The 138,774-nt window shown below is 49.5% G+C and overlaps 1 protein-coding gene, 1 non-coding gene and 1 pseudogene across 14 annotated transcripts; 1 reads left to right on the top strand and 2 right to left on the bottom strand.

Moving 5' to 3' along the window:
- Positions 1 to 10,717: 10,717 nt before the first annotated feature.
- On the top strand, positions 10,718 to 11,011 carry LOC102531405 (protein S100-A10 pseudogene; annotated as a pseudogene).
- Positions 11,012 to 76,014: 65,003 nt separating this feature from the next.
- Positions 76,015 to 127,907, bottom strand: BIN1 (bridging integrator 1). 13 transcript variants are annotated; one of them, XM_031678688.2, is made up of 19 exons: positions 127,460 to 127,904; positions 101,625 to 101,705; positions 96,534 to 96,588; positions 96,225 to 96,319; positions 95,663 to 95,758; positions 94,522 to 94,629; positions 93,690 to 93,782; positions 90,034 to 90,119; positions 89,840 to 89,915; positions 88,431 to 88,513; positions 85,625 to 85,772; positions 84,255 to 84,383; positions 81,416 to 81,523; positions 80,856 to 80,879; positions 79,793 to 79,900; positions 78,965 to 79,054; positions 78,639 to 78,749; positions 78,245 to 78,346; positions 76,015 to 76,662 (listed from the first exon to the last, which is right to left on the bottom strand). In XM_031678688.2, the coding sequence occupies exons 1-19, from the start codon at positions 127,541 to 127,543 to the stop codon at positions 76,555 to 76,557; spliced, it is 1,785 nt and encodes a 594-aa protein (XP_031534548.2). In that variant the 5' UTR covers positions 127,544 to 127,904; the 3' UTR covers positions 76,015 to 76,554. The 13 variants fall into 13 exon arrangements, with proteins under 13 accessions (XP_031534548.2, XP_031534550.2, XP_031534554.2 ...); XM_031678690.2 differs by lacking the exon at positions 93,690 to 93,782 and having other exon boundaries at positions 127,460 to 127,902; XM_031678694.2 differs by lacking the exons at positions 79,793 to 79,900; positions 80,856 to 80,879; positions 81,416 to 81,523 and having other exon boundaries at positions 127,460 to 127,902.
- A 7,071-nt stretch (positions 127,908 to 134,978) lies between these two features.
- TRNAD-GUC (transfer RNA aspartic acid (anticodon GUC)) lies at positions 134,979 to 135,051 on the bottom strand. The gene has a single exon. It is a non-coding gene; the product is annotated as a tRNA-Asp (tRNA).
- Positions 135,052 to 138,774: the final 3,723 nt, after the last annotated feature.

Here is a 138,774-nt window from a genome sequence, read left to right as displayed (position 1 = left end):
GTCTGCTTGCTGGTAAGACAGAGGTGTCACAGGGACGAGTATAAGGGATAATGAGGCCTGAACCCTGTAATCTTCTTTATGGGTTTTATGCCTTGAAAGGCTTTTTTACTTATAAGGTATCAATTAAGCCTGCGAACAGGTTTTAAGGGGCCTATTTGAATCTTGATAGGAGGTTGGCTGTGATTTTGTCAATATCAGTTGGAGATTTAGCCCATAAAGAAAGTAGTAGTTGATTCAATAGGGACAAATGATTGGTGTTTCCAGAATCAGTTCTAGTGCCACCAGAGACAGAGGAAATGAAAGTTGTCACAGGTTCATTCAATTCACCTGGCTGGTTGTTTTGATAACTGCTGTTAATGTCTAGAATTACTGCCCCCTTTGGGGAGAAAGAAATTCCAGCATGGCTGCTCTAGGAAGTCTCCATCTAACAGACAGACAGGGGCAGAGGGACTGAGGAGAAAAGGGTGTCTATCTCCTAACGGGACTAAGCAAAAGGGAGTAGGTTCAGAGACTGAAACCTCTTGGGGCTTATTAAAGACTCCCACTATTTGTACTATTTTGTATATATATTCCATTTTTTATATATATTTTGTATATACTTACACACATCTCTTTTATCCAGCCATCTGACAATGGACATTTAGGTTGTTTCCATGTCTTGGCTATTGTAAATAGTGCTGCTGTGAACATTGGGGTGCAGGTGTCTTTTCAACCTGTATCTTCCTCCAGATATGTGCCCAGGAGTGGAATTGCTGGATCATTTGGTAAGTCTATTTTTAGCTTTTTGAGGAATCTCCATACTGTCCTTCATATCGGCTGCACCAATTGGCATTTCCATCACAACCTCTCCAGCGTTTACCATTTGTGGACTTTTTAATGATGGCCATTCTGACTGGTGTGAGGTTATATTTCATTTTGGTTTTGATTTGCATTTCAGGAATGCAGTTTTTAAGCATAAAACCACCCAGAGTCCTTGCTCAGGGGAGAAAGGAGCTCAAATATTTAGGTAACTGGGATCCCGTTTCTCAGAGGTTTTCCTCTAGAGTAAAATTATAGTTTTCAAACAGCTCTACTCAAACAGCTTGAACCTCAAACAGCTTACAGCTCAAACAGCCTGCAATCTAATACCAGCCACCTCTAAGGAAACAGCTTGGTCTCAGAGGAACTAGGCCAAAGGCTTCTCAGCCAGTTTCCGTAAAACAGCTCCTATTCCAAAGAAATGGGCCAAAGGCTGAAAAACCAGCACAGTTTCAGTGAAGCAACCCTTGTTTCCAAAGGAATGGACTGAAGGCATCTCAGCCAGCTTCAGTTGAAACAGTGTGATCTCAAAATCAGACTGAAGTGCCAAATGAGTACAAAACAAAGCCTTATCCAGAAAGAGCAAAACCTTAAAATAGATTCCCAATAAAGCCTGGAGAGATTCAAATGTAAAGAGGGCATGAGCTCAGATCCAGGAGAAAGAAGCACATTCGAAATCCAAGGTCGGGGAGAAAAGTTACCCTAAAGGGCTAAAACGTGGTCACAGTACCTCTTTTCTCTCCAGCTCCAGAGGTATTAGGGTTTACTCTAGTACTTTTACAGACCATCAAAACGTTAACCTGAAGCAAATAGATGGTCACTTATTTCTCCAGCAAAGATGGATTTATTTGGGGTCAGCAGAGAATTGAAATTCGGGCTCTGTAAACATGATGAGCCACACACAAGTCCCTGCATAGCAAGGGCAGGAGAATGCTTTTATAGAGAGGAAAAGGAAGTTAAGAGAGCTGTCATTAACAAAGAGTCCATGGCTTTATAATTGGCTGAGTCCTTACCAAGAAAGAAGAGGAGTCTTCCTCCTGTTGGGCTCTGCTATTGTTGCAGGATGTGAGAGTTCTCCCTTCTAGTTCCCCAATTCTATTTAGTTCAGGTTTCTGTTTAATTTTTTTACAGATCTAATAAAACATAAAATATCGGGTTGTAGGGAAATTTAAATATAAATACCCCCATGTGTTCCTGACTTGTAGTAGGTGCTCAATTAATGCTACTTAGTTATCTCCCCTTCAGCACTTCAAGCTCAAAATTTTCACAAATAAATGATACAGGATGAAGAAGGAAGATAATTTTATTTCCCTTCTTCCTCAGGATGGGTTGGGTTCAGGACTTTTACAGTTTGCCTCAGTTTGGTTTCACACATCTATGTTCACAAGGGACGCTTTATTTACCTGGATGTAGAATTGAATAGGTGTGAATTCCAAGGTAACAACTTTGTAGAGTTGATATTTGCATTTCAAAAAAAAGCCGTCAAATGGCTGATGGAAAGTGTTTTCACACACTGCCTAATCTATTTTCACACAACTTTGCTCCAGGCAGGACGTGTTTTATCAGTTTTATCACCTGTAGAAGGAATTGAATAGTTGTGAGTTCCAAAACCAAGAAGCTTACATCGTATTTTAGCATTTCAAAGAGAAATCAAAGGAGCCTTAGAAAGCACTTTCGTATTTTTCAATGTTATACCTGATTTTTTTTCAGGCTTCTAAGAAGTTTTTATTTCAGTCCGAAAAGAGCTCAACTGAGAAGTATTGACAAACTACAGTTTCACAGCTGGGAGGGACCTCAGAGTCCAGCTGAGCCCCTTCTGCCACATGCTGATGTGATGGTATCTCAGCCTCTGTTTCATTCCTTGGGTGATGGGGAACTCATTCTTCAGCAGGCAGCTGCTCCACTGTTGGACCACTCTGTAAGGATTTTCTTTCATGTTAGCTAACATCTGCTTCCCTAAACATCTGCCTAGTCATCCTAGTGATACGCTTTACAGTAAGATGGAATGAGCTAAGCTCCCTGTTATGGGATGTCTGACAACCCTTCAGATATCTCGGGGCAGCTGTCACAAATTCCCTTCATCCTCACTTCAACCTACCCAGCAGTGTCGTTTCTTTCTTCTGTTCCTGACATATCTTGATTGGACTCTCCCCCATCCTTCCTCTTCTTCTCATGGATTTTCACATGTCACAGCTCGTCACAATAGGTGACACCCATAGCAGACTACACAATGCCAGTCACAACCTCTGCTACAGATCTGGACACTAAAATGATGCACATGACCTCCACCAGTTCCTCTCAACCCTGAAGTTGTGCCTCTGGTTTCTAGAACCCAAATGGCACACCTTTTAACTCATTACTATTGATTTTTTTTTGAAGTCATCATTCCATATAGTTTGAAATCTTGATTCTGTAGGGAAGGAAAAATAATTTTCCCTCCTACCTTTCTGAGGTCTTGGCTGAGACCTTCTGTAATAAAATGTAGATTAACAAGGGGAAAACAGGAAGTCTTTTAATATGTAAAACAGGTATACATGGGAGATGCCCAGGAAAACTGACTGACTCCTTGAGATGGCCCAAGCCACCACTTTAAAGTACCATCTTCAGCTAAAGACCAAAGAAGGATGTTGGGGAGCAGGGAAAGCCAGTAATGGGAGGTGTGGTGCCAATTGGTGCCTGCCAAGGCCCTGTGACCCCCAAACTTCCAGCCCTTAGGCATCTACCTGTTCATTCTTTCCTGACATGGGTTTGCCCTAGTAGAATGAACAGCTCTGAGAAATGGCTAACCTCACCATAACTCAGGATGACTTTTCTCAGCCCACGTCTCCTCCTTTTTGGAGCCATAAATCCCACTACCCTGCCTGTCTCACCTATGTCTCCATTTTACTGGAGTTGTAGATCCCACTATCTTCCCATATACCATAGCCCTCTACCTCACTTACAGCCAATCAAAAAATCTGTTCCTCTATCCCTTTGTGTGCACAACCCCTTCATCAACAAAAGACCCTGCACGTTCACCCTCGGTGCTCACACAGACACCTCTCGTCTGTGTGGCCCGCTGTTGCCTACAGCAGCGTATCTCTTGAACTTTCCGTTGTCTCTTAAACATTCTTTGTCTCTGGTAAATTCTTTTACCACCTGCAACATGAGCCCAGCATGTCCCCTAACAGGAGGGAACCAGGAAAAGCATGTAAACAAGGGTAAGGTTTGTTATACAGATTTAAGTCAGTGCCTTCCACTTGATGAGTTTCTTGTGATTTACAGTCATCCCTCCATTCCCAAGTATGGAGAGGGAGATATTATTACAAATGGGGGTTTGTAAGCATTAACTTACAAGCACGCAGTAACTACTCCACCCAGATTTTGGTCTTTCCTGCATTGAATCGGTACCCTTTACGTGTTGAGAGTCAAAACATTCCCACAGCCCACTGTCCACATTAACACGCATTTACTATTCCATCTCTTCATCACCATAGCTTTACTATTCCAGAAAACTCTTGCCCAGGAAGATAAAAGTTGCAAATTACTTTTTTGTTCATTCCAGAAACTTCCTAAAAGACCATCAATTCTTCAATAGGAATATCAATGGCAAATCACACCCTGACAGACTTTGAAGCAGTGCCCACCAATTCTAAATTATCGTATCGTGACCCTTACCCAAACCTAACCAAGTCCCTGACTTAAGACACTCCTTAAAGCAGACTTCAAACCACAGTAAGTATTCCAACATTACCCTTTCTCCTTTGGGACACTGAGACTCAACTGTCAAGGTAGGATTTTCCCTTGCCACAATAATCAGGCCATTTGTCTTACAAACAGATAGCACTGGTGCCATTTTAGGGAGCCATTATTCAAGAGTAGAATGGGGAAAGTGCTGCTCATCTCAAAGGACTATTGGGAGGATCAATTTTTTTAAAAAGAGAGAGAATTTTAAGTGCTTTATTTGTGCTACAGGCTCAATAAATGCAGTATTTGCCACACAGTAGGTACCTGGAATATAATTAATTGATAAAACTGATTAATAAAAGCAAGGTATTAAGACTTTCCCTTCCTTGAGCATCAGATTTGAGAAGAAAAAGGAGGAAGTTGGAGGAGCAGGTGCACGGAGAGAGAGATGAAGGGAGAAAGTGAGAAACAGAGTTTTCACACCTTTCAGCAATGTGACACTGTGTAAATGTTCTAACACCACCAGAAGACATGGGTGTCTGAGGCAGTGAAAAGCAGCTGACCCTCAAAGGTTCATGCCCCCCCTTTTATAGATTCTGAGATATGGCTGGAGAGAATCCCTGAGCCAGCACTGCATAACTCAGACTTATGCATCCGGATGGGGCATGTGTCTCCTTCCCACTGTGGGGGTGGAAACACAATTTTCCCACTACCCTCCTAAGTACCCTGTAAGAAAGGATTAATGAAAGAAAAACAAAAAGCAGTTTATTGACATTTATACGTCATATATGTGGGGTCAACTGATATCCTTCCAAGTCCAACAACCCCCACTTCTGCCTGTGATCCCTCAGCAGACAAAGTACATTCTTTACCGGGTGTGTTTACTCTAACAAACTAATAGCCCGTAGGTAATGCCTAATCTCACAATAGCTCAGGCTGGTTCACTTCAGCACACCTTATCAGAGTCCTATACCCTACAGCCCTTCACAGACCCTAAACCTCTTACCTCACCTACAACCAATCAGAGCCTTGTGCACAAGCCAATCAGGCACCTCGTAACCCTACCTTATAAAAGACCCCAACAACCAACCTCAGGGCTCACACAGAGGCCTCTCATCTCTGTGGCCCACTGTTGTGGATGGCAGCATAACCTCTTAAACTCCTTTCCCATTTTCGTCCTTTGCCTTTGGTAAATTCTTTTACCAACCCACATCACCAGCCCATCACTGGCCTGGCCTGTGTCCCACTATAACATATACATGGAAGATACTCAGCAGGAAATGAGTAGCTTTCATAAAGGTAGCTTAGAATTCAGGATTAAATACCATCTTCTAAATCAAAGGTGTTGTGGTTGGTGGGCAAGTTATGGGAAAGAGAACAAGAAAAGCAGGATTAAAAAGGGTAATGTTTGTTTTGCAGATTCAAGTCATTGCCTTCTCTGTGGGTAAGATTCTCTTGTGATTTAGAGTCAAACTTGTCTTCATACAGAGAGGGAGACACCCTTAGAAATTGAGATTTCCTTTATAAATGTAAATTTCCCTTACAAAAGGGTAACTTCTATTCACTTTCCAGAACTTCACCTGTGCCTGCAGTTTCTTAATATAATCAGCTCAAAAGAACCCTTAGGCCCCAGGAGTATATTTTGGGGTGGCACATTCTGGTCTCCTACACTGCCAATGGAAAGGGACAGGCATTAATATGGGTCACATCCAAGACAAACTGTTTAAAAGAATGTCTTCCTTCTTTACTTTTTCTTTCTCCTCCTGCCAGATAAACGCTGGTGAGCATGATGAATTGATCTCACTCCACCCAAGACAGCAGTGTCTCTGATTCCCAGAATTACACATTCCTGATGGTTAGGATGCACACAGCCCCTCTCCCCAGGGCCTGCGTGAACTGCATCAGTCTGAGCGCTCTTCTGCTCTCCTGTACGATCACCCTCTACTGGCTGATGATCTCCCAGGTGGGCTTGGAGCAGACTCTGCTGTCTCCCACACCAGTATATCCCATGGTTGTATGTCCTACAGGCACACCCAAGCCTCAGTCGCCACCTTTCCTGCTGTTGCAACCCCCACCTCAGGGAAGGGCATGATCATCTACACTGGCCCAGAAGCCAGAAACACTGGGAGTCTCCTCTGCCTCATCACTGGAACTCAGTTCTGTCATGTTAACTACTCTGCCCAGATCTGGGTCATTCTGTTACCAAAGCTGGGGCCCCAGAATCATCAAGGGGCCCTTCCCCTCCCTTGAATGGAAACCAATTGCTCTTATCTAAGTCTCAGGAGGCAGCTGCAAAGAGAAAAACAAGAACTGGTTAGAAACAAAAGAGCATTAAAAATAACTACAGCCACTACAATTTGGAAATGAATTCCCAGCATAAAAAGATAATTTGTGACATCAAAAATATAAAAGAGGAGGAGTAGAGGGATGGAACCTGTATAGGCAAATACAGAGTCATCTACAGAGTCAAAGCAATCCTCATCAAAACACCAGAAGAGACAATCCTAAAATTTATGTGGAACCACAAAAGACTCTGAGTAGCCCAAGCAATCCTGAAATGAACAAAGCTGAAGGGATGCTTCTGAACCTAGACTAAAAAGCCATAGAAACAGAAGGAGCATGGCACTGGCACAAAAATAGACACATCAACCAATGGAATAGAATAGAGAGCCCAGGACTGCATCCTAACATATGCGGTCGACTACTGTTTGACAAGGGAGCCAAGAACATCCAATGGAGAAAGGATAGTCTCAAGAAATGGTGGTGGGAAAGCTGGAGAGACACCTGCAGGACAGTGAAATTGAACCTCTACCTCACATCACTCACAAAAATTAACCTGAAACGGATCGCAGACTTAAACATAAGACCTGGTATCATAAAACTGCTAGAAGGAAATGTAGGAAAGAAGCTCCTTAATATTGGTCTCGGTGGTAACGTGTGTGTGTGTGTGTGTGAAATCAAGAGCACAAACAACAAAGCAAAAATCAACCAGTGGAACTACATCAAATTCAAAAGCTTCTGCACAGCAAGATAAAAAACTAATGAAAAGACAACCAACAGAATGGGGAAATAATTGCAAACCATATGCTGGATAAGGGATTCAAATGCAAAATATATAAGGAATTTATACAATTTCATAACAAAAAAAACAAACAATCCAATTTTTAAATGAACAGAAGAACTAAGAAAGTTTTCCAAGAATTCATCAATATGGCCAGCAGGCACAAGAAAAGATGCTCAAACTTGCTAATCACCAGGGAAAGGCAAATCAAAACCACAATGAGGTATCTCTTCACTCTCATTAGAATGACCATTATCAAGAAGACAAGAGACAGCAGGTGCTGGCAAGGACGTGGTGAAAAGGATACACACTGTTAGTGGGAAGGTAAATTGATCCAACCAAAATGGAGAACCTTAAATTTTTGGAGGTACTGGCTTGCCCCCAGGCAAGGCAGAGAAAGTTCTGCCCTAGTGGCTGCCACCTTGCTGCACTCCCCATTTGAGCCAAGCAAACACCCCAGCCACATTCACTCTACACCAATCTTGGCACTGGATCTAGGGTGGCCAGCATCTGGGAAAAGACTCAATCTAGGAACACAAAGGTTACTGGGGGAGCCCAGAGTGTGGTCCAGGTGGGATGGTGGCAGCAATTATTTGCACAACCCAGAAGCAGACCAGACTTCTGGCAGCAGTGTGGCTGCTTGAACTCCCATGACCACCATTCCACACTCCCTAGTCACAGCTAGGTGAACCCTCCAGCCCCACCCACTCCACACCACAACTTAGCACTAGATCTGGGATGACCACAATAGGGAAAAAGACAAGACCTTGGGCTGTGTCTAAGCAGAGCCTCAGATGCTTACATGGGCAGTGCACTGGACCTCTGTAAGCACACAAGCTCCACTTGCTTCATCACCTCCCTTCCTTTGGAGCAAAGGCCCGAGTGTGAGGAGAAGGAAAACACACACACAATTAAAGAAAACAGAGATGGCCCAGGCCGGACCATGAGGGCTTCTGCTCCAGCAACTTGGTAGCAGACCTCGTCCCTAAGAGGGCAGTAATAATCACTGAGCCAAGAAGTCCTGCCTCATACCCTGGGCAGGCTCCAGCTCCTCCATCACCAGCCACACCCCCTACCAAGGTGACAGTAGCCAGCACACCCTGATGAAAAACACAACTGGTGTCCACATCAAATCCAGCCCTTGCGCCAAAGACATTGAACACATGCAGCCTACATAGGGATGCTCTCACCTAAGAACAGTCCCTCAAGATCATAATAGTTTCATCTAAATTCTTAGAGGCAGAGAAATTTAAGTAAAGTGCCAAGGAAAAACTCTAAATTGAAAGAGCAAGAGAAAAACCCTGAAGAAATAAATAATAAAAGAGATAATCAGTCTACCAGACAATGAATCCAAAACGCTGGTAATAAAAATGCTAACTGAATTAGGAAAGAGAATTGATCTAAGCACAGGTGGTTTTTGACAAGGAACTAGCAAATATAAAGAAGACCCAATCAAAAATAGATAATTCAATTCCTGAGATAAAAGGCACTTTAGAAGCAATGAATAGCAGACTAAATGACCCAGAAGAAGCATAAGTGATCTGCAAGATAGAATAATGGGAAAATCACCCATCAAAACAGCAGACAGAAAGACAGATGGAAAAAAATAAAAGCAACACATGAAGTCTATGTGATAACATAAAACTTGCCAAGAATGACATGAAAGGAATTCCAGATAAAGGAGAGAGAGAAAAGGGGATCAAAAATATATCGGAAAAAATTATAGCTGGAAACTTCTTAAATCTAAAGAAAGAAACAGATACCAGGTACAAGAAGCACGGAAGGTCCCAAAGAAAATGAACCCAAACAGACATGCTAAGACGTATCAAAATTAAAATGGCAAAAGATAGAAATAAAGAGAAAATTCTAAAGTTAGCAAGAGAAAGAGTCACATTCAAGGGAATCCCCATAAGGCTATCAGCTGATTTGCTATGGAAAATTTGCAGGCCAGAAAGAAGTGCTATGATATATTCAAAGTCCTGAAAGGGAAAAAGATATAACCTGGGATACTTGATGCAGCAAAATTATCATTTAGAAAAGAGGCAGAAATAAAGAACTTCTCAGACAAGCAAAAACTCAAAGTATTCAGCAATACTAAACCTGTCCTAAAAGAAATGTTGAAGGGTCTTTTCTAAACAGAAAGAAAGTAAGAATCTATAAGAGAAGAAAAATCCCAATAGGAAAGGTAAATGTATAGTAAGGACTGAAAATCACTTAATCTAGTATGTGAATTTAAAAAAAAAATGTAAAAGCAACTGTAACTATAACAAAAAATGAAGGGATAAACATAAAGTGTAAAATATGACATCAAAAACACAAAATATAGGGGAGAGGAGTAAAAGAGTAGATCTTTTTAAATGTGTTTGAACTTAAATGACTATCAATTTAAAGCAAGTAGGTATAATTGAATCAAAATGTATGAACACATACACTGGTAGCCACAAATCAAAAACCTACAATCAAACAAACGGGACCTAATCAAACTTAAAAGCTTTTGCACAGCAAAGGAAACCATAAACCAAATGAAAAGACAACCTACAGAATGGGAGAAAATATTTGCAAAATATAACAAGGGGTTAATTTCCAAAATAAACAAACAACTCATACAACTCAATACAAAAACAAACAACACAATCAAAATATGGGCAGAAGACCTAAATAAACATTTCACCAAAGAAGACATGCTGATGACCAATAGGTACATGAAAAGATGCTCAACATTGCTAATTATTAGAGATATGCATATCAAAACCACAATGAGGTATCATTTCACACTAGTCAGAATGGCTATCATCAAAAAGTCTACAAGTAATAAATGCAGGAGAGGGTATGGAAAAAATGGAACCCTTCTAACTTGGTGGAAATGCAAATTGATGCAGCCACTATGGAAAACAGCATGGAAGTTCCTTAGAAAACTAAAAATTGAACTAGTACATGATACAGCAATTCCACTCCTGATTATATATACAGAAGGAAAAAACACTAATTCAAAAACATACATGCACTCCAATGTTCATAACACCACTATTTACAATAGCCCAGACATGGAAGCTGTCCAAGTGCCCATCAACAGATGATTGGATTAAGAAGATGGTGTGGAAGGTGCCCAGCCCATGATGATCTGCTCACTAGCCACGCGTCCCTGCCAGCCCCACCACGCCTACTGCCTAGGCTTCAACAGACCTCACCAAAATGTCACCTGAAATGGAACATTCCATGGAAACCATGATGTTCACATTTCACAAATTTGCTGGGGATAAAGGCTATTTAACAAAGGATGACCTGAGAATACTAATGGAAAAGGAGTTCCCTGGATTTTTGGAAAATCAAAAAGACCCTCTGGCCATGGGCAAAATAATGAAGGACCTGGACCAGGGACGAGATGGCAAAATGGTTTCCAGTGTTTCTTTTCACTAAATCATTGGGCTCATCACTGCATGCAATGACTCTTTTGTAGTATACATGAAGCCGAAGGGAAAGAGGTAAGTGGCATTGAGCAATTACTCCTGCCCTGATAAAAAAAGTCTCCCAAAGGGTCACTTTAGGAATCTGCCCCACACCTTCCCCCTGTATAAGGATTTCCTGAGCAGATTGGGACCCTTAGAAAATGTACAAATAAAATCCAATGCCCCTTGGAGAAGCAGAGAAAGAAAAGTCAGTTAAAATCAGATAAGCTTTCAATTTTTATATTGCTTACATCCTCCTGCACCCAATAAACAAAATCCTTTTTCAGTTCTGAAAAAAAAGAAGAAGAAGAAGATATGGTGTGTGTGTATGTGTGTATATACACACAATGGAATATTAGTCATAAAAAGTTATGAAATATTGCCATTTGTAGCATTTGGGTGGACCTAGAGAATATTGTGCCACTATCCAAAAAAAGGAGAAAATAACAAGTGTTGGCAAGCATGTAGAGAAATTGGAACCCTCATGCATTGCTGATGGGAATATAGAATGGTGCAGCTTCTGTGACAATTTTTTCCCCAGAAAGTTAAACATAGCATTGCCAATATGATCCAACAATTCTACTTTTAAGTATAGACCCAAAAGTATTGAAAGGAAGCACTCAAACAGGTATATGCACACCATTGTTCACAGCAGTGCTATTCACAATAGCTAAAAGGCAGAAGCAACCTGTGTCCATTGGTTGATGAATGGATCAACAAAAATGTAGTATGGACAGATAAAATACTATTCAGACTTAAAAGGAATGAAATTCTGACACATGCTACAATATGGATGAACCTTGAGGATATTATGCTGTGAAATAAGCCAGACACAAAATGCCAAATATTGTGTGATTTCCCCTTATGTGAGGGACATAACATGGGCAAATTCACGGAGATATAAGTAGTATAGAGGTTACCAGGGGATTAGGGGAGAGAGAGTACAGAACTTCCATCTGGAATAATGGGAAAATTCTGAAAATGGATATTGGTGATGGTTGCACAACAATGTGAATGTGCTTAACACCACTGAACTGTACACCTAAAAGTAATTAAAATAGCAAATGTTATGTTGTATATTTTTACCACAATAAAAAATCACCCCAAAAAAGTACATAAAATTTTTGATATTTTTCCCTTCAAGAAGTGGGGACTGATTCCTTTCCCTTGAGTCAGGCTGGACTTAGTGACTCATTTCTGACATATAGAATAAAGCAGAAGTGACAGTTTACAATTAGGTCCTAAAAGGCATTGTGTGTTCCTCTTTGTTCTCTCACTTGAACTGCCAGCTCTGGGGGAAGTTAGATGTCATAAAGGCATTCCAGTAGCCTACGGAGAGGTCCTTGTGAGGAAGAGGTCTCCTGCCAATTACCATGTGAGTGAGCCATCTTGGAATAGACCCTCCACCCCAGTCAAGCCTTCAGATCATTGCAGTCCCTGCAACATCCTAATTCATTTCATGAGTCATCCTGAGTCGTAACCTCTCAGCTAACCCCCTCCTGAATTCTTTATCTATGGAAGAAGGAGGAGGAGGAGGAGGAGGAGGAGGAGGAGCAGGAGGAGGAGGAGGAGCAGGAAGAGGAGCAGGAAGAGGAGGAGGAGGGGAAGAGGAAGGGGAAGGGGAAGGAGGGGAGGGAAGGAGGGGAAGGAGGAGGAGGGGGAAGGAGAAGAAGAAAAGAAGCTTGTTATTTTAAGCCTTGATGTTTGGGGGTAATTTGTTTTTCAACAGTGGACAACTTGTGCAAGTTTATAGTTCGTTTTTGCTCAATGTGATTATTGATATGGCTGGGTTAACTTCCACCATCTTGCTTTTGTTCCATTTGTTTTTCAGTACTTTGTATCTTTATTCCACATTCTCTGTCTTCTTTTGGACTGTTCAAGTATTTTATATGTTTCATTTTATCTACATTATTGGCTTTTAGCCATAACTCTTTGTAATTTTAAGTGATTGGCACTTACAATAGGCATCTTCAATTTAAAGTAGTCTATCTTGAATTAATATTATTGCATTCATATAAAATACAAGAGGTTTATAACAGCACAATTCCAGTTATCCCCCCATTCTGCCCCTTGCGCTTTTGTTTTCCCAAGTTTTACTTCTACATATAATTTTAATCCCATTGTATATTTTTATTATTATTTTAAACAGTCAATAGTCCTTTAACAAAAAACAAAATGTTCTTTTTATTTACCCACATATTACAATTTCCAGTACTCTTTCTCCTTATTTGTTAATCTGACCTTATATCTTGAATCCTTTATATTTAGTCCCCCAAAAATCACTTTCCTTGGCATTCTGCCAAAGCATAATTCTGATGGTCACAAATGGTCTCAAATTATATTTGTCTCTAAAAGCCTTTCTTTTTTTTTCTTCATTTTTGGAAGAGATACTCACCGGATATAGAATTTTTTATTTTCAGATTATTTTATTTCAGCATGTAGAAGATGTCATTTCATTGTCTTCTGCTTCCATTTTTCCTCATGAGAAGTCAGTCTTCACTCTTCTTGTTGTTTCCCTTAATGTAATATTACACACACCTATCCCAACTGCTTTTAAGATTTTCTCTTTATCTTTGACTTTCAGCAGTTTGATTATGATGTGCACAGATATATTTCCTGTTTGGTGTTTGCTGAGTTTCTGGGATCTGTAGTTTATGTCTTTCAAATTTGGAAATTTTCAGCCATTATCACTTCAAATATTTTTTCCTCTCTCTTCTACTTCTGAAACTTGAATTACCTACACATTAGACTAACTGATGTTGATCACTCTTAGGCACTCTGTTTGATATTAGTCATTTGGTTTTGTTTTTCACTTTCTTTTTTCTTTGTATTCTTCAGTTTGTGTAATTTCTATTGACTTGTCTTTTAATTCAATGATCTTTTCTTCAGCTATGTCCAGCATAGTGTTAAGCCAACTCAGTGGATTCTTAATTTAAAAAACTTTTTCAGTACTAGAATTTCCATTTTTTTAATTTATTTTTTAGGTTTTCATTTCTTTGATTAAACTTTACATATGTTCACTTATTTTGTTCACCTTTTCTATAAATTCTTTGTAATAGCTATTTTATATCCTTGTCTGCTAATTCTAACCTATGAGTGATCTGTGAGTCTACTTCTATCAACTTCATTCTCCTTATGGGTCGTATTTTTCTGCTTCACATTTTTGGTTATTGTATTGTTATATGCTGGACATTTTCAATGACACTTTATAGAGATCTAGGTTATGTTAGCTACCTCCAAATTATGCTATGTTTTGTTCTGTTAGACAGTTAAATTCCTGGCAAGGAGGGTCTATTTCAAGTTTAGTCTTAATCTTAAGAGTATTGCCTTCCATGGGCACAGACTTTTTGCAGTAAATGTGCCCTTTCTAAGGGTTTATACTGAATGTCCAATGTGTTCAACAAGGTCACTCTGCATGGGACAAAACTCCAATGTCTTCCCAGCAACTTGCAGAAAACTGCTCAACTCTAATTCATGTCCTGGTTACTGTCTCTGTTTAACAAATTATCCCCAAAACTTAGCATCATAAAAAAAAACCATTTTATTATGCTCTCTAATTCTGTGGGTAAGGAATTCATACAGGGCTGAGTAACACTGATTTGTCTCTGTTCTACAATATGTCTCAGGCCTCATCTGGGAAGATTCAAGTGATGAATCTGCCTTGACAACTCAGGCTGGTACCATCTGACCTACCTGGGGCCTGGCTTCAGATGACCCAAAGTACCGGACCGCTGACTAGAGTGTCTGTCTACATGTAGCCCCTTGGTATGGCTTGGGGTAGCCAGCATGCTTACATTACCACCCAGGACTCTAAGGACAAGAATTATAGTGAACAAGGTGGAAGATGAATATACGGCTGTTGTTGCCCAGCCTTATAAATCACACATCAGTTCCTGTGCTTTATTGGTTGAAGCAATCACAGCCCATCCAGACTCCAGGGGAAGGAACAAACTCCATCTCTTCATGAGAGCATGCCAAAGTCACATTTCAGAAGAGAATGTGGGATAGGAGATATTGGTGTGGCCCTCGTTACAAAATACAATCTGCCATAGTACCCCAGCAGCTGTGATTGGCTTCTCAGGGTCTTTGGCTCAATATGAGCAAATTGAGATTTGGCCAAGTTCCTAGGGAATCGGGGGTAGGGGTGGGTGGCTTCTACTCCGTGGTTCTTTCCTCTGTGGTGCCCTGCCTCTCAAATCCCAGCCAGCCAGCAGCCTTGAGTTCCAATCTCTATTCCCTCTGCTCAATGAGACTTCTATCTTCTACTTGAGTTCTGTTTTCCTGTTCTATGGCTTGAAAACTGCCCCCAGGCTGAAAGCCAGGGTAAATGCCAAGCTTATCTCTTGTGCTGATTTCTAGGCTCACAGTCCAGTGCTGTCCTCTGTTCAGTGCCTGAAAACAGTTGTTTCAAATATTTGGTTCTACTTTATAGTTGTTTGCTGTCAGGTGGTGGAGCAGAAAGACTCTAACATGGCCACCAATTCTCTCTGCCTCTTGATGTTCACGTCTTTGTACAGTCCCCTCCCCTTGAGTATGGGGAGGCTCTGTAACCTGCTTCTAGACACAGAGAATGTGTCAAAGGTGATGGAATTTATACCTTCATGTGTTCATTACTGTATATGGTTATGTTACATACATTTGTAGTGCCTGTTTTACTGCAGTTTGCAGTATCTCCCTTTCCTTTGCTGGCTTTGAAGACGTAAGCCACCATGTTGTAAGAGATAGATGGAGAGAGCCATGTGGCAGGGAACTGGTGATGGTCTCTGGCCAAAAGCCAGTGCAAAACTAGGGTCTTTAGTTCAACAGCCTGCTAGGAACAGATGCGATCCAGCCATGCCCAACGCCTTGATTGCAGCCTTGCAGCAGTCCCAGCTAAGAGATGCCTAGAATCCTGACCCACAAAAGCCATGAGATAATAAATGTGTGTTGTTTTCAGCTTAAAAGTTTGTGGTAATATCATGATGCAACAAAAGGTAACTAATACAGAGAGTAAGTCTGATACTGCCAACTCCTTTGTGACCAAAAGGAGAAGTGATCCTGTGTTGTGAATCACAGAGAAGAAAGGCACATGATAAGGGACCTGGGAAAGGGCAGGGGATGAGATGCCTTCTACATCAATTCTCAGTCGACTAGAAGAGACCTGCCAGTCCCTGAGCATCCCCTCCTAGCACAGTGCCTGCTCATCCACTCTTTGAGCTTTATTCTTTGAAGTAAACATTCATCCATTCAACCAAGTTGTACTAAGTCTCCTGTGTGATGGTCCCTGTGCTTAACACTGAGGAATCAAGGATGAGTTACACACTGTCCCTGCCTTCAAGAAAGGTACAATGTTATTCACTTGACATTATCTCATTTAACATTCACATTACACCATAAGGTGGGTGCCATTGTTGTCTGCACTTTATAGGTAGGAATTAACACTCAGGGTATTGAATCACTCATCACAGATGAGTGGTGGATCAGAATTCGAACTCTCGATTTTTTTTTTTATTCCAAAGTCTTCCTGCTACATACTCAGTTACTGTCTCATATGAGAGACAAATAAACAGTGTAATTGTAACTTAATGTAATAAATACCCTCCTGGAGGGAGCAAAAAGGGAGCACAGGGAAGGAAGTTTGGGGCCCAGGAAAAGCTTTAACAAGGAGCTGGTTCCTCCTGGTGATCAAAGGTGGTGGCAGTGCTGGAGAGACTCGTGCCAGGATCAGAGAGGGCAGTGAGGTAGCAGAGCCATGCAGCATGGCTAGCATGGAGAGTTAGAATCTGCTCAGTCCTAGCAGTGGAAGTGTGGGAAGAGTGGCCAGCAGGATCAGATTCCCACTTCTAGGACAAGTGCTGGGATGGGAACTACATAGTGAAGCAGGAAGAAAGGCGGGAAGAAGCAAGGCAGAATGATCTGGGCCACTGGAGGCCATGGGACTATGGCCACAAGTGGACACTGAGAGAAGGGGCAGGGGTTCAACATCCCAGTCTCACCGCGACATCAGTGTCAGCCATCCTGCACCAGCCACACCTCAGCTGCCTCCCAATCACGCTCGTTGAGAAGAATGGCTCCAACCACAGCCCCTGCTGAAGGACTAGTCCAATGGATAATTATATCCATTGACCCCATGCCTCTGGCCACAGATAGCCCAGAAGTGAGCAGGTGTCTTTGCTCTCCTCAGGTCATGTAATTAGTATATCACACCAGGGTACAGACTGGCTGGGGGGCAAAGTCATGTAGTTCAGGGCCACTGTGGGCACCAGAGCTGGCCAAAGCCACAGGTGAGCTTAGGTATAGGAGGGTCTAACAAGTCATGGAGGAGACTGGTCTACAGAGGAAAGCAGAAGAATGTGACAGAGACCCAGTAGGAAGCAGAGTTGAGGCCATGAGACCCTAGAGGGAGAGAAGGAAAGATGGAGAGAGGAGCTTCCTTGGGATTCCCTGTTCCTCACAAGGTCTAGCTGTACACCCTTCTCCTCAATTCCAACATATGTCCCTAAGTCCTTGCAATAAAATACCTTTAAATATGAGTGAGTTTGACTAGGCTTCTGATCATTACAACAAATGATCCCAGTACTGGTCAGGACTTTTGATCGCAAGTAACAGAAATCCTGAAGGACCTGGTTCCATCATAGATGGAACGTGCTCACTCACACAACTGAGAGGTGGGGTCAGGTAGCAGACACCCCACACAACTGAATCCAGATGCAGGATGTGTCCTTGATGAGCTCTCTCACCATCTCCTGGCCCTCCTCTCCTCCAAAAAAAATGGGCTTCCTCCATGAGGGAGGAAGATGCTTTTGGCAGCTCAGAGTCACATTCTTCCACTGTGACTCCCAGGTAAGAGACAGTCTTTCCACGTTCAACAGGAGAAAAATCCTGGGGCAAGACTCTAATTGGCCAAGTGAACCACATTAATATTCTTGAACAGATCGCTGAGGCCAGGGATACTGGGATGCTCTCATTGGCCAAGTAAGGGTCACATGCCAACCCCTGGGATCTGGAGGAGACCTGAGGACCAGGTATGGTAACTGAAGTAGGAGGGAAAAGGAGAACTAATATCTGCCACATTCCTAAGTTATGTTGGAACCAAAGGAACAGATACCCTGTTTGCCACAAACTCAAGATACATAAGATCAGGACCTGGTCCATGCAGCCCCAGCAGATGAGCAAAGGGAGAGTGCCTGGGAGTCCAAACCCCAACCCATCAGCCTCCAAACATCAAACTGATGGAGGTGCCTCAATTCTCACATGAAGCAGCTCAGCAGAAAAGAGAATTCAGCTCAGGCATCAGAGACCTGGATTTGGGTCTCAGTTCTACTGTTCACTGGCCGTGGGATCTTAGGCTGCCTATATAAGCTCTTTGAGACTTAAGTTTTCATCAGTAGAATGAAAGAAATATTATCTGCATTACCAGGTAAGTATGAGGATTACATGATGACAAAAAGTCCATAATGTTAAAAAAAAAAAGAAAAAGAGCAATATTATACATCTAAGTAGGCTGCATAAAGTCTGGTGAAAAAGCAAATGATAAATGCTGGAGAAGGTGTGGAGAAAATGGAACCCTCCTATACTATTGGTGGGAAAGCAGTTTGATGCAGCCATTGTGGAAAACAGTATGGAGATTCCACAAAAGACTAAAAGTAGATTTACTATATGACCCAGCAACCTCACTCCTGGGCATATATCCAGAAGGAACCTTCATTCAGAAAGACACTTGCACGTCAAAGTTCACAGCAGCACTATTTACACTATCCAAGACATGGAAGCAACCTAAATGTCCACCAACAGATGATTGGATAAAGAAGTTGTGGTACATTTATACAATGGAATACTATTCAGCCATAAAAACTGACACATAATGCCATTTGTAGCAACATGGATGTCCCTGGAGAATGTCATTCTAAGTGAAGTAAGCCAGAAAGAGAAAGAAAAATACCATATGATATCACTCATATGTGGAATCTAAAAAAAAAAGAAAAGAAAAGAAGAAGACAAATGAACTTAACTATAAAACAGAAACAGACTCACAGACATAGAATACAAACCTGTCATTGCCAGAGGGGAGGGGGTGGGAAGGAACAGATTGGGGGTTCCAGATTTGTAGATACTGACAGGTATATATAGAATAGATAAACAAGTTTATACTACATAGCACAGGGAAATATATTCAAGATGTTGTAGTAGCTCACAGTGAAAAAGAATATGAAAATGAAAATATGTATATTTGTGTATGAATAAATACCTGTGCTGTGCACCACAAATTGACACAACATTGTAAACTGACTATAACTCAATAAAATTCATTCATTCATTCATTCATTCATTTTTTAAAGCCTAGTGAAAAACACCTGCAGGTAGGAAACATCTGGAACCACAAAAATGACAGCAAAGTTGTTTTTTGGCAATACGACTTGGGGAGAAAACGTTTCTGAATTATCACATCCCTCTACTTTCATCTCATACGTGAGAATTCAAATTCTGGGTTCTCCAGTTCTGTTACCACAATGTCTTGTCCCCTTTCTCCAAGTAGTGGTCATACTCACAGTTCAGTTGTCCAAACAGAACAACTTTTGTGTAAAGGACATTACCAAGGATAAATTAGTTTCATTACCACATCAAAATACTGTGCAATATATATGCCCCAATATAATAAAGTCATCTTTTTTTTAACAGCAAGATGAGAAAAACTTTTTCTTCAACGGCTGTCTTAAGATGAACCCAAAGCCATCATGCTGCAAATTCAAGGTTGCCTTCCTCACATCCAGTCCTCCCTGAAGGGAGAGCTGTCAGACACATTTTTCTGAGATGTCTCAGGCATGGCCTCAGCTACAGTCCCCAGCTGAACACTCACTCATAGGTCAGAACTGTCAGAACCCTCACACCATTAAGGTAGACTGAGAGGCCCCCGCCCTTCCCTCAGAGTCCCTGCCACCACTGGGGGCGGGGGGCGTACATCCTCCTTAAACACAGCAGCTCTTCTCAGGCTCAGAGGCTGGGTCTCTGGGCCTGGGCCCATCCTTTCCAGAATGAGGCCCAGCTACACTCAGGTTCCCTTGTCTTTCACACTGGCTCTCTGATTTTCAGTCTTCTCTCCTTCCTCTGGTCTCCCACAGCTGTTCCTTCTGTGTACCCTTCTCAATATCAACACAATAATCCCACCACTGATGCCAGGTCTCCCTGCCCTAGGGTAACCTGAGGTCTCCAAGGGCTCGGGCTGCATCTTAATCATATATGTAAAGCAGGGTCAGACATCACAGAAAATCAGAGGGTGAAAGCAGTCATGAATTCACTCATGGAGGGATGGATGGATGTGTGGATGAATTCATGGAAGGATGGATGGACAGATGAGGAAAGGATGGAGAGCTTTCATCTCCTGTTCCTAGGTTCAATCCCTACAACCCAGAATTTCCTTCAGTTTGTTCCCAGTGTCTTTGTAACATGGAAGAACGAATCTGTCCCCATATTCAATCTGTTCCTTTGGCTCTAACCCTGTGCTCTGTCTCCTGGGCTCAGTCATGCTGGTTCTGCACCTTTTGTAAAAGAATATTGCCTAGAGCCTGAAATAGACAGGACAGCCCATTCTCAAGGCTCTGACCTCTAAGGGTGTAACACTTTCCCATTCATATAGAGATAAAAAGTTGCAGATCAAAGAATAACATTTGTCCTATTGGAGGTTTGTAGGGATACCATGACCTGACCTACATGGACAGATGCAAGAACAAAGGGTTCCAACACCAAAAAGTTTGCAACAACCAACCACACACCCTCCCCTTTTTAGTATAAAAGGAGCCTGAATTCTGACCCAGGGAAGGTGGTTCTCCAGGACATTGGTCTGCCATCTTCTCTGTCTACTGACTTTCTTAATAAAGCCATTGTTCCTTGTCCCAACAGCTCACCTCCGGATTTACTGGCCTGTCATGTAACAAGTAGAAAGAGTTTGGACTTGGTAACCAGGATATTACTCTCTGCCTCCTGGCTCCTGGCTCGACATCCCTCTTCCTCCATTGCCTGGTAGGACCCAGAGCTGCTTCTGGGTTCAGGTTCTCCCTCTGACTCCCCAGAGCTTCTTTCCAGCTGGGGCTGCCCCAGCCAAGACACACTGTCAGCTTGACTCTTTCCCTTCCTGGAGCTTCCTGGATAGCCAGCTCCCTGCTCACCCCCACTCCCTACCATAAATCTCTGAAAGGCCCTTTTTTTGGTTTTGTTTTGGTGTACAACATAATGTTTCAAACATACATATACATATATATATACATGTATTTATTTTCATATTCTTTTTCATTATAGCTTACTACAAGATATTGAATGTAGTTCCCTATGCCCTACAGAAGAAACTTGTTGATTATTTTATATATATATAGTAGTTAGTATTTGCATATCTCGAACTCTCAATTAATCCTGTCCCATCCCTCTTTTCCCTCGGTAATTATAAGCTTGTTTTCTATGTTTGTGAGTCTATTTCTGTTTTGTAAATAAGTTCATTTCTGTCTGGTTTTTTTTTAAGATTTCACATATGAGTAATATCATGTGGTATTTTTATTTCTTTTTCTGGCTTGCTTCACTTAAAATGATGATCTCCAGGTCCATCCATGTTGCAGCAAATGGCATTATTTTATTCTTTTTATGGCTGAGTAATATGCCATTTTATAAATATACCACTTCTTTATCCAGTTGAAAGACCCTTTAGATGTCAGAGTCATCTTTGTCTTCCTGCTCTGAAGATTCCCAAGCTGTAAACAAAGTATAACTTTGCTTCCTTGCAACCAAGTACAGTGGAAGAAGCACAAGCTCTCCAGAGAGAAGCGCCCTTGGGTTCAGAGCCTACCTTTTTGCTTCTTGAGCTTGGCGTATCCTGCCAGTCATTAACAGCATTCAATTTCCTCATCTATAAAATACGGACAATCTTTCCCATCTCACAGGGTTGTCATGAGGATTAGAGGAAATGAAAGTGGAGTCCATGCCCTGGTACATAGTAAGTTTCCAATTATCCTTCCCTGGCAAAAAAAACTCCTCTCTAGCCAACTAGTAGCCCACTGAGCACAACCCCCACCCCTGCTCCCAGCTTGCCCTGCCCTCCTGGCCTCAGCCATGCTTTCAACCTACTCTCTGCTACTGAGACTCCCAAGGGGTTCTAAAGCTTTGCTTAAGTCCCATGAAACAGGTGCTCACTCTTACAGGGATGGGACAGAATACAGTTCCATTTGACAAGGGGAAACTGAGGCCCAGAAACATTGAAGACAGAGTGGATTGAAGATGACCAAGAATTCTTTGTCCGTGTCTTAAATCCAGGCTGGCACTGGGCCTGCTTAATCAGAAGTCAGTGGCAGTATTAGGAAGACAGTATGGAGTTTCCTTAAAAAAATTAAAAACAGACTTACCATATGATCCAGCAATCCCACTCCTGGGTGTATATCTGGAGAAAACTATAATTTGAAAAGACACATGCACCCCAGTGTTCACAGCAGCCCTATATACAATAGCTAAGAAATGGATAAAGAAGATGTGATAGATAGATAGATAGATAGATAGATAGATAGATAGATAGATAGGGATAGAGATAGAGGACACACACACACACACACATACATATACACACTGGAATACTACTCAGCATAAAAAAGAATGAAATAATGCCATTTGGATGGACCTAGAGATTATCATTTTAAGTGAAGTAAGTCAGAAAAAGACAAATATTATATGTCCCTTATATGTGGAATCTTAAAAAAAAAGTATAAATTTTATTTACAAACCAGAAATAAAACTCACAGACATAGAAAACAAACTGTGGTTACTGGGGGGGAAGGGGGAAGATTGGGAATTTTGGATTGATAGGTACACATTACTATATATAAAATAGATAAACAACAACTGTATAGCACAGGTAATTATATTGTTTCTTGTAATGAGCAGTAACGTAAAAGAAACTGAAAAAATCTATACATATGTACGTGTATAACTGAATTGCTTTGCTATACACCTGAAACTAACATGATAAATCAACTACACTTCAACAGAAAATAAGAATTAAAAAAAAATTTAAAGTCAGCGGCAATCACGTGGTGCCTGCCTGGAAGGTGGACCAGAAGAGGAAAATTCCGCTCGGTCCCTCTTGGAAGTCCTTCTCTTAGGATGCCTCTCTGGAAGGCAGCCACCTGGAGGGCCACCTCTGGGCACAGGCTGCAGGTGGCGCCCTCCCAGAGGAGAGCCGACCCCAACTGCCCGCCGAGCCCGGGGAGGACCGCAGCCCCAGCCAACACCCTGAGAGTCAGAACTCACGAACTGTGAGATAATAAAGGGCTGTTTTAAGCCACCGAGTGTCGGGGTGGTTTGTCGCATAGCAAATAGGTATCCAGCACGAGAGCCTTGACAACAAGGCTTGCACACAGCTCGGGTATGGACCCCAGCCCCAGCTGTCCGAGCTGCGTGGGGAGTGGGCGGGGCTCGGGCGGGGCGGCCCGCCCCTCCCCCACACCAAGCCAGAAGCGCTTTGATGCGCAGGTCCTGGTCCAGGGAGCCAAACGCGGGGCTCTGTCTCCCCCTTGCCGAGCCAAGCGGGCACTGCAGAGAGCTCCCTGCCAGGAGCATCCCTGACGCCGTCTGCCTCCCTAGTGCTGGGTGGGCAGCCAGCCCCCGGGCCCGGGCTGCCGGGAACACCTGGCTGCGAGCCCCGGCCCTCCCTGCGGCTTACGAGCCCCGCCGCCAGGGCCAGGATCCGAGCATCCAGCCCTGGTGCTCATCAGGGCTGCCAACGGGATTTGGGAGAAAACCAGGAGGTATCCCCTAATGAATCAGGGGCTTCCAGAGGGGAGAGGGGAGGCAGGGCTGGCAGCGGAGGGGCAGCCCTCGCTCTCAAAGCCGCCTCGAGTACGACCAACAAGGGCGGCCTGACCAAAAGAAAATGGTCTTTCCCTCCTGGGGAGGAGCCCTCCAGGGCCGGACGGAGACAGCCAGGGAACAGGAGTGGGGCTCAGAAGGCCGATGGTGGGTCGGTCAGCCCCTTCCCCTCCACCCACAGCGAATGTCACCCCACGTATAATTCTGTATTTTTTTTATTGTGGTAAAATATACGTAACACAAAATTTTCCATTTTCACCATTTTTAAATGGCGCGCATCAGTAGGTGCAGTCATGATGTTGTGTAACCATCACCACCACCCGTCTCCGTAACTTTCTTCATCTTCCCAAACTGAAACTATGTGCTTATTAAAGAATGGCTCCCCATTTCCCCTCCCTCAGGCCCCGGCAGCCACCTTTCTGCTTTCTGCCTCTATGAATGTGACTCCTCCAGGCACCTCGTGTAAGTGGAATCAGGCGTGTCTGTCCTTTTCTGGCTGCCTTGTTTCACTGAGCAGAACATCTTCAAGGTTCAGCCACATCGTAGGTGTGTTGAAATTTCCCTCCTTTTTAAGGCTGAAGGTTTACGACACTCTGCGTTTATTCGTTTATCCATCCATGGATACAGGGATTGCTTCCAGCTTTGGGTTATTGCAAACAATGGGTGCAGAGTTATCAAAGCCCTTGCTTTCACTTCTATCCGGATGTTTTTAAACATTCTCTTTTCCCTCTGTGAACTATAAAATTTCGAGAGGTAATTATTCCTACCTGTGTACCCCACCGACTTGAGATTAAGAAGCCAGGCACCTATATCTCTTGCCCTGACCCCTCAAGCTCATAATAGTAAATTATGTAATAATAATAGTAAATTTTTAAGTGGGTATCACGTGTCACTGCTGTACAAATACTTTAATTCCTACAACATCTTGTGAGGTGTTATCTTCATGTGTTATAAAGAAAGAAAGAAACTAAGGCTCAGAGAGGGCAGGAGTCTTGCTAAGATCATCAGCTAGTGAGTACAAGAGTCAGGCGCATATGAATCCCAGCTCTCACCCTCACCTTTCTGCTGTTCACTCTACCTCATCCCAGCCCCTAACCCCAAGAAGCCCATCTCTGGCTTCTTGCCTCCCAAATCCAAATCTTTTTTTGTTGTTGTTAATTGAAGTCTAGTTGATTTACAGTGTTGTGTTAGCCTCTGGTGTACAGCATAATGATTCAATTATATATATACATATATTCTTTCTCATATATTCTTTCTCATATTCTTTTTCATTATAGGTTATTTCAAGCTATTGAATATAGTTCCCTATGGTATCATTTACATGTGGAATCTGAAAAAAGTGACACAAATGAACTTATTTACAAAACAGAAACAGACTCTCAAACCCAAATCTTTTTTTTTAGTTGAAGTATAGTCAGTTTACAATGTTGTGTCAATTTCTGGTGTACAGCATCATGTTTCAGTCATACATAGACATACATGTATTCCTTTTCATATTTTTCCATTGTAGATTACTGCAGATATTGAATATAGTTCCCTGTGCTCTACAGAAGAAATCTGTTGTTCATCTATTTTATACATAGTTGTTAATATCTGCAAATTCTGAACTCCCATTTTATCCCTTCTCACCATCTTCCCCTTAGTAACCATGAGTTTGTTTTCTGTGTATGTGAGTCTGTTTCTGTTTTGTAAATAAGTTCATTTATGTCCTTTTTTTAATTTAGATTCCACATATGAGTGATATCATGTGGTATTTTTCTTTCTCTTTCTGGCTTACTTCACTTAGAATGAGGATCTCCAGGTCCATCCATGTTGCTGCAAATGGCATTCTTTTATTCTCTTTTATGGATGAGTAGTATTCCACAATATATATACACCTTATCTTCTTTATCCAGTCATCTGTTGATGGACATTTAGGTTGCTTCCAAGTCTTGGCTACTGTAAATAATGCTGCTATGAACATTGGAGTGTATGCATCTTTTTGAATTAAGAGTTTTCTCTGGATATATGCCCAGGAGTAGGATTGCTGGATCATATTCAAGCCCAAATCTTAATACTGCCTCTCCACCTTCTCTGATCTTTTTCCTTCCCTCCTGGACCAAAACTCAAGCTCTTCTTCCCCCTTGTGAGGGTCTGTGTGGTGCACAGCTGTCCCACCCACCCAGGTGAGCACCTGCCCTCATGCAGCCCATGTTGCCTGCATAGCCACCACCGTGCCCCACACAGCTCTCCCTGGCCTAAGTGCATGACAGAAGTGGAGGTTGTGGTCCCAGCAGTAGCTCCCAGGGTACAGGAAGGGAAAAGGGAAAAAAGTCCTCTCCTGAACAGCTCCTACTTATCCTCATGTCTCCAGCAGAACAGCTTCTCACAAAGGGTTGGTTCTGCCTCTTGGCAGAGGGGAGGGCAGGACAGAGTCACGTGGGTCCCAAGGTCCACTTCAGGGAGTCCAGAGGAAGAGCCATTAACGTCTTCCAGACCAGCTTGGAGCTGAAAGTTCCTGGTGACACAGGTACTTTGCCCTACTTGGCTTGGCTATTCATGTCCAGCTTGTCTTGGCCAGAACACTGGAAGGAAGAGGGTGGGAGATGGAGTGGAGGGTGTAGACAGCGATGTGGTCTGAACTCCCCCAGGGAGGAGAAAATTCACCTGGGAGAATGGTGAAAGCTCGCCCTAGAGGGGAAGACATCTCGTCCCCTTGAGATTGACCCCAGACACCACCCTCAGGTCACCCCACCAGACCCCCCAGGGCAGAACCAGAATCCCCACTCCAAGGAGGGTGTTTATGGCCCCAGTGTGGAGAAGAGGGCTGACTGGCGATGGGAGGAGAATTCCTACAGGGTCCTAAGGAAAAATGGGCCTGGGTGTTCTCTGCTCCGTCCTAAGCATCCACCTCCAGTCTTAGCCTCAGGAGAACCACAGAACCTCAGAGCCATAACCCCGACGACTATGCAGTCCCAGGTTTTTAACTGGATGACTTCAGGGAGTCTGTGAGGTACTGGGGGCACGTTCCTGGGCAGAGTCTGTAGCTGTCTTCGTGGACCACCAAAGTGAGTCATGATGCGGCAAATGTCCAGAGGCAACCGTCTTCCCCAGCACCCACTCCGTTCGGCTGACACAAGAGCTGGGCATTTCCATCTCCAACAGGGTGTGTAGCAAGAGGGAAGGAAGTCACTGCCCTGCTGGAAAGGGCACCCTCAGCTGTGAAAGAGAAAAACTGAAAAATGGGGACGGCTACCCAGTCACAAAGAAAATGGAGTGTTATCCGCAAATGGGAGAGGTGCTGCGGGGTCTCCTGGGAGAGCAGGGGAGGAGGGTGTGACTCCAGCCCGAGGGGAGCAGGAGGAAACCAAGAGGCGTCCAGGGGCAAGAGTGCAGTCTGCCCTTGACCTGAGACCGGCCACAGGGCGGCCCTGGTCCACCTGCGCTCGGAGGAAACAGCCCAGCCACTCTTCAGTGGCACCTTGGTTTCTAAAACTCACGGCTCTCGACAAGCATGTGCAACCCCTCCTGCTGCTGGAAATGGAAAATGTGAGGTGGGATTTTAAAAGGCCGTAAATTGGTTTTGTTGTTGTTGTTGAAGTCCAGTGGGTTTACAATGTTGTGTTAATTTCTGGTGTACAGCATAGTGATTCATTTCTATGAATATATTCATATATATATATATATTCCTGTTCATATTCTTTTTTGTAATAGGCAACTACAAGATACTGAATATACTTCCCTGTGCTTTAGAGTAGCAACTAGACTTCAATCAATCAATCAATTAATATAAATCAATAATAAAGGAAAAAAGAGTAGTCTAGGATTTCCAATTTTAAGAAAAAGCATAATAAAAGAAGTTAAAGACAGCCTATATTACGATATTACCTTTTACTTATAAATTTAAAGAATGTTTATTTAATAATAAAACTTTTTGATTAGTATCCTGAAACATTGCCAGCTATTTTTACTTACAAAGTTAGCTGAACTGTCACCAAATTTTTCTATTTTACAGGAGATTTAGATTCAACTAAGCCTTAGCAACGTGCCTTAAAACAGAAGGTTGAAGAAACATTTGTTAAAAGGAAAAATCAGTTACTGCAAAAAAAAAAGAACTATTTGAACAGAGCTCTATATTTGAATAAAGCTCTATATTCTACTTATTTTGTTCACAAAATAAACCATTTTAAATTTTAACCAAAAAATAAAATAAGTAAAAAACTGTAAATTGTAGAGTCCCATCCCCAGCCTCTCCAGCCATGGTGCCCAGGTCCTCACAACCCAGCCAGCCCTCCAGGACCTGCCCGATGGCTGGGGTCATGGCCCATCCCGGCCCCAGGCCCCTATCGAGGGGGCTTCCCCCTCCCCCCTCCCCTCTGCCTCGACCACATTCACAGCATTGTTTGCTTTAAAGGAGCTTTTGGGGAGACTTGATCAGGGCTCCAACCTTGCTGGCTAAACTTTTGGGGAGAGAACAGGCAGAGAGGGCAGCCCCAGTCCCCCTCCTGGGGGCATGAGCCCCAGCAAGCCCAGATGATCAGAAAGCTGCCAGCTCCCCACACCAGCACCTCTACTGGTTTTCTTCCAACTTCTCCTTTAGCCAGAATGGCTGGTGCAGGGAGCATCCCCAGTTAGTTGGGGGTCCTGACATCAGTAGCCACTTTAATTCTCGTATCCCTGTGTTAGTGGAACACCCACCCCCAGGGCTTTGCTGCGTCCACTTAGCAGGGACACCTGCTCCAGACAGTCCGGAAGGTGGAAAAGGAGGGGTGAGAAGACCGGGACTGGTCAGACGAAGCCTCACATCAGTGAGGGGATTCTGCCCGCTCCCTGCCCTCCCCTGACAGCACCGTGCCACATTGGACTGAAATTTAATTAGAGTGTATTGTAAGCAAGAACAAGCGAGGACTCCTAATTGAAAATTACATTTCCAGCTCCATCCCGGCTCACAGCCCCGATGCACTCAGAGCTTCTAGAAAAGCAGCCAGCACCCCCGCAGAGAGGCTCCCTCATGCCCTCCCCAGCCAGCGCTCCCACCTGTGCTGCAGGGCCGGCCAGCCAGGCCTTGGAGGGGACTTTCCTCTGTAAGGAAAACCGTGATGGAGCCTCTCCAAATCCCCTCTGCCCCTCCAGGGTCACACTGCCTTCATCAGGGCAGTCAGGTCGTGTACCAGAAAAGAACGGAATGTGCCCTGTGGGGAGCCCTCCACCGGCATCTCTAGGTTAATCTTCTCAGATGGTTTCTATTTTTTGATACTCATCTTATAGGTGAGAAAAGTGAGGCTCAGGGAGAGGGTAGAGCTCAGAGGTAGAGTGCATGCTTAGCGTTCCCAAGGTCCTGGTTTCAGTCCCCAGTACCTCCATTAAATAAATAAATAAGTAAACAAACAAACAGACAGACACCTCTACCTCCCCTCAAAAAAAATACTAAAAAAATAGTAATAATAAAAACAAAGAAAAGCGAGGCTCAGAAGCTGGACAACTCTTCTGTCTTCATCATCCAGCTAGTCAGTTGAGAAGTTAGGAATTGAACACCGGAAAAACTAGCTTCGCTGCAGAGGTTTTTCTGACTCTCGGGTGCCACCCCCACTTTGTCTCCTACAGGACACACTCAGGTGTTGGGCAGCGTGTGGGGAGAACACTGCCTGGAACGAAACAGCCCCCCAGCCATGGCAGGTGATACAAGCAGAGTCGTGCATGGCTGTCTCCTGGAGTATGAGTGTTAAAGGTACGATCACAGAGGCTGGGAGTCATTGCTGGAGGTGCCCTGGGTTCCACTGGCAGGTGCCAAAGCCTAGGATTTGGCCCTTGGGTCCTCCCTCTGCTTCTGCAGGATATCCCGTTATCCTTCCAGTGTATTTGGGGGTTTCAGAGGGATTTTGCTTGCTTGCTTACTTCACTTGGATAGAGGTTTCTGCGACTTGTAACCAAAGATCTTTAATATACATTAAACAGCCTTTGGTACTCTAGCTCCATCTGTTGCTCAAAGCCTATTCTTCCCCTTTCCCTAGTACTTACACACTCCAGCCAGGCCACCCTCCTCTCCACTCCAGCTGAGCCCAGTCGGGCCCGTGCCCTGGCCATCCTCCTGCACAAAGCACCCTCCCCACCTCAAACTCCACTTTTCCTCCAACTGAAGAAATTCTACCCATTCTCCAAGATTGCACCAGCTCAGCACACTCAACAACCTCAGTCCTAACAGTCTAGAATAATAAACCCAACATATGTTCCTTTGTTTTGCTCTTTACTTGGTTTATGAAGCCTTTGATCATAGGAGAAGACCTCCTCTTCTCCTGATGATGTACGACAGAAATGGTCCAGCATAGCCTGGAAACACGGCAGAGGCATGGAGGTGCTTGCGAGGATGGCCTGGCAGAGAGGCCACCCCTGGATCCAAAACTGTTTCATTTTCAGCTGCACTGCCCATCCCAGACCCCCGTAGTTAGACACAGCCATATGACTGCATTCTAGCCAATGGAATGAGAGCAGAAATGATGCGTGTGCTTCCAGCCTGAGGCTTTAAGAAGCAGGTGTGCCTACCCACACCCTCCTTCCCCTTCCTTTGGCGACATGCCAAAGTTGTTCTAAATTGTCGTGTGGAGGAAGTCTCCTGCCAACCAAGAACACCTGCTGCAGACAATTACATAAATGAGAAATAAACTTCTGCAGTATTTGAGCCATCATACATTCTGTGGTCCATTTGTTAGAGCAGCTACTGTGACCTACCTATTACAGACAGTGGTTCCAGTGATGCTGGAGGAGGTAATAGTGTTTGTAGTCATGATGGTTGAGATGAGGGCCAGTGGATACAGGGCTGCAGGAATCCTGGGGATGGCAGTGATGGTAACAGTGAGGGTGACAGTGACAATTTTAATGATTATAATGATGGGGCTGGCATTGTTAAGGACTAACTAACTACTGATGCTAACTACAGCAATAATAGTGTAATTGGCTGCTGTAATGGGCTGATAAAGATGTCACCACAGTTAGCAACTAGGACCCAAAGCTGAAGAAAAGTCACTAAGTTCTCCCTATTTCAACAACGCCACCAATATGTGGGCAATAGGCACCCCCTCGGAGACCAGTAGGAGTTAGCAGAACAATCCCTATCTTAATCACCTACCTCCCACCCCTGTCCCCACCACCCATGTCTGTGTAAGCAAAGGTCTGGGAACAAGGACGGCAGGGAATCACACTGCTCTGTCACACAGTGGAGGCTCCATTGGCCAAAATGGTCTCTTAAAAAAATACAAATTGGATCCTGTCATCACTCCCCTCCAAATCAAAATGTTTCTATTCTCTTAGAATACAATCCAGTCCCCCCTGCATGGCCCCCAAAGCCCTGTAAGATCTGGTACCCACCCTCCCTCAAACCTCATCTGGTACCTCGCTCCGCCTTACATGCGACTCTCTGCCTGCAATGACCAGATTCTGCCAGATTCCTACAACATCCAACCCCTGCCATGGTCTCTCTGCCCTCCTCCAGGTTCTGCTCATGCCTGCCTCTTCTTCATCTTACAGAATAAATGGAAGCCCCTCAGACAGGCCCTCCCAGGCCACCAGGTGGAAGTCAGACCCCCACCCAACCACCAAGTTCCTCCCTGTTGTATTACTTTAGGTATTTCTTTCAAGGGTCTTATCACCACCTGTGATCCGTCCTTATTTCTTTCTTTTTTTTTTTAACTGCAATTTCCCTCACTGGAATGTTAGCTTCCTGAGGGCAGGACCCCTATCTAGTGTGTTCACTGTAGAATTCCCTGCACCTACAGAGGCTCAAGGCTCAATAAACATGTATTAAATAACACTTAGTGGGGCAGGATATAGCTCAGGGGTGGAGTGTCTGTTTAGCATGCATGAGGTCCCGGGTTCTATCCCCAGTACCTCCATTATATAAAAAAATAAGCTCAATTACCTTCCCCTCCAAAACAAAAAATAGAAGTAATAATAATAACACTTAGGTTCTAAGACCTCCTTTCTTTTCCAAGAGTAATTCTGTCAACCCATATTCCCCATCATGCCTGAACAATTAAACAGATAATTTGGCCCCAAGAAGACTCCTGAATCCACCTATCCAACCAGCCACTTGGTAGAGCATGCCTGCTCCTGGTCCTTACCCATGAAGGGACCACACAAGGAGAAAGAGAAAAATTGCAGGTGGTTCCTGATATGAAGGCCTGGAAATCACATCACTAAAGAAACGTGGCCCAGTGAATAGTCAGGCTCCTCCCCTGGGTGAGAATGTAAGGGGACAAGGAGAGGGGTCCGCTGTGAAGAGAAGCAGGAGCATCTCTTCCTAAGGCTAGTAGTTTGGGTAGATTAGTGAGCATGAAAACAAAGACCCAAAGTGAAGTGAGGAGGTTTGCCAGCAGCTGCAGAAAGCGATCAACTGTGGTTGTCAGACGACTGGGCTGCTGGTCTCAGCCCCACCTTCACCCCGTGCAATAACAAGGATAAGTTGTTCTCCTCTCTGGGCAGTGGTCTCTTCACCTGTTCAGCAAAAGGGTTGGACCAAGTCACATGCGAGGTCCCTTATGGTTCTGATGGTCCAGAGGGAATAAGGACTTTCTTCATCAGTCTTAAAGTCCATCAAGCTGCTGCATCTCTTTTCACCATGATTATGTGGCTCTTTTTCTAATCAAACTCCTGTTGGGTGCATCTTTGAGTCATCAAATATTGGCAAAAGAGGCTGGAGAGGGTCTTCCTGCTGCTCTAGCAAGCTGGTATCTATGAAGCAGCCAAGAGTGGCTTCTTGTCCTCATCAGATCCTTTTCCATAGGGAAGCAAACACACTGACATTCTGTTCCCTGAGCCACAAGCCAACAAGGAAGAGAGGAATTCCTTGCTCAATAGCCAAGAAATTCCTAACATGTTTAGAGACCTTCAATATCAAGATCCCTGATGAATGATGAGTTAACGTGCATAGCATCCTTTCTGATTCAAGGAAAAACAAAACTCCAAACTATTTATGGAGGTTCCTTACAAAGGTCTATCAGTAGAATAAAAAGAGAGATTTCACCAAGAGTTGGGAGCAAAAAGGACAACAAAATACTGAGTATCTATTTTAAATCTATTGATAGACTAGATGCTACATGATGTCCAGGATGGAATGACAGCTTTAATGTATTATGCTTACATTTCTTAGCTTTCAGGAAATAGGAAGGAGGCCTGAGAGGATGGCGTGGATGTAATTTTCTTTTAGAAATGGGTTATTACAAAACAAATAAATGTCTATAAAAACACAACAGGCACAAGAAGAAGTAGAAAATCTGAATAATTCTACAATGATTAGAGAAACTAAAATACATCCACAAACAGCACTGCAGGACAAGATGGAACTTTACCCTAGAAAAATGTAACAAACACCTAAAGAAATAAAGCCTGTGCTCTGCATATACCTTTCCATAGATATAAAAAGAGGAAACACTGTCCTGGTCATTTACAACACTAGCATAAGCTTAGTTCTAATATCTGACAAGGACGGCAAGAGAAAAGAAAACTACTTATTATTTATAAGTAAGATGATTGATTTCTTGAATATATGTAAGCACATTTGACTATCCTTTATGATTGGATTACTGCATTCTGTTGATTCTTGCTTTGTGGTTGGCTTTGTTCCTTTGATAACTATGTAAGTTTAAAAAGCTAAAGATCTAACCTGTTCTTAGAAATATAATTAATACATATATGTAAACTAAAAAATGTGCAGTATACTGTATATATGTATTTACATGCAATATAATATGTATGTGCAGTCAAACTGTAATAATGCTACCTAATAAAACTGAAAAAGAAGAAAAATAAGTGAGCAAAATAAATCCAGTGATATATAAAAAGGAAAATAAATCCAGCGATATATATCATGAAATACAAGGCTTGTTTAACATTCAGAAATCAATTGCTGTAATTCACCACATTAACAGAAAAAAGAAGGAAAAATCATATTACTTCCAGAGATATTAAAAAAGGTACACATGATAAATCTCAAGGCCTGGTTAGTTTAATAAAACTCTCGGCAAACTGAAAATGAAAGGCAACTTCCTAAAGCTGATAAAGAATGCAACTCACATCACACTTAATGGCGACAGAATGAACTATTTTTCACCCCCAAGGTCAGGAAGAACACAAGGATGGCCACTCTCACCACTTCTAGCCAACATTAGACTGAAGGCCCTAGGCAGGCAAGGAAAAAGAATTAAAAGCCATAAACACTGGAAAGCTAAAAACAAAACTCTCTTTATTCACAGACAGCATGCGTGTATGTGTTGACAATACAAAAGAAAAAAAAACTAATAATTGAATTTTGTAGTAATGCAAGATATGAGGTCAGTATACAAAAATTGGTTGTATTTCTATGCACAAGCAATGAACACTCAGAAGTGAAATTTAAGGGAGAATACGATTTTACATGAAAAGATGCCCAACATCACTAGTCTTATGGAAATGCACCTTAAAACCACAATGAGAGGCCTTTGCTGCAAGATGGCCGAGTAAGAACACCCTGAGTCCACCTCCTCCCACAGGCACACCAAAATTACCAGTGTTTACAGAGCAACCATTGATGGGAAAGACCAGAATCTACCAGGAAAGATCTTCTACAACTAAAAGCATAAAGAAGGAACCACAGCAAGAAGGGTAAGAGGGGTAGAGTTGTGGTACAGTCAAGACCCAAACCTCAGAGTGGGCAACCTACAAATGGGAGAATAATTACGATTACAGAGTTTCTCCCCAAGGAACAATGGGTCTGAGCCCTACAACAGCACCCCCGGCCCAAAGGCCCTGCACCAGAAAGATGAGCCCCAGAACATTTGGCTTTAAAGGTCAGTAGGGTCTTACTTCTGGGAGACCCAGAGGGTTGTGGGGAATAGAGACTCCACTCTTAAAGGGTTTACACAAAAATCTCACATGGCCCAGGACCCAGGGCAGAAGCAGTAATTTGAAAGGAGCCTGGGTCAGACCCACCCACTGATCTTGCAGAGCCTCCTGGAGAGACAGGAGGCAACTTCAGCTCCCTTGGGGACATAAACACTGGCAGCCATTTGGGGAGCTCATTCTATCAGGTGGACACTAGTGTTAGCAAGTGCTATTTTGGAGGCTTCTCTCTAGCTTATTAACATCAGGGCTGGCTCACCCACCAGCCTATTGTCACCAGTGCTGGGAGCAAGCAACTGCTAGGCAGGAACACAGCCTTACCACCAGCAGGCAGACTGCCTTAAGACCTGCTGAGCACACAGCTGCCCCGGGACCTGGCTCTGTCCATCAGATGAGCCAGGACCAAGCCTCACACACCAGTGCACAGGTACCAGTCCCTAAGGCCTTGTAGCCAGACACCCTGAGCCCCAGATCTGCACATTAGTGGGCAGGTACCAGCCCTAGGAACCCATGGGCTCCAGACCCACCCACTAGCAAGCTGTCACTGGCCTCAGAATCAGCATTACCATCAGTGACAGGCACAAGCCCAGGGACTCACTGGGTCTCAGCTCGGCCCACCAGCAGGCCAACTTCATCTTTGGGACACCTTGGGCCCCTCAACCACCTGTCCTGGGGTCTAGTCCCACCCATAAACTTTGGGACACCCTGGACCCCACAGCTGGCTGTGTCAGGAACTGGCCACACCTACCAACAGGCTGATACTAAAATTCAGAACCCCAGCCCTGCAGCCACCCACCCCAGAATGCAACTCTGCCCACCAGTGAGCCAGCACTAGCCCTTGGAACCCCCAGGTTTCTACAGCTTTTGCCTCATGGCCCAGCCCCCTCTACCAGTGACCAGCAGCTTCCACACAAGGCAGGGCATAGCAAGCACAACTGGACCAGAGTCCAGCCACACCTACCAGAACCCCCTCAGTAGTCATCCTGCCACAACAGAAGGATCCATGCAGCCCACCTAGGAGGCACCTCTACAGCATATAGCTCTAGAAACCAGAGGAAAGTGCACTGTTGGGACACATAGGACATTTCCTACAAAAGGTCACTTCTCCAAGGTCAGGAAACATAACCAACCTATCAGACACATAGGAAAAAAATACCCATCAAATCAGTCAAAATGAGGTGACAGAGGAACATTATCCAAACAGAGGAACAAGATAAAACCCCAGAAGAAGGACTAACTGAAGTGGAGATACACAATCTACCTGATAAAAGTTCAGGGTAATGATTGTAAAGATAATCAAAGAAGTCAGGAGAAGAATGAATGAACAGAGTGAGAAGTTAGCCATTTTTAACAAAAAGAAAATATAAAGAACTAAACAGAGATGAAGAATATAATAACTGAAATGAAAAATACACAAGAAAGAATTAAAAGCAGATTAAATGATGCAGAGTTAAAAATCAGCAAGCTGGAAGACAGTAGTGGAAATCACTACACCTGAACAGAAAAAAGAATAAAAAAACTTCTGTAACATCAGGTGTACTAACATTTGCATTATAGGCATCCCAGAAGGAAAAGAGGGAGAGAAAGGGACAGAAAACAGTTTTGAAGAAATAACAGCTGAAAAACTTACCTAACCTGGGAAAGGAAACAGACATCCAGATTCAGGAAGTACAGAGAGTCCCAAAGAGGATCAACCCAAAAAAGTCCGTGCCAAGACACACTGTAATTAAAATGACAAAAACTAAGTGTAAAGAGAGACTATTAAAAGCAGAAAGGGAAAAGCAATAAGTTATGTACAAGGGAACTCCCATAAGGCTCAGAGCTACTTTTCAGCAGAAACTCTGCAGGCCAGAGGGAGTGGCACAATATATTTTAAATAATGAGAAAAGAAAGCCTACAACCAAGAGTACTCTCTCCATCAAGGCTTTTGAGAAATCAAAAGTTTTACAGACAAGCAAAAGCTAGAAAGAGTTCAGCACCACCAAACCAGCTTTACAAGAAATGTTAAAGGGAATTCTCTAAGCAAAAATGAAATCATCATGGCTAGAAACATGTAAATTATGAAAGGAAAAATCTCATTGGTAAAGATAAATATACCCATAAAGCTAGTAAATCAACCATATATAAAGCTAGTAGGAAACCTAAAAGACAACAGTAGTCCAATCATCTATATCCACAATAAGTAGTTAATGTATACACACAAAAAAAAGATATAAAATAAGATGTCAAAAACAGTAAATGAGGGGCTGGGGTAGCAATATTTATGTCAGACAAAATAAACTTTAAAACAAATACTGTAACAAGAGACAAAGAAGGACATTACATAAAGATCAAGGAATCAATCCAAGAAGATATAACAACTGTAAATATTTATGCACCTGACAAAGAAGCATCTAAAAACATAAAGCAAATACTAACAGACATAAAGATAGAAATTGACAGTAATGCAATAATGGTAGGGGACTTAAACACCTCAGTTGCATCAATGGACAGATCATCCAGTAAGAAAACACTGGCCTTAAACAATATGTTAGACTAAATGTGTTAATAGATATGCATAGATATTTCATCCAAAAGCAGCAGAACACACATTCTTTTCAAGTGTACATGGTACTTTCTCCAGGATAGATCACATACTGTGCCACAAAACAAATCTCAGTAAGTTTGTGAATGGTGAAATCATATCAAGCGTGTTTTTGAACCATACACTACCTGAAATCAACTACAAGAAAAAAAAAGCTGCAAAACACATGAACACTTGGAGGCTAAACAGTAGGCTACTAAACAACCAATGGGTCACTGAAGAAACCAAAGAGGAAATCAAAAAGTACCTAGAGACAAATGAAAACAAAAACATAAAGACGCAAAATCTAAAGGATGCAGAAAAAGCAGTTCCAAAAGAGACATTTACAGCAATACAAGCCTACCCCAGGAAATAAGAAAAATCTCAAATCAACAACCTTGCCTTATATGTAAATGTACTTAAAAAAAAGAAGAAGACAAAGAAAAAAAGTTAGTAGAAGAAATGAAATCATAAAAATCAGAGCAGAAATAAATGAAATAGAGACTGAAAAACAGTAGAAAAGATTAGTGAAACTAAAAGCTGGTTCTTTGAAAAGATAAACAAATTTGATAAACCTTAGCCAGAATCATCAAGAAAAAAAGAGAGAAGACCTAAGTCAATAAAGCCAGAAATTAAAAGGGAGAAGGTACAACTGACACCACAGATATACAAAGAATCATAAGAAATTACTATGCCAACAAAATGGGCAACCTAGAGAAATGGATACATTCCTAGAACTATACAATATCCCAAAGTTTAACCAGGAGGAAACAGAAAACCTGAACAGACCAATTACCAGTAGTGAAATTGAAACAGCAATTTTAAAATTCCCAACAAACAAAACTCTGGGACCAGCTGGCTTCACAGCTGAATTCTGCCAAATATTTAGAGAAGAGATAATACTTATCCTTCTCAAACTATTGCAAAAAAATTGCAGATGAAGGGGCAGTTCCAAATTTATTCAATGACACTGGCATCACCCTGAAACCAAAACTAGACAAAGATATCAAATGAATAAAATTATCAATGAATATCAATGAAGAAAATTATAGCTTAATATCATTGATTAACACAGATGCAAAAATCCTCAACCAAATATTAGCAAACTGAATTCAGCAATACATTAAAAGGGTCATACACCATGATTATGTGGGATTTATCCCAAGGATGCAAAGATATTTCAATATCCAAAAATTAATAAGAGTGATACACCACATTAACCAAAGAATAAAAATCATATGACCACCTAAATAGATGCAGAAAAAGTTTTTGACAAAATTCAACATCAATTTATGGTAAGAACTCTCAATAAAGTGAGTATAGAGGGACTATGCCTCAATGTAATAAAAGCCGTATATGACAAGCCCACAGCTAACTTCAACTCAACAGCAAAAAGCTGAAAGCATTTCCTCTAAAACCAGAAACAAGACAAGGATGACCACTCTCCCACTTTTATTCAACATAGCATTGGAAATCCCAGAAAAAGCAATCAGACAAGAAAAATAAATAAGAGGAACCCAATTTGGAAAGGAAGAAGTAAATCTGTCACTCTTTGAAGAAGACATGATACAATATATAGAAAATCCTCAAGACACCACCAAAAAACTACCAAAGCACATCAATAAATTTGGTAAAGTTGCAGGATACAAAATTAATATACAGAAATCCATTGCATATTTATACGCTAATAATGAACTATCAGAAAGAAAAAGTAACAAAGCAACCTCATTTACAATTGCATCAAAAAAGAATAAAATACCTAGGAATAATCAAGGAAGTAAAAGACCTGTACTTGGAAATCTACAAGACGCTGATGAAAGACATTGAAGACAACACAAACAAATGGAAAAATATACCATGTTCATAGATTGGAAGAATTAATATTGTTAAAATAATCATACAAGCCAAGGCAATCTACAGATTCAGTGGAATCCCTATCAAAATATCAATGGCATTCTTCATAGAATTAAAACAGATAATTCTAAAATTATTTGTACATAAACACAAGAGATCCTGAATAGCTAAAACAATCCTGGGAGGAAAGAACAAAGCTGGCGTTATTATGCATCCTGATTTTCAAGTATACTACAAAGCCACAGTCCTCAAAACAGTATGGCACTGGACCAGAAATAGATATAAAGATCAATGGAATAGAAAAGAGACCTCAGAAATAAACCCACACTTATATGGGCAATCACTCTATGACAAAAAGGTGAGGATATGCAACAGAGAAAAACAGCCTCTTCAACAAATGGTGCTGGGAAAACTGTACAGCTACATGAGAAAAAAAAAAAACCAAACTGGACTACTTTCTCACACCATGCACAAAAATAAATTAAAAATGGATTAAAGACTTAAATGTAAGACCTGAAACCGTAAAACTCTAGAAGAAAACGTAGTCAGTACTCTCTTTGACATTGGCCTTAGTAATATTTTTTAATTTCCCTCAGGCAAAGGAAACAAAAATTAAAATTAAAAAATGGGGCCACTTCAAGCTGAAAAGTGAAGGAAACTATCAACAAAACAAAAGACCACCTACTTAATGGGAGAAGATATTTGCAAACAATATATCTGACAAGGGGTTAATATCCAAAATATGCAAAGAACTCATACAGCTCATGATCAAAATCCAAACAATCCAATTAAGAAACTGGCAGAGTTTATGAATAGATATTTTTTCAAAGAAGTTATAGAAATAGCCAACATACACAAGAAAAGATGGCCCAAATCACTAATCATTGGGGAAATGCAAATCAAAACCACAATGAACTATCACCTCACACCTGTCAGAACGGCTCTTATCAAAAAGACAAATAACAAGTGTTACTGAGAATGTGGAGAAGAGGAAACCCTTGTGCACTGTTGGTGGGAATGTAAATTACAAAACATTGTGGAGGTTCCTCAAAAAATTAAAAATAGAACTGCCATATGATCTGGCAATTCTACATCTGGTTATTTATCCAAAGAAAACAAAACCACTACTTAGAAAAGATGTATGTACCCCATCCTACACTGCAGCATTATCTTTATCTTTATGGCACATCTCACAATAGCCAGGATATGGAAGTAACCCGAGTGCCCATCAATAGATGAACGGATAAAGAAGATGTGGTATGTATATAATGAAAATTTTAATATACATAATAATACATAACAGAATATTACTCATCCATTTGCAATGACATGGATGGATCTAGAGGGCATTATACTAAATGAAATGTCAGACAGAGAAATACAAATAGTGTATGATGTCACTTATATGTGAAATCTAAAAAACAAAACAAATGAACAAACAGCAAAACAAAAACACAGTTATAGATACAAAGAACAATCAGGTTGTTACCAAAGGAAGGGGAGTAGGGGGAGAAAAGACATAGGTGAGGGAGACTAAGAGGTACAAACTTCCATTCTGCAAAATAAATGAGTTACAGGGAGGAAATGCAGTGTGAAAACATAGTTAATAATTAATATCTTTGTACAGTGACATATCGTAACTAGACTTACCATGGTGATCATTTGGAAATGTATAGAAAAAGTCACTATATTATGTAACAGGAACTAACATCGTATTGTAGGTCAATTATACTTCAAAAATAAACAAACAAACACACAAACTCATAGAAAAAGAGATCAGATTTATAGATTCAGAGGTGGTGGGTGGGAGGAGAGGGAAACAGATGAAGGTAGTCAAAAAGTACAAACTTCCAGCTATAAGATAAATAACTACCAGGGATGTAATGTAAAATATGGTAAATCTAATTAACACTGCTGTCCATTATATATGAAAGTTGTTAAGACAGTAAATTTTGAGTTTTCATCACAAGAAAAAATACTTTTTTCTGTTTCTTTAATTTTATATCTACATGAGAAGACGGATGCTCACTAAACTTATTGTAATAGTCATTTCATGATGTATGTAAGTCAAATCATTATGCTGCATACCTTACACTTATGCAGTGCTATATGTCAATTATATTTCAATAAAACTGGAAGAAAAATTAATTTTTAAAAATAAATGACAAAGAGAAAAAATGTGACAATGAATATATATGTTCATGTATAACTGAAAAATTGTGCTCTACACTGAAATTTGACACAACATTGTAAAATGATTATAAATTAATAAAAAATGTTAAAAAAAAAAGAAACTGCTAAAACTAAAAAAATTAAAAATTTTTAAAATGACAAAAAAGTAAAATGATAATTGCAACCTCCTTTTTTTAAACTGAAGTACAGACAACAGTGTGTCAATCTCTGGTGAAGGGCACAATGTCCCAGTCATGTATATATATACATATATTCGTGCAACCTGCTTTTAAATTATTCTTGTGAGTGTGTGTATATGTGTGTGCAAGGCACATCCTAAGGCCATCTATTATTTTATTATAGGAAAAAATGTAATAAAGCTATTTCCATTTTGGAAAAAAATGGGAAAGAAGTTCAGTTTTCCCATAAAATGCAGGGTAAAGACTTCATTTTGGAATAATTATTAATGGAGGCATAAAGGGAAAGGTCAGTATATTTGACTACACTGAAATCAAGAATTTCTTCCATCAAAAGTTATCACAGAATGAGAGGAGATATTCATGAGCATTCACTTTATAATAGTTTATTAGGCTGCATATTTATATATATTATATGCTTCTCTGTATGTTTTTGTATCCACAAAAGCAAATGAAAAGGTTAAAAAAGACATTGGGATATAGAGGACCAGGTGGTTTAGATGCAGACAGTAGTGGCTTGAAGGAGGTTTCCATCATGCTTGTTAAATGGCTCATTTAGCTGCAAGGAGGGGTAGCACTGCTGCCTGTGGTAGTGTTAAAAAAGCAAATAGACAAACAATAAAACTAACAAGCAATCTTCTCCAAAGTGCTGGGGAAGAAGAGCCTGAGGCTGGAAAGAGGCGGGGGCCCTGCCTGAGGAGCTCCACCTGGAAAATATGAAACATCATGAAGCCAATTAATTTTCCCTGATTGGCATGAAAATTAATTTGCCTAGAATTATTCACGCTGAAGGGTTCTAATTATTCACCTCCATCAAGATGCAAATTGAGCTTTGCACAAAGAGAACAAGAAGGGGGCTAGAAGGAAAGGGTGGAGTGAAGGGGGCAGGCCTGGATGGAGGGAGAAGCTGAGACCCAAGTGTTGCTGAAGCCACAGGAATTCTGAGCTACAGCTTTGGGAGGGGAGCCTTGGGGCCAGTTTGCCTCCACTGAAGTTGCTCTCCTCTGGGAGGAGACACTGAGATCTAGGAGAAGCGAACCTGCAGGGCCCATTGTGGTCCTGATGCAGGAGAGACCTAGAGATGCTCTCAGCTAGTCCTGCTGCTGCCAGCAGGGACACAACAAAATGAAACGGATGTGCTCTCTGTGCATCCTCGCCTGTGATGGGTGTTCAATAAATGTTTAATGACTCACTACTGCATTATTAATCTTTTGACAGACTGCTAAAAAAAAGTCACCTTCTGTATGAATAAGAAAATTCATTTAAATTATGCAAGAAATATTTGTTACACAGCTACTCCGGGCCAAGCCTGTGTTAGGTGCAAGGGATGCAAAGGGAAAAAGTCAGCATTTACACCCTCAGGTCACCCCCTTTTCAGTGCTGAGGCTACAACAGACCATTAGAGTGGCTGGGATGTTCTTAGGGAGGAAAGATAAGAAAGACCTCTATCACTGAGAAGCAGAGAGAAATGAAGACCTAAATATAAGGAAAAGCAAAGGACCCAGATTAATGAACACATTTTTTAAAGTGGATTGGTTTGTTCTACGGGCTATCAAAACATTATAAAAAGATGATGCAGTAGTTAGGGATCACCAGACAGAGGAACAGGATGTATATATGGAGACAGATTTACTTTAAGAAATTAGCTCACATGATTAAGGAGGCTTGGTAAATCCAAAATCTGCAGGGTAGACCAGCAGACTGGAAACTGGCGAGAGTTGCTGTTTGAATCCAATGATAGTCTGCTGGCAGAATTCTTCCTTGCTCAGGAAAGTCTAGTCTTTGTTCTAATACAGCCTTTAATTGATTGGATGAGGCCCACCCCCAAGGTGGAGAGCAATCTGCTTTACTGAAAGCAGATTTAAATGATAATCTCATTCAAAAAAACCCTTCACAGAAACATTCAGAATAACATTTGAGCAAATTCTGGGCACTGTGGCACAGCCAAGTTGATACATAAAATTAACCATCACAGATGGAAATTAAGAAACCATGATATAGGCACAAGGGTAGACACACAAGCCAATGGAAAACATTAAAATTTCTAGAAACAAACTCATAAATATGTGATTTATGATAAATGTGATATTCCACAGTCTGGAGAAATGCCAGCTGTGTTTCAAATGGCACTAGAACAACAGATTATCATACAAAAAAGAGTAAATTTGGATCTTTACCTCTCTCCATTCCCAAGAATCAATACTGGCAGATCATAAAGCTTAAAGTGAAAAGCAAAACAACAAATATTTGAGAAGACAATCTAGGAAAATGTCTTTCATGACTTTAAGGTAGAAAAAGATCTCTTAAAAAGGACAGAGTAGGCAGTAGACGGTGAAAAGTATTAGTAAATTTAGCTACATTATAATTAAGGAATTTTGTTTATGCAGCTAATACAACTCAATAACAAAAAAAAAATCAAAAAATGGGCAAAAGACCTAAACAGACATTTCTCCAAAGAAGATGGCCAACAGGAACATGAAAACATGTTCAACATCACTAATTATTAGAGAAATGCAAATCAAAACTACAATGAGGTACCACCTCACACTGGTCAGAATGGCCATCATTAAAAAGTCTGCAAGTGACAAATGCTGGATTGGGTGTGAAGAAAATGGAACCCTACTACACTTCTGATGGAAATGGAGTTTGGTACAGCCACTATGGAGGACAGTATGGATGTCCCTTTAAAAACTAAAAACAGACTTACCATATAATCTAGTAATCCCACTCCTGGGCATATATTCAGGGAAAACTCTAACTTGAAAAGATACATGCACCTCAGTGTTCATAGCAGCATTATTTACAATAGCCAAGACACAGAAACAACCTAAATGTCTATCGACAAATGACTGGAATAAAGAAGATGTATGTGTATGTGTATGTATGCGTGTGTGTGTGTGTGTGTGTGTGTGTGTGTGTGTGTGTGTGTGTGATGGAATATTACCCAGCCATAAAAAAGGATGAAATAATGCCATTTGCAGCAACATGGATGGACCCAGAGATGATTACACTGAGTGAAGTAAATCGGAGAAAGATAAATACCATATGATATCATTTATATGTGGAATCTAAGAAAAAAATGATACAAATTCTATTTACAAACCAGAAACAGACTCGCAGACACAGTAAACAGACTATGGTTACCAAAGGGGAAAGGGCAGGGAGGGATAAGTTAGGGGTTGGAAATTAGCAGACACACATTACTGTATATAAAATAGATAAACAACAAGGACCTACTGTATAGCACAGGAAACTATATTCAGTTTATTGTAATAACATACAATGGAAAAGAACCTAAAAAAAGTGTATGTATATATATAACAGAATCACTTTGCTGTACACCTGAAACTAACATTGTAAACAACTGCACTTCAATAAAAAATTTTTTAAGAAATAGATGTTTAGGGATGCATAACAAACAAAAATAATAAAATTTAAAATAGTACTAAAGAAGTCGAGACTGTGGTCACTGCTCAGGGGAGGGACAAGACTGTGATTGGGAGGGTTATGCAGAGGCTCCAGGGGGCTGGCTGTGCTCTGTCTCCTCACATGGTGCAATTACACAAGTGTTCACCACAATTTGTTAAGCTAATATGTTTGTGTTTTACATATATTTCTGTATGTTTACTATAATTAACAAAAAATTTAAACATTCAAACTTTTATATTGTGTCATAAAAAACACTCAATGGGTGGATTAAACAGTGTATTATATACAAACAGAGAATTGTGATGAAATAAAATTTATATTTTAAAGCAGAACAAGGCAAATTTAAACATAAAATTCTCTCTCTGCATCTACTTGGGCCTCCTCCCTCCCTAATGTGCAGTGTGCATCTCCATTTCCCACTAACCAGAGCACCTCAAAGATGGCAGTGCCTGATCAGCCATAAAGATCAATTTGTTTTCCTTTCTTCTGACACTAGCAATGTCACTTCTTAGAAGATTAGTGTTCTTTCCCAACCCTGTAGGAGGTCATGGTTGACTTGCTGCTCACTTTGAACTTGCTTGCCTGGACTATGTATCCATGGTGAACTTTATGTAAAATATCAGTATATCATTTGGATTTACCATTCTTTGTCTCAAAATGTATACAACTGTGCCTTTGATTCTAACAGATGAAACAGTTCTCAGAGCTTCTGAGAATCTGTCTCTCAGGTTACAATTCTCAGTTTGGCTTGAGTAAAATTCTCCTTTTTCCTTCTTAACTTGATTGTTAATTGAACATCTGTCAATAACTGGTAAAGTGGAAAAGAGATTTGAAGCACAGCCTGAGAGACAAAGAGATGGGAAAATATGAAAGGGAGATTAAGAACGAGATTAGAGTAAAAAGAGCTACTTTACATTTAATTAGGTTTTCAGAGTGAGATTGCAGAGATAAAAATTAAGAAAGGTATTCAAAAAGATAATGGCTTAGAAATTTCCAGAATTAATGAAGGACACACATCCTCAGATACAGAAATCCAATATGTCCAAACAGGATAAATAAGAAGAAATCCAAACCCAGGTATTTCTCTGTCGGTAGCTACAAAGAGAAAATCTTAAAACCAGTCAACAAGGAAAGAGAGACTGGTTACAAACAACAGTTAGATCAACAGTTAACTTCTCGAGAAGAACAAAGAAACTCAGAAAGACTGTAGAATAACATCCTCTTTATGTTTCAAACAAAATAACTGTCAACATAGAATTGTGTACTTAGTGTATGTGTTTCCTAGAGCTGCTGTATTTTTAGCCACTTATGGTTTCCTTGTGTTCTGTTGCTTGAGCAACAGACATTTGTCCAGGTACAAGCACTACAGCAAGAGGTCCCAGGTCCCAGGTGCTAGTCTGTCTCACAGCTTCAACTATCACATAAATCTTCCCAGCAGCAAGATGGAGCAAAGGAAGGAAAGAGATATGGCCTTACTTTTAGACTTCCTGAAAGGACCGCAAAACTTCCTCTTAGATCTCATTACCCAGAATTTACCTGGGTCAGGTAGGCAAGGAATGTTGAGAAATGCAATTTTTAACTGGCACTTCATGCCCCAATTTACTTGGGCTCGGTTACAAAGGAGGAGTAGATTGGATGTTGGAGAAGATGGGCAGCCATGCTTCCACATCTTCTCACCTTTGTCTGATGTGTTCTCATGCCCTTTGCCTTGAATCAGCCCAACAGATGAGGGAGGGAACTACCTCTGACTGCTTTGTCTCATGTTCTCATCCTGCCAGACAGAAGTGAACCTGGGCTGTGTGAAAGTCTGGGACCCACGATCCTCTTCCTGCTCAGGCTGCCACTTATAACCACTTCTGTTTGAACTCTTCAACCTTGCAACACTCCAACCTGCAGGGCACTTGATCAATTTACTTTTGAGGCTGTGGTCAGAGAAGCATTCTCTCAGGACAGCATCTCCACGTCTGCTGGCAGACTGGCTACCTCTAGTCTGAGTTTACTCTTTTTCTAGACATCCCTGAAAGCAGTCATAAAAGCATCACACATTTCACCACCCAGGGCTTGCACCCTAGTGGACAGTCTGACCCAGTGTTCCCACTGCTGAAGAACAAAGGCCATCTGCTCTCCAGCCTGCAACATTTGTGTCCACAACACCGGGAGCCAGACTCCCTTCACCTTTAGGTACTGCTTCTTACAGCACCCCACTTTTAAATTCAATTAAGAGTATATCTGGAAGGTCATTTCCAAAATATTTACTGCAAGAAATAACAACTTTAGGTGGAGCCACTATGGAAAATAGTATGGAGATTCCTTTAAAAACCTAAAAATAGAGTTACTCTATCATGCAGCCATCCCATTCCTGGTCATATATCCAGAGAAAACTCTAACTTAAAAAGATACATTCACCCCAATGTTCATAGCAGTACTATTTACAATAGCCAAGACATGGAAGCAACCTAAATGTCCATTGACAGATGACTGGATAAAGAAGATGGGATATATATGTACAATGGAATAGTACTCAGCCATTAAAAAGAATGAAATAATGCCATTTGCAGCAACATGGATGGACCTCAAGATTGTCATACTAAGTGAAGTAAGACAGATAAAGACAAATATTATATGATATCACTTATAGGTGGAATCTAAAAATATGACACAAGTGAACTTATCTACAAAACAGAAACAGACTCACAGATGTAGAAAATACACTTTTGGTTACCAGGGAGGGAAATGGGTGGGGAAAGATGAATTAGGGGTTTGGGATTTGCAGATACACACTACTATATACAAAATAGATAAACAAGGTCCTACTGTACAGCACAAGGAACTATATTCAATAGTTTGTAATAGCCTATAATGAAAAAGAACATAAAAAAGAAAATGTATGTATAATTGAATCACTGTGCTATACACCAGAAATTAAAACAACATTGTAAATCAACTATATTACAACTATAAAAAAATTTTGAAAAGAAGTAACAGCTTTACTTAATAACATAGCTTTAACTATACAAAGCAAAAGCTGGCAGAATTGTAAGGGAAAATTAAGAGTCATAATCATAATGAGAGATATTAATAGGCCTCTATTGGGAAAAAACAAGTCAAGCCAACGTGGGGAGAAAAAATAAGGATGTAGAATAATTGGACACCATAATAAATGTTTCTGGGGGAAAGGATATAGCTCAGTGGTAGAGTGCATGGTTAGTATTCACGAGGTCCCGGGTTCAGTCCCCAGTACCTGCATTAAAATATGAATAAATAAATAAATAAATAGCCTAATTACCTCCCCCTCTCAAAAAAAAAAAGATACTCATATTTTTTAAATGATTTTGATTTAATGGATATACTCCTATAAATCCCTTTACCCAAAAATTAGCGAGTATGTATTTCCAAAGCCTGATTGTTAATAAGACCAATGAAATAGACAAATTCCTGACAAGAAGAATAAAGGGGAAAAAGAGCAAGTCCAGAATAAGCAACAATTGGTTGGCAAGGGGGGAAGGAACCTAATTACAAATATGAAAGAAAAATTATATTTAAATCGTAAGAGATTGCAAAAAAAATCATGCCAAAAAATTTGAAATTTAGATATAAATGGGCAATTCTCCAGAAAAATTAAAATTGCCAAGCTTGGCTCAAAAAGAAAATTAAAAATCTGAATGGGATCTAACAATTCCACTTCTGGGTATATGGAAATGCAAACAGGATATCAAAGAGATAGCTGCACCCCCATGTTCACTGCAGTGTTATTCACAAGAGCCAAGATAAGCAACCAACCTAAGTGTCCGTCAGTGGATGAATGTATTGCAGATACTAACAAATATACATAAAATAGATAAACAACAAGTTTATACTGTACAGCACAGGGAACCATATTCAGTATCTTGTAGTAACCTACAGTGAAAAAGAATATGAAAATGAATATATGTATGTTCATGTATGACTGAAGCATTGTACTGTACACCAGAAATTGACACAACATTGTAAACTGACTATACTTCAATAACAATATATTTTTAAAAAAGAAAATGTGATATATATATATATAAAGTGGTTTTATTGCCATGAGAAAGAAGGAAATCCTGCCATATGTGACAACATGATGGACCTTGAGGACACATGCTAAGTGAGAAAGGGCAGAAAAAGAAAGATACTGTATATCATTTACGTGTGGAATTTAACAAAGAAAAACTCTCAAAAACAGAGCATAGGATGGTGGTTACAGGGGCCAGTGGGTGAGGGAATAGATGTCATTTAAGGGTACAAACTTGCAATTAGTTGGTAAATAAGTCCTGGCGATCTCACACACAGTAGAGTGAACAGAGACAATATAGCATTGCAATCCTCAGACTCACTAAGAGACTAGATCTTAATTATTTCCACCACAAAATGAAATGATAATTATGCAACATGACAGAGACATTATCACTACAATGGCAATCATATTAGTATATACAAATGTATTAAATCAATATGTTGTGACTTTAATATACACAAAGTTATAGATCAAATATACTTCAACTTAAAAAAACCCAAATTGGTTGTTCGCTATTAAAGACATTGAATTTGTATTTTAAGTTCAATCTACGAAATAAGCCAAGTCCAGACAGTTTTACCAGTGAGATATGTTAGACTCATTTAATAAGACAAGTAATACCTTGAATATAAGACAGAAAAATGACAGTATAAGGAAGGAAAAGTAGCCGGGAGGGTATAGCTCAGTGGTAGAGTGAATGCCTAGCATGTACAAGGTCTTAGGTTCAATTCCCAGTACCTGTTTAAAAATAAATATACAAATAAAGAAACCTAAAATTATCTCCTCCCCTTTAAAAATTTGTTTTAAAAAAGAAAGGAAAGTTATAGTAAATCTTAACCTTTGAATGTGAATACAAAAATGCATAAAACAAAAAGATCCAGAAATAAATATTACAAGCATTCCATTTCAGACATATACACACGTGTATCATACATGATAAAGGAGAAAAACAGTGAAATAATGTCAGTAAATGCAGCAAAATCATCTTACAAAATTCAAAACTCATTTGTGATTTACGATTTAAGGGACAAGATTCTTAGAAAACTAGAAATAAAAAGAAACTTTCTTAAAGTGGTAACGCACAGTGCAAAAGTCTACGGCAGCAAATGTTACTAATACAACAGAAGGAGCATTCTTTTAGAAGCCTGGAACAGCCCAGAGAAGCCTGCTAGGGTGTCTGTGTGCTCAATGCCATCATCACATCTACTTACCACCATCCCAGGGCTGCCATGGCTACCAAAACAATATAAGAAAAACAAGTAACTCGAAGGATTAAAAGTTAAGTTTTTAAAAATCATGATTTGCAGATAGTTCCTTGCAGATATCTGAAAGAGATGTACAGAAGAAAAAAAAAAGAAATACCGAAATAGGTGAGAGCAATCAAGAGGTGGCTGGCACACTTCAACCCAACAGCAACAATCAATCAGAAAATGAAATTCTAAAAACGACAGATTTTACAATAGCGACAAAAACAATCAGGTACCTGGGAATTGCTCTCAGAAAATATGTGCAAGGTAAATTTTTCAAAAAATTTATTAAAAGAAGGTAAATTTTTCAAAAAATTTATTAAAAGAAGATTTAAATAAATGGAAAGATAAAATACCTTCAAGAATGGGAACACAATAGTATAAAAATGGTGGTTCTCCTCTAAATAAATCTGTAGAGTGGGTTCCAGCTAAAACCCCAAATAATCATAAATGCAAAATATTATACTGTTTATTTAATTATTTTGTTCCCCCTCTATTTCTTCTCCATTCTACAAGTTATGAGCTCCTGGCCTGCCTTTCTTTCCCTTCTCTTGCACTACCTGAAGTCCTGGTCTTAGAGGGGTAGGATCTCACACAATGTTGGTGAACAAAATCTCATCAAGATAAAAGGGAGATTTTGCTTCTTTCCCAAAAGGTTTGTAAAAGTATCATTAAGTACCCTTACTTTTTCTTATTTTTTATAAGTGATCTTGAATGGAGGGTATAGCTCAGTGGTAGAGCGCATGCCTAGCATGCATGAGGTTCTGAGTTCAATTCCCAGTACCTCCATCAAAGAAAGAAAGAAAGAAGCCTAGTTATCTCTCCCAAAAAAAAAAAAAAAGGAGATCCTATCCAGTGCAATGGAAGGAAAAATAAATCAATAAAAGCCATAAAGATTAGAAAGACATAAAACTGTTTTTTTCATAGAAGACATAATTGTATACATATGAAGTCTTAAAGAATCTACAAAAAAAAAACTATAAGAACTTAGCAAAGTCATAGGATACAAGATTAATAGAGAAAACTTATTTTTCTCCCTTGTCCCAGAGGATTCATTTTCCTCTTAAAATTTTTATTAAAGCTCTACTAAGGTATAATTAACAGATAATAAGTTGCACATATTTAAATTATATGACTTGGTAAGTTCTGACATTGGTATACACCTGTGAAGTCAAAATCAAAAGCAGGATAATTAAACATATTCATCACCCCCAAAAGTTTCCCCCGAAAATTTCATCATGCCCCTTCAAAATCCCTCTCTCCCTCCCATACCTCCCCTTCCCCATCCTCAGGCAACCACTGGTCTGCATGCTGTCAGTACAGATGTTTGCATTTTTTTAAATCTTATATAACTGGGCTAACATATGTGGTATATCCTTTTTTTGTCTGACTTCTTTCACATAGCATAGTTGTTTTGAGGTACACCATTTTACAGCATGTATCAATAGTCTATCCTTTTATTGCTGAATAGTATTCTGTTGTATGGATATACCAAAGTTGATCTGCTCACCTGTTGATGGACATTTGAGTGGTTTCCAGTTTGAGGCTGTTACAAATAAAACTTCTATGAACATTTTTGTACAAGTCTTTAATCAACATATGCAATTTCATTTCTATACATAAGCAGCAAGTAAATTGGAAAAAGAAATTTAAAGTGTACCATTTATAATAGCTTCCAAAAAGGAATAATTACTTTTATTTCTATTTGAAAAGCATTTTTAAATTTTCATAAAAGTCGTTCTTAATAGTACGAAAAACCAAGTCCTTAAATAACTGGAAGGCTCAGTCGCCCCTAGCTCTCTTGTCTAGAATGTTCCAGATAACTTTTTTTTAACCTGGGCTTTATGGCTGATTTTTTTAATTGAAGCATATTTGATTTACAATATTGTATTAGTTTAAGTTGTACAATATAGTGAGTCAAAATTTTTATAGATTATACTACATTTAAATTTATTACAAAATAATGGCTGAGGAGAGGGTATAGCTCGATGGTAGAGCACATGCTTAGCATGCACAAGGTCCTGGGTTCAATCCCCAGTACCATCATTAAAAAAATTTTTTTTATTAATAAATAAATAAACCCAATTACCTCCCTCCCACAAGGAAAAAAAAATTTAAAGTTATTACAAAATAATGGCTATATTTCCCTATGCTGTACAATATATTCTTGTTGCTTATTTATTTTATATGTAGTAGTTTGTAACTTTTAATCCCCTACCCTCATTTTGCCCCTCCCCTCTCTCCACTGATAACCACTCGTTTGGTCTCTGTTGTGGCATCATTTGCTATAGTAACAGCTGTCAATCAATGGTCATCATTGTCTCATTATAGGTTCCATGTCTATAATTCTCAAGCCAAAAATCAACACTTTTACTGAAAGTAATTATTATCTGACTCATAGGTGTATTATACAAAGTTCCAAGTTAATCATACTTAGTTTCAAATTTTCAAGGAAGAAGAGAGAGGAGGAGGAAGATGACACATAAGGGGAAGAAATGATACAGTACTGAGCACTACCTCTTACTGAAACTGAGACTTATGGACCTGCAGTTACAGAAAGCATAAGGCACATCCTCAAACAGGGTGAATAACAAATCCCAGGGCATCATTCTGATGGCTAAAGCCTATATGGGTTTTTTTTAAAACACTGGTTAAATACACATAAAATTTACCATTTTAACAATTTTTAAGTACACGGTTTGGTGACATTAAGTACATTCTTACTGTTGTGCCACTGTCACCACCAGCCATCCCAAGAACTACATCTTGCAAAAACTGAAGCTCTGCCCCCATTAAACAATAACTCCTTCTCTTCCCCTGTCCCCAGCCTCTGGCAACCACCATTCTACTTTCTGTCTCTATGACTTTAACTACTCTAGGTCCTCATATTAGTAAAATCATACAATATTTGTCTTTTTGTGGCTGGCTTATTTCACTTAGCATTATCCTCAAGTTTCATCTATGCTGTGGCAAGTGTCAAATTTTCCTTCTTTCCTAAGGTTGAATAATATTCCATGGTGTATATGCACCACATTTTCTTTATCCATTCATGTGTCAACGGATACGTGGGTAGATTCCACCTTTTGGCAATTGTGAATAATGCTGCTATGAATATGAGTGTACAACTCTCTTTGAGACACTCCTTTCAATTCTTTTGGGGTATGTAAGTGGAATTGCTGTATCATATGGTAATACTATTTTTAATTTTTTTAGGAACTGCTGTACTGTTTTCCTGCAGCAGTTGCACATTTTACATTCCCACCAACAGTGCACCAGAGTTCCAATCTCTCCACATTCTCTCCAACACTGGTCCTTTTCTGTTTGTTTGTTTTATAGTAGCCATGAGTGTAGGATTCTATCTTCTTGTAGATTTGATTTTTACTTCCCTGATGATTAGGATGTGGAGCATCTTTTCATGTATTTATAGCCAGTTTCATTTCTACCTTAGAAAACAATCTATTTAAGTCCTTTGCCCATTTTATAATTGGGTCATTTGTCTTTTTGTTGTTGAGTTGTAGGAGTTCTTTGAATATTCTGGATACTAACCTCCTATTAACTATATGATTTAAAGTCTTTTCTGCCATTCTGTGGGAATGTGTTTCATAGTGTTCTTTGATGTACAGGTTTTTAATTTTGATAAAAATCAATTTGTCTGTTTTTTGTTTTGTTGCCTGTCATTTGGTGCCATACCAAAGAAATTGTTGCCAAATTCACTGAAGCCTTTGTCCTATGTTTTCTTCTCAAAGTTTTATAGTTTTAGATCTTAGCTTCAGATCTTTGATGTATTTTAAGTTAATTTTTACATAGGTTGTTAGGTAAGGTTCCAACTTCATTATTTTGCATGTGGGCATCCAGTTTTCCCAACATCATTTATTGAAAAGACTTTACCCTATTGAATTGTGTTTACACTTTTGTCAAAAATTATTTGATCATATATGCTAGAGTTTATTTCTGGGCTCTTTATTCCATTGGTCTATTTGTCTGTCTTTCATGCCAATACCACAGTTTTGATTATTGTAACTTTGTAGTAAGTTTTGAAATCAAATAGTGTGAGTACTCCAACTTTGTTCTGCCTTTTAAAGATTGTTTTAGCTATCTGTGTTCCCTTGAGATTCCATATGAATTTTAAGATGGATTTTTCCATTTCTGCAAAAACATCTGTGGGATTTTAATATGTATTGCATTAGGTCTGTAGATTGCTTTGGATATTATTAATACCTTAAGGGTATTAAGTCTTCCAATTCATAACCATAGGATGTTTTTCAATTTATTTGTTTTCTTTAGTTTCTTTCAGCAATGTTTCGTAGTTTCATTGTATAAGTCTTTTGCCTCCTTGGTTAAATTAACCCTCAAGTATTTTATTCTGTTTTAATGTTATTTTAAATAGAATTATTTTTAATATTCTTTTAGAATCATTCATTTTTAGTGTAGAGAAATGCAACTGATTTTTACATGTTGATTCTGTATCCTACTGCTTTGCTGAATTTGTTTATTAGTTCTAATAATTTTCCATTGAATCTTTAGAGTTTGCCACAGTAAGATTATATCATCTGGGAATAGAAATAATTTTACTCCTTCCTTTCCAATTTGGATACCTTTTGTTTATTTTTCTTGTTTAATTGCTTTGGCTAGAACTTCCAGTAGTGTGTTGAATAGAAGTGGTGAAAGTGGGCATCCTTGCCTTGTTCCTGATCTTCAAGGAAAAGCTTTCAGAGTTTCACCATTGAGTATGATGTTAGCTGTGGGGTTTTTGTATGTGGCTTTTATTACATTGAAATGGTCTCTTTCTACTCTTCATTTGTTGAGTGTTTTTATCATGAATGTATGTTGGATTTTGTCAAATGCTTTTTCTGCATCAGTTGAGATATGTGTTTTTCTTCATTCTGTTAATAGGGTATATTACATTGATCTGCTACTTCATATGTTGAAAAATCCTTGCATTCAAGGCACAAATTCCATTTGATCATGGTGTATAATCCTTTTAATATGCTGCTGAACTCAGTTTGCTAGTATTTTCTTGAAGATCTTTGCATCAATTTTCATAGAGGTATTGGTCTTCAGTTATCTTTTCTCATAGTGACTTTTCCAACTTTGGTATCAGGACAGTACTGACCTCATTAGGAAATACTTCCTCTTTTTCAGTTTGTTGGCAAAGTTTAAGAAGGATTGGTATTGAGGGGGAGGGTATAGCTCAGTGGTAGAGCATGTGGTTAGCATGCACAAGGTCCTGGGTTCAATCCCCAGTATCTCCAATCAACCAATAAACAAACATAACTACCTCCTACCTAATTACCTCAAATAAGAAAAAAAAAAAAGTTGGTCCAAACAGTACCTTTTTTTTTTTTAAGTATTGATATTAGTTCTTTAAATCTTTGGTGGAATTCACCAGTAAAGCCATCAGGTCCAGGGTTTTTCTCTGTTTGGGGTTTTTTGATTATTGATTCAATCTCCTTACTAGTTGTAGATCTACTCATTTGTTCTGTTTCTTCATGAGTCAGTCTTGGTAAGTTCTGTGGTTTCTAGGAATTTGTCCACTTCATCTAAGTTATCCAATTTTTTGGCAGGCCATTGTTCACAGTACTCTCATAACCCTTTTTATTTCTGTGGAATTGGTAGTAATGATCTCACTTTCATTTCTGATTTGAGTAATTTTAGTCTCCTCTCTTTTTTTCTTAGTCAATCTTGTAAGATTATTTTTAAAGTGTGAATTTTCCTAAACTAGCTCCATTATGGGGTAAGTGACTGAATGAATGTTATCATATAACTCCCCTATTAATGTCCCAATGCCTCCCACCCACCATGCATGGTCACTGGGGGTAAAAAACAGGGCTCAGAAAAGAATAAAATCCTAAGTCAGTCTTCCTTAAAGACTCATTCAGAGTGTTTTACAGCAACATTCAGGACTCAGTCCATTCTCTGCCTTATCCTTTTCTTTCTAGTTCTTTGAAAAGTTGTCAAGAGTTCTGAGCCAGTTTTTCCTGGATAGAAGGAAAGTCAGCGCTTCCATCCAGTTCAGCACAGATGGGACGGCTGACTTGGGAAGACAGTAACTTGCCTCAGCATTCCTGCCCTCCCTGCCCTGGGCTGACTCCTGCCTCAGTGTGGCCAGGTCCCTTGTCTTCCACCCCAGTGCAGTGTCATGCTAGTCTTCTTCTCTCCTCCAAACATGAGTTTCTGTGTCCCAAGCTGGGACACCACTCAGGGACTGACTAACCCAATGAAGTTATCCAGGCTAAGACTCTAATGAGCCATATAGCTTAATGGACTCTGCCTTCCATAAAACACTTGAACTTTAATTCAGTCTGAGAGCATTAAGCCAAAGGAGGAAATAACTGTGTTTTGTGTGCAGTGGCAGGTTGGTGGAAAAAGAGATTTGGAGATGTGGGAAAGACCTTCTGAGTAATGACCCCCACTTTGAGTGACCACTAAGAAGCTGGAAGCAGTGGAGAATCCAAGAAACATCAGTGGCCAGCAGGGGTCAGGGCTGGGGAGTGGGAGGAAAGAGAAATGCTGGAGCAAATGTTTGGAGCAGCCTAGGACCCATCACAAAGTATTTGCAAAACTGCCTCACCCACTTTTCACTCTCATTCCAAGGATTTCCAAAGAGAGTCTCCACACACATCATACTGGAGCTTTGGTCCCCCTGGGAGTTGGTGAAATTATTTCAAACTTGATGGATGACCAAGGCTTCCCTTGCCTGGGAGGTTTTTAATTTTAGCACTGAAAGTCTCATTTCTTAGGAAACCATTCAGTTTCAGACAAATTCAGGTGGTTAGATCTAAGAGACACCTCTGGGATGCTCCCACAGTTCCGGAGGTCCACCGGTCTCCCCCTCCGCCCCTGTCCTCTTAGGTGGCTCTCTAGTACAGGTTTTCACACCACCTAGTGGACTGATTATACCAAATATGCCACCTGACACAGGCTGGGCCAATCAGAGTCTGATTTCCAGAAACTGACATTGGAATTCAGAGACAGCAACCATCGTGGCAAAAAGATGACAATTTGTTAACATTATTCGAGTACTTAACCACATGATAGGTTCTGTTCTAAATGCTCTGCCAGTAGTGCCTTATTTAATCCTCACACTAACCCTGTGATGTAAGTCCTACTGTCCTCATGACTTGTTGAAGAAGTTAGGGAACATGTCCAAGGTTGTACAGCCAGTAAATGGCCCTGGGGTTGGAATCCAGGCAGTGTGTTTCCAGAATTTTCTCACTCTAAAACATTGGTCTGCCCAGCTTGAGCCCCCCACCCATTTCTACTAGGGGCAGGCAGTCTAGGGAATGGTCAAATCTGGGCTGGATAGGGATGTTCCTCCGTGTGGCTGGAGGGGCCGAGAAGGTCAGTGAACAGAAGAGAGACTGAGGACAGGGGCTGACCACATCCAGGCGTGGTTCCACACACTCCTGGGTGTGGGCACACGTCCTGCCCCTCGGCTCTGTGAAATACCCCTGAACCCTTCAGTTAGTGTGGAAACCAGCTGGACTAGGTTTCTGGTTCTGCAAACCAAGCAGCCCCAGTCTAGTCAGCTAAGAGTTGGTAAGGCAGGGTGATTAAGAGGAGACTGAAAATGAAACTGGCTGAGCTCAAATCCCGGCTCTCCATTGCCCAGCTGAGCGTCCCTGGACAAGTTTTGTGACTACTTGGAGCTTGAGTTTGCCCCTCTGTAAGCAGGACCACGATTCCACTCTCATACTGGTCCTGGAAAGACAGATATTCATCTCTTTGTGAGGCTGCGGCAGGGTCCCCTTCCCCCCACTCCCCACCACAGGGCTTCCCTGCAGCATCTCTGAGTCTCTGGATCTGGGATTCTTCTGGTGTTGATCATCAGCTCTGTCTGACATCCCTGAGGGAGAGCAGGTGCCTCAATGGTGGGATTGGACCAAGAGTTCCTAACCTGAAGCCAGCCGGTCGGGAAAAGCTGGATTCTTTGACCCAAGAGGAAATGCTAGCAGAGGACCAGAGGCAGGCATAGCAGGAGGCAAAGCTGAGAGAACAAGCCACTTAAACTCCCGCCCCTCCACACACCCCCATGCTATCTCTGAGCACGCCCCTGTCCTGAAAGCTCCACGTGTTCACAACCCAGACTCTCTCTAAACCCTGTCCTTCTGGGGTTTTAGCAGAGGCTTCACTACATACACATGGATGATTAAATTATTGACCACTGGTGATTGGTTCAGCCTCCAGCCCCTCTCCCTCTGCCCCGGAGGTCGGGGGACATGGGACTTAAGGTTCCAATTCACTCATCACGTGGTTGGTTCCGCTGGCCACCAGCTCCCATCCTCAGATGCTTTCCAAAAGCCACCTCATTAACATAACAAAGACAGGTCCCAAGGGAGTTTTGTGCCAGAAAAGGAGACAGAAACCTAGTACATATGTCTTATTATAAATCACAGCCTCACTCTCTCCTGGCCCTCCTCCCCGACTACTGTTTCGCCCTGTCTCTTCATCCGGTTCCTCCGCTGAATCCTCCTCTCCCCGACTCTTCCTGGTGGGGACACCGGCTTCGGTCCAACGGCTCTTCTCTCTCTGCACCCACCCCATAGTGTCATTCAGGCCGTGGCTCCAAGGACCACCCAATTGCCGCCCTCTCTCGAATTCAGGTCTCTAGCGCTCGCCTCTTCCCCGCACCCCGGGCCCACCTGGACACCCGCCTCTTCCCCATTTCCGCCAGATGCTTGATGGGCAAATCCTCCCTAGCGGGTCCCACCTGAGCACTCCCCCAGCAAAAACCCTGAGTCAGGCTGCACGGTGTCCGCCTCCCACGCCCCGCATCTGAGCCTTCCGGAAATGCTGCTGGCACTGACTTCACGGTCTGTCCAGAGCCCGACCACGCCCACTACCTCTAGTGCTGTCACCCCGGCCCAAGCCTCGAGGACCATCAGAGCCTCTTAACTGGCCCCCTGTTGCCAAGTTATATTGTGTCACCCTCCGCTCAGAACCCTGCGACGACCCCCGTCTCTTTCAAAGGCAAAGTCCTTACAACAGCCACCGCCCGGCCCCATCACCCCTACCGGCATCTCTTATGACTTCCCCTCTCCAACCTCCGCTGCAGCCACAGCGCCCCCGTCCGGCTCCAGGAGCAACCGCAGGCAGATGCTCACCTCCACGTCTCCGCAGCAGCGACTCTTGGTCTGGTCTTGGAACATTCTTCCTCCAGAAAACTTCTCCCTGAGGCCTGCCCTGACTACCCTGCGGAATCCTGCGCCCTGTCTCCCCCTTTACAATCCTATTCTCATCACCTGTTACACCTGCGGGTTAGACTGTCTACAGCTACTGTCGTCTACCTCCCCCTGCTGGAGCTCCTGGGCAAGGCATCTCCACCTGTTTGCTGGTCTAATTCCAGCATCTAGAACAGTATAATGCAGGCAGTAGGCACCCAATAAGTGTTTTTTGGATGAATGCATGAAATGGGTTCTTCTCTTTCCCTTTTGTGAGGCACAGACAGGAAGGCTGAAACGTAGGCTCCCAGCCTGGCAGAAGGCAGAACCAAGAGAAGGATGCAGGATGCAGCTCTGAGCCTGATGCCTGGACCAGTTGCTCCCCTGCGCTGGGGAAGCTGCTTAAGCTGGAAGTTCTGCAATTAGCAGCTAAAACCCTCCTGTGACTGGTGTGAGCAGGTGTCTATGAAGACTTCAAGAAATCACTCCATAGTGGTACAGAATTAACACAGCGAATGACAGCGGCGGGGTGGGGGGTCAGAATTGCCCACCATCTCAGCCTATGGAGCCCCCAAAGGCTGACTTTATTCCTGCCGACTTCTCCTGTCGGCCACACTGCGGGCTCCCACGCAGGATTTATTCTAATGTCATCTGATGTAAACCACAGCCCTCATTAGCATACATCCCAGTTAACAACTGGACAGGTGGCTGAAAGTTACCACCACACCTGCAGTTTGGGAAGTACCAGCTCGGAAAACACAGCTCCCTCGTGGACCAGGGCGCAGGCAGGCAGGCCATCAGGGACGTGCGCGTGTGCAAGGAGGCAGGTGATAGCATCAGGGTCTTTGGAGAAGTCCTCTCCGAGGTTTCTCTCCTCCTCATCCTGTTTCCCCACTTGGTGTCCCTTGAACATGCCTCTTCCCCTCTGAGCCTGCACACTGCCCCTGCACACTGCCTCTGCCCCGTCCCCAGCAGAAGCCTCCTTGGCAGTCTCTGGTCACACACCAGCAGCCCGCCTCAAGGTGGTCCCCCCACTGCCCTCCCATCCAGAGGCAGCTCACACAGTGGTTAAAGGCACAGCTCTTCTCTCAGAAGGTCTGATCCCCACTTCTGGCTCCTTCCTCTCCCTCTGGGTGACCTGGGGTAAGCACTTCTCTGAACCTCAGTTTCTCCATCCCAAAACGGGCTGAACTGAGATCATGTCTGCAGTCTGTTGGCCTCTGGTCCGAGCGCAGCAGCCCAAGAACAGCTGGACTGTTTCATCACTCTTCTGGGTCCTCCATCGCCTGTGCCTCCCATCTGAGCTCCTCTGCCAGCCTTTGGGCCACCCCTGACCTGGCCCTCCCTGCTATCCATGCCGGTCACCCCTATGTTCCCCTAGTGCCCACACACCACCTCCCCTTGATGGGGGCTGGCCCCTCCCAGAATGCTCATCCCCTACTTTCTTCCTACCCAAACTCCAACCACCTTTCCCCTCTCAGGGTTCTCCTTGTGCTCTGCTTCCTCCAGGAAGCCCTCTCTGATCATCAGCTCAGCCTGAGCTCTCCTTTCTCTCCATCCCTGTGGGGCTCGGGTCCAATCCCTGGACTTAGATCACTATGGATGATAGAATAAACCCTCCACTTATGTGGACAGGTCTCATGCCTGCGGCTTGCAGAAGTTTGCCAGTGAGGCAGAGCAGTGATGTGATGAGAACTAACAAGAGCATTTAAAAAATACAAACACCCTTCACCCTAGAGGCTCCAGTGGAACAGACCAACCACCAGTTTGTAGGAAAACACAGCAGACAGAAAAGTGAAAGAAGCCCTCTTAGCGGCAATCGGCCAGACCCAGGATGCAGAACATTTTAGAGATCGGACCAAGTTTCTCCAATGAACCAGAGACTTTTTTTATAATAATACAATAATAATAATTATGCAAAAAGCACAAAAGATATTTAAGATACACCCAAATACAACATAGGGGTCTTGTTTGGAAACTGATTTAGACAAATCCATTGCAGAATTCTCCCTTTTCGGGGAGAATTTGATCATGAACAGTACCCTAGGTGATATTAAGGAATGATGGTTTAATTTTAATAGGTGTAATAATGTATGCTGTTTGTGTTTTTTAAATGTTAGAGATGCATCGAGATGTATTTATAGGTAAAATTACATGCTGTCTGAGGTTTGCTTTAAGGGATTTCAGTTTTTTTTCAAACAGTGTAGGAGAAGGAGTAGCTCAAATAAAGACGGCAAAATATTGATAAGTATTGAAGTTACATAAGAATTACATAAGGGTACATATGAATTCCTCATTACATATCCTCTTTTGTGCATGTTGAAAATTTCCCAGTTGAAAAGTCTTTTACTGTTCAGTTACAAACAATGGGTCAAGGACATAAAAAGGCAATTTACCAAATTACAAGCGGCTAATAAACTCACAAAATTAGATAAAGTCACTAATTATTAAAGGAATCCAATTAAAAGAGTGATGAAATATTATTTTAAAATACGTTTTAAATCATTGTGGCCTGATGAGAACTAGACACACATACAGTATCAGCTGGATTACAAATCGTATAAATTTTCTGGCAGATAATTAAGCAATATGTATCAAAGTCCCTTAAAATTGTATGCCCTGGGCTCCTTGGAGAGATTGCTACTTCCAAGACTGAATCAGGAACTATTCAAGGTCAGCCTAGAGCAGCTTGTACTGCCAGACACTTAAGGAAGTGTCAGGGAAAAAAAACCCACAATGATGGGACACAGGAGTCATTGAAAGAGCTCCCAGTGATCAAAGCTAGAACAATTTGAGTAACAAAATCAAGCGACACTGAATGATAATTCAAAGTATAAAACCAATAGCCACAAGTCCATTCTGATATAAATGAACAACTGAATAAGTGAATGAATGAATGGAGGAGAATAGATAAACCTCCCAAAAAATTTGTATAACGCTCCTCCCTCAAGGAGGCGGGGCATAACTAGCCATGGGTTCTTATGTGTTTTTTTTAAAAGGAGGTACAGAGGATTGAACCCAGGCCCTCCTGCATGCTGAGCGTGCGCCCTGTCACTGAGCTGTACCCACCCCCTTAAATAGCCATCTTTTAAGTGTGAATTGTACATAGTGACTGTCTTCCAAAGACTATGACAAGAAGACTCTAACTACAGCCCAGGAATCTGACAAACCCTACCCCTGTCAGGTGGTTGAGATCAACACCAAGGGTGAAAAGTCATATTGAGAGTGTGTACCCTTGACATGATGCAATAAAAAAGACACTTTACCTCTGTGGTCTTCAAACCCAAAAACACATAACCTCAGTCTAATCATGAGAAAAACAGTAGACAAATTCCAACTGAGGAACGTTCTACAAAACACCTGGTCCCTCGACACCGTCCAGGTCATCAAAACCAACTCCTCTGCCTCCACCTTCTCCCGCTCCTGGACCCCCTTTCCCCCACCAGCACTTTCGATCTCTTTCCCCAGGAAGAAAGTCAACTCTGAGGAGCCAGGGCAGAGCCAAGTCTGTACATCCTGGGGCCAGAGCGCCTTCCTGCCTGAAAATATCTGTAAGCACCGGGTGACTGCTGACCACTGGACTCACCAGTGGTCACCGTTCAGCTGGCCTCTCTTCTGTGACAGGTATCCTTCCTGCATCTTTCTATCTGGAAAAAGACTTTGGAATGGGAAAAAAAAGTTTCCAGGATACGCTTTCAATGATTCCGGTCAACGGCTCGCAGAACCTTAGTGAACTGTCTGATTCTCTGAGGGTGTGCACCTTGGACTGACTTTAAGTGGACTATTTGACAACTCTGAAGAGACAGGCATTAACTTGCTGGTGCTGTAAATATTTCCTGTCCTAAGAACATAAAAGATGTTTACAAGCAATGCAGGTGGGTTTTATCCAATGGAGAATAGAAATCTCTGTAAATCCAATTATCATTGGAACTGGCTGTCTTGTTCATTTGTAGTTAAATAAAATCTTTGATGTGTGCTCATTTTATATTTGTAAGAGAGTCACGATTTTACCTCTTTGAAAATTATCCTTTAGCAGTTTCAGAGGTCCCGCTGAGGTACCCAGGTGGTTCACTGAGCGGAGCCAGGTAAACCAGGTGCAGGAGAGAGTCACTTCCTGGACTGCTGAGCTAGGACGTAGCTCTCTAGGCTCCCAGAGTGGGTCCCAATCAGCAAGAGAACTTTGACTTTATTCACTCTCTGTTTCTCTGTTATTTTCATCTTTACTGAGTTTGGGTTTGTGTTTTTGTTTCTTATTCAGGAGGGACTGATAAGTCATTCTGCATTCTTGGCAACCGTGGCTGGGTATTTGGTTTTATGGTCTGAGCATTTGATGATCTCTGTGGATGGATGATTGAGATCTAGAACTTTCTGGATGAGAGACAAGAGAAAATCCACCTCATTAGTCCTTGTTTGTTTGTTTGTTTGTCTATTTTGAGCTCAAGTCAATTAAGAATTTGGTGCCCATTGTGGGGAGGGTACAGCTCAGTGGTAGAGTGCATGCCTAGCATGAGTGAGGTCCTGGGTTCAATTCTCCATACTCCCAATGAAAATAATAATAAATAAACCTAATTACCTCCCCACTAAAAAATAAATAAAATAAATAAAACACAAAGCAAGATACATGGTAGATGATCAGTAAATTTTTTTTTAAAGGAAGAATTTGGCGCCCATTGGGAAAAATAGCTCTTTGAGATCTAGGATTGGTCCAACTTCGTGTTTACTTTTAGCCTGTGACTGGGGTTGTAGCACTAAAGCCAAATCTCTCTGTGTATCTGTGTGTCCATGTGTCTGTGAGTCTATTGTGGAGAAAGACGTTGAGTTCTTGGCGTGTGAGTGTGAAAGATGTTAATAGAATAGATTGGTATGTCACTTAAGTTAAAGGAGCTCTGTTCTGATTTGTTTATAGAAAAAAAATAAGGACATATATAAATCTAATATTCCTTTATTCCACTGCATTTGGTTAAAAAAAACTATCCTTCATAACGCTAGTTTAGAAACATTTTATAAATCCAAATTCACATAAATAAGGTAAGTCAGATTAGCGTAAAAATTTTGTTTAAAAAAAAATACATCTTCCTTGATTTATCAATGTTAAGTATAACGCGAGTGCACCTTTTATTTGGTTTGATTTCTCATGAAAACAATAGTTAATCTGAACTTCTTAAATAGCTTGCTGACTGAAACACTGAACAGTACCCTTATATATTACAATGATGAAAACTATAAATTGGTGGTACTCAAAATTGAGTCATGAATCAGACAAACTTACATATTTCGTAGTGTATCAGATTAAGTAAAGTTCCAAGATCTTCAGAAAACATAAAACCTTAAACTAACATTGAATGGAGCTAATTAATGGATAATCATAGGTAATTTCTAAGTAAGCCACAATACCAAAACATAATTACTAAGCACAATTTTAAATTTACACACTTTTGCTTCTTATTTTTATACACTACAGAAAGGCTCTGTATTTGGGTCATGTTAATGAACATATTCCTGTTTGCCACTTGAAGATGGAATGAGGGAGGTGTGTGTCTGTGGGTCCGTGTGCTCTGCTAGTCTGTTAACAGGCTTGTGCGGGCAAGCTCTCAATTTTCCACCCACCTCCCCTGTGTTTTCTGTTAAGACGGAAGTTGGTTACTTTGGATAAAAGTTATCATCAATATGGGTGGTTGATGCTATGCCCAAAGCAGGAGGAAGGTGTAGCTCAGTGGCAGAGTGTGTGCTTAGTATGCACGAGGTCTTGGGTTCCATCCCCAGTGCCTCCCTCAAAATAAATAAATAAATAAATAAATAAATAAATAAATAAATAAATAAATAAATAGTAAGCCTAGTTATCTCCCCTCAAAAAAAAATTTTAAAGCAATAGTAACAAAGAAACACAACAGTCTACGTGCTTTTGTTTTGTGAGGGACTGAAGAGTGGTTTTGTTCTGAAAAAGTAAATTTTATTTGCCTGGGTTTAGAATACCTGAGTCGGAAAAGAAATCATGAAACATGCAAAAACTTTGGCAAGGCTCCCTCACTGTTGACAGGTTGCTGCTTGGGTTGACTGACAAGTGCCTTTATTTGCAATATGAAACGTACTTCCTCACCCAGGAGTTACCGTAAACACCGCTGTGCTTTCTGTTGACTTGATGACGTCCTTGATTATGAAAAAGCAAAACACACACAAAACCTCACTCAGAAAAGAGATGCGGACCTTCAAAATCCTATCACCTCTTAGATTTGCTTTACAATCTTTGATTATTCCGAAATAGGCAAGCAAAAATGGTTTCTCAGCCCCCAGAGTACTCTTTGTTTTTGTTTTAATGGAGGTACCGGGGATTGAACCCAGGACCTTTCTGCATGCTAAGCACACGCTCCACCACTGAGCTGTCCCCTCCCCGCTTCTCCGTGGTACTCTCTTAATCACGGGGCTGAGGTCTTCTCTGTCAGCTCTTTTGATTTCTCCTTCCCAAGATCAGATCCTAAATACAGAGACAGTAAAATAAAACTTTCAGATATCTTTAATGACAACATTCTGTGAAACATCTCAGAGGGGCCCCGGAAACTCACAAAGATTTGTTTTCACCTTGTGAAAAAAGAGAGCAAAATGCTAGAAGGAATTGTTTGTTTAATGGGCTCACTATCCTTCATCAGTGCTGCATATCACATCAGAGCTGACCCTCAGCCTTCCCTAGGTTAAGTTCGTATCGGTAACTGCCATCAGTATAAATATTCTAGGTGTGGCACGATTTACCAGAAGGCCTGAAGGTTTGTCATTGCCCTTGCTGTTCATAATTTATTTTACCCTCAGGATAACACTGCTCTAAACTCTTAGGCAATAGATGCTTCCAAATATAGAGAATTTTGACTCTCCTCCATTTTTGCATTACTGGTTGCGGTCGTGAATTAACCCCCGTTTTTGTCATCTAGACAGAGTCTTGAGTTTATCCTGCTGTTTGTCTGGAAGCTATATTAGCTGCTGGCCGGACCCTGTGTCTTCAGCAGAGAAGAGCAGCCCGAGGGCGTTATGAAAGGACTGAGCTGGCTTCTCTGCCCTCTGATGCCTCAATGAGTCACGTCCTGGGGACAGTCTGGTGAGCTGACCTCCCATCAGACACACCGACCCACAGGTCAGGGTTTCTAGGACTCTATGTCTGTAGCAGATCCTTCTGAAAAGCAGACTATTGACGCAGGATCCAGGGACCGAGAATGAATGGCTTAGCAGGGAGGGCGTAGCTCAGTGGTAGAGCACATGCTTAGCATGCGCAAGGTCCTGGGTTCCATCCCCAGTACCTCCTCTAAAAGAAATGCATAAATAACCTAATTAATTACCCTGAAATAAATTAATTTTAAAAAAAAGAATGAATGACTTAGTATTGAATGCGGCCATTTCATGGCTACTTTTAGGAAGATTGTGGGGCTTTGCTTTGATCTTCTTTCATTTCTGGATCAGTGAGGAAGCCCTCTCTCTTCCTTCTTAACCCTACAGTTTAGTACACTTTGCTTTTATAAATTGAAAAGAAGCATTTTTTTTTCCAGAAATGACTTAATTCCCCGGGTACCCCGTTCATCATGTTCATCCCTCCTCAGAGGTATTCATCTGAATTTGATATATTTTATTCCCAAGCAATTTTTTATTGGGTTATATACTTCCATGTATTTTTAAACACTTTGCTTTATAGGAATATTCATTAGTGATATATGGCATGAGGGTTTTTTGGGGCTTGTTTTGTTTTGTTTTATTTTGTTCGCAAGCTTTCAAGAATCTCCCTAAAATTGGAACCATTGCTCTCCTTCTGCAGTTTTCTTTTGAGGGCAGAGTGAGGTGGGCATCGTTTTTGAGATGGGTCCGAATCAGTCTCCATCATGCTTGCCTGTTCATTTCCCCCTGCGTAAGCCATCACGTGACTACCCTTCATCCATTCTCTGCCAGTGGGCATGTGGAGTGTTGCCATTTTTTATCCATATGCAATGAACTACATATTTTGTGCAGGTCTGAGGTCCTACGTGTTGAGTGAAACAGCCTCGAATGGAAAGCTGGCGTTGTTTTTAACGGCTGAACAGTTCACAGCTGGGCAGGAAAGGAAACCTTTCATCTGAGTTTCACTGACCCTCCTCCCCCCACCCCCGGAAATCAGAGGCTCTTCCTTAGTTCCCTCAAGTTTTCACGGAAATGGAGTTATTGTCATCGTTTCCGTGAGAAGCTGTCCTCTTCTTTCCCGGGATATGACTGGACTGTGCACTTGGGATGTCAGACTTGAGGACAATTCTTATTTAATCAAGTCCGACCAGCCACCTCAGAGACAGAGTCAAGACCACGGAGCCCTCCCAGCAGAACGTGCCGTCCCAGCTCCCAGGTGGTGAGAAGGGTCCCTTCCTGCAAGCCAGGAGTGCCCCCCGATCCAAGAAGCTTTGAGAAGAAACTATCCAATCCAGTGGTAACAGTTCCTTGGGTTCAGTTTCCCAGCAAATAAGAGCAGCTTTTAAAATTCCAGGCTGAGGAGGGAGGGTATAGCTCAGTGGTAGAGCACATGCTTAGCATGCATGAGGTCCTGGGTTCAATCCCCAGTGCCTCCACTAAAAAAAAAAAAAAAAAATCCAGGCTGTGACTCATTATGAAAACTCCCCACAGAAACCCACCTACACTGTTGGTGGGAATGTAGTTTGGTACAGCCACTACAGAAAACTGTATGGAGATTCCTTAAAAAACTAAACTGAATATATAACTGAATTACTATGCTTGTACACCAGAAACTAACACAATATTGTAAATCAAATATACTTCATTTTAAAAAAAAAAAAGAAGAAGAAGAATAGAATTCCCCAAAGAAGCTGATTCCAGAGCCTTGGTGATGCCTCACTGGTGCACCGCAAACTCAAGGAGGACTGTAAGCCAGTGAACCTTCTGGCGGCACCCACATAAATAATCAGGCCAAACCTAACGAGCCCCGGAATTCTGCGATCAAGAATAATTTGGGGTGATCATCGTGGCCCTGGAGGATAGAGAGGAAGACTTTTTTTCTTTACTGAAAAATTGCCACAGGCTTTACTGAGCTCCCCCCAAAAAATTACTGAGTGTCCCTTTGATGGAATGCTGGGTGTCACCTAGGGGGTGTCTGATTGTAAGAGGTGCCTGCCTGTGACCTGTGACCATCTGGGGTTGCAGCCCTGTGGACGCTGAGGTCGCTCGTGCAAGGCTGGCAGATAGACATTCGACTCCCACGCACGGGTGCACATGAATCTGGTTCGGGAAAGACTGAATCTCTGTGACCCTGCTTCCCAGTTAAACTGCCTGTCAGCATCTCAGTGGTCCCTCACAGACTGACTAAATAAAACATGTTGCTTTTTCCTTTGTGTGATGCGTATGCACATATGTATGTATGATTATACCTTTTTAAAAAATACCCTGTAGTGGGGAAGGGGAGGGTAGATCTCAGTGGCAAAGCGTGTGCTTAGAAGGCACGAGGTCCCGGGTTCAATCCCCAGCACCTCCATGAAACAAATAAACAAACAAACAAACAAACCTAATTACCTCCCCTGCCAATAAATAAATAAATCTTTAAAAATATATTCTGTAGTGCTTCTTAGTTCAGGCAACAATGCTGTGAGTGTTGTCACTGCTATTTGACAGGAGACAATCTGAGGCTCAAGGTAACACCCCACCATGGAGGCCAGATGCCTGGAGCCTGGAGTCGGGCTGTGAACAGCCACCACCTTCCAGGGGCCTGAATGCAACCCGAAATCTGCCCCGTCATTGCCCCGGGCCCCTGCCCCTTCTGGAATCACCCTTTCCTTTGCTCCCAAGTACAATGGCCCTCTGTCCCTTCCTACTTATTTTGAACAGTTCAGACCCTGCCCTGTCTCCTAGGGCCTCTGCAGGGCCAAGGGCTGGGCGGGGAGCGGCCCTTTTCTCCACATCCTGCTCTCTGTGTCTCCTCCTACTTGGTTTCCTCAATGCAAATTTGACATCCAGAAGATTTAGGATCAGAGGTGGGATTTTCAGCCCAGCCCAGAATTAAACACAAATTGAATATTAGTCTTCAATGTTGCCATCCTCCGGGTCCCACCTCTCCAGACTCCTCCCCACTCATTCTCCATCCTCCCCGTTTGAGGTCCTCACACCCTCCTTCCTCCTCCTCCATAGACAGAGGGAAAGTCCCTTCTCCTGCAGAACAATTCGCCTCTGTGGCTTCTTCCATCCAGGCTGGGAGAAGGGAAGAGGAATCACCATTAGAACCCAACATGATCTATTTTTTTTTTAATTGAAGAATAGTCAGTTACAATGTGTCAGTTTCTGGTGTACAGCATGATGTTTCAGTCATACATATACATACATATATTCATTTTCATATTCTTTTTCATTATAGGTTACTACAAGATATTGAATATAATTCCCTGTGCTCTACAGTAGAAATTTTTTTCCTATTTTGTATACAGTAGTTAGTATCTGCAAATCTCGAACTCCCAATTTATCCCTTCCCACCCCCTCTCCCCACTCCTCCTGTAACCATAAGTTTGTTTACTATGTCTGTAAGTCTGTTTCTGTTTTGTAGATGAGTTCATTAGTGCCTTCTAAGTGAAGTGAGCCAGAAAGAGAAAGAAAAAGACCATATGATATCTCTCATATGTGGAATCCAACATGATCTTTAAGGTATTTTTTTTTTCCCAGCAAATGATCTTTTTTCTCATTTAGCAGAACTTTTTTGCCTCTTCCCAGAATGGATTAAACCATTCTGAATTTAAGCTGTAGCCCAACTTTTCAAACAGAAATGGCTTACTTCTTATCACACAAAAAATCGAATTCCCTAACAAAAGATGATAAACTTCAAGCACAGTTCACTTCCAAGGTGGCAGGAAGATACTCTGAGAGAGGAAATCCTAGAATGTGCCAAGCAGCAGCAGTCTTTTGTTGGAAGGAGGAACAAATGTGAGAAACGCAGTATTTTGAAAGATAAATGTTCACTTGGATGAACAGTTGGCTCAAAAAAGGATGGACACACATTTTAAAATGTAACTCTTGCCTTAGAATCTCACAGTCTCTCCAGAAATTCTTGTGAACAATAATAGAGAAAGATTGGCCGCAGGACAATAAGGGGGGAGGGGTCAGACTGGGAACACCAGCATCCGGAGGAGAGCATCTGCAGAGCGTGAGTCTATGCCATGCACCTCAGGGCTCTGAGGGTGGCTGGTTGTGTGGAGTTCCGCAATTTTATCATCATCCACCCCTGACTTAACTGTGAAGAAGCTGGGTTCCAGGCTTCTAAGGGGACTGAGGGAGGTGCCCCCTTGGGAAGTGCTCCTGCCCCTCCATTTGTCCGCCGCCCTGGGCACCAGGCATCGCCCATGTTAGGACCCAGGCTGAGATGAACAGAAGTCATCGAAGGCTAACCCGTCTCGGCCATGGTGACAAACGCTACCAGGGAAAACATGGCCAAGAGAATCGTCAGCCTGCCCTCGAGTTTTGAAAACCACAGCCCAAAACAGGCAAACACGAAACACGTTCCCTGGCTGGGGTGATGGGAGTGTGACTCATTTATGCCAATTTTAGTGAACAGTGCCCTTTGGCCTCTGCAACAGCAGTGGTGGCCCTGTGACAGGGACCAAGCAGAGCCTGGGGGCACCTGGATCCCAAGCTGGAGCCTGGAGCCAGGCGTGGAGGGTCACACAGGGTGGGTGGCATAGAGAGGGGGTCGGGAGCCAGATCCTGACGGGTCTGGACAAGGGATTTGGGTTGGAGACTCCTGGGGGTTTTAAATGTGAGAGCAGTTTGGTCAGAGATGAGTGTCTGAAAACTTGCCCTGGCGTCTCTGGTCCATCCACTCCAGGTCTGGACCAGAGAGAGATGCCACAGAGGCAGCCGGATGGGCTGGGACACTCACTTTCACATTCCTGCAGGAGGAGGCGACAGGCCCGAACTAGGAAGAGGCAGGGGGCCGATTCAGACCTTTAAGAGGCCAGAGGAACTGGTGACAGACACAAGAGCACAGAGCAACCAGGATGGCTTCCAGGAACAGACACCCTCACAGATGGACGGGCTTGCTCCTTTCCAGGCTGGGAAGGAGGCAAGGACCTTTCTCTTAAGAAGGCTTTGACATTTTTGGAAAGTATGCCCTCTCTCATCTCAAGTCAAGAGGCCACCCAGAGCTGCAAGGAAGGCTGAGTGACTCCAGTGGTGCTCACTGGTGCCATGAACAAGTCAGAGCTGAGTTAGGGCAGAGGAGTGTCAGGTGAGAAGGACCAGGCAGCTCTGAGGGGAGGCCCCAGGTTTGACAAGCCCAGCTTAGAGGGGCCAGGGGCCTCAGGGAAGTTGGGAAGTTAGAGGCCCCTCCTTGGGTGAGGACACTAGCCTGAAGATGCAAATTCAGGGCTGCCAGCTCATGATGAAGGACGACCTTCCAAAAATTTCCCAGCCCATCCTGTGACTCTGCCTGTTAGACTCACCAAATTAAGAATGGGGTGTCAACAGATGACTGGATAGAGAAGTAGTGGTATATGTATACAGTGGAATACTACTCGGCCATAAAAAATGAAATAATACCATTTGCAGCAACATGGGTGGACCTGGAGATTATCATATTAGGTGCAGTAAAAAAATTTTCCTTTAGACAAAGAAAAATATCATATGATATCACTTATTTGTGGAATCTAAAAAAAAAGACACAAATGAACTTATTTACAAAACAGAAAAAGACTCACAGACATAGAAAACAAACTTATGGTTACTTAAAGGGGAAAGGGGAGGAGGGATAAACTGGGAGTTTGAGATTTGCAGATACTAAATACTGTACATAAAATAGGTAAACAACATGTTTCTACTGTGTAGCACAGGGAACTATATTCAATATCTTGCAGTAACCTATAATGAGAAAGAATATGAAAACAAATATATGTATGACTGAACTATTATGCTGTATACCAGAAACTGGCACAACATTGTAAAATAGCTCTACTTCAATTTAAAAAAAAGGGAAACCCCCCCAAAAAAGAAGGGTGTCTCATCAGGCTTGCAAAGAAGGACCCCCACGGCCTTAGCTCTGGGCTGGTCTCTGCTTGTGAACCTTGGCCCACCCACCATACACAGAACCTCTGCCCACCCTGGGATTCCGAGACTGGACGTCCATCTCTGCCACGGGGCGGTGGCCTTGGCTGGTGGGGAGGGGGCTGTCTCTACTCTGCATCTGTAATCCAGGGCTGTCAGGAAAGCAGTTTCCTTGCTCATTCATCGTTAATCACCCTTTTTCACTACACTGAGATGGGCCTTCCCAGCGATTGGCTCGTCCTCACCACCAGAGCTGGACCTAGGATGCCATTGGCAGCGGCCAGCCCGTGTCCCCTGGTGACTCACAGCGGCCCCTCCCCTCTGGGAACCAAGAGAAGACCAGGCAGGGCTGTCCTCTGGATCCAGTCCAGCCTTACTGGTCACAGACAGCTTCTTGTCTTCTTCCCTCTTCCTGATGCTGGCGGTCAGGGGTCCCCCCGGCCCCTCTCCCTCCTCAGACACAAGCTCTCCAGGTGCCCTCATATCTTCCCTGGCCAGTCTCCACCCCCCTGCCCCTCAGCCTCAGCCTGTCCCCTGAGCTCCCCGCAGGCTTCTCCAAGCCCATGACCTCTCCCCCAGACTCTCTGACTCTCCCACCTGCAGACTCTGCCTGACATGGGCCTCCAGCGCCTCTAAAGGCTGGGCGGAGACGCCCCCTCCCATGTAAAGCCGGGTGGCAGCCGCTGCTTACCTCCAGAGCTTTGGACTCACCACCGGGACAGCACCTGCTCTGGTCCTAAGTGTTCCTGTCTGCTTTTCCCCAAACTGTGAGCACATCGGGGCAGGAGCCACATGGGACTCATCTCCGTAATCTCGGGGCCTGTGTGAGGAACATGAGCGCGTGGGTGAGTGGATGAATGAACGGGGTGGATGCCCCGGACACTGGATCTAGGCAGATGCAGCTGCACTCCCAGCCACACAAGTCTCCGGGAGACTCGGGATGTCACAGTCTGCCCTGTCGCCAGTGGTGGGACGGGCTCTGGGACCTGGGGGGAGGGGTGGGGGCTGTCAGGTGAACATTACTCCTGGAGCACGGAGGAACAGACACTGACCTTGAGATCAGCCCTGATAGATTGGACGGCGTGACTAAAACCAGGGTCTCCCAAGTGTCACACACTCACACACACACACACCCCTCCATCCAGCCGCATACCCTGTTCTCATTCATGGCCCTTTGTGGAAGCCACCATGGAGTGCACATTCTCTGGCTTGAAAAACTAGGATCATCGCTCTTCTTAGAAGCTGTACCCAAATAATTGTTTTAATTGATGTATAGTTGATTTACAATTTGTGTTAGTTTCCAGTGCACAGCAAAGCAATCAGTTATGCATATATATTCTTTGTCATTATAAGCTATTACAAGATATTGAATATAGTTCCCTGTGCTCTGCAGTAGGACCTTGTTGTTTATTTTGGATATAGTACTGCATGTCTGCTAATCCCAGACTTCTAATTCAACCCTCCTCTGCTCCTTTCCCCACTGGTAACCATAAGTTTGTTTTCTAGGTTCTGTAAATAAGTTCATTTGTGTCCTTTTTTTAGATTCCACATACAGGTGATTATTATATAATATTTGTCTTTCTCTGTCTGACTTCACTTAGTATGATCATCCCTAGGTCCATCCATCCAGGTTCTGAATTCTCTTGGACAGACACAAATGCTACAAATGGCATTTCTTTCCTTTTTATGGCTGAGTAGTATTCCATTGTATATATACATCACATCTTTATCCAGTCATCTGTTGATATTTAGGTTGCTTACATGTGTTGGCTACTGTAAATAGTGCTGCTATTAACACTAGGGTGCATGTAGCTTTTTGAATTAGTGTTCCCTCTGGAATATCCAATTTTTTTTCAGGTGTCTACTCCCCACCAACCCCTAGCCCAGCCCCACCTCCATTTCTAGGCTTTGTAAGTTTGGGGTCAACCCAGAGGCCCCAGCCCTGGTCACCTCAGACATTGAAGATGCCCAACCAAGCTTGCCAAGCCAATGAATCCAATGTTTGATCACGATGTCCCTGCACAGAGCATGGTTTTTGGGGTGGCTGAGGTGACAGGTGTGAATACTTAAATTCCTAGAGGCAGAGATGAGTGTCTCCAGGCCAGTGGAACCAAGAGGAGTCAGGCCAGTGTGGTCCCAAAATCCAACCAAGGTGGAAGAGCGGGAGGCCAGCCAGCAGGCTGGACAGTGTCCGAGTCACCGTGGAAGACCTTGAGAGCTGGCAGGAGGGAGGGGAGACTTGGGGGAGGTTCCTTGGGATGAGCTGGGACAGCTGTGGCCTTGGGTATGGAGGGGGCACCATGAGCACTAACGAGGTGTGAGCTGCCAGGTTCTGAATTCTCTTGGACAGACACAGACCTGGTAGTGCCCCAGCTCCCAGACACTCAGGGCAACTCCAGACACTCGAGCCAGCTGCTCATCTACGTGGTGGGGGGTAATGCTCCTGGGTCCTCCTGCTGGGAGCTGTCTCTGTAGGGCCAGTTCCTCCCAACTCCCACAAGGAGCTCCTGGCAAGTCCCACCCCTGGCATACAGAGCAGGGCTTTTCCTGCCAAATTACCCCCGCTGCAGGCGGCAGGACCCCCTTCAGGGTCAGGGGCTGAAGTTCACAACCACCAGCTGGTCCATCTTTGAATCTCATATTGTAAGAAATCTAATGCAAATGCTTTCTCCTGAATCACGTCTTTAAGTTTCCTTAACAAAATAGAACTAAAGACTCTCCTGTTGGCCCCATGGCTCCACCCCACAACCCTAGGGACCCCAGGGCACCCACACTCCACGTTTGGAAGTTCAGTGGAGCTGGCCGGGTCTGGGCTTCAAGCTGGGCTCCACCAGCCATGAGCTATGTGGCCTTGGGCAAGAGAATTAACCTGTCAACATGGAACTAAGGAAGGGAGGGAGGAAGGACTGTCCTGTTCTTTGCTCAGAAATTTTGGTTGGCAGAGCCAGCACTCAGCCACAGGACAAGGCCGCCGCAGTGACAATCCTGCCCCCGAAGCAAAGCTTGGGGGTTTTCTTCTCAAATAAACCTGAGAATCTGACCTTCATCCCCTTCGCAGACTTTTACTGTAGGTCAGACTTATGCAGAGATGGACTCCTTCCACCTGGAAGTCCGGGCTGGCCCCACATGGGAAGGACCCAGGCCACCTGCCACGCAGACAGCACTGAAGACCAGGCTGTGTGGCGGAGGGTGGGGGGAGGGGGGCCTTCACGCTGGAGAGGGAGGCCGACGGGGAGTAGGGGGAGCTGCCCCCCCAGGCCAGCAGCCCAGGTCCAGCCCCTGCTCCTGTCCCACCACTCACCAGCAAGCCACCAAAACTCCCTGGGCCTCAAGTTCCTCATCAGCGAGAGGCAGCCCTGGGACTGCCCCCGCCCCGAGTTCTCACCGTATTCTAATAATGTCACTGAGGCGCACCCAGCGGATGGCGGGGCACAGGGCTGGGTCTCCCAAGCAGCCGCCCGTGAAAATGTCAGAGGCGGGGGCCTAAGCCGGGTTGGGTCTGGGCCCAGGAAAACTCAGAAGGCAGCGGCGGTCACTCACCGGCCAGGGAGGCCGAGACTGGAGCCTCGTGCCCCCAGCACCCGCCCAGGGCAGAGGGCCTGCAGGGGACTGTCTGGACAAAAGCACAGATCATCTGGCTCCACCGCAGAGCAGACAGACGTGGAGAGAGAAAAACACACACACATGTTTCCTGAGAGCTTTCATTGGGTATTTTTGTTTGTTTGTTTCATGTTGTTGTGAACACTAAGATTTATTTTTCAAACAGCACACAGACGGTCTGCGGGGTGGGGCCAGGCCAGGCTGGTCTCTGGGGAGACAGGACCCCACCCTCAGCAGCTGCCAGGAACAGAGGACCCCGGCCCGGGGCGCGGCCCAAGCTCAGGCAAGCGCGGTGGCCCCCAGGCCCCGCCGGTGGCCGGGCACTTTTGCGGCGACGGCAACACCCACGGGCACGGGCAGGGAGGCGGCCAGGAACTCAACTAGGGAACACAGCAGCTTATGGAACACTGGTGATGCTGCCAGGCTCGCCAGAACCAGGCTCTTTGGAAAAACCACTTCGTCTTTGGGAGAAGAACCTCTCGGCTCAGGTCTCCCCCTCCATTTCCCTTTGCTTTTCAAACGTTTAAAAACAAAAACGAGGGGGAAGAAAAACAAAAACAAACAAAAAAAAAGAAACACACATTTTTCCGGAAAAGGTGTTGCTCTGCACGCGCCCCCGCGGGCCTCACTGCACGCGCTCGGTGAAGTTCTCAGGGAAGACGCCCCGGCATTTCTCCAGCTCCCGGTGCTGGTTCCAGTCGCTCTCCTTCACACCCATGAGCCAGCCTTCATCCTGCGGGAGCACGGGACGGGGATGGGGAGGGAGAGGGGTGCTCCCGCCCATCGGCAGTGTTCTGTCCCACCCCCCTTAAAGGACGCCTCCTCCAGGCAGCACTCCTGTTGTTCACCTGAGACCAAACCAGCCCACCGGGGAGCCATCCCACCCTTCAGCAGGTGGATTTAATAACTCTGTGTCGTTTGGTAAGTCCTCCTCACTGTAGAACGTGGCCTGACTGCGGCCCTGGTCTGAACATATTAAAACAACCCCTCCATTGCCCTGGCAAGGAGCTCCCCATGTCTGGTGCCCACAGAGGACGCATCACTGAGGACAGCAGCTGTCCTTCCGGCCTTCCGCAAACAATGACAGAAAGCTCTGCGGGGCACTGGCCACGTGAAAGTTTCTGGAGTGACCCACCAAGCCCTCCGAGTCAAATGGGCCTTTTGCTTTAATACCGACCCCGCACAGGGGTCATCTCCCCAGGCCCCGATGCCCTCCCTGGCCCCTACCCTGACCCCTGGGCCTGCAGTGACCATACACCCGGTCTGGAGCTGCGGCCATCACCGCCTGGGCAGCTGGGACCCACCTGGGTCTTTACTCCATTCTGCACCTGCCTAGTCCCAGACCCCATTGTGTCCTATCTGAGCGGCTTCTACCCACTCCAGGTGACTCCCACTGCGTGCTGGGGGCCAGGATTCTGCTGAAAACCCCACCCAGCCTGAGGCTGGTCCACTGGGGTGATCAGTGGGGCTTTGGGAGAATCGGCGGATTCAGGACCAGGCCCAGGAAGCCCTAGTCATACAAACCTCCCACCCACTGTGGCCTCAGTAAGTACCCAGGACGCCGCACCCAGGCTGGCCTGGTCCCAAACCCAGCCCTCCTCCCACCCTCAGCCACTCTGACAATTACGTCACGGGAACCTGTAGACGATTAGACAGATCAGAGTCCCAGCAGGCCCCTGGGCCCTGCGGCTGCCACCTGCATATTGCGTGGGCACCCCCACTACACCAGCTGCACCCCACAAAGAAGAGCTCCTGCTGAGGGGCCTCCGTGACCGGAATGAAGCAGTCCAGACTGAGGGAGCAGTCCTGTCCCGGCTCTGCACTGGCCCCAGGCTCAGCGGAGTCCACTCTGAGGACACCCACTAACAAGGAGAGGCCCCAGCAGGAGGAGGGTCTGGAGGACCAGCTGGGGACAGGGCTAGGGGCTTAGGGGTCCCGGAGCCCATGGTCCTTGTGGACTGAGCAGGGCTGGCCTTGGGGCGGCATGCGGGACCCACGTGGGGCCAACAGGAGCCCAACAGGAGGGGGAGGCTGCAGGGTGGGGGCTCAGGGAGCAATGAGCCTGGGTTCATGTCCTGGGAGGAGGGCCCTGGGGGGCAGGGAAGGGAGAAGGGGGTACAGAAAGTTTAGAGAGGCAGGCAGAGCCTGAGGGGGGCGGCAGAGACCCAGAGGGGATGGCAAAGTGGGAGCCAGAGCCAGGCAAAGGGAAGGGAGGGAGAGAGGCAGGAGGGGGAGATGACCGGGGGGTCATGGATGGAGGGGAGGGGTGGAGCGCCGCTGCTGGCCGCGCCACCCGGCCCCAGGCCCGGCCTCACCTGCTCCTCTGGGTTCTGAAAGGGGATCACCAGCACCACGTCCCCAGCCTTGAGCTGCAGCTCGTCCGTGTCGGTGGCTGTGTAGTCATGCTGGGCCTGCACCTGCAGAGGGTGGGAAGAGCTCAGCACCCCTCCCTCTGCGCCCTCGAATCCACATGCAGCCCCGCCCAGGGCACCAGGCCCGACGTGGCAACGCGGTGGCCCAGGAGCAGGTGAGAGCAGCAGACCCAGAGTGGGGCTCAGACATCGCCTTGCCCACTGGGCAGCAGGGGTGGACGGGGTGGACTCTGTGGGCCGACCACCTAGCCTCAGGCCAGGGTCCTCATCTATAGAGGGGGCCCCCATCTGGTGATGGAGGTGGTCAGAGGCTGGGGGTCAGCAAGCCCCAGCTCACCTTGAACATGAACCCTGGGGGCAGGTCCAAGCGCCCGGCCCCACTGCCGCCCTCCACGGCGCCGTTCACAGTGCCTGAGAAGGTCTCCACCACCACTGCCGGGAGCGAGCTCTGTGGGTGGGACAATGGGTCAGCGAGGGCGGGAAGGGGTCCTGGAGAGCGGGGGCCGCGCGGGCAGAGACGGGGGTGTCTGTGCCTGAGGCCAGACCAGCCTGCCTCCAGGTTCCTCGACAGGAACCGTGACCTGGACCAGCACAGAGCAGGACACGGGGCGGGGAGCCGCGGGCGGCGGGAGGGAAAGACAGGGCCGAGTCCTGCCGTCTTACGGAGGCTGCTTCACTGGCTGCCGTCTCCCCGGGCTCCTGGGCTCCAGCCGCAGGGCGGGTCCCCCCCGCCACCTCCGAGGCCTCTGCTGGCTGCAACACAAATGCCGGTGGGGGGTCAACATGGGCCAGGGCACTGGGGCCAGGACCCAGGACGAGGAGAGGTGCCCAGAGCTGTCCAGGGCCTCTGCTCAGCACGGGGAGCCCCTCCAAAGACCCTGGCACAGGGAGCAGCTGGAGAAGTGCTGGCAGCAGGGGATGTGCTGCTGAGAACCCAGCTCAGGGCCTGGCTGCCACCCCTGCATCCCCCTTGCAGCCCCTGCCCTCTGAGCCTAGACCCTGACCAAGCCTCAGCTCCCCGCCACCCGCCTGGCTGGCCGGCCCCTCACAGGCTGCTCCTGTGGGGAGGGCCCAGGCAAGGCAAAGGTGGGCTGCCCCGGGCCAGCACTGGAACTCAGCCACTCCCAAGGTCTGGGAGCAGTCACTCCGCCCTCCTGGCCCCTACTTCCTCATCTGGAAAAGGAGGAAGAGTCTAGGTGAGGCCGAAGATTGAAAGAGAATTCTGGGAAGTACCCACCATAAGCAGGAGGTGCTCTAACTGCTCCTCCTGCCCACGTGGGAGGCCAGAGCTGGGAGGCCGGGGTGGGGCTGGCGAGTGGGCGAGGGGCTGACCTGACCTGAGCCGCCCCCCGGGGCCTCCAGGCTCAGGGCCCTCGCCTCACCCTCAGTCCCACGGTGCTCCTGTCCATCCTGTGCCCCCTCCTCGGGGCTTCTCCTCCATGCTACACCCCCAGAGACAGGGGCAGGTGAGGGGCTGGTGGGGGCACTTACTTGGGCAGGCCCCGGCTCGGCCGTCTGGCTGGGCCAGGCCACAGCAAAGGTGCCCTCGGCAGCGCTGGGCTCCCTGGAAGGCAGGCTGCCAGCTGGACTCTCTGTGGGCTAGGGATGGGCCACCAGGGAGAACAGGGCAAGAGGGGTGGGGGCCGGGGGGGGGGTGTTGGGTGGGGGCACGAGACAGGAGAAGACAGTTGTGAGCGGCCCAGGTTGGCAGAGGGGAGCATCTGGGGGCCTGCGGCCGGCAGTCTGGCCAGAGCCCCAAAGAGGACAGATGAAGACCCCCTGGAGGGACACATACCCCCACCTCCTCGCTTCTACCACTGCCAAGGGGACAGGAGGTGCACACCTGTCGCGTGCAGCCCAGCAGTTCAGCACCAGCCAAAATCTGCTCATGAAAACAGATCTGCCTGCCTGGCCCCAGTGACACCTCCTGGAGCTGAGAGCCCCGCGGCCTGGACTGCTGGCCCTATCACGCCAGCCCCTCCTGTTCCTGCAGGGGCTGTGTCACCAGTTACAGGGCAAGTCCTCCATCCTCCTTGAGCCTCCAGGTGACAATGACAGTCCTCTGGCAGGCACCTGGCCTTGCTCTGCCTCTCTGCTTCTAGAACCATGCCGCCCTCCCTTATGTCCCAGCAGCTCCCAGAGGCCACTGCCTGGTGGGGTCTCCACCCCTAGAAAGCTGCTCAAGGACACGGACCCTCCACCCCGAGGCTGCCTGCCCACAGGCCTCGGCCTGGCAGGGGGACACCCTATCCAGCCTGAGGGATCAGCTGGTCACCATCTAGGGCCATAACAAGCCCTGACCCTGGGCCATAACACGGAGGACTCTTCTCATGTTAAAACGAGCCCCTGCCCCATGGGGCCTGGCTGCAGGCACAGGGTCTCCCGGGGGAAGCAACGGAGCAGCTGGAGACGCGGGCGCCCGGGCCAGCTCCCTGTGTGCGTGGGCACAGCCGTGCGCGCACAGTGGTCTGGCTAGTGCGGGACCCAGCCGGGTGGGCCCGGGACACACAGTGGGGCAGCTGTGAGGGGTGAGCACAGAGCAAACACAGCTTACCTCCCAGAGGTCCCACGGAATTGACTGAGCGCAGCAGAAGGGAGAAGGGCAGAGTTAGCACAGAGGTTAGAGACGGGGACAGGCAAGCAGCCCCAGGGGCCCCATCCCACACTGCCCCAGGTCCTAGAGCCCAGCAGGGACAGGGCAGAGCAGAGCTGGGCTCTGTGGTCTCCAGAGGGCCAAGTCCCGGACACCTTCCAGGGGGCTGAGACCCCATGGCAGGCAGTGCACACACCCGGGGCTGCCACCAGGACGGGACAGAATCCTGAGACAGACTGAAAGCTGCCAGGTGAGTGTTCGGCTGACCTCCTCCTGAGGGTCCTCTGGCTGACCTGTGTCTGCCCTCTCCCCTTCCCCGTGGGCAGGACCAGAGGAGGTGACAAGAGCTGTGGGCCCGGGCTCCGGGAGAGGACAGAGAGTGAGAAGAGAACCTGGTGACACCAGGACCTCCAAAGACACCAGACCCCCTTTAGGCCCACACGGCCGGTGGGCGGACATGAACCCTGGCCCCGGTGCCCAGAGGCAGGCGGGCCCGTGGGCAGTGGTGGGCTCAGACCAACCTGACCAGAGGGCGTGGGCGCCTTCACAGGGCTCGCCACAGGCGGGAGGGGGTCAAAGTCCAGGTCCAGCAGACTGGCCTGCTCCGAGAAAGGCCCCGGGGCCTCAAACTTGGCAGCAGCAGCAGAAGAGGAAGGCAGTTAGCAACAGGCCGGGAGCACTCCCGAGGGCGCGCACAGCGGGCCCGCGCCCCCAGACACACCCACTGAGCACGAGGGCCCGGCCCACGTCACACACCCTGGCACGAGCTCCACCCACACAAGGACATACTTGGGGCCTGCCTCATACGTGGGTCCAGGCAGCCTCTCGCTTGACCAATGCCAAGCCCCCAGCTCTCTCTTCTCCACCTGTGCACACGAGCGCCCCCGACCTCGGCCTCCCTCCAGCAGCAGCCCGGCCACAGCCTGGGCTGGACATGACCACACTCATTCTCCTGGTCCAGAGGGCCTCCAGACAGGCATAGGCCTCCCCTTGCTGCCCCAGATAGACAGGTCACCCTGTGGTGACACCTGCCCCCAGCCAGCTCAGGGCTGAGCCAGCACACAATCTTAAACGTGAGCTCCCCAACACCTGAGCACCATGTTCACGCAAGGGGTCCTCCCCCAGCCACCCCCAAGGATCCCATTCAGCTGGGCAGAGTGCAGCCCAGGGAGGCGCGGCGGCCGGCAGGGCGTGGGGGGCCTGTCCACACTGTGAGAAGCCAGCCCTACAGGAAGCTGAGTCTTTCCCAGAGCCGCCCTTGAGGACAAGCCGCGTAGCACCGGCACCAGAGGACATGCTGCCTTCCTAGGAGGAGGGCTGGCTCAACCCATCTCCTGTGAGGGGTTCCCCCGGGGCTCAGGCAGGGCTGTGCCCAGGTCTGAGAGAGCCCCAAGGCCCTCCACCTAGAAGGACCCGAGACCTGGGAGCGGGGGCAGGGACTCCCCAGAGGAGCCTTCCCAGCTGAGCTGCGACTTGTCAGGGAGACCCAAGACCCGCGGTCCTGAGAACTCTCAGTGCCCACTGACCCCCAGCTCAGAGGCCCCGGCATCCTCGCTGGGCCAAGGCACCGAGCTCAGAGCCCAGGCCAAGTAGACTCGCCCCCTGCCCAAGTTCACCCCCAGCGACTGACTCTCCTCTAGGTCTAGCCCTGTTCAGTGAGACAGGGAGGGGGGTCACTGCCGTCTCTAAGGACACGGTGGCGCGTGGCCTCTGGGCGCCCTCCCCCGAGCCGCACGCAGCACTGCTCTCTCCCATGTGGCCCTAACACCCGTCCCCTCTCAGAAGTCAGCCAAGCCCAGGCAGCCGCCTCCTCGTGCTCCAATGGGACAGGGTCACATCCCCCCTGCCCACCTCCCAGCAGGCCAGCCTCCCACCGTGCTGGACCAGAACCGTCCTCGGGGCGGGGACGCAGGCTACTCACCACAGCCCAGCAGAGCAGCCCTGACAGCATGTCGTGGACGGATGAGCCCACCCAGCCCCGGGCAACAGCGCCCACAGCGTGCGCTCCCCAGCCCCGCCGGGCAGAGACCGGACCCCAGGAGTGGACGCAGGGGCGCAGGGAGGCATGCGGGAGCCCAGGGAGGGCCACTTGACCCGGAGGCCTGGCTGCAGGTGAGGCCCACAGGTTCCTCACCTGTCAAATGGGGACCTACCCCTCCCAGAGGGGACCGACAACCAAACAAGGCCAGGTGGGTCAGCCGCTGGCTCCAGCCCCTGCGCAGCGTCTCCTAGCCCTGGTGTCACCCCGTGTCCCTCCTGTGCACCCTGAGGCAGAGGCAGGTTCAGGGCCTGGAGCATCCCAGCCGCCAGCTGCCCTGGAGGTCGTGGTTTCCCCACAGCGCCGGGAGCACCCCAGCATCACCCTTCTTCCCCCACTGCCCTGTACTGAAAGTTCCTAGTTCTAACCTGAAGTCCCCCCATGGAGGCTTGAAGCCCGCTCACCCCTAAGCCCATCTTAGCAGAGGGCACTGTCCTCTGCCCCCAACTGCCTCCCCCTCCACAGTCAACCCTCTGTCCCTTCCCCTCCCCTCCAGGCCTCTGAGCTTGTGCCAAGGAGCCCATTGGAGGCAGAGCCCAGAGACACCTAGGCTGCAACTCGGGCCCGCCACAGCCTGGGACGAGTTAGCCTGCACAAAAGGGGAGGCCTGGCATGGACAGGGCCCTGACCGTGGGGCCTGGAAGCCAGGCTTGTAGTGGCCTGGGCACCACAGCCTCTGTGAGCTGATCCAACCACATGCAGCCCACGGCTCTGCTCCCACAGTGACCTGCCTGCTCCGCCCTCCCCTTGACCACCTTGAATGGGCATCAGACGCCTCCTGCGGGCATGTACAGTAGCAGCCCTGCTCTGTGGCCCAGACACCGCCCCACCTCCAAGTGGCTGTCAGCAGCCCTGGGAGCCACCGTCTCAGTGCCTTGCTGGGCTTTCCCAGCTGTGTGTCTGTCACCTCCTGTGCTCTCCGGACACACTGTACTCCCCGGAGGTCCTGAGCCTGGCTCTCACCCCTCCTTGCTCACAAGCTGCTGCCTCTGGCTAAAGCACTACGGCAAACGTCACCTGCTCCAAGAAGCCTTCCCTGATCGGCCCAGGTCGTTCATGCTCCCCACCCCCTCTGGCCAAAGCACCAGTGGAATCGAGAGGCCATTGCTGTGCTGACCGTCTCTACTAGGACGGTTCACCGGGTCCCTGCATCTGGGGCACATGCTCAGAGATGAGGGATGGATGGATGAATAGAGGGATGGATGGATGAGAGAGGGAGGCTCAGGGCCAACCTCTGCAGGGGTGGGATGGAGGCGAGGCCATGCACACCCCGAGAGCGCGACAGAGGGGCAGAGAGCTGGGCCGCGGTGGCCGCGGCTGACCTGGGAGGGGGTGGTCACGCTGATCTCAGGGACAAACGTGTCGTCAAACAGGCTGAGGATCTGCTCCTGCTTGACCTCCTTGGACGGGGTGTGTTTGGGAGGCGGAGGGACTGGTGGGCCTTTCCGGAGCTGTGGGTCAGCAGCGGGTTGGGGGGCCGCAGGGGAGGCACAGCGGAGCACGGGGGTGGGGGAGACAGACAAACAGAGACAAAGCCACGGTTAGTCACGCCCCAGCCCCGGCCCTCTGGCAACTGAGGAAGAGGCACTGCTCCCCAAGACACAGACACCAAGACCACCCAGGATGGGGTACGAGGCCGGAGGTCAGAACACTGCAGAGAGAGGAGCAGGGAGGAAGACAAGGGAGTGAGAAGGAACAGGAGAGAACAGAACAGGACAGAGAGGGAAAGGAGGGCCTGCCCCAGAGGCCAAGGCCGCCATTGCGTGGTCTGGGCTCCCACTGACCAGGGGGAGGCTGGAGAGAGAAACGGGAGCTGAGGAAGGGCCAGCGCCCAGCCTCCCGCCCCTCCCACCCGCTCCGCTCCTGCCCAGCCAGGGCCCCCAGCACACCTCCCTGAGGAGCCGCAGCCCAGCCTCCCCCAGCACCACGGAGGCCTGCATGGAGGGCCGGGAAGATGGTCACACACCCACGTGGGGGACCTCGGGCAAGTCACACCCCACTCCACGCCTGGGTTTCCTTATTTGTCAAGTTGGGGTGATAACAGCCTCTGCCTCGCAGGGGGCGGTGAGGACAACGAATGAAATTATCGAGAGCGCTGGCACCTTCAGGCCAAGAGCACGTCAGAGTAAGTGCCCGACAAGTGCGGGCTCTCAGCACCGCTCTCCGAATCAGCTGGCAACGGGATGGGGCCGACAGCCAAGGGAGCTGCGGCTGGGGGCCGAACGGCCAGGGAAAGCCTAGCTGGGCTCAGGCCGGGCTGCACAGTGGACCCCTGCCTCCTTTTTCCCATTCCAGCTCCCAGGGACACTAAGACACCTGGAGAAACCCCGTGGGGATGGGGGTGGGGGCCAGGCTTCTCCCCATCCCCTCGCTGAGCCCTCCTTCCTGCCGTCCCTTTCAGGGTCCTACAAGGGCCCCTGCAAGAAAGAAGTCGAGGAAGAGAGAGAAGCAGTCGCCTCCGGAGTTCTGGCTGCTCTCAGGGTGGGGGGCCCGGAGCCTGCATCTCAGGAGCAAAGGAAGACGAGAAAGTCAAGCAGCCCAGAGGCTGGCGAAGAGGAAAGAAGGGGCCACGGCTCTGGATCCAAAGCTGCCCAGGCCCGGGGCAGGGACAGAGGACTGGGAAGCGGGGCTGACGGCAGCACAGGAGGGAGGAAGGGGTAGGACAGGACAGGCCACCAAGACACGTGCCTACCTGAGACGGGGACTTGGGGAGGGCAGCCCCGGGCGTGGCCACGCCGGCTGGCTCGGGCTCATGGTTGACTCTGATCTCCGGGGTGGCGGCAGGGGAGCCGTCGGGTGGCGGTGAGGGGCTCTTGTTCCCTTTCGCAGGGGCGTTGTCACTGTGGAGGCGAGACAGAGAGGGAGCCTGATGGAGGGGTTACCTGGGGACCCGTGTGTGGAAACGTGTGTGCACAGGAGGGTGAGCGTGTGTCCACAGAGATGCTGGGAAACTAGGGGGCTCGAGTGTGTCCGCAGACATGCTGTGAAAACAGCACGTCCATGTGCACAGTGTGTCCCCGCGTGTCCACGTGTGAAACCACACGTAGGTGTGCAGGAGACAGGGCGGAAGGAGGGGACGTGGCCCCAGCACGTGGGGACACGCGCATATTCACAGCAGGTCCTGCCCTAGAGGCAGTGACATCACAGGCGAGTCTGAGCTGAGGTCTGCAATCCCAGGGTGCCGAGCAGGTCCAGGAGCCGCCACCAGGGCCTCACCAGCCACCCACCAGCCTCCATCAGGGGGCCCAGGCCCCACAGCACAAGAAAGCCAAACATCCTAGAGGCAAAGTGAGTGTCACCCCACACACCACACAGCAGCCCCTGCACAACCCAGCCTGACCCCACAGGCCTGCCAGTTGGCCTCCCTGCTACCCTCACCCTCACCCAGCACACAGATTCCCCAGCCACACCATGCCATCACTGTCTCCGAGCCCTTGCTCCCACTGGCTCCCCTGGAAAACCAGTCGGAGGGGAGGCCACGGGCAAAGCCACTGGGTAACAAAAGAGCGGAGCCTTCAGAGCAGAGGGGTGGGGATAGGAGGGCCAGGTCCCCACCATGTCTCAAGGCCGACAAGGACACGTGGTGTGCACAGCCCGCCACTTGGGCGCCCAGGGGACAGGAAATAAACATCTGTGTTTGAACTTGCATAAAGAGTCTCTGCACCAGTGCTGACTGAGATCAGCTGTTCAAACTGATGTTTAAATTCAACAGAATGAAAAATTCAGCTCCTCGGTCACAGGGGCTACGACCACCGTGTTGGGCAGAGCAGGTCTAGCGACCGCCACCTGCAGGAAAAAGGTCTGGGTGACTGGCGGGACGCACGTGTGAGTGAGGGACACCGCTGGTTCCTTCTCTTTACTGAAGGTGTTTTGTGGGAACGGCTGCCACCCTCGAGAGCGCACACACATCCAGCACACACGTGCACGTAGACTCCCCGCAAACCGCTGTGCCCGCAGCCCCTTCCCTGAGCCCCCAGCTCCCTCTGGCCGCACTCTGGCCCATCTCACTCCCAGGCGGGCCGCAGCCCGAGAGGGACATGCCCAGGCTGTCTGCCCTGATTCCCACTGATGCCCCGCTGCCCCTCCACACACACTCGGCACAGGGCCCGGTGGGCGCTCCGCACACAGGAAGGCAGGTTAGGGGTTAGTGGCGCCCTCGGCGGGGCCAGGCGCATGCGGCCCCACCACGCGGCACTCACTGCCTGTACCTGTTCTTCTTTCTGCGCAGCCGGGAGAACAGTTTTGTTTTCTTTCTGTGGGGACGGACGGGACGAGGGGGCCTTCATCGGGGGAAAACTCTTGCCGGGTGGGGGTTCCCTTCCCTCATCGGCAGCCCCTCTGCTCAGAGGAGCGCTAAGGGGCAAAGCCCCCCTAACTCCAGGAGGCTGTAAGAGGGGCCAGGCCCTGTGCTCGGGGCCCTGTCCCATCCCAGGGCCCCCACCAGCCTCTGCATCTTGCCAGGTGCCCTGAGGGGGCACGCACAGAATGAGCAGAAGACAGCGCAGCCCTGAAGCTGAGCCTGCGGACAGTGCTGGCCACCTGCCCTGCCTGGGGTCTAGCCACACAGATGCTCCAGGGGCCCAGCGTGCAGGAAGGAACGGGGTGGGTGGCCCGGGGTGGGGCCTTGGGAGAGAAGGTGACCTGGCTGCCAAACGGGCCCCTCTGGTGTAAAGAAGGCTCACAAGCCCCATGTCCTTCCTCTCCGCCCAGACCAGCCCTGTCCTGGAGCAGCCTGGTCCCAGCTGCCCGCACGGCCGGCCTGGCCGCGCTCCCAACTCCTCGTCCGACCCAGACGCTCCACCGGGACCTCCAGGCCAGGCAGGTGCAATGAGGGAGGCTGTGACCTGGGGAGCACCTCTGGACATTGACTGCCCCCAGGGCACCCCGTGGCCCCACTCGCAGGCACACATGCTGTGTTTTCCAGGGGAAGAGGGGCAACAACGCTGATCGACTATTGGCTGGCTTCTTCGTCCTAGGGAACACTCCAGTTACCCCAGAAGCAGACGCAATCACCCTCTTTGTAGACAAGAAAAGTGGGTGCACTGGTGCTCCCTAGCCTGTGCCACAACTGCGTGTACTGCACAGCCAGAGAGGAAGGGGTCCCAGACCTGCTGTGGCTTCCGCCCCTCCCTCAAGCTCTCACTGAGGGAGGCCGGGCAGGAGGAGGGACGCCGCGGGCCAGGGCCTTGGGCTTCCAGGAAGCCAGCGAGGGGAGAGGCGAGGTCACACCCCGGCTCCACGAGGCCCACTCACTTTCCAAATGCTGGATCATTCAGACCCCAGCCCCCTCCAAAGCTGCCAGGCACCCTGACTGCTGCTCCACAGACGGGAAGGCCAGGCCTGGGCAGGGTCATCTGCAGACAGCCCCTCAGGAGTTCTCCTTGCCCGAAGGGACACACTGGAGGAGGAGGGGTGCCCTGGCCTGAAAGGGGGGACCCCAGGGAAGAGCCTCGCCCCAGACCACACCTGCCCGCCGCCCTCCCGGGGGCGGCACACACCTGGGCTGGGCCTTGATCGTGAAGGTGTTGCTCCCGTGCTGTTTCTCCAGGCTGAGCAGCACGTCGCTGAGGCTCTGGTTGAGCTGCAGAAAGGACAGCCAGCAGGTGAGCAGGGACGGGGAGGGGGGCCACCGGACAGCCCCGCTCTCCCTGATAACACCCCGCCTCTCTCCCTCCACAGGCCCCTCGCCAAGCTCCTCCAGCTCCATCAGTGGGAGCTGGGGACCAGCACACCGGCCCCAGAAAGACGGAGGAGAAAAAGGGAGGAGGACGTGAGCCGCATTGCCAACAGCTACTACTCTGGGAGCCATCTTTCTCTTCCTCCTACTTAAAGGGATTTCTTGAAAACGCCACTTAGCACTTGCCCTGCTTTTCATTTTTTTCCCATTGTTTTTGCACAATAACTGTTTATCCTCATCGTTAAAGCCATCTGCCAAGATGCTTTCAGGCCACATTACAACTGCCAGAGACTTCAGCGAAAGCACACCCCATGCACCGGGGGGTTCTTCACTGGTGGTAGTTCCCTTCATTTTAACCACCAGGCAGCCCTCAGCTGAATTTTTCTCCCACTTTACTTAAACAATTTCTTTCCCAAACACTTCTCTCCGTTTTTTAAAAATCTTCATGTTATCTCAAATCTTGGCAGAGAAGAAGGAAGCATAAGGGGAGGGAAGGCCTCCCAGGCAGGAACCCAGACGCGGGCTGGTGGGTGGTCACTCAGCAGAGACGCAGGCTGGCCTTCGGCCCCCTGCCCGGGGCCTGGAACCCACCACGATCGCTTCATTCTTCTGGGCCCTTCTGGGCCCAACGGTCAGACCCCCCACGGCCCAGGGAGGGAGCCCGCTGCCTACACTGTGTTTCTCTAACGCAGCTTTGCAATTTAACTGCCAGCCAGATCAAGATGAAAATAACACAGCACAGGAATTTAAGCTATCGGACCCCTTCTTACACCAGATTCTGTAGATAAAGCAGACCGGATTCAATGTCTTAAGAAACATGAGGAAAATTTTTTAAACTGAGAAAATTCTAGTAATTTATTATCTGCCTACGAATCGTGAAAGTGCCACCATTTACTGACACTGAGCTCCCTGGGCCAAGGCAGACTGAGAACCAACGCGTTCACAGTTGGAGAGGGGCTGGCTCTGTCCCGGCGGGAGAACAGAGCTGGAAGCAGGGAGGGGGTCCAGCTCACAGCCTCCCCAGCAGCTCCCACTGGCCCTGACACTCTTTTCTTTTAGGGCAGGGGCTGGGCAGCTCCTCCCCAAGGCCCAGAGGGGACACTGTGGTCACCAGTGTGTATCTGACCCCAGCAGGGGACGGGAAACTGGGCCCATGCCTCTGCCCCTGGCCCTTGGCAGGTGGACCACTTCCCCGAGGCTCTGAGGCCCATGGGGGTCACTAGGCCCTACCTTACTCATCTCCTTGTGGAAGTTCTCCTCCAGGCCCGCGATGCTCTGAAACGTGTTGACGTAAAAACCTACACGGCTGCAGGAGGGAGGGGAGGACCAAGTGAACTGGCAGGTCAGGGCGGGCAGTCCAGGAGGGCACAGAGCAGAGTGGACAGATGGGAGGCCGGGCACAGCCCGCCACCTCCGTCCCTCACCTGTTCCACAGGGACGGCAGCTCCTCCTGCAGATCCACGTTCATCTCCTCAAACACCTTCTGGGCTTTGATGAGCTCCTCCTCGGCCTAAGGGGCGAGACTGGTCACTCTCTCTGCTGGGCCTCTGTCCCGCCAGCCCTGGCGAGGCCCAGCTCACCCCCAAGACCTGCTCCCCCAATGCACGGGGAACCAGAGCTCCAGGCAAGACGGAGGCTGAACTAGACATGGACACCCAGGCCGACCTCCGCACGCAGCCCCCGGCCCCCTGCAGCCAGGCCCATGGGGGCCGCTCCAGGAAGGAGCGTGCAGGGCAGTCGAGGCAAAGGGAGAACCTCCCATCCAGTCTGGGTGGGCCAGGAAGGAGATGCGGGACGTTGAGGGCACAAAAAAAAACCGCCAGAGTCAAGGGACCCAGGGGGCTGGGGCACCGGGAGGGGGCAGACACCCCAGGCCCAGCCAGGTGGGGCCCCTGCCCACCCACACAGAACCCCTCCCAGGCTACATGTCAGCCTGCGCCCAGCTCTCTAGAGTATTCCTCTTCCCGTCCTCAAGGCCGGGCCCCACTCAGCCTCAACCACCAGCCAGGCTTCACCTCCCTGGGAGAGTCCTTCCCATCCCCTCCCCTCTCTCTCCTGTGACCTGTCCCCTCCAGACTGAGGCCAGGGGCGAAGCTCAGGTACATCAGGGGAAAGACAGGGAAGCGGGCAGAGGAGGAGGGAGCTGGGCTGCTGGGCTGGGCGCCCCGCCCACTCCCAAGACCTCATACCTTCCCCAGGGCAGGCCCTGCACCCTCCAGGCCTGCTCACATCCACGGGGCGGGGGGCACTGAGGCCCCACCACAGAGTCCAAGAAACTTGGGAGTTTGGGGGAGGGATCAGGGGAGAGCAGGGCTGAGTCACAGACCCCGGCCCCAGAAAGGGCTCTGCAAGCTCATCCTGGAGGGCGCTGCTGGAAACAGTGACTCAGGGTCTGAGTCAGGCCCAGGAATGTGGCAGGCCCCGCCCAGGCCTCCTGTCCCCAGGCCAACCGGCCAGCACGCCAAGTAGCCACAGGGCACACGGCTCCCCCAGGCCCACCCAGCGGTCCCACCCGGCTCCAGGCACCGTGTCAGCCCAAGTCCCCTGCTTCCTGTCCCTGCTGTGCCCGTGCTGAGCTGCACTGACTTGGGCTGGACCTGGAGGAGAGAAGCCACCAGGGCTCCTGACTACAGTGACCTTCAGGTTGCTGGAACTTGCTGGAGTGAGCATGTGAGCCCTGCCTGACTTTTTAAAATCTCATTTAAAAATTAAAGGGAGACTAGGAAATAAAAGAGCCATCTACAAGCATGTGTGCCCTGAGGCCCCCCTGGAATGGATCAGATCTGGTGTGCCCTCCCGGCCGTGGGCCAGGCCATCCTTGCCTCCCTCCTCTGAGACCCAGAGCCTGATGGAGGGCTACAGACAATGGTTTATAGACCCCACAGGAAATATGACTGCCACACGGACAGCTGTGAGCGTCTCAAATTGCCATTCGTGCTTCCCACCCAAGACCCTTATCCTCCAGAGCTGCTGTGACAGCGCCACTCCTGTGCCCGCAGACACCACCTCTCCATGGGGATCCAGCCACCATCCCATGATGCTGGTCCACAAGGATGACGCTGCAGCTCACAGCTGTGGGCCCCACCCATTCCCACACACCAGCAACACTGCGAAGCATGGGGAGGTCCCGTGCTAGAGTTTCTGAAGTCAAGACCTATGTCTTTTATCCCCTTTGAGTCACATTTCTCATATCTTTGTTCTTCAGAAGCCCTTGGAGGGGGTAGAAGAGAGCTGTCTATGGTTGGGGAGGCCTTGCAGCCCCAGTGGCCCTGCCACAGGCTGACGGACATGGAGATCAGCACTGAAATCGGCCTGCCCACCACGCAGAGGGCCACCAGGGTCCTGCAGGTGGGTTTTAGAAGACAGCAGCTCAGAACTAGCTCGGGGGGCACCTGGAGCTGGTCAGCTCAGGGGAGCAGCCTCGGGAGGTTGTACTGTCTCCCCAGAGTCAAGTCAGCCAGCAGGGCGGCCCCAAGGCCCCAAGTGCCCCAGCTCACAGCCAGTCAGCTGCCTGACAGCTCCCCAGCCTCCAGCCAGGCGTGAGGCAGGGCGGGTCAGAAGTAGAGGCTCAAATAAAAATTGGATCCAAATGGGAATGTCAGTTTGGCCGAAAGGCGAAACATCTGCAGTCCAACACCCAGAGATGAGATCCCGTGCCTTGGCCTCCCCTGTGGGTCCCCCAGGGCAGGGTGGGGGGCCCTCCCAGCACGGTCCTCAACAACACCCATCCCCAGGAGCCCCAAAGAAGTCACAGGCCCCACCCCAGGCCCCACAGTCTCCTGGAGGCTTCCCCTACTGGACAGAAATGTTCACCTGGCCTCCTGCCAAACCTGTTCCAGGGAAAATAATGCAGAAACCCTGGCTGTGGGTCAAGGGCTCCATTCCCCCTCTAGACACAAGTCCTGCACTCAACCAGCAGGACAGGCCAATTCCAGCCCCTTGGCCCCCCTCCACCTCCTACGGCAGAGGAGGACGTGGGTCTGTCGAAGACCACCCCCTCAGGGGGGCTCCCCAGACCCTGGACGGGTGAGGCTGTCAACTGCTCAGTGCCTCCAAAGTCAGCCCACAACTCTGGCCTAAAATTATTCAGGCAGCAGGTCAGGTAAGAGATTGGACCACAAGCCCACACTGAGCCCAGAGCTCACCACACCCCAGGCACTCAATACACGTGGCTGGAGGATGAAATCAGAAGGTGGCCCAGAAAAAAGGAGGCAGCTGCCCAGAGAGAAACTCAAACTCCTGGATGGGGCCTCTGCCGCCTGCTCCCACCCCGGGACCGTGAAGGGGTGCTGGAGTCATGCCAGTTTCACTGGAGAGAAAAGCACAAGGGCTCCTCTCCCAGGGCACCACATCGTGGTGCCTGGCCACCCTGTGCCCACCCAGGACCTGGCCCATTCTGAGGGCAGGGGGCTGAGAAGAGTGAAGTCTTGCCAGGATAGTAATATCACGCAGGAGTTTTGAACAAAGAGCCTCCTCCAGGAAGCCCACCGTGATGTGGACTGTGTGCCCTCCATGAAACTCCCAAAGAGCCAGTCCTCCAGGCCCCAGGTCTCAGCACCCTAGCCAGACTGAGGAGCCTTCCCAGTGTGCCCTCCAGGGGCAGGAGGTGCTGCCTCTCTGGGCAGGTCTGTGCCCTCAGTGAATTCAGGATAACCTCACAGTTCCTGTGGGGCTTGAAGGACAACACATGTCAGGACAGGAGCCCTAAAGACAACACGCCCCTCCCCGCAGGAGCCCTCATGGAGGTCAGAGGCTCCGAGACTTTCCTGGGTTCCTAGAGGCCAGGATGTCAGAGTCTCAGGACTACCGGAGAGCCGGGCACCACGCAACAGAGCTGGGCCCAGCCCAGGCCAACCAGAGCCCCCAGCCTCCATCCACCTCCTCCGCTGGCCCTCAGATCTCCTCAGAGGTGGGAGTTTCCCAGCAGAGACACTTGAAAACAGCCCTGCCTCCCAAGCCAGGAAAGAGGCCGAGCCCTCCCCCACCTCCCCAGGCAACTGGGCAGACGGGCGCCCAGCACCAAGGACAGGACAACAGACCAGAAGGCGCCAGCACGTGCAAGGTTAGAAGCCAGTGTCACCTGATTTCGGAGCAGGTTAGTTTGAGCTACGAGGTGAGCCTGCAGTTTGCCTTGACACCACTGGGGGGCGGCTTTCTCAAGCAGCGAGACAGGCTGGGGATAGGGAGGGAGTCAAGGCCAAGGGGAGAGAAACGGGAGGGAGGTGGGGAGAGAGAAACAGAGACACAGATATTAAACACCACGTCCAAGCGTCCCCAGTGCAGGGACAGACAGCTGGCCACCCCTCCAGAGGGCCAGCCCCCCACCACCCACAGCACAGGTAAAGACCCCCTGAGGCTGAGAGAGTTAAGGGGAGCCCCAAGCAGAGCAGGGTGGAGAAGGGTGAACTCCAACTGCAAAGCAAAATGTGAGACTGGTTAGCAGGGACAGAGGGGCTCAGCAAGCAGGGTCCTGCCTTCGGTGGGTTAGACCCTCCCCACATCACGTCAGGGGAATGTCTGCCCCCCACACCTGCTTATTCAGTTGAGCCGGGGTCACATGGGATCAGATCCCAGGACGGAATTCCACTCCAAGCTCGCCAGGCCAGGAGGGGCGGGGCCAGGGTAACCCAAGCCGGGCCTGTTCTCGCTCTGAGAAGTGGCCTCAGAGCAGGCGCGGGGGCCAGGGGACAGGGTGGCACCATAGGGTGGGCCCACGAGGGCCGCTCACTCACTGGCCCTGGGCCCAGCGCCATCACGAGACCAGGGACTAGGGACCAGGGACCAGTTGGCGGCTGTGAATCCAGCTGTAAAGAGGGTGAGGATTCCTGCCCACCAGGGGCACTGCTCTGGGCCCCTGCTGTGACTCCCTGAAGATCCTCCCCACCACCAAAACCCCACTTTCCCAGCCTTACCTTGGCAATCTTGGCCTCATCCTTCTTTTTGGCGGTCTGTAGGGACTCATAATGGTGCCGGGCACTGTCGTAGTCCACTAGCTTCCGCCCGCGCTTGGCAATGCGTGACTGGGGGACAGAAGGAAGAAGAGGGGGTTGAGCAGGGCCCGGCACCCCTGCCATGATGCTGACCCAGGCGGGGCCCAGGGAAACTGGGTCGTGAGCCCTGGACCTACATGAGCCCAGAGGGCTCAGGGCAGCGGACCCCAGGCTCGGCAAATCCATCTAACGTGTGCTTGAGACATTGTTGTTTGAACATTTCTGGGGGCAAGAAGCCCCCCTCTTCAAGGCCGTCCACACCTCCTGTGGTCCTTCCCAAGACAGAGGACCTTGTAATAATGACTCCACTTTTGTCAGTTGCCACCGGCCAGGACTGTGGGGCAGGCCTCTTCCCTGGCCTCCTGGGCCTCAGGCCTCCCTCCCCCTGGGCCACCACCAACCTCCCTTCCACACTGCCTACAGGCACCTCTGGGAGCCTGAGGCATGTGCACAGGGGGCTGAGGGGGCCAGCATGGAACATGACCCCCTGGGGATTGGGTCCAGCATGAACTACAGTCACCCCTGAGCTCCAGACAGCTCCTCTTCCCCATCAGGAGCCCCGGGGTCCCACTCTCCTCGGTGAGATCCTGGCACACTGACAACTGCTAACCCACTGGGCCCAGCAAGCTTCCTGCCCCGGCTGCTTTCTGAACACGTGTGAGCACACAGACACGCCCAGGTAAGCGGCCACGTGCACAGCTACATAAACACTCCCCTCCCAGCACACACAGCCCCGCACGGGGCACCTTCAGGCATTCACGCCCAGGACTTCCAGCCCCTAATACGTCACTCCACAGTGACACGGCCACCCACGGCCATGCACCGTGAGTTCTCTTATGGGCCCCAAAGCTTCCAGCCCAGAAAGGCCCAGGTCTGGGGGCTCAGAGAGAGCTGCCCTGGAGAGGTGAAGTGCCAGGCGAGTGCAGGCCAGCATCCAGGCCAGTAACCTCAGGGCTTGAGCCAGCCCTGGGCTGCCCCTTGCCCACCAGCCCCTTTTTCCCTCTCCAGCTACCCGACACAGGCTGCGGGGCCAGAGCAGGGTGGACCAACAGAGGCGTCTCACCTTGATGTCAGGAAACTGACCCAGGTATGTGTCCATGGTCAGCAGTGCCTGGTCCACCAACTTCTGGTGGTAATCCATCCAGAGCAGGTCGTTGTTCTGAAGGAGGCAAGAGCACGGGAGGGTCCCACCAGGGGAACTGGGCCACACCCAACCCAGCCCTCCCCTCCCGCGGACCTGGGGGTCAGCCCTGGCCCCATCACTTCACAGCGTGGTGGCTTCTCAGAACCTCAGTTTTCTCATCTGTGAAATGGGGGTAACCACGCCTGCCTTTTCACAAGGTGACGTGAGGATCAGACAGGCCCAGGGCTGATGGGGCCAGGGGAAGGCTTTCTGAGGCCAGAGACACAACACAGAGGGGAGGGGTGGCCTCAGGACATCATCAGAAGAGCCATCTCAGTGTGAGAGCCATCAGAGGAGAAAATGACCCTCGGAGAAGGGAGAGGACTTGCCCAAGAGCACACAGGACTGAGGACCAGAAGGACGCGGAGGGTGGGCCAGCTAGGCTGGCCAGCTGAAGCCGGGGGGCCCTCGGGGAAGGGCTGAACCCCAGCCCCGCACTCACCTCCGCGATCTTGTTCGCCTCGTCCCTGCCAGGCCAATCAGGCTCGTACACCTCCTGCAGACACTCGTTCAGTTTCTTGGAGGCCTCGTGCATGGCTGTGGGGCAGGAGGGCCATGCTGCAGCCAGGGCCACGGGGGCCCCTGGTCGGGAGATAGCCTTGCCCCCATCCCCAAAGGCCCAGGAGGTCGGTGAGTCTCCACTGACGGCCCGAGCCCCTACCACAGAGCCCGCTGCCCTTCCCCAGCTCCGCACCGTCAGCTCCAGAGGGAAAGGCCCCTCTTTGAGACCCAGGCCACGTCTGTCCCTTACCTTTGACTGAAGTCAGGTAAGTCCGGAGATCCTTCTGCAGCCGGGTGCCCTCAGTCTGCAAAGAGAAAGACAGACCATGGTGAGGGCCTGGGGCACAGCCAGAGCTGCCCTCTTCTTCCCACAGGCCCCCGTCCATCGATAGTGGATGGCTGTCCTGACCCAGGCATCAGGGGGAGCCTACAGAAGACCAGACGGGCCAGTGCCCCCAGGCTGGAGCAAAGCGGCTATCACCTGTCTGGCCACCGACACATGCTGGGTGCCCGTCATGATCTGGGCATCTCGGGACCCCTCTGCCCAAAGGGACACTCATCCCAAGTTTGTCAGCACCTGCTCTTCCAGGCACTATTCTCAGCCCCGGAGGGGAGGCAGGAAGGCATCCCTCCACCCTGTCCAAGATGCGGGGGCGGGGCCACCCTGCACAGGGTCACCCCAGTACCCTCTCCCGTCCCCGTCACACAGTCCCCACCACCACCCCTACAGTGTCCTTAGAGCTCCGTGCATCAATTGCGCATGGGGGCCGGCACCAAGGCTGAGGTTCCAAGACTTGCCAGGGTGATGCAGGCACCTGGAAAGCCAGCAACACCTCCAAGGCCTGGGCACTCAGGCCCCAGTGTGTTGAATGGGTCATGAGTTGCCTGTGTGTCCTGACAGATGCCTCCATGGGACCATAGAGACACCACACAGGGAGGACTTCAGAGCATCGAGTCAAAAAAGGAAACCCTCTCCAAAAGTCCTTCAACCCCCACAGAGGACAGCATAAAACCCCAGCCACACATAATTCTTACAAGCATCAAAATTTAAGGCGTGCTGATTAAAGATTAAAGGAAGAAAAGAAAAGGCCAAGCCACAAGCCTTCAAACTCCCTGGCATTCCACCAGGGATCGCCTGTGGGCCCCAGGGGACTGGGGAGTCAGGAGGGGTCCGCCCTGCTCTGGAGGCAGCCTGCCTAGGCTTACCAAGTAAATGTTCTGGTGGCAGAGATGAGGACTAAACAAGGCCCTACTGCACAGCACAGGGAACTATATTCAATAGCTTGTAATAACCTGTGATGGAAAACAATATGGAAAAGAATAGATACGTGTAATTGTATCACCTTGCTGCACACCAGAAACTAACACACTGTAAATCAACTATACTTGAATTTAAAAGAAAAAATAAGAATATGAAAGCAAGTCTATGTATATTCGTATATGACTGAAAAATTGTGCTGTACGCCAGAAATTGACACATTGTAAACTGACTATAAATAAATAAATAAATAAATAAATAAATAAATAAATAAATAAATAAGAAAGAAAGAAAAGAAAAAATAAGTGTGTTTGTGATGCAATGCTATTGTACTCGTCTGACATCACAGAATCTTCCAGACCCAGCTTCTCTTTCCACCAAGGCTCCATCATCTTGCTTCCCTACCCATTGTCCCCCAGTGTCTTGTACCAGAGGAGGGGTCGCCCTGGGGAAGGTGGGGGGTGCTGCACTCACCCAGGCTTCAGGCTGTACCAGGGCCCCTTGTGCTTCCAAAACAGGGACACACTGTGAGCAGCCACTCTGGGCACAGATGTGCAAGGGGCCGCCCGGAGCCTGGCCTCCCCGCTGCCAACTGCAGCTGGTCCCAGGCCCCGCTCCCCGGTCGGTCCCCAGTGCCTGCCCCGGGGCTCCCAGCCAGCTGCCTCCTGCAGGGCGATGCCCAGGCCGCCAGCACAGAATGTGTGTGTTCCCCTCCGAACTGGCCTCCGGAGGCTCCTGGGCGCTAACACATGCCTGGCAGAGCAGCTGGGGGAAGGGGAAAGTCCTGCAGCCGCTGCCCCTCAGCCTGCTCTCCGGGCTCTGGACTCAAGAGTCTGGAAGGGCACCACAGCCCAGGACCAACACCAGGCGGGGCTCCGCAGGGCAGCTCGGCAGGTACCCCACGTCCTCGCTGTACCTCCCACAAAAGGCTATCCCCCGCCTTCCTGGCATCAGCCCCTACTGGTGGCCTGAAGACCCAGGCCCCCATCTTCCCAGTGAATCTAGAGGGCAGGGAAGTCCCCTTCTGCACAGACTGCCTCTGGCTCCAGCTGCCTCCCGTGGCCCTCTGCAGGCAATGCCAGAGCATCTTCACTCCATAGCCAGGGAGGCCCACTCAGAGCAGAGCCCAGGGTGGGCTCTGGGGGACCAGCAGGAATCAGACCTGCCTCACCTCAGTGACACACAAACAGCCAGAATGAGCCCTGGGGTGCAAGGTCCAGGCGGCCCCAGGAGGAAGAGCTTGGGCCACCTGGCTCCCAGGAAGGCCTGAGCTCGGTCTGGAGTACTCGGGCTGGTGGGGTACAAGTGGGCTCCCCAGGGTTTCTCAGTGCAGGGACTGAGGGCAGCGGTGCCGTGACTAGCATTGAGTAGGCCCAGAGGGGCTGTGCCAACTGGGCCCTTGTGAAAGCAGATGACACAGGGTGACCTACACCCTCTCCTAGGGTGCACCCTCATAGCAAGGGATGGGAGATTTGCTTCCTGGAAGCCCAAATTTCCTGCCACCCTCGGCCCTGACTGGCACTAGGCCCACTACGCTCAGTGTTCCCAGATGAGGCGGGGCTCCTCGTGCTGTGGCTTCACCTTACCTTTCCCAGGGGCCCCCAAGCCCTGCAGCTCCTTGAATTCACTCCCTCAAGAATAATGACCTTCAACTTTTCTAAACCCTGACCCCCTCACCCCCAGGCCCCTGTCAGTCCCACACACCAATCAAATCCAGAACTGCCTAGCAGCCTTAAGCCCTAAGGGAGGGTGGCCCTGAGCCTCAAATGAGACCTCAGATTTGCCCACCCCTGCTTTCACCCTTGGCCCCTGAGAAGCCGACCACCCCGCCCACCCTGAAGGCAGACACAGCACCAGGTCAAATGACTGTCCGTGTCCACAGCCAGGGAGCCACAAGCAGCCCCCAGCACTGGTTATCTTTAGCCCTGGCCTCACTCCCCTGCCCTTCTGCACGAGGATCAGTGAGCGACTCCCTGCCCAGGGCCAGGGACCCAGAGGGGGTGACTCTGAAAGGCGAGCGGAGGGAGCAACACTCTGGTCACAGCTCTGGGGCCAGCCGCAGGGAACATCAGCTCCCAGACCTTTCACCAAACAGCCCAGCCCATTCCATTCCCTCACCCCGGGGCTGCAGCTCAGGAGCTGCCCTAACATTTCTCCTCCACTCTGCCGTCAAGACTGGAGCTCAGCTCCAAGAGTGGGAACCTGAGAGGGGACAGATCTGGATTTAAATCCCCAAGCCCCAACCCCCAAGCAGCTACGTGGCCTGGGAACCTCTCTGAGCCTCAGGTCCCTCCTCCATCACATGAAGAGAATATTAGCGCCCACCTCAAGGCTTGGAGGCTCCTGTCTATAAAACAGAGGGCACTACCAGCCCCGCGGTAGGAACTCAAGTAACGGCAATTCCCTAAAAGGGTTTCAAAGCAGCTGGCAACCCGGGGAGGCCAGCTGAGTAAGGGGCAGGCCTGGGCCTTCCGGGGGACAGAATCAGGAGGGAGGACTTCATAGTTTTTGTTCAAGCCTCCACTGCGCAGGTGAGAAAACTGAAGCCACGGGGCAAGGGCTCACCTGAGCCACACAGACAGTAGATGTCTCTGTGACGGGCCTTGAAACACCTCCCCTCACTGACCTGGGGGACGAGCAGCCATGGAGGCTCCCATCCCTGCTCTGGGGAGCTTCTCTGAAAGGCAGGGTGGACCTGGTCCTGGAGCCACTCCCAGCATGCTCCTTGCCAGCGCTCTCCCAGCATGCCCCCCTCGCCCCTCTCCCAGCATGCTCCCCGCTCCCTCATCTCCCAGCATGCTCCTTGCCAGCCCTCTACTAGCATTCTCCACCTCAGCCCTTTCCCAGCATGCCCTCCTCCTCCCTCTCCCAGCATGCTCCCCGCACCCTCTTCTCCCAGCATGCTCCTCGGCTCTCTCCCAGCATGCTCCCCTGGCCTCTCCCAGCATGCTCCCTGCCCCTGGCCAGTGGGCTGAGTTCTCCAAAGGAGGCCCCTTCACCCCAGGATTCCATTCCAGCTGCAGAGACATTGGGGGCACCCTCAGTGCTTTCTGAGGCTTCAGATGTGGACAAGGAGCAGGAAGAGGCCTGGTCCCTCCAGCCTCCAGTCTGAGCCCACCTGGCCCCTTTCCTGACCTCACTCTCCATGACCACTCCCCTCTGCCTTCCCTCACTGGGGCTGGTCTGCAGAAGCCGTGGCCCAGCTCTCTCTCCCTGCCTCCTTGGCCATCCCCAGAGAGGGGAAATCTCCAGGGTCATTTCACTCTCCCTCTACTGTCCTCGGACTCAGCCACCAAAGTAGCTTATTCTAGACTTAGCAGATCTGAGGGGGAAGGTCTCAGGTACAACCCTGCTGAGATATTTAGAGCCCTTTGGTCAGGAAGCCCTCCCTTGAACCTAACCACCACCCCCAGGCTGACAACATAATCAAGGCCCTTCTGCTTCCACCCTGGCCCATAAAAGGAATGGGCCCTTCTCCCTGCAAGGAGGCCCTTCAAGTCCCTTGCAGTCTTCAAAACCAGACGAGTATGGGTTTGAATCCTGTCCCAAAGCTGGATGCCCTTGGGCAAAGTACACAACTTCTCTGAGCCTCAATAGCTGCCCCTCCACAAAAGGGAACAATAATACCAGCTGCCTTACAGGGGGGTCGAGAGGCACCCACAAGCCTTCCACAAATGGCCCGGCCTGAAACCCACCACTCAGCAGGGGCCCAAACCAAATCTAGTCCACTCTGCTCCCATATTAAGCCCCGCAGACACACTCTCTTCATGAGAAGGTTCTAAGGTTCCCTCTTGTCTGGACCTTCAAGGTTTTCCAGAGTCTGGCCACAATCTACTGTCTGCTCCTGCACACCTGATATCTTACAGAGGCCCTCAAGTACACCCCTGCCCCTCCCTCCTCTTTCCCATGGTTCACATCCAGCACCAGTGCTCCCTCCTCCAAGAAGTCTTCCATGACCTCACCAGCCCACTCGAATCCTCCTCAGGCTCCCCTACTCCACAACTTCAGCTCTTGACATTCTCCACCTGGCAGCCACAGTTTCACTGTGCTCTCTAAGGCCGGCAGCCACCCCCCGACACTCACCAGCTGCTTGTTGAAATTCTGGACACACTGTTCAAACTGCTCATCCTTTGTCTCATCCGCCTTCCCCAGTTTCTGGAGGACCTGCCGAGGCAGAGGGAGAAGGGAGGAGTGTTACCCTGAGGAGAGTGGCAAAAACCACGAATGTCCTGTCACCAATCCCGCGGAACCCTCCCCACCCCAGCCAAGGTCTGAGAGGCCCACAGCCAATGTCACGCAGCCCAGGGCACTGGGCACGTTGGGAGGCCTTGTGGCGCTGTGATCTCCAAGGGCAGGACTGGGTCCACCGATTCTTGAGACCTCTCCACCCTCTACACAGGGCTCACCCATCAGCCAGGAGGAGGAGCTTAGGACAGGCTTGTAGTCATCGAAACCAGGAAGAGGAGGGCTTCACCAACAGTGTGAAGGAAGGGGCACCCCTCCCAGCTGATCTCACTCCGCACCCCTGGGTGCCCCACCCCTACCCTGGTGGCTGAAAAGTGAGCTGAACAGCAGAGAGGCCAGGAGGGGCAGCTCCCCTCCAGACATGACTCCACCTCCCTCCTGGGCCCAAGGCTCACAAACACCAGAGGGAAAGGCGGGGGTGGGGGGGACCACCCCAGGACGAAGAGGGCAGGGAGGGCTGGTGGGAGGGTGGGGGGGCCTCTGGCTGGTACTAGGAGTCCACTCCCAATATGATCCACTCCAGGCCACATCCAGACTCCCTCCCACCCCGGCACCCACAGTGACACACACACACACACACACGGGCTCACGGCCACATGCTCTACTCCCAAAATCTCAGAGGCAGACTGTCCCCTCTGGTGAGTCACAGCTGTCCCTTCTCTGCTGTCTCATAGCAGAGGACGTGGAGGGCGGAGGAGGGGAGATGGGTGGGTAAAGGCAGAGAGAGAGAGAGAGAGAGAGAGAGAGACCCGAGGCCAGGAGAGAGGGAAAGACCTAGAAAACATAGGAACTGAACCAGGAGCCTGAGAGGCGCCTGACCAGAGGGCTGGCCCACCAGGTCCTCCCAGATTCCCCTCTCTCAGCTCTTGCTCCCTCCTATCCTGGAGAGAAACTTGGGGAGCAGGAGAGAGTTGAGGGCAACAAGAAGAGAGCAAAGAAAGAGAAAGACAAGAGATGGGGATACAGTGAGGCTGAGAGGGAGTGAGCTTTGCAGGGAGAGAGGGAGGCAAAGGCCCCCTCCACAGGCCTGGACAGGCACCTCCACCGGAAGCAGAAAGGGCAACACTGAGGCTATGGCCAAAACCCAACAAGAGTGAGAAAGCGGTTGGTAGTGGGTGGGGGTGGCAGGTGCAGACGGAAGAAAGGTGGGGGTGGTGGGTGGAGGGGGAAGAAAAGTGGGCCCCGGGCAGGGCTGAGATGAGGATGGGCCCAACAGGCACAAGGAGACTGTGAGCCAGCCCAGCAGCTGTCCGGGGCCAGAAGGTCCCCTCAGCCATGTCCTCCCTTCAAAGACCCTGAAGTGGGCTACCCTGCATGGAATGCCAGGCCAGGGTCCTGGACCCAGGGATGCCCATTCCCAGAGCAGAGCCCAAATACTTCCTACCCTGACTGGTCCTAGGATGCCCTGTGCTGCCCTGCTGCTCTGTCCCCAGCTGCCCAGGAACCACAGTGAGGCCAGTCAGCCCTCTGACCCCCTCTCTCTCTTCATGTAATGCATTTGGCCAACTCTTGCCAAGCACCTGCTCAGGGTGCTTGGGCATCTCTGCTGGGACAGCAGATCCATCGGACACAGGTCCAGTCCCAAGACACGGAATCCACAAGACTGTGGGAGCCCAGGTTGGAAATCCTATCCAGCTTGGGCAATCAGGGAAGGCTTCCTGGGGGAAGTGGCAGCTCAAACTGAGGGGAAGGCTTGCTGCAAAGGCGAGACCAAAGAGATGAGGTCCACGACCAGGGAATTTTGAATTGCTCAAGGTGACTAGAAGTCACAGAGGATGGAGAGGAAAGGTGAGAGTGGCAGGGGGTTGGGAGGAGATTGGGGGGGGCGGCCGCCAACAACTTTGTGCTATGACAGTCAAGACACTGTCCATTGGGCAAGTGCAGCTGGATGCCAAGCACTGACACTGAGCTGAGAGGAGAAAAGCAAAACTAGACAAGGACAAGCAAGAAAAGGGCATGTCCCTCAATCCATAGGCTCCCCTACTCCCCTTGGCAATCAGGCCTGGTGGGAAACAGGGTGGAGCCGTGGAGGTGCCTGGTCCGCTCGGCACTGAGCACAGGCAGTTGACTTACCCTCGCCAACACCCGCCCCACAGCCCCACCATGTCCAAAGACAGAAACGGACCACCAAGGGTGAGAAAGAACTTCCGGAAGTCAGCAGGGGCCACCAGAGTGAACCAGAGGGTCCCAGGAAGCAGGGTCAGGGCCTGGGTGGCCCCCTGCCTCTCCTTCTTCCCAAGGAGATGCACCCGATCAGAGAGTCCCCAGTCCCCGCCCTACCAACAAGGCTCCCGAGGCTTCCAAGGCCCCGGGATGTCCACACAGACATGCACGCCTGGCCCCCATCCTCAGAGAGAGCTGTGTGGTCCACCCAGACAGCTGAAGCCTCCAGGGAGGCCTTCAGGCCTTGAGAAGGAGGCCGGCCGTGGTGAGACTACGCCAGCAGCAGCAGTGAGGAGGACCTTGAGGAAAGGGACTCTTACTGTCTCTCTGAGCCTCAAGCGCCTTGTTGGAAAATAAAGAGAACATCAGCGCCCACCTTAAGGCTCATGTCGTAAAGCCCATCTCTGTACCTGGCCCATAGTGGGGACCTGAGTACTGGCGATCCCCTAAGAGGCTTTCCGAGCAGCCTTCAAACAGCTGGGGGCCGAGCCCCACACTGACCCACCCTCTCAGTCCAGACTGATGGTAGCCCAAGATGCTAGACACTCTGTACTTGAATGCGTGTGCACACCGCAAACTCCTATTCATCCTTCAAAATCTTTCTTAGCAACACCTCCTCTGCAAAGTTGCCCCTCCCTTCCCCCTCCTCCACCTCACTCTGTACCACTTAGGACCTGGGACCAGCTCCCCTCATTGCAGAAGTGTCTGCCTCTGGCCCTGCCCAATCCTGAGCAGCCTGAGGACAACGTCCAGCCCTCTCTGTGACCCCAGCTCCCTAACGGGGCTTGGCACAGGGGAGACACACAATGTGTTCTCATCAGAGCTGTGAACTTCGAAGGTAGAGTCATGACCTTGAACAAAACAGCCAGCCCATCACTCAGCCTCAGTCTCCTGTTGTGTAAAATGGGAGGATCGCATATGGAAAGTACTCAGCCTGACACACAGACGTCCCAGAGCAGTGAACCCACAATGAAGGAGCAGGGACACCATCCAAGAAGCCTTATCAGGGCCACTGTGTCTGCCCTCACCACACTCTCAACTCAGCCAGATAGGAGAGGGGCTGAAATGCCTCAGAAGGAGCAATCCAGGGCAGAAAGAGGAGGGGGCTTGGGGGCAGAATGAACGTCCTTCCGACATCCACCTGCCAGACTCTCTGGGCCTGGGCTGTGACGGGCCGGCAGCCCCTCCCTGGGTGGGGCGGGAGGCCCACCAGGACATGACTGAGCACCTCTAAGGCAAGAGCTTCCTGTGGCCCGAGTGCTGCGGGGCAGGAAGGGGCCCTGCCTGCCCCAGCCCTTCTCACAGCCAAGAGCATCGACCCTTCCAGCTGCTCCGGGGCACCTGACCAAGCCCTCTCCTCCCAGCTGGCCAACCGCCCCAGGACACAGACAAGCCCACGGGGCCCACGCGCCTCCCCACACACAGCCACCAAACCCAGAGAGACAGAAAGGCCCCCCAGGGCCAGTCCCATTGGGACGAGGAGCCACCCCCAAGCACAACACTTTACAGACACCCCTCGCCCCTCCTCACAGCAGGTGTCTTCACCTCCAGGTGACAGGTGGCAAGTGAATCAGGACACACAGCCTAAGACTCACAGGAGCCAGCACAGGGCTGCTCCCAAGCTCCACAATTGGAGGAGGGGCACCCGGTCGACCTGGCCCCCTCCCAGCCACCCCAGCATGGCCGGCGCAGGGCAGAGGACAAGTGTGCTGGCACCCACCACCCCTGACCCTGGAGGCCCCTCTGCGAATGCTAAGCCCTGAGTTCCAGGCAACCCTCTTCCAGAGGCTCTGACCCCCCACCCCCCAGAGAGTGGCTGGGGCCCCGCATTGGTGGGGACACCGGCCCACATCTGAACTGCATGGCACAGGGCAGGAAGAACGCTTCAAGAGCTCTCCTAGAGAGCGGCTGTCCACCCCTCACCCAGAGCACCCCCGGCACCCCAGCCCTCACACTCGCACACACAAGACGGCCTCGTCCCGCTCCCCCAGGCACCCACCACCCAGTTGCTGAGACTCCAGCGGGCCTTCACCTTCCTCATTGTCTCCCAGAACCTCCTTGGCTACAGCCTGTGTCGAGGCTGGTCCCACAGTGAGCTGAGCTGGGGCGTCAGGCGTCACCAGCACACTTCCTCCTCTCAGCAGAGCCTGCGGTCCGGGGACCGCAGCGGCAGGATGCTCGTCCTGCCACAGGGACTCCCTGGTAGGCGGGGGGGATGCAGACAGACAGATGCATGGGCAGGATTTCCCACGGATCCCCCAGCACATACAGCCAGGACTGTTTTGAGGGGGACACCCCAAAAGGCAAAAATGAGGAGGAGGACTCCACAATGGAGCCAAAGGCCACTGAGAGGCTGAAGCTGCCCCCACCCCCAGGTACACATGCCCACAGCCTCAGGGGTTTTCTGGTCCCTTCCCTGACACCCCAGGGGGCTCCCCGAGTGTCCCCCGCCACCTGCTCCATCCCCTTCTACACACCTGGAGGTCCCAGGCAGGAGAGCTGGGCAGACAGCCAGCCTCAAGGTCCTCCCACCCTGATGCTGCCAGGCCCCTGGCCCCCTGGGATGGATGCCAACCACAGAGTGGCCCGAGCCTGTCCCCTCCTTCCTCCCAACCCTCCAGTAACCCAAGAGCCGTGTGGGCAGGCCTCAGCAGAGCAGGGGCGGAAGAGAGAGAGGTGAGCCCCCAGGCCCACCAGGCGCTGCCTCTGCACCCGCCCACTTCCAGTTTGAAGCCTAAACCACACAGCCAGTTGAAAGCACAGTACAACAGAGGGTACAGCTCAGTGGTAGAGCGTGTGCTTAGCACGTACCAGTCCTGGGTTCAATCCTCAGTCGGGCCATTAAATAAATAAATAAACCTAATTACCTCCCCCACCAAAAAATAATTTTTAAAAAATGTACAACAGACTGCCATCTACCCCTCCCCCAAGTCACCCACTGTCACACGAGGCCACCTCTGCTTTATCTCTTTCTCTCTATTTACACAGTTGGTTTGTACATTAGCTGGACAATTGGAAACAGGCTGCGGACATCGTGACCCTTTACCCAAATCCTTCACTTCTGACTTCTGCAGGTTCCCTAAGAATGTTCTCCTACAACTGCTTAGCACCGAGCACACCCGATGTGTTGACTCTTATTACTCTTCTCCAGTACGCGGTCCCTATTCACACACCCGTCGTGGGCCCCCACATCTCCCTTACGCCTGGGTTACTTGTTTGTTTTTCTGATCTGGGATCCAAACACAGCTCACACAGGGCTTCTGTCACGTCTCTTATCTCCTTTAATCTAGAATATTCCCCCGCACACCTGTATGGATTTTTTTCTCTTTCGTGATACTGACATTTTTAAAGAGGACAAACCAGTCCTTCCTGCAGGTCCATCTGCTTGTTTCCGTGCGACGCGACGGAGCTCAGGTTCAACATTGTTTTGGCAAGCATCCTGCAGAGGCAGTGTGTCCCTCAGGCAGAATCCCATCAGGACGTCCCCTGCTGGCTGTGCTGAGCTTGCATGCCCGCTGCTCGGGCAGGGTTTACCAGACCTCTGCTGTAAAGGTGACTTCGTTCATGAGCATTAGTTAGGGGTACCCCAGTGAGGAGCAACACAGCGTCACTGTGTGAATGTCCACGGCTGATAACTTTTCACCCCATGTCTACATTCACAGCTGCTGAATACTTGGCTACTCAAAGTGGGTTCAACGGAGCCTGGTAGAAAGTTTCAGGCCCCTCCCGAGAACTGCTGGATTTGCCTGTGCATTTAAACAGCTCCCTTGTGCTCCAGATGCACATTGAAGCCTGAGAAGCTCTGCACCCCTGGCCTTTGCCTGAGCCAACTGTTAGGGCCTCCATCACCCACTCTACACCACTTGGTGTTCTGGAAAGAAGACCCTCCCTTGGCCATGCCTTATGGGGATACCGCTATGGACCCCTGCTTCCGTTTTGCGTTCAGTGTGTTATAACCTACCTCCATCATTATTTCTTTTGATGCTCAAACTGTCCTAATTTGGCCAGTGGGAGCCTGTGGACACGTCTCCATTGGTCTTTGAGCACTTCCTTGGGTTCTGACACTACGGGATGCCCCAGGCTCACCCGGGCTCAGTGTGTGCTGCCCGGCCCCAGAATCAGCCCTTTCTCCAAGCCTCAATCTGAAACTGTCCCCTCCTGCAGTCACCAGCCAGACTAGGGGCAGAGCCACTGACCCTCCTCACCAAAGTCGCACCCAGTAGAAAGGACCCAGGGGTCAGGAACCTGGAATCAGCCCTTTCTCCAAGAATCAGCCCTTTCTCAAAGAAGCCAAGCTCCCTTTTGTGAGGAGGGGGTGCTCACTGCTCCTGGGTGTCGTTGCTTCTAGGTCCTTCTTTTCATCTTATGCCTTGAGGTACATTCTCTCACCCCTACTTTAGAGATAAGAAAAGTCAGGAATTGGCCACGGGGCTAAGAGGGAGCAGAGCCAAGACGCAGTGGCTTTGTGGTACCCAGGCAAGTGTGGCTCAGATCTTCCGTGGCAAAGTGAGCTGGACTGGACTCAAGGCCACAGCAGCTGCCCTTTGGGTCCATCACTGTGTCCCGGCCAAGGCCATGTGCCCAGTGACTGAGCACAGGGGATGCAGAGACAGCTCTGGCCCAGGGACGCCCTGCTGGCCTGGTGGAACCCTCCTTGGCACTGCGCTGCGATGTGAGCCCCGGAGCATGGTACCTTGATTTTATGAGGGAGGAGACGAAAGCACTGAAGGGACAGTGGACTGGCCAGGACTGGACCCCAGGTTCCTGACCCCTGAGTCCCTTCTACTGGGTGCAACTCCAGTGAGGGAGGTGGGTGGCTCTGCCCCCAGGCTGGTTGGTCACTACAGGAGGGGACAGTTTCAGTTGTCGCCCAGCCAACAGAAACTCTGCCTCTCCCTCCAGGGCCCCGTGCGCTCACTCCCACGGACGTGTCCATCACCTCCAGGGCAGCAGCACTCACGCCCAGGGCTGGTGATCTGCAAGAATGAGGGGCCTGGCCTTCCTGGGCTGTGGCTGGCAGGGGCAAGGAGCAGCTAGGGCTGCTGCCTGGAAGAGGCACCCTGGGCCCAGAAAGCAAGTCCAGAACAAATGGCCAGAGGCCCTGCCAATAAATCTGGTGCCGAGCTGCAGTGCCGGGCTGGCCGCACATCAGGCTTGGCCTTACTGCTTCCCAGCAGGGTGAGGACTTTTTAAGAAAGATTAATGTTGAAACCCTGGCCCTGGGCAAAAGCCAGGAACAGCACGGCACCCCCAGGGGGCCAGAACACCCCGCAGCTTGGGCCCCCACGCAGCACCCATCTGCAATCTCGCGTGTCCACGTGCTGGTGTCAACCACATGTCTGCACACGCACAGGCGCACACACATGCACACGACAAGGCTCCTGCCCACGGCCCTTCAGTCATTTCCAGGCACAGCAGGAAGGTGGCAGGAACCACGAGGAGGCCACAGAGCCGGGCAAGAAGCAGAGCAGAGGCCAGGAGACAGTGCGGAAGAACCTAGAATGCAGAGAGAGCTGGAGAGAAAACCAGAGGGGAGCTGACAGTCTCCCAGGGTGGCCAGAGGGGCTCCAGGTCGGGGAGGGCAAGCTCTGGGCAGACAGGTGTCGAGGAGGAGAGGGGGCCTCCCTCTCCCCAACACAACACACATGCAGGGCTGCCCCCAAGAGATGGGCCTGCACCCGGGGCCTCGGTCCTCTCCCCTGGTTCCTCTGCACCCCACTCCTCACTCAGGATCTGTTTCCCAGAGGCTGGTTGGGAGGTGGTGGCCAGAGGGGCTGCCACCTTGCCCTCCTCTCAGGGGAAGTGCTGTGAGCTCAGCTCCTGCCCCAGCGGGGTCCCTTCACCCTCAGGTTTCCACTCTCAGCCACACCCCAGTCCCCGCAGATTCCTGCTGAGACCCCTGCATCGGCTGCTTGGCTCCTTTGAAGCTCCACAAAGATCCCCTTGCAAGGCATGACCCAGGGAGCCCAGTCCAAGGACCCACCGGGGGCGCCACCATCCTTGACATCCCCTTACAAGTGGGCTCTTACCACCAGGACATCCCAAGGGATGACCGTTGGTCCCGTTACCAAGCTGAAGAAAGAGGCCCAGAGAGGTCACTCTCCTAACGAGTGACAGAGCCAGGACCCCAAACCTGATGGATTTCAAAGCCCAAACCCAACTTGCGATTCTTCAACGAGGGTACACAGACACCTGGGGGTAACAGGCAGGGTGTCTGTTTACTACAACTCCATCTTGCTGCGGTCCAAAGATTTAACTGGTAAAGAAACCACTTTTGTAACATAACCAGGAGAGACAGATTGAGTATTCGAATGCAAAGTCTGCAAAGATTTTTTTTACAATCAAATGCAAAACTGAAAAGCATTTCCAGGTTGCCACTGGCCAGCTGAGGCCGGGCTGCACGGTCCCCTCCACCCCCATCCCCGAAGCTCGGTGATCTATTTTTTTTCACAAGTCCTCATGTTCCAGAGGTCCCTGTCCCCTGACACCAGTCCACAGAGACTCATCATCTTTTTCCATGGGCCCCTGGTAAGAACGCTTGACTGATTGAGGAAGCCAACTGCCCTTTCTCAGGAGACTGTCACTCTAAAATTATCTCCTTCCTCTTTTAGTGATTTTCCCTTTTCTTCTGAAATACTGGCGAGAGTGAAAAGTGATGTTTAGTTTGCTTTCATTCCATCCTTCACTGGTGCATAAAAACTTGGCTGCCACCTATGTCAGCCCCATAACAATGCCTTCAAATATGAAACCGAAGTGCAGACACCCCACCTGCCTCCCAGTGGGGCCCTTTCCTGGGCTAGCCCAACCCCTGGGAAAGGTAGGGGCTGGGGTCTCCTCCACACCCATCGCTAGGTGGAAGGGAAGGGCTCTGAGCCCAGGTAAAGAGTTTCCAGTGGACTCCAGCCAGGAAGCCCTTCCCCCACCCCATTCTCCCCTCCCCTCCCAGGAAGCCTGAAAATTCAGCCTCAGCAGATAAGTCAGTGGCCAGCAGCCAAAGTGGGGCCACCCAGACCCCTCAGGAAGCTAGGGTGGGCTGAGGGCAGCAGAACAGCCCAGAACGGAGCACAGGGGAGCAGGGGTTACGGTCAGGATGGGGAAGGGGCTAGGGAGCTGGGAGGGGCTGGGCTGGCGGAATGAGACAGGCAGCCACCAAACAGAGGCGGTCCTGAATCCAACAGCGTCCCAGAGTCTTACAAGTGTTCTCTGAATCCTGTGCTGAGAGGGAGGTGTCCCACAGACGAGGAGACCTGAGGCTCAACGCCCCAGGTGTCAGGGCTCCATCAGCAAGAGCTAGAATCTGAACGTGGTCATCCATTCTCAAGCCAGTGGCTTTAAGAGAGCCCCTTCCACGTGGGCGGGCGTGGGAGGTCAGCCAAGAGGAGGTGCCCAGGAACCCAGGGAGTTCAGGGGGGCCTGGCTTGGTGGTGACTGGCTCCCCACTCCTCAGGGACCACCCATCAGGCTGAGCCCATTTCTAGACATCAGCAGAACCAGAACCAGGCCTCCTTTTCAGTAAGAGGGCTTCTGGAAGGGCCAGGACCACCCAGATGGAGCTGGCCACCCGCTTCCACAATCAAATGGAAGAAAGGAACTTTTCGCCAACTTCTAGAGGTGGACCCCAGCTGCTCCCTCCGCAGGGACCCTCACTTGATTTTCCCCTCACTGCCAGGATCCCACATTCCTACCACAGGGAGGAGTCCCCACCCCTGGACTCTGGGACACTCTCTCCCAGCCTGCCTGGCTCTATTCTACAGGAAGCAGGAGGGGCTGGTGCACACAGCGGGAGGCATGTCCAGTGGTGATGGAGGTCTCTGAGCAAAAACACAGCAGAGCATGGAGAGGGTGGGGCTCAGAGAAGTGAGCTCTGAGACCTGATGAAGGAGGGAGAGCACACCAGGCAGCAGGCACAGCAAGTGCAAAGGCCCTGAGGTCGGCAGAGCAAGGCTGGAGTGTGGAGAGAGGGCAAGAGGGCAGGCGTAGGAGGAAGATGCCCTGAAACACAGGTACTGAGCCTTTGGCATGACTCGTCAGCCAATCCCCTCTGCAACCTCACGAAGGAACTACTGCCATCATCCCCATTGTGCAGATAAGGAAACTGAGGCACTGCCTTAAAAACGCCCCAGGGTCACACGGGCTGCCGGCAGGGTGACTAGGATCCCAACCCCAAGCCTGGCTCCAGAGGCTATGCGCTCTAACCACTGCACAAAACTGCCTTGGCAGCCAGGACCAGGTCACAGGGCCTTGGTTGGAGGCCCCAGGAAAACTCTGGCTTTGAAACTCCAGTATGAACCAGGAAGCCCAGGCTGCTGCGTGGGGACAGGGTGCAGAGCAGGTTGGAGCAGGGAGCCCGTCTTCAAGGTGACCACAATGACTCAGGTAGGGGAAATGACAGTATAGGGCAAGCAAAGGCGATGGGGAGGAGTGGTCAAATGTGGGCAGGGAAGTGAGGGGGATGCCAGGTTTGAGTAACAAGAGGGAAGGAGACTTAATCCCCTGAGAGGGGGATACATGGGGGTCACAGTGAGTTTGAGGTGCCCAGAGGTGCTGGGGAGGGAGCTGGAGATACAACAGCCAGGAGCCCCAGGGCAGCCAGGACAGACTCTGCCATCGGGCTCCTGCCCCCTCAGTGTCTCCCATCCCGGCCACCGGCTCAGGGCAGTGACCAGCTTGGTGTCTGGTCTGGACAGCTGCTAAGAGGAAAGAAGGGGAGGAGGGAAGAGGCACTTCCGACTCGGGACCCCTTCTGCTGGGGAGGCCTCGGGGCAGGGGGCAGGAGGCGTGGGGAACAGCCCAGGCTGTGCAGCCCAGGACAGGGAACTTAACCTTTTGGGCCCTGAGCCCCATCAGTGAACCAGAGCCAGACCTCTCCCTCCAGGGGGTGCAAGGATGCAGGGAGGCTGCGTCGGGAAGAGTGCTGGCTGGTTCCCCCCACCCCCGTCCCCGTCCCCTTCCTCCCGTGCTGCCTTAGGTTCCTACTAGCCAAGCCAGAAAGCTCTAGCAGCCTCTCCCACCTGGTCCCCTGCACGCCTCCAGCCCCAGCCCCCAGCCCCAGCCCCCACATGCCCTTCCCGTGCCTGGTGCCTGCCGCCCCGCGCACCTGCTCCCTGTGACTCACTCAGGCTTAAGCTTACATTCCTCGGGGACAGCAGACAGCAACCCACCCCCCCCCCGCTCCCCGCCCCACCCCACGCCCAGCAGCCTCCTCCCCCACGGCTCTGCAGGGACCTCGCAAGCCCAGCCACCACCACCCTGCCCCTTGGGTAAAAGGATAAACTGGGAAGGGCCCCCTGGGGTCCAAACAGCAGCTGAAAGCACTGGCCCCTTCGGACCAGCAGCACCCGTCCCAAGCAGCCCTGATGGGCCTTGATGTGCGACATCCCAGCACGGAGCCCGGGACGCAGCCCACTCCTCAGCGCGGTCAAGGAGGGCTCCCGGCCAGGGCACTTGGGATGGGAGGGACGCAAGGCCACCCGCTGCTGGCCACTAGAGTTGCTGGGTGGGGCCTGTGGAGGACAGGCACGGCCCCACCCTTGGCCCAGCCCTCCTCGCCACCTGTTCAGAAATGTCAGCACCGCCACCCCCAGAGCCACAGCCCACCCACCTGTCCCCTCCATGCAAGTGTGGGTGCTATTCTCAGCCCCAGGCTCCAGGACGCCGGCCACCAACAGAGGGGTGGAATCTGCCCCTCCAGCCCAGCCACCTCCCACCAGCCCCTCATCAGCTGTCTCCTGGGCTCAGTGGGGGAACAGCCCATGTGGTGGGGCCGCAAGCCTGAGCTCAGCCCACAGCTCAGCAGAGCAGAGCCCAAGCAGGGGAGGTGAAGTTCCGATCCCACTCACCCCCTGGGGCCAAGCAAAGGTCTGACCCCAGCTGGACCACCAACAACCCCACAGTCTTCATCAGGAAGCCCGCTTCCCTACTGACGCCAGGCCATGCTGGTCCTTCATATCACCTCCTCCAGGCAGCCTTCCCTGACTACCCCCACTCCAGGCACAGGGACTCAGTTGTCCCTCAGAATGCCCTCAGCCCTTTGTGTGTCTGTTCCTGCCTGCGAAGCTCGACCTAAACATGCAACCAGGCTATTCCTTCATTTCACCACTCAGAATCCTCCACACCCACATCTGTGAATCTGAAACTGTTAAACAGCACCTGAAGGACATAAGACCCGTGGTATTTTTTCCAAACGCATTATTGCTATTACTTGGGTTATCGTTATTTTTGTCATTCAAAGGAGTCGATGCCCAGAGTCAGCTTTAAATAGCTCCACCCAATCCTGCCAACCAGAGCAGACACATGAGACAGCGGTGGGGAGGGCCGCCCCCTAGCCCTGTGGCCAGTCCCAGGCCCTCGGCTGCAGGGGAGCTGTCCCATCTCAGCCCTGGACAGATTCCGAGTTTCCAGTACCTGTGAGGACCCCCACTTTGCAGATGGAGAATCAAGGTGGGGCAGGGTCGGGGCTGCGGGGGCTCACTGGTTCAGGCACCCAGAGCAGAACCGGGTGGTCCTGCCCCCAGCCCAGGACTAGTTCCACTGCTTTCCACTCAAGTGGAGGCTGGAGGAGGGCTGGGGTGGGACCAGAAGGGAAGGTAATCAGATCAAGGATGGAGACGGGACGAGGGAAACAAGAGGGACCGAGAACACAACAGACAGGGGAGGCAGGGGGTGCCCCAGCCCCCAGCAGATGCAACGACTGCTCAGGGGACAAGAGGGGCTTTTCCAGGCTCCCACCTGCTAATTCTGCACCCCGCTATTCTTGTGCTGGGACAGGGTGGGAGGGGAGTGGGTACAGAAATAGGGTAGGTGAGGAGGGGCCAGAGGGGGAGGCACTGTTCCTCCCACCTAGCAGATGCAGGGGCCTCCAGAGGCCTGGGCAGATCACTGCCCTCCAGGTCCTGGCGTCCTGCCTCCACAATCAAAGTGGGGCAGAGAAGACCAGGCGAGTGCGAAAGGTCCCCTTCATCCCTGACTTCCCAGGGCTGGGGCAGAGCGTAGGCCCTGGGGCCAGTCTCCCCGTCTAAGGAGGTCCCCAGGATCTGGTCTGCATCCCTCAGCAAGAAGAGAGGAGGCAGTGCAGACAGGACTGAGTGGCCGAGACCCACACACACACTCTAAAGAGAGGGTGCTGGGCCCCAGAAATCACAGCAAAACCAGTTCACCCCTCACTGCGGAGGGTCTCATGTCTTCCCGTTCCTTTCCTCCCGCAGGGCCCTCTTTCTAGGACAAATGCAGTTCAATGGTAAGGAGAGTTTGGGCAGCCAGACAGTCACCAATGTCCTTTAAAAAAGACAAAATGAGGGGGGAGGGTGTAGCTCAGTGGTAGAACATGTGCTTGCATGCATGGGGTCCAGGGTTCGATCCCCAGTACCTCCATTAAAAAAATAATTAAATTAAATTAATAAACCAAATTACCTCCTCCCCTCAAAAAAATACAAAATCATGGGAAACAGCCAAAGGAGGAGAGCAGAAAGGCACAGCTCAGGACATGCTTGGGGATGGACGCCCAGCCCGAGACCCCAGGAGGTCAGCCCCCAGCCAGCATGTGCTCTGGACACTTCTGGAGCATCTAAAGGCTGGATGGGACTCCTGCTGCCTACAGAGAGAGGGCGCCAGGGTGGGAGGGCTGAAAGTGGTGGGAAGTAGAGGGGTCCATGCCAGGCCCTCTCTGGGCCAACCCCTCCCCTTCCTTCCTCCCCTGAGGCCCCGCCACCTGGATCCCAAGCTGAGCCTGGACTCGTCCACCGCTGGTGGGCCAAGGTGGGCCTGGACTTAGGCAGAAGGGCCCCACAGGACCCACACAGAGGGCATGGGCCCAGCGGAAGACCCCAGCCCCCCTAAGGCCTCAGCCCTGTGCCTCCCGTGCACTGACTGCACTCGCCCCGCTCCTCACCACACTGCTCGGAAGAGCAGGATGTGGGGTGGCCTCCCCTGGTCAGTCGAGGCACGCAGCAGACACTGTGACCCGACGGTGTGGCGACTCACAGCCCGGACGCAGAAATCGGTTCTGTCCCGCGGCCGACCTCGGGCTCCCCACGACCTCGGCCAGCCTCCTGGGGCACACCACTGGGCTCCCACCAGGTCCAACGGACCCAGGGCAGTGTCCACAGGAAGGGCCCAGGACCTGCCTAGTCACACAGACACGGAAACGCCTGGCTTAGTTTATATTTCAGAAGAACAGTATTTTCCGTCCTGTCCCAGGTTCCACAAACACACACACTCCACTGTGGATTCTGTTTCTCGGTTTAAATCAAGACTCAACTCATATTCCTGGCTGTTAACTCCCTCCCTAAGTCTCTCCTCCCCCCTCCCCTCCGTCACCCAGCAACCCCACCCTCCCTAACTCTGTCTTCGTGCGGGTTGGGAGCTTTCGTGTCAGCACCCAGGTCTCTCTACCTGGGGCTCCCTGGGAGGTGCAGGGTCAGGTCCGCTCCATTCAAATCCAACCCTGGCTCTCTGAAGTCCCTTGATTCCTGCGTGAAGTCGGGTCCCTCCACCTCCTCGGTGGGGTCGTCGGGGATCCCTGGGCCACATGGCTCTGCAGGGTCAGCTTTGTGCCAGCCTGCTGGGGCAACCGAGGGTCCCACCCTCCCCGTCCCCCAATACATACACACACACACACACACACACACACACACACACCCAAGTATTCACCCACAAAGGCAGCCCACACACACACCAATTTTCATTTGAAAACACTTAAGCAGTCATGTTTGCACTACAATAGTCTCCCCCAAGCATCCTGAACTGCCATTTCCTGGGATTCAGGGATAGGGACTCAGGGATGGGAGTGGCAGCCCCTGGGAAAGGCCAACCTGGGGCCCAGTCTGACACTGAATGGGAGGAAATCACAGCTTCTCCCTGAGCTCAGGGCCCTCATCTGCCAAGTGGAACCATTACCCAGTCTTGCCTACCTCCTAGGTCCCTGAGGGGAACAGATGAGAAACGGCAGGAGAGAGCATTCTCTGCAAAGTACAAAACGCAATGGAGATGCTCACATGGCCCTCCCCTACAGAATCATTTGGACCTAGCTGGACCCAGCAGAACTCAGCTCTGCCACCGTCACTTCCAAGAGTCCCGGAGGTGACCTGCCCACAGTTAGAGAGGAATCTCGCTTCCCAGTCCCTAGATGGGCACACTGAGGCTCGGTGGCCGAGCCCAGGTTCAACCCCAGGTGTCTCAAGCCTGGGCTCTTTCTGCTATACACCAGACTCCTTGAATGAATGAATGAATGAATGATGAGAGACCCCTCATCTCTGTCCCCAGCTCCCTCCCCACATTAGGCCCCTCAAACCTGGAACCATCAGTCCTCCCCCCACCCATTCAATCAAGCTCTGGCTGGGATGGGTAGTGGTGGGGGGGCTCTGACTTCCCTCCTAAGGGAGACAATACCATCCTTCCTAATTGTGCTTGTAGCCTAGACAGGAAAGAAAGAGAAAAAAAGGCACTCAATGCAGTTTAATTTCAAAAATCCTGTATCAGCAAAAACAAACAGCTCACAACACAAAAGCCAGAATGGTCTGCACTTGTGCATTCCCGGGGCTCCTCAAGATGCTCCCTGGATGGGGGGAAGGTATAGCTCAGTGGTAGAGCATGTGCTTAGCAGGCATGAGGTCCTGGGTTCGATCCCCAATACCTCCATTAGATAGATAGATAGATAGATAGATAGGCAGACAGACAGACAAGACAGACCTAATTACCCTCTCCCCAAAAAAGATGCTGCAGGGAACAGAACCCGTGTATTCGCTCCCGTATTCACTGCCTCCTGGGCCCACTCCACAAGCCCTGTGTGGAAGCCCCATCCCATTATCAAAAGAAGAAATGGGGAATCAGAGAGGGCATGACTTGCCCAGGGCCCCAGAGCAGGTGGGTGGTCTCTGGGGCCAGGCTTCTTTCCTCTCTGTTCAGGTCTGTCTTCCTCCCACACACGCCCCCCACCTCCTTCCCTCGTTCAGTGTCACCTCGACCCTTGCCCACCTTGCTCTCATTCACTCATCTTCCACATCTAGGCCCCAAGATGGTTACTGATGGGCTGGAGGACCTGTCCTGAGAGATGGGTGCCCTCTCAGAGCAGAGAAACAAGGGGTCCACGTCAGCCAGGAGGGGTAGCAGGGGTCCCCTCGAGGGGTCTCTCCGGCCCTGGTCTCCCTGTGCCAGGTCTGTCCTCAGTGCCACATGGCGGGCCTGGGCTCACCCAGGGCCCAGGCATGTTGGCCGTCATCCTAGGGAGGGGCCGAGCTGAGCAAAGGGTCCAAAGAAAGTAGCAGCAGCTGTTGGAAAAAGGGCTGGAGAGTCTCCATTACCCGGTCCCCCTTCCGGCCCCACAGCGTCCAAGCTCCTCCAGCACAGGCCTGGGTGGGGGCAGGGTGGGGGGAAGCCCGACCCTTCACCAGCCAGCCGCTCACCCCAAGCCTCATCCACACGTCACCTTACTGTCGTCCATGCCTCGCCCGGCCGTCTACGCCTGGAACCTGGGTCCCCACCGGCTGGCATGCCCCCTCATCCTCTGAGGACCCTCCCCGGCTCTGATCCAGGAGCTAGAGGTCCCCCACCTGGCCCTGTGGTCTGGCCTGCAAGGGGAGAGCGCACAGGTGTGCCCTGGACAAGGGTGAGCAGATCCACCGAGCCCTCCCTGCTGTCCAGCTCTACAAGCTTAGCGGCGTCATCCCCTCCTCAGTGTCACCTTGGGGCTTCAAGAAAGACAGAGAGAAGCAGGTATGCATGTAATGGGAGGGGGCACAGGAGGTACACTGGCCCTTCCAGGAAGTGGCCCCAGCCCCAACGACTCCAGGATGGCAGCCCTATTCCAGACCCCTCTGCGCCTTCCTGAACACTGGCAGGGGTCACTCCATCAGGAGGAGATGCCACCTGCTCCAAGGAGTCTTCCCTGACTGCCCAAGCCAGAGGTGACGCTCCTCAGGGCCCCAGGGCCCTTCCCTTGCCTCCCCCCCAACCCCACCCCAGGTGCTGGGATAGGCACTGTGCAGGGGGCTGGGAGCTCCTTGAGGGCAGGGCCAGCTCTTCTCCTCTAGGTGCCCTCAGGCCTCAGCGTCCTGGCCGCGGTGGGCAGGCCACAAGCAAGAGGATGGCATAAGGTCATCCCAGCCTCTGCCAGCTAATTCAGCATAAGAAGCTGAGGCTTCTAAAGCAAGGACCCAGCAGGGATGCCCTTCTCAGGTGCCCTGGGGCCTCCAGGATAGGGAGACTGGCAGGGGCCCGGGAGGCCTGAGAGCCCTGGCCCAGCCCCTTCCCCCAGCCCTGCTGCGGCTGCAGCTGCTGCCCACTCATTCCCAGCCCGCGGGGCCGGCTCCCCGCTGCCCCACTGCAGGCCTCGAGCTGCAGAGGCAGAGATATCTGTGGTCACCACCCTTCCACAGCGCGGACACAGCACTGGGGACCTGGCAGTCACCCCAGGCTTGGGGACAGCATGGGGAGGGGGGCACAAATGCCCACTCCCGGGGGCACCATGGACAGTTCCCAGCACCCAAGGCCCATGCCCCTGCCCCAGCTCCAACCCCACCATCCACCCATACTGTGGCGCTGATCCCACCCCATCTGCTGTGGGACTGAGACCTGGGTCGAGGGCTGGGGCCAAAGGTGAGGTCCAGGAGGCAGCAGGCAAAGGCCTGGCAAAGAACAAGCTGAAAGGAGTCTAAGGACAGAAGTGACTCTTGGGTCTAGCAAATTCCACAACCCCCAGGTCAGCGACCCCCGGCACCTCTGTCACCCCAAAGCCTTCCCAGGTAGGACGAGGACCCCCAGGAGGGCCCCAACTCACTCCTGAGAACTCAGGTCTCTGGGCGGAGCACTGCAGCCCCCAGCTCAAGTAAGCCCCACCGGAGCCCTGAGCCATTTTACTTAGAGAAAAGGCACTGAATGGTGATGCCTGGGTCCCCCGGAATGGCCAGTGCTGGGGGACCCTCCACCCAACTCCAAGACCTGAGCTCAAACCGGCCCCTGTGCTCTCTGGGGGCCGGAAATCCTGCAGCCACACCTCCCCTACCCCTCCCACCCTACACCCTGAAACCCTGCGGCCTCCCGGGCCTCTGCCGGCCATGGGCCTGTCTCCACCCGCTAGAAGATTCCAGGCATCCAAGAAACACATATACACTGAGCACCTACTGTGTGCAGAGCTGGGAGTGCCACAGCAACCACAGGAGACAGGACCCACCTGCACGGAGCAGATATTTTAGGGAGCTTGTGTCAAGCCTGGACCCGGGAAAGCATCCTCCCCACCCCGGCTCCAGGTGGCGAGTCCCCAGAGCTGCGGGTCCCAGACTTCTAGGAAAATCTTCCCCGTGTGTGTGTGTATGTGTGTGTGTGTGTGTGTGTGTGGTCATCGGTATAACTATTTCCTCTCCAAGAACATGAAGAAACAATCATTTCATAAAAGAAACACTGTTGCAACAATACACACAAATGGAGATACAATCTCAGAATAAAGCATGTTTTATTATAGTGAATAAACCAGAGGCAGCTTTTATAGTTGGGACAACACACACATTGCCTCACCTGTCCTCACCTGCAGGCAGAACTCGTGTCCCAAGACTTGCATCATGAAATGCCAGGCTATCCCCTAACCCTGGAGCCCACCAAACACCCCCAAAACTGAAAGGTCATACCCCAAAGTAAAGCTTAGACCCCAGGCTGGGGTCCGGAAGGAGATAAACAATCCCAGATCTCATTTAATGGGGTAGAGGGTGTGGGGACCCAAGTCTGTCAAATGATACCCCCTCAAGGCAGGCTTTCTCTCCCTGGTAAGACCCATTTGCTAGTGTCGAGGCCTCCCCAAAGACCTGACAGCTGTTCACCAAGGAAGAAGCGGCACCCTAGACAGCTGACCAGGACAGCTCATGCACAAGTCACGCCAACGCTCACCTGGTTGCAGCGAGGATGATAATTTTTACACAGCACCTGGCACTCAGCAAGTAGGCCACAAACCGGGCTACTTTTAAGTTAATATTTGACAAAGGCTTCCCCTGGGGCAGGAAGAGCCTGCCTTTCTCTTCTGAATTCCCCAGCCTTGACTCCTGCCAGCCCTTGGCCCTAAGCCAGCTTCACTGCCCAGTCCAGAACCACGTGGCCTCTTGGGGAGGCAGCAGCCTCTTCAGGGAGGCCCCAGGAGCCCCCCAGTTCCCCCGATGCGGGCCCCAACCCCGGCGCAAGAACCACCCGCCCTGCCCTTGGCTCGTGTCCATTTAATCCTCACAGCATCCTCTGGGGCACCCACCACCTACTTCAGTTGAGGAAACTGAGGCTCAAAGGGGTCAACGTGACCTGCGCAAGGGTAGTGACGGGGGGGAGGGAGTCAACCCCAGCTGCCTAGAGACTGGTGGCTTCTACCACCCTGAGGTGCTGCTGGATGTGAAAACCTTACAGGTGGTCCTCCCCGGTCTCCGTCACCTTTGCAGCCTTCCTCCTCCTCTTTTATTGGCCCCTCCCACCTCCCCGCCCACATCCTGGGTGAGAGCCCCGCCCACCAAGCTGCCCAGGCCCACACTGGCGGTGCCCTGCTGACTGGTTTCAGCATTAAGTGTCCTTTTCTTTACACTTTAAAAAAAATTGTTTTTGCATTCTTTTTTATTGAAGTATAGTCAGTTTACAATGTTGTGCCAATTTCTGGTGTACAGCATAATGTTTCAGTTACGCATATACATACATATGTTTGTTTTCATATTCTTTTTCATTATAGGTTACTAGATGATACTGAATATAGTTCCCTGTGCTACACAGTAGAAACTTGTTATTTATCTATTTTGTATATACTACTTAGTATCTGCAACTTTTGAACCCCCAATTTATCCCTTCCCACCTTTCTTCCCCCTAGATAACCATAAGTTTGTTTTCTATGTCTGTGAGTCTGTCTCTGTTTCGTAAATAAGTTCATTTGTGTCTTTTTTTTTTAGATTTCACTTATAAGCAATATCATACAGTATTTTTCTCTTTCTGGCTTACTTCACTTAAAATGATGATCTGTGGTGGAGCACATGCTTAGCATGCATGAGTCCTGGGTTCAACCCCCAGCACCTCCATTAAATAAATAAAAAACTAATTACCTCCCCCTCAAAATTTTTTTTAAATAAATTCTTTAAAAAACTATGATTATTTAAAAAAAAGAAGAAGGATGATCTGCACTTTTAAAGGCTGAGCTGAGCAACCAAACTCTATGGAGGAAGAGCTTCCCTGCTCTCAGGGAGCTACCTGCCGCAGTACTTTTCATTTCTTTACAGTCTCCCCGAGCCAGAACGTCAGCTCCAGGTGGATGGGGGCTTGATTCTGTTCAGCCCTGTATCCCCCGTCCCTACAACAGTGCCCAGCACAGAGTGGGTGCTCAATATTTGTTTTGTGAATAAATGAGGAATAAGTAAACCCTGCAGTCACTTTACTGATGGCCAGAGCGAAGCCCAGGAAGAGGGAAACTAAGCCAGGGTTGCCGGATTTCTGTGCAGGTGAGTCCAGATCCCCACCCCGGAACCGCCCGATTCCCTCCCCGGACCCTCTGCACAGGCACAGACACAGACACAGGCACGCGCATGCGCACACACACACGCACACACACCACTCTGGGCTGGGACATTATAAACCCTCATCAGTCCAGGGCTCAGCTGGGATTAGCTGTCTATAGAGGCCTGTAATGGACACTCACAGGGACAGAGGCCCAGAGAAGGGGCTGTGGGGGAGGGAGGCCTGCAGGTCATCACACTTGCTTTGTGATGGGCCCTTGTCCAAGGCTCTAGTCTCCACGAGCCAGCGAAGAGGAACCATTATTATCCACATTTTATACATGAAGAAACTAGGCTCAGGCTGGTCCTGCAACCTGCCCAGGGTCCCCGCTGGTCAGGGGAGCCGGGGACCACCTGTCCACCCACCTGCCCACGAGCCCACACGCCTGCTCTGTCTCTGACACCCCCCTGCAGCCGAGGGTAGGACCCAGGGATTCTAGAACTTCATGGAAAAAGAACTATGTGAGGCCGGGCCTCCAGCAGGAGGGAGAGACAGAGCATTCTCCTCACATGCCTGTCCAATCCACATGCCTTGTGAGCGGCAAGCTGGGCAGAGATCTCCTAGTCCAGGGGCAAGGGCCTGGGAGGATGCCGGGGGTGAAGGTGAGGAGGGGGCCCTGGCAGGATCATCTGAGAAGGAGGGAGGTGAAGATTTCAAGCCTCAGCGTCTCCAAGAGCACACGGGATACAGAGATCACTCAAGACTTTATCAAATCCGGCCCAAGTCTACCAGCCTCACCACTCCTGACACACCCTACCCTTCTCTTGGTGACCAGCCAGCCCACCTCCACTCTCCAGCACACACCCTGGCCCAGTTCTGTCCCTCAGGGAACACCTTTTCCAGGCTCCAGGCAGCCCCAGGAGCTGACCGTCCTCGGCAGGCCCCTGAGCAAAACAGCCTGAGCCTGCCTGAGGCCCTGCCATGAGCCCAAAACAGGAGCTCAGTTCACGCCTGGGCCCCAGCCCACCCTGGAGGCCATGCTTCCAACCCCCATGCCCACAGTCCTCAGCCAAATGTCCACCAAGCCTCCATGAACACCCTACCCAGGAAGGACGCCTGGCTGGGGAGCCTTCCTCCAGCACTGGCAAGAGGCACCATCTCTGTAAATAACTTAGGTCCAGGGAGAAGGGCAGAAAACCTGGTGCAAGATCAGAGGAAAGGGACCCAGGGCAGGGAGGTACAGAGAGACTGGGGCAAAGACAACATGGGGGCAGATGAGAGAGAGGACACCCAGGGAAGAGAGGTGGACACCATGAAGGGGAGGGCAACGTGGGATCTGGGTGGAGGACAGTCCCGCTGGCTGGGGCCCGGGGCCTCAGAGGCCCTCTAGCAGGCCCAGGTGGGCTCCCTGCTCCCAGGGCACCTGCCTTCAGTGTGGCATGGCTACTCTGAAGGCTGCTGTAAGCACAAAGTCTGGTGGTAAAGGCCTGGCTCCTCCCAAGGAGACCACTGTGGCTACAGCGTGAGAACCTTAATCATGCAAATGAGCATGGCACCATGGTGGCCATATGTCAGGGTCCTATAAAATGACTGCCACTGCACCTTTTCTCCAGTAAGCATCTGCCCCGACATGCCAGGGCTAGGCTGCCCACTAACAGCCCCCCGGGGCCCAGCCCCTCCAAGCCCCGCCTCCCCATCCCCTGAGGGCTCAAGGATGTGGTGGGGGGCAGACCAGGGGCAGAGAGACTTCCTCCCTGTGCCTTTCATTGGTCTGGCTCCACCAGCCCAGGCCGGCCTCCCTCCTGCCTGCTCCTCGAGCACTTCTGGGCAGTGGACCTCAGGGGCAAGCAGGCCAGATTCTACCCTCACCCCAGCTGTCCCTTCTCCCCAGCAGTCCCATCCCCCAAAAGACCCAGCCCGCCAATCCCTAATCCTCTGTCATTTGACCCAGGCTCCACCCCCAACTCAGCTCTGCCCAGCCACCTACTGAGGCCCAAAAATGGACAGAGTCATTTATAGAGGGTCCGATCAGCCAAATGCAATGGGAAGATGACCTCATGGGGCCTGGGTCCGAACTCCAGGCACGCGGTCTGCACCGGAGGGCCCTGGGGGCAGCCGGGGACTGGGAGGCTAGCAGTGATGGAGCCAGGCTGGCAGCCCCTGGGGACCCCTCCCAGATGGTCTCATGCCCCCTCACACTAGGGCCAGAGGCCACAAGACCTGACAACGATAATCCCCATGCCAGCCAGAGCTGTGTGCACCCTGTTCCCCAAGGCACCCTGAGCTCTGCTCAGGACCAGGAACCCAACACCGGTCCAGGCAGGATCTGCTGAACCAGGGAAGGCAGGGCAGCACACAGCACAAGTCAGCCCACACAAGGGCCTGCATCAGGTCTCCCCAGCCAAGCCCCCAAAGACCCTCGTTTGTCCCTAAACAGTCACTCTGCACCTGCTGGGGCCAGATAAACGCTGGGCACACACCCGGATCTGCCCACCACAGGCAGCACCAGACCAGGGGTGGAGGACGGCAGATGGACGGGCTACACCAAGCCAGGGCCCATGGTGAGATTCACACTGAGCAGGGGGACGGGAGGGCTGGCTCCACAGGTAGGCACCAGAGGGCAACCCTTCTCCAGTATGCTGTCCGTCTAAGCCTAGGCAGATATTGGGGCTGAAAAGAGATGCGGGGAAATTGAGGGAGAGGAACAGAAGAGAGAGATCGGACCCTTCTTTCTACCTGGTTAGACCTAGGACCTCCACCAAAGCTCCTCCTGTCCCTGGTCAGGAAAGGCCCTACTATACCAATGGGCCAACTGTAATTTCCCCATCACTCACAGATGTGACCAAGGTGAGGTGGGGGCAGAGTGCCTCTGAGGCCACGGACCATGCGAGTTAGATGTGGTCCTGAATGCCGCAGAAGACACTGAGGCAGCCAGGTCAGGGGTACCCAGGCTGCCACACAGACTCTGAGCCTCAGGAGGGCACAGGGAAAAGACTGGTGTGTGTAGAGGAGTCAAACTTCCTGGAAAGGGGACTGCAGTCAGGCCAACAAAGGAGGCTACTTTCCCTGACTCAGCCAGGATACCCCGTGGCGCTGCTCTGATTGTGATGGGGGAGGGTCTCCCAACCAGCACCTGCCCGTGGGGCAGGGAACAGCAGCAGTGCTCAGCAACACCAGCTCCCCAGAGGTCCAGGCTCCGGCAGGGCCAGCCCTTGGCCAAGGCCAGCATCCATAGTTGACCAGCTGTCAGCCAACTGCCCATGGCCACAGAGCAGGGGCCAAAGAAGGAAGGGTGACAGCTTAGTGGGGTCAGTGATGACACATCGACACGTGCGCAGAGGGGATACAGCCCATGGCTGCCTACTGCCCCTGCAGTTACTGGAAGGTGCCATTGCAGGAACAAGGCAAATAGGACAAAGGGGACACAGCAAGAGCAAAGGGAAGCCAGGGAGAACCTGGACATCAGTGGAGTGGGGGCAGGGAAATTGTTTCCGCTGTTCCCATTCATCTTCCTCAGCCCCTTAGGGGCAGGAAGCAGGCTTAGGCCCAGGGAACCTAAATGGATTACCAGTCACGGGAGGTGGCGGGGGGCGCGGGCGGGGGGGGGGTTGCCACAAGGGCAGCAGCATGTCCCCCCTCCCAACCTGGGCGACTGAATCTTCCCAGGCCCCAGCCAGCTATCTGTGGGGCTCTAATCCCTCGGCCAGCCCCGGGGAGGGGAGGAGGACAGCTGGGGCAGGCCAGATCTGGAGTTTGGCTGACGGCCCTTCCCTCCACGCACACCCGCCCACCTCCTTAGCCCGGGACCACAAGGATGAGCAGCAGGGGAAGCTCTCGCCGCCCAGGCCACCCCCACCCCCACCATCACGTGGCTGCATCCTCAGGGAGCCCGCAGGTCTCAGCTGCAAAAGTCATTGTTTATAAACAGCCACAAGCCTGGCGGGGGAAGGCCAGCCAGTCTCCGGATTCCCAACGGGCCGTGGGCCGTGTGTCGGGCGGGAGAGGGGACAGACCCAGTCAGGGGGGCACCAGGGGGGCCACCTTGGCTGGAGCGCAGATTCTGCAATCTCAGATTTCAGAGTCGGCGTCGGCAGGGGAAGTGGCGTCAGCAGCTGGCGTGATCCAACTCAATAAGCCAGAGGCAGCTAGGGACAGAAAGCCGAGCGAGCGCGGACCCCCGCCCCCCGCCCCATCCTGCATTTCCTGCACTGTCAGGGTGCCCCGGGAAGCCCCGGCTCTATGCCCCCGGCCCAGGGCCAGCCGCTCTCCGAGCCCAGGGGTCGGGTTTCCTGCGGTGCCCGCCATCCCCGCGGCCGCGGGCTCCCGAAACCAGAGCCGCCACCCTCTCCCCGGCCGCCGGAAACGCGAAGCCCCTGCTTGGGTGAGGGCACCTCCGGAGGGCGCGCAGCCCTCTGCTCCCCGGGAGCCAGGCCGAAGCTTCCAGGCCGCAGGCACCTCTCGGGCAAGGAAACCTGACCCCTCCTTCGGCCCGCGGGGAAAAAAGGTGGAGAGGCGGGTGGAGAAGAGGGAACGGCGGGCGCTGGAGGCGGCGCCCAGAGGCCTGGAGCGAGCGCGCGGGCCCCGCGGGCGGAGGGGCAACCTCGGGATTCCCGGAACTGAGCGACCCGGGGAACCAGGGACAGGCCCCCTCCCCCCAGCTCCTGCCCGGCCCGCGTGGTCCCAGAGGGCTCGGGGCGCCACCTCGCCTCCCAGCCTCCGGGCCTCAGCCTCCAGGGCGAGGTTAGCCTGGACCCCGCGCCCCGAGAATAGCGTGGGCCGTCTCTCAGCTGCAGACGTGCGGCGAAGATGCAGAGCGGCGGCGGGGGGAGCAGGGGGGACAAGGGGACAGCTGCGCCCTCTCCTGCCCCCGCCGGAGGTGAGGAGACAGAGGACGCGGACGGACAGGGCACCCAGCGTGCCGGGGGGGGGCGCAGCCTGCGGACCCCCGAGGGCCCTTGGCAGCGGTCGATCGCAGGTGACAGCGCCAGACCCCGGGTGAGGCCCAGCCCCTGGTGCGGGGGTCGAGGACAGGTGTCCCGATCGCGCGGCGGCCGGGGCTCAGGCTCGCTCACCTTTTCCTGCGCGCGAGTGAGCTTCTTCTGCACGTTGCTGGCGATCTTCCCAGCCGTCACCCCCTTGCTGCCCATCTCGGCCATCGCGGCTCAGGCTCGCCCGGTGGCGGGCGCCGATCTCCCAGCCCCCGGCCCCGGCCCCGGCCGCGCGTCCGGCCCCGGCTCCGGCTCCACGCCGCGCACTAGACAGCCGCGCCGACTGACGGAGGCGGAGCGTGCGCCCGGCGAGCGAGCGAGCGAGCTACGCGGGGACCGAGGGAGGGACGGACGGACGCGGGGAGAGGGAGGAGGGGCCGGGCCTCGAGCAAGCAGCGGTCAGCGCCCCCCGCCCGCCCCTCCGGACAAGACACTGCCTTTTAAAGGGCCACTCCGGGCTTTGGAACCGCTCGGCCGGCCAAGAGGGAGCGGCGCCCACTGTGGCCGAGGCTGCGCCGGCGAGCGGGACTCCAGTGTGGCTCCGATGACACCGCCCCGGGGCGGGGACTACAACGACAGTCCTGGGACCGGCGCTGCCGCGGACCCGCCTCCCTCCCAAGCAGTCGCCTCCTGCAGCCCAGGAAAGGAGGCTAGATGGAGGAGAAGGGTGCTTTCAAAAACCAAAGATCAAGTGTAGCGATTGGTGCGCAACCCGAAATCGGAGCGCCCGGGCTGGGAGCGCGCCGCCGGAGCCCCCTCTCCTTCCCCGGGGCTTACCTCTGGCCCCGCTGTCGACCCACGTCCTCCTCCTGGCCTGTAGGCTCACCCTTCTCGACGTGGGGTCTCGGGCGCCTCCGGTCAGCTGTCCCCCGTGCCTAGTTCCAGACCAACCAGGCTCTTGGTTTTCTAATTTGCGAATAACTATTATTATTATAATAACAGCCTAACAGTACACTCAGTGCCTCTTCGACAGGCATTATCTCAAAGTCAGTCTCCAAAGCAGCCCTATTCGATTGGTGCTATTATTATTCCATGTTACAAATAATGGCACCGAGAAGCCTGGAACCAGATCTCTGACTCTCCATCCCAGGCTCTCAGCCACCATCCCTGGGGTTGTCTCCTATTCCGGGCTGGAAGAAAAATGATCAATGGTCATTATTCAAAGAGTAGATAAGGTTATTGCTAACCGACCAGTGACAACTTTGCCAACAGACCAATGACACTGGTTTGAAACTAATAAATGTCCACTGGGTCTACTCAGACCACCCACACCCCTCCCCAAGGATGCCATAGCACTGCCCCAGAGGACAGGGTATGTCCCTGGAAGTTTCCTCAGGGATGTGGGCTAAGTTGGCTGGAGAGGGGAGCCCTGGAGGCCGTGCTGAGGGGGCCCGGACGTGTCCAGCGCCCCGGAGGAGTGAGGGCAGAAGTCCCTGGGAGGAGCAGAGAGGCTCTTACACCAAGACCCCCATACACATGGAGAAACTGAGGCCCAGGAATAAAAGGTTCAGCCTGGGTTCCCCGGGGAAGTCTCCTCCCCAATCTCTCTGGCTACTCCACCTGGTTTATTACAAGGCCGCTCAGCACCTCAGTCTTCTTAGCCTAGCATTATTCCTGTTTCGGAGGAAGACAGACCGAGGCTCTACAGCTGCTGAAAATCACAAGGGATAAGCAGAAATTCAGACCCAGGCTCTCCTGTACTGAAGCCCACAGCTGATACCCCAAAATGCCTCCCAGGAAAAGCACTCTGTCAAAATTATTACGATAAATTTGGGCCCGATTCCTGAGTTACAAAAGCAAAACCTAAACCATGCAGCCTGGGTTTCTAAGACAGCTTTCGCCTGAAAGCTCATCATGCTTTCACCTCATGGTCCCTCTCCTAATTTTATGTTTGGCACTTTATTCTAACCATCTTCGAGGGGCAATTTCTTCCAGCAGTCCTCGGAGAAAAGGAGGAAATAAGCAGAAATCAAATCGTATTACCGTCAGCCCCCAGGGAACGGGGAGATTCTGCTTGGCTGGACTTCGGTGTTTCAAAATATCACTTGCCAGTGATGATGAAAATAATACTTAGGTATAATTATGACTGAAAAGAAGACAGGAAATTGTGCATGCACTAACTTTTCAACCACACAAAAATAAATATAAATGCTCGTGATCAAAGACCAAAAGAACCAGGCACAAGGAAATAGGTCAAGGCATTATGACTTATTTTTTTCCTTTTGATTTCTAAATATTCTGTAATATGCTGTGTTACTTTCACAACTAAAAAATACACACACATCTCTTTAAAGAAGGCAATTCTTTATCTGATCTCTGGAATGGGGAGACTTTTCTAAGCACAAAACCATTGGAAAATGTATTGAAATAAAAAGTGCTAGTTTGAGGGTATGGAAAAATAAAAATTTTTTAAACCTCAAAAAATACCATTAACACATAGGATGAAAATTTGGAAGGAAGTGCTCCAAAAGGTTATTATAAGTCTAAACGGTAGGAATGTAGGAGATTTTTACTTTCTTCTTTATAGTTTTTTATAGTATCTGACTTTTTACTGAGATAGTCCGTTGTTTTTATGATGGAAAAACATAAACTTTTCAGGAAAAAAATTAAGTTATTGCCACTTTGAAAAGAAAGTTGACATTAAAAATTAACAGGTAGAAGAAAGTGGGAAACATTTTTGAAAATAAAATAGAACCCTCACAATTCATAAGAAAAGCTAATATTCCAACAAATAAATGAGCAAATGGCACAAAAGGACAATTGACAAAATTGGGGATTTAAATGATCAGGACATGGATATTAAGAGTTCTGTTTCAGCAGGGAAAAAAAAGAAAAAGAAAAAGAAAAAGTGTTTGTTAAATCAATGAGAGACCATTCTTACCCTGACTTTCACCAAGTCAGCAAATCGTCTTTTCAATTATGTTACTTAAAATCAGAGAGACGGATACTCTCACGTACTACAGATACAGAATTTCTGGAAAGCAATCTTGTAGTGTGTATTAAGAACCATCAAAATATCTATATTCTGCAACTCTCCAATCCCAAGTACAGGAAACAACTCACAATTTTAGCAAAGTGTTAGTCACACAGATGTTTATCACATAATAATAGTACGAGACTGACAGCATGAGTGTTGGCTATTTTTGTTGCTGTTACTGTTCGTGTCTGTGCACTCCCTCAGTCTCCAGACGTTTCTGAGCACTCACTAGGTAACCGTCCTGGGCTCAGCTCTGCCAGCGGTGGGGCGATGAAGCCCCTTCCTCTGGAGTTCACTGTGTGGAGGGCTGGGTGGGGCTGGGAGAGGTGGGAGGCCCTTTGAGGGAGTGACGTTGACAACCTGATGGAGGCACTGACAGGGCAAGGAGGGGAGCCTGGTACCTGTGAAAATACCGAGGCAGGAATCCATGAGCAGACATCAGATGAGCAGACAATATCCGACGTGTTATTGGTGTGTCTTTCCTTCTGCACTTTTAGGACCCAGGCCCCCCAGCTTCTGCATCCCTCCCGCTCTTGACAGCAACCTGGCTGCCCATCCAGCCCAACCCCTGGCCTATACCCAAGGCCTGTTACCAACAGTGATCAAACTCCTGTCTAGCTGAACATAAGATGTTTACCAAAACAACACTCCTGATGTGTCTGGGATGAGGAACTGCTGTAATGGGCGTTAATGAAATAATGCAGGATATTCAATTATACAGCGGGGGTGGGGAGGGCACAGCTCAGTGGTAGAGCACATGCTTAGCATGCGCAAGGTCCTGGGTTCAATCCCCAGTACCTCCATTAAAAGTAAATAAATAACTCCCTCTTTCCAGGGGGAAAGGGGGTAGGAAGGGATAAATTTGGGAGTTTGAGAGTTGCAAATGTTAACCACTATATACTGAAAAAGATAAAAAAAAAATTTCTTCTGTATAGCACAGGGAGCTATATTCAATATCTTGGAATAACCTTTAATAAAAAAGAATATGAAAACAGATATATGTATATATATGCACGACGGGGACATTGTGCTGCACACCAGAAATTGACACATTGTAATTGACTATACTTCAATAAAAATAATTAAGTAAGTAAATAAATAAAACCCTAATTACCTCCCCTTCAAAAAAAAAAGCCTATAGTTCATTTTTTTTAAATAAATAAAAATAAATTGTACAACAGGAGAACGCCAAATGATATCCAAATGTGGTCGGTCTCGCTGAGTGAAGCAGTTCGGCTTAGGTTTGGTTTGGGTTTTTTCCCTCTTCTTTTTTATTTTCCAAACTTCATTCATGCACTCTTCTTGTAATCAGAAAGAAATGCTATTCAAAATACAGACTGAAAGGAGGAAACTGTTCCCTGAGACTCTGGTTGGAAAACCACAGTGTGATAGAGCGTGTGCCGCGCCCGATGGCCTGCGTGTCAGAGCCATGAGATCTGAGGAAATGATTTTTTTTTAAACCATGAAAAAGTCAGACGAGCAAAGGGAGACAAAAGAGCTTTGCGCCAGCTTTCCTTCAATCCTTCAAGAACTGAGTAAGAGGCTCAGAGCTGGCACCATGGCTCTTATCAACCTCATCCTGTCCTTTACAAAGTAAGACTTTTTGTTTTATTCTCTTTCAACTGTCAGAGTAATCCTGTGTTCGATAGCAGGAGAACCCCTTGCCATTCTCTTGTAGATGAAGATTTGGAGAAACTTGGAGAAGACAGGTCGACCCAAAGGCATGCAGCCGATGGGTCCTGGGCTCGGATCATTTAGCACCTGGCCATCTCCAGTGTGGGGAACAGACTAGCTCCAAACCTTCCTCCTGGAACAGCAGGCTTCACTTCTTACACAGACAGGGAGGACGCTGAAGAATCTGTAGCAGAACCAGAAGGGGATATGTCTAGGATCCTGCCTAGAAAATGAAGATGACTAGTGTTGAGAATTGGGAGACGGGGACAGAGAGAGAAACAGAGACAGAGAGACAGACATAACAGTATTACTGTAGAGCCTGGTTCCAGTCATGCCAGAATCCTGCTCACTCCCCACCTCCCACTATCCAGCTAAACAAGCCAACACATTTTTTTTTCTTTCTAAAGCCAATCTGAGGTCACTCACAACTGTCATGACTAATACACAGCTACCCAAAACCTGACCTTCTAAGAGGCAACCCTGGTGAATCCCTAATGCTACAAGTGCTTTTAAGTTAGAGTTTCTCTTGAGCATCTCTACCTGGTTCATCTGAATTAATATAAAATGCCGAAACTTGGATAGTTTTGCATGAAAGGGGGAAAAATAATTACACTGGGATCTTAGGCCTAAACCAGGACTAACCTGGGCAAATCATGACTTCTGAATACAGAGCCAGTGGATAGGAGTGCAGAATACAGTGCAAAGGAAGCTAAGGACACACAGTTCACAGCCTATGGTCAGGCTGGTCCTCAGGACCAATGCCTGTCCATTCTCCCAGGCCTGTCCCGTCATCTTGCAGGGGATATTTGCATATATGGGAGGGCACCACCCCCCAAGGATCTTCTGAATGGAGATCTGTCCCTAGGCTTCACCTCCTGGCTTCCAACCCAGCGCTTAGTGACCTTGGCAAATGGCAGTTAACTATTCTGCCATCCTGCCCTGAAGATCAGGGGCAGTGTCTCTTAGTTAATCTGGTTTGTGGTCCTCTTTGCTGCTGAGGCACAGGAGGCTGACCTCTGCCAGCTTGACAGACGGGTCAGTAGGGGTGCAGAAAAGCAAACAGCCCTTCGCCCTGCACTCTCCTTCAATAAATCATGCCTGAGTTCCTCTAGAAGCAAGAGTCCAGCCTTTGGAAACGCTCACTGGAGATTTATGATCATTGTCTTGGTCTTATCTTGGGAAAAAAAAATGGTTTACAAAACAAAATGTCCCAACAAGATTGCCCATGTACGTTTTTAAGCATTTCTAAAGTTTCATTTATCTATAAACAAACTAGCCAGCCATCAGAAGGAATACTGAGAGAACTGGCCAGTCCCTTGAAGCTGGGCTTCATTTACAGTATACGAGGCACCCTTCAGGAAAGCATTTTCAGGGCATGTAACAAAAGCCTTACGAACGCTGGCCTCCTAAGATGCGTCTGAGACTAGCCTTAAAACAGTTAAAAGTACAATTACAATGACATTCCTTACAAGAGAAACAGTGAAAAGTTGGAAACAGCCTAAATGTCCAAGCATGAGTTGGTGAAATAAGTTAATTTCTAAATTTCGGTCTATCTAGAATTTGAATATTAATCCACAGTTAAAAATTGATACATGGGACTTCTTCAAAATTTAGAAAGTCTGCTCTTCTAAAGATACCATTAGGACAATGAGAAAGTGATCCCCTCGGATAAAAACTACTCCTGGAGAAGGCAAACAATCCATTGAAAAAAAAAAGGAAAAGAAAAATAGGGGAAACAAAACAAAACACAGGCAAATGATCTGGGGAAAAAACCTTCACCAAAGAAAGAGGCAATAAGCCACCTGAGAAGATGCTAAAATTCATCAGTCTTTAGGAAAATGCAAATTAATACCACAATGAGCGGACACTACCCACTCCCCAAAATAGCTAAAATGAAAAAACTGACAACACCAGATGTTGGTGAAGATGTGAAGCAACCAGAATTCTGCCGAGAGCCACATCTTCCCCTGATTCGGATTCCTCCTTAGCTCATGACAAATTTTTCTTTTTCTTTCCCTTTTTCTCCTACCTCTGCTTTGGGCCCATCTGCGTGTTTCACCTCCAGAGAGTCCTGTGGCTACACCTGGGTGGAAGGAGCCCGGCTCATCCCTTCAGTGCCCAATACGCACTGGGGCTTTGACTGTATCCTTCCTGAGGACATACGCACACATACCCAATTCTCCTGCCCTCATTCCTCATCAGGCTGCCTGGCGACCCCTCCTCATCCTTCAGACCCAGCACACACATCATATCCTCCAGAGAGCCTTCTTCCACCCATCAAACTCAGGCAAAGCTCAGTGACCCGCCTCTGTATTCCCCAGAGTCCTGTGCTTGCCTTTCTCACACACCTAGCATCCCCAACAAAAAGTCATTCTGTAATAGTGGGAGGAAGGCACTCTGGGAGTCAATTCTTCACTCTTCCTGCTAGCATTCACTGTGCTCCTCCTGGCCTTGGTGATGACCAGAGCTGGCAGAGGTTATGTTCCTCTGGGGAGGAAGAATCATTTCTTGCTCAGACTCCAAGTTGAGAAGTGACCACCCCTTGCATGGAACTGTGGTTGCCTTTAAGTGGACATGATACCCAGTTTGAGAACTACAGCCTCCGACTGAGGCTCCTGAGGAGCAGGGACTGGGTCTGGTTAGCTCTGACCCCTGATCCCCTCCACGTGACTGGGCACAGATCAGGTGCTCAGCCAATGGATGCTGGGTGTTACCCCTGCGTGTGGCGCTGGGCATGATCCACCCAAGTTCAGGGGGCGCTCAGCACCAGAGGATGGAGATCTACCAGAGGTGAGGTCTTATCAGTGAATAGGCTGCATTCGTTCAAAGTCACCTGCCTCCTTGTCTTTCCACATATGCCCCACCCTTGTCACCTCCTCTCTTTTTGAGGGGGGCAGGGGGTAAGTATTTATTTATTTATTTATTTATTTATTTATTTATTTATTTATTTGATGGAGGTGGTGGGGATTGAACCCAGGACCACATGCATGACAAGCATGTGCTCTACCACTGAGCTATACCCTCCCCACCTTACTGACATTCGCTACCTGAAGTATGCTGCGGCTTACGGTTATGCCATTGACCTTGAGTGATTCACTTATCTCCTGCTGACTTGTATTGCTTCTAAAACCAGCTTCTGCCACCCCAGCCCAGTTCCCCAACCCAGGGAGCTGGTGGGAGCACTGAGGACACTGCTGAGTTCTAACTGGTGGACCTTGGGGTGTAGGGGTGTGGCAGGACAGACAGTGATGCACATTCACAGAGTGCAGGTGGCCAGCATCACTCTTGCAATGAAATCATGTTTCTCACATTTTATATTTTACAGAGGAGAACACAGAACATAATAATAGTTTTTGTTCATTTCAAGTAAACAGCTGACAATGTCCGATTCAATACACAACAATGCTTCCTTAAATAAAAAAAATGGCTGAAAATATGTGCATTCCAAGGTAGTGGGGACAGATCTCAATCCATGGTCCTGGCCGTGCAGGAAAGAATTGACTTCCTTTGTTCTTCTTTCTCAAAATCTTTTTGCACCAGCAGGTCACTCCCGCCCCGGCTGGACTCCAATTTCTCCAGACGTAGAAAGCTCTGGTTCTCACATGTGCCTTCTGGACACTTCTATACACCACAGGATGCTCCCTGGCCTCTCTCCAGTCTGGGATCCTGTGTCACCCATATCGTGGGTCTGTTCTGGGACGTGGGAGAAACATCCAGCCAGCGTTGGGCAAGCACTGAGCCAGCCAGCCGTGGACACTGGGGACACACAAAGTAGAATCAAGCAGCGTCTTGCCTACAAGGAGTCCTGGGAAGAAGACAGGCAGTCCCCTACAAGTACCCATGGGAGACGCTCATCTGTAACATCACACAGGCGTTGCCTGTGGCCAAAATTTCTACTAGTGGGAGAGCGTCCTGAACAAGGGTAGACGCTGTAATATTGGCTTGGCAGCCACACAAACGTGGACTCCACTGGAGGAGAGCACCTGCCCTAAGTGGAGCTGGACCTGCAGCCGCAGCTCGTGGGGGTGGGGGTGGGGTTCCCGGCAGCTAGCACCCTGCGGTACCCACTCCAAAAGCCCGACCCTTTTGCAAGTCATCTGCAGAAACTAAGACGTTCCCAAGCAGTGAGCAGGCTCTTGGCCCAGCAGGTCAGAGAAAGCTGTGAGGTAGTCCGGGGCTGGGTCCGCCCTGCCCCAGGGTCCAGGCGGGGACAATCTGGCAGCCAAGAGGAAGCTGAGTTCCAGGGATTCTTGGTGAGGGCCTTGGGCTGGCCTCTGGAACCATCGCATCTACGCTGCCTCTACACGGCTAAGTAACCACGCCCCCCAATCGGCCTCCCCCGAATCCTCCTCCTCCCGCCCACCGCCTGCCCTCCTTCAGGGCCCACCCCCACCCCCCCAACCGCCCCTACCACCGCTCCGTCGTGTGCCTAGCCCTGTTGGTCGGACCCTGATCTTCCCCCTCCAACCTGCCTCCTCCCCGCTGCCCAGGGAGATTTTCTCCTAAGATGTTCATCTGATCATGCCGTTCTCCAGCCCGTCACTGCCTCGCCGAGACGGCAGAATGAATTACAAACACCGCAGACAGACCCCCAGCGCCCCGAAGGCCCCGCCCGCGGCCGTGCATCTGCCTCCGCCCCCCACGCCCAGCCCTTTCCGCCCCACCTCACCCCCAAGCCTTGGCCCGAGCTCTCCGCTCTGTCCGACCAGCCTCCCCTTCTTTGCCTCACTGGTTCCAGCGCATTTCCCTAGACCCAGTTCAAGACTCCGCCATCCAGGAAGTCTCCCCAGGTCCGCCAGCTGGACCGTTGCCTTTGCTCCGAGACCCTACAGCTCTCCTTCCAGCGCCTTCTCTGTCCGTCCTGAGAGGAGGCCTCCACGTTATTCATCATCGTATCCGCGGTGCCCGACAGCCCTGATGCATGATGCACCTGATGCTTGGGAGAAGCGGAGAGTGGGAGGCAGGGGGCAAGGGATGTCGTAATACCGGTACCCTTTGACTCGATGGCGCGTTCCTCTGGGGCAAGCGCTGCTAACTTCATCGGGGCACCTGCCAGGCAACCAGACAGTATCTGCACAGAGAAGGCCTCAATCCCGGCCCCTCCGCCCCAACTCCGTGATTCTCACGTGGGGACCGCGGGCCCTGATACACTCCATCTTACTAATTTTTTCCTAAAAGAAGTTTTTTGTTTTTAATTTTGCCATCCTTTATTTCTTTGATTTTTTTATTTTTATTTTTATTTTATTGGAGGTTAGGTAATTAGGTTTATTTATTTATTTTTAACGGAGGTACTGGGGGTTGAACCCAGGACCTCACGCACGCTAAGCACACACTCTACTACTGAGCTATACCCTCCCCCCATTTCTTTCATTTTTGATTTTGAAATAAGGGCAACTCACAGGAAGTGACAAGGCCATTCAGATCCCGTGTACCCTCCACCCCATTTCCTTTGGTAACAGCTTACGTAACTATGATACGATATAAAACCAGGAATCTGACATTGGTTCAAGGTATGTGCTTTGCCCTTTGTCATTTTATCACACATGTTGATTCATGTGAACTACCACCACGGTCAAGATGCCCACAAAGACCTCCCTGGTGCTCTCTCTTTATAGTCTCACCCTCCCCACTACCCTCCCACCCTGGCAATCACTAATCCATTCTTTGATTCCATAATGTTGTCATTTCAAGAATGTTATGTAGATGGAATCGTGGTGGATGTGACCTTTCGGAGATGGGCTTTTCCCCTCTACCAATTGTTCATTTCTTCGTGTTACTCTTGGGGTTACCGAGAAGTATTCCATGATGTGGTTGGACGTACCACACTTGCTTCACCTATGTTAAGGGACATTTTGGTTGAGTCCAGTTTTTGACTACTGTAAATAAGGCTGTTATGAACCATCATGTACATGTTTTTAATGTGAGCCTAATTTTTATTTCTCTATTATTTATCCCAGAGTGTTTAGACCCAGGAGTGCAGTTACCTCATCTGGGGATAAGCGTATGTTCCGTTTTTAAGGACCTGACAAACTGTTTTCCAGAGTTGCTGTATCATTGTACATCCCGCCAGTGACAAATGAGAGTCCCTGTTGCTTTACATCCTTGTCAGCACTTGGTGTTGTCGTTATTTTTCATTTTAGCCATTCTGATAGGTATATAGTAATAACCCTTCACAGGCTTAATTTGCATTTCCCTGATGGCTAAAGATGTTGAACATAGTTTCTGTGCCTATTTGCAATCTGTATATCCTCCTCAGTGAAATGTATTTTTTTTTGTCTTCCTATTTTCCAATTAGATTGCCTGTTTTTTCACTGTTTCATTTTGAGAGCTCTTTGTCTATTTTAGGTAGTTGTCCTTTGTTGGACAGGCAGTTTGCAAATATTTTCTCACAGTCTCTAGCTTATAGTCATCCATTTCATAGGATCTTTTTTTTAATTTTTTTGAATTTTTAATATTTATTTATTTTTATTGACATATAGTCAGTTACAATGTGTCAATTTCTGGTATACAGCACAATGTTCCAGTCATGCATATATATCCATATATTCATTTTCATACTCTTTTTCATTAAAGGTTATTACAAGATATTGAATATAGTTTCCTTGCTATACAGAAGAAATTTGTTTTTTATCTATTTTTATATATAGTGGTTATCATTTGCAAATCTCAAGCTCCCAAATTTATCCCTTCCCACCCCTTTCTGTGTAACCATAAGATTGTTTACTATATCTACGAGTCTGTTTCTGTT

This window comes from Vicugna pacos, chromosome 5 (assembly GCF_048564905.1).
Source record: "Vicugna pacos chromosome 5, VicPac4, whole genome shotgun sequence".
NCBI classification, from domain to species: domain Eukaryota; kingdom Metazoa; phylum Chordata; class Mammalia; order Artiodactyla; family Camelidae; genus Vicugna; species Vicugna pacos.
Note: the sequence above shows the minus strand (reverse complement) of the source record. Positions and strands in the feature narration are given on the sequence as shown.

What these genes read in the sequence shown, in the direction of transcription:
- BIN1 (XM_031678688.2), bottom strand. Translation starts at nt 127,543, where the DNA reads ATGGCCGAGATGGGCAGCAAGGGGGTGACGGCTGGGAAGATCGCCAGC. An exon ending in GTCAGTTTCCTGACATCAAG is followed by an intron (nt 94,630 to 95,662) that starts GTGAGACGCCTC and finishes TCTGTCCCCCAG; the next exon opens with TCACGCATTGCCAAGCGCGG. An exon ending in ACGATCAAGGCCCAGCCCAG is followed by an intron (nt 85,773 to 88,430) that starts GTGTGTGCCGCC and finishes TCGCCTCCACAG; the next exon opens with TGACAACGCCCCTGCGAAAG.